The following is a 124,653-nucleotide window of genomic DNA, read 5'->3' as shown; positions in this document are numbered from 1 at the left end:
GACCTTGATTATCTCCAGGCACAGAGGATCCACCACCTCTCTGAGCAACCTGTTCACTCACCTGCTTCCTTCAGAAATGACACAAGTGAGTAGGTAAGAAATGATTACACCAAACAGATTCCATTACAACCATCCCTCTCCTGGTCCAACTGAAGTTGGATCACATCCAGATTTCAATTTCCTAACTTTGGCATCTCTTTCTGGAAGTCACACTGAACTTTGGCCGTGTTTACACCTGAATTCACTTTCTTTCCTCAGCCTCTCCCTTTTCACACACAGAACAACAACTAGATAACATGCATAGTATGCTCATGCTTCCTTAGTCTTGGTCAGATAATAGCAAACCAGGTTTCAGATAAACCTGGCTGAGGTCAAGAACATTCCCTCAAGTTTTACTAAACTCGGATAAATGGGATAAAAGATGCTGAAAAATGGGACAAAATGGAATAACTCTAGAGCAGCTGCAACTGCAAACAGATGGGAAAAGAGGACTAGTTCTGTCAAGAGTAGGAAGCTCTTCCTTTCAGCTGCTTCAGGTGAGGACTGTATTTGCCTCTGAACTGAAGCACCTTCCCCGTGTCTTCTAACCATGATATTAGATAGAAAACTATGGGACTCTTCTGTATACTTCCCTCTTTTTTTTTTTCCCCTTGATCTTGCTGTGCCAGCTCACTTAATCAGACAATTCATGCACCTGCTGTCACAAGTCAGTTCCACTGAAGGCAGAAATGAATACGAAGGAAATGTTAAAAATAGTGTATATTTATATCCTTTTGTAACGGGATGTACTTGGGAACCATACTCAGATTTTCTAAAAAATGTCTAGATAACTGAGGTGGACTGGTCTACCCTTACTTTAGCTCTGGCACACTGACCAACAACATATCTACTATATCTTCAAATGTTTGAAGTCAGATGACCTACAGCTATAGACCCTCACAGTCAATAGAGAAATACAGACACCTCATATTCAGGCCACCTACTATAGCTCTAACAAAAGTATTTTACCTCCTCCTCTCTGAATTGCTCACTAATCCATGAGACACAGTTGTCTGTGATGGTAATTCTCTCTGCTGTGTATGAGTCTGAGTGGATTTGTGACAAGCACAACCAGTGCAGAAGAACATAAAAAACATCAAAAATCACTGAGAAATACCATCCTGTACTCATGCTCGAAGGGTTTTGAGTCAGAAGATCTGGCAGGGTTATTTGCCTAATGAGAACTTCAGTCTTCTAATGAGACAACACTGCCTTTTCTAGCCCTGTGGTGCTGTAAGTAAAAGACCATCCATGGTGCAGGAATGAGCCTGGTATGCTTTTGGCACTGTTCAGATATGACCCAAAGGCAAAGTCAGTTTTCAAGTGGAATGACTGAACTGGGAGAGGTTCAAAATGTTGTAGGTAACCTCCCGGGAGGTGAGGCAGTGAGGACTGAACAACAACAAAAGAGGCAGTCGGGTGCTCCTGTGTGTAGCTGCCTGCCTTTTGGGGAAGTCTTCTTATGGGGGAGAGCGTGTTATGGATATTGCAGCCAACAGGAATTGAAGACGTGTCTTCAGTAAAATGGCATTGGCAATTTTTTTCCTCTCTCTCTCTTTCTCTCTCTCTCTGGGAATACTTTGTTATTCAACACTCACCTCTAATCTGTAATTTTTGTTTTTGTTGTTATTGCAATCCCTGCTATCCTTTCTGTGGGTAATGCTTAAATAGTAAAGTTAGAGTCAACACTGTAAAACACAAAGGCACAGAGGCAGAAATTATTATTTATCTTGATGTGCATAATGTGTTTCTATGCCATAGCTATTAAAAAAGTTTCTACAAGCTGGCAAAGCTCAGTAGTTAGGAGACAATATAACTAATCCAGACATGTTCAGCATGTAGAATTACAGAATTTCTCAGCCTTGGCCTTTCCTTATGAGCAACTGGAGTGAGATCCATTTTTCACCAAAGACAAAATGAAAGCTTGTAGGTTAGAATCCAGACCAGATAACATGTCTTCTTCAAAAAGTTTCTCTCTTTTGAACTGAGGGAGGAAAGAAATCATTTCGTAGTGTCAAAAATGAAGGAGCTGTGTTGTTGCATCGAAGTTCTGCAAGTGCAAAGCAAGAATTTGAGTTCTTTTTTTCTCTATCGTAATCATTTTGCTCTGAACTTCAGCCAAACTGCCAATTTGAAAATCATGTCATGGCATAGTGTATGGAAATTCAAATTACATATTGCATTCATGCTGTCAGTTAGGAAATAAACTTACAATGTGAAATAGTAGAAGAAAGCTGAGTTAGATGGCCTAAAATTTCCCATTAGCAAAAAAAAAAAAAAAAGTCACAACTAAATTTACAGCACAGTAGCAAAACTATTGCACTTGTTGGATTGGAACTACCTTCAACTTCTATAAAACACTTTTTCACATGTATAGCTATTTCCCCACCATACCTTCTTACCTCTTTTTCTTCCTCTTCACTCCCCGGTCAGTTTGGGAACTAAAGTGTTTCATTTTTATTCTGTTCACCCAGAATAGAGTTTCCAAGAAATTCACTAATGGTCTCTTCAGCATTTTGGGGGAAAAAAAAAAAAAAAGCTAAGAACAAAACCCCAGGATTTTCCCACATTTTTAAATGCTTTATATACTTGCATTCTGACACAGATGAAATCTACAAGACAGTTCAAACAAGTGGGCTGTTACCCTCCCTCTGTTTCTATGGAAATGAATGTCCAACCAGTTAAAACAAAGCACATGCTTTACAGTAATCACTATATGGTGATTATTTAAAATAACATAGCACATTTTTCCTTATTCAACCTCCATTTCTATGGATACAAGAATGAAAATAGCAATAGAGAATCTTCCCTTGTATATTTCAGCTGCAAGTGTGTTTTGGATGTTGTGAGTTCTCAGGGTGACACAGTTTTTAAGTTCGAACATCTTCAAGTGTGCAGCAATTTGATCTTGAGAAGATCGATTCTGCGTGCTATAGTTAGGAAACATTCTCATGGATGTAAGTAGAAATTTGAAGGAACACAGAGTACAGTACTTTACCCAGCAGCCTTACAAGTAGAGGAATTATTTGATTTTTTTTGCCTTTTTTTTTTTAATCTCAGAGATAACAGGTTATGAGTTTTGTGGTCATAAGACTTCCTACAAAGTCAGCTCTTGACCTAATTAATCACAGCATCATAGAGATCCTGACCACTTCGCAAAATAAGAAATAAGATGAAACACAGAAGTTTGTAAAAGCAATATACTTGTGACTCATTTCATCTGAAGTCCGTCTCAAATTTCTCACCACATGCAGCAGAAAGATCACGGCTCCTCATCTTCCTTCATGCTGCCAGTCTTATTGGCATCTTTCCTGTATACAGACTAATTTTCCTACCAGTACACCCAGTGTAGTGGGCACTTGTACAGACATGAATTAAGAGGCATGCCCCTTCCCACAGAGTTTACTGCTGGAAACAACAAAAATAAGATCTATGCAAGAGGAGGAATAAATGCACCAAGAAAAAGGTCCTGGCTTTGCTGATCGTGCCCTCTTAGAGCACAAAAATCACTCTTGGTAATTTTCCAAAAAGGATCTTAAAGGATGGACTAAAGGATGCCATATGTCTTGCCTCTCAGTTTGGGAAGGACATTACGACAGAGTAGCTGGGTGGACCCTATTTGTGGAAAACAGCCTGTTTACTTGTGAAAGTGACTTATTATGGGTTTATGAGACTGCCTTTTGGCTGGTGTTGTCACTGTTTCTCCTTTAATACATATTTAGGCTAAGATTTTCCAAAATGACTAATGATTTTGTGTCCTTGAAATTCAAGACAGCGGTTTTTTACAGCCACAGAATCAATGTCAAAGCAATGAAAAATTGGTGGCTTTTCCAAAAGCTTTTGGAAATCTGTCCTCAAGGTCACTCACAACTTAGCATGCAAAGGCATGCTAAAATGGGGACATTTCAGAAAATATGAACCCTTATCAATATCTAATCAGTGAGAATTAACAGTTTTGAGATTGAGATCTTGCAGTAATTTAACTTGAGCACCCCAAAATTAGAAACGAATACAGAAATTTGAAAGTAACATTGCAGTGTTCAGAACTGTTTACTTTTCCTGTCAGTACTATAAAGGTCCAATGGTAAATTCTGAAGAGATTCTCTGTGCCTATTGTTACAATAACTCAGGGTAATGATAGCTGAATATTGTTCCATGAGTAGAAGGTGGTAAAGATGTCAGTATTCGTGGAAGATATCCATTTTGCGCCTCTGGTTGTAGCTATCCTGCACTGCCAAAGGTCCTGTTCTATATCTTGAACTAAATAAAGGATTTATTCAGTTATGTATGAGTAGATACCCATAGCTGCTTTCAGATATGCTAGCTCATCCCAGCCTGCTCACTGTCCTTTCCCCCTCTTCTATCCTCCTCCTTTCTTGTTCAGTCTTTCCATCCATCTCCAGCATCTGGGAAAACAGCTTGGTTCCTGACTCATCCTGTGTCCTGGCTCAAAAGCTTGGTGCTAATGCATATTCACGCTGCTGACGCTGCAGGCAAGGTGGGTCCTTTGATATCGATAGGGCTCTAGTGTAACAGTAGGGAAGATAAGCTGTCATTAGTCAGGTTTTAAAAAGCATTCCTTTAACTATTCAGGAAAGTGCTGCTGTGGTGAAATAACTAAGAGACTGGAGGAGGAGAGAACATTTTGTTTTTCGGCTTCAGGATCAAAAGACCTTTTACTAAATTGCTGTAAGTGCTTATGCCAGAGAGGCACTGGCCTCATGAGGCAGTTTCATGAAGGTTTTTACCTCAGATCAGCCTATCCATGCAGCTCCTGAGTCCAACCGGATTCTGGTGCATCACCCAGACGTTTCTAAACTTACATAATTCAAGCTCTCCAATCTCTCTGTCTCTGTATGTGTGAACTGGTCCTGAGCTGACCCATGGAAGAGTGGTAGGGAAAAAGTGGTGGCACTGGGCTGTGTTGGGAATATTCCCTTCATACAGAACTGTTGAAGAAGGGGGCCTGATGCTTAATCAAACTCTTAGTAGCATTCATTGTCTCTGCCTCTGTGATCCTATGCTACAGATTTAACAGTCTAGGAACCTGAAAGATCTGTTAAACAGCTGTATCTTACATGTCAGGTTTGCAGGAACTTGAAATTTTAGAAAAGAAAAAGAATATTTTTAATGAAGTAGTTCTGTAAACCATGAAAGAACATTGAGAGCAGCAATTTTATATACATAATATCTGCTGAAACTCAGTTCCTCAGAACGGTTTCTGAAATTAATTTATGCATCAAATTAATCCCATTTATTGATTTTTTTAAAATAAGAAACTACTGCATTTACTACATGTTCTAGGCCAGTGTTAGTGTGAAGCAGGGGATGACAGCTTGTCATGGTCATTGTTGTATGGTCATTAAGTCCTCCACTGAGAGCAGTAGCATTGTAGAGGTACTGTACCTGGCAGGGGCTGTTCTTGGCTCTAATAAACCAAACATTGGTGTTTTTAAAGGTAAAGTTTGTAAATATAGCTCTACTTAGACATGGGCCTATCAGCAGTCCTGCTCTGTCCATAGGAACAGTCACTCATTTGCAGTGTGCAGTTGCAGGCCAGGAGATCAGGATAAGTTTAGTAAGGGTTCACCAGGACATGGTTAGGAAATACATTAAAAATAACAAACTTAACCTTGAGGTCTGGCACAGCACATATTGCTGAACTACGGCTAAAGGCTGGAGGAGGTGGGTAGGTGAGCAGGACAGGAGAGTTTGTGGCTGAAACCTGAAGACAGACCTTCATGAAGCCAGTAGTGAGAATCTAACAAAATAAATTTTCTCTTCAAGATTGCATGAAAAAGGAACCTAAGCTAGGAGTAACGTTCAAATTTGAAAAGCAGAGGCAAGCTAAGCAGGACTGCAGAGCAGGTGCTTGTTACACAAGGCACTGTTCAAGCCAGAAAACGCTTCTGAAGTTGAATTATGGCTGAGGCAAGAGAGGGTCACTTGGCTCGATTATTTTCGTATCTGGAGCTGTTCATTGATCTTGAGCAAGAGCTAAGGTTCTTGTGAGGGATTGGGAATTATTTTTCAGATTAGCAAATGCCAAAGGGGCAATGTGTATCTTGGATATGATTACATGTTCATTTGGCAAGAATCAAAGGAATATATTTCAATTTACTGAAAACTGAGCAGCTCAGAAATTAATACTTGAGTCATTTGCTGCTTCCATCTGCTAAAAATGCAGGCATAACAGGGCAGATGAACGCTGTCTGAACCTGATGTCTCATTCACTGATCAGGCCTCCACGAATGGTGCTTGCCAAAAAGCAGGCTCTGGGGAGGAGAATTGTCATAATTGTGGCAGAGAAAGGAGAGGGTACAGGCTCAAAGGACAGTAAGGCAACATCATGGAAGTAGTCTGGTTTGAAGTGAAATTACTAGTCTTCCTCATCATCTTCATTAAATCCTGTGGCAGCTACTCAGGCTGAGAGGGGAGAAAATGATTTAATTTAAAATTGAAAATAAAATATTTTTTGCTCGCATTTTGTGGTAGTATTTTTTTTACTAGATGTTCCTAGAAATATAGTATTACTATGGCAATCAGGCTTGTAAATCCAAAAAACTGTGAGTTACTTAGAAGGTATTATCAACATCTCTTATGTGCAACTCTTCCAGTTTCTGGAATTTCAGATGTATTTTTGTATCTGCACATCTTCAGTTCTTTTTCAAGAAAACTGCAACAGAAATGAAGGATTCTCATCATCCATAACAACCCACTGATAATCTTTTATGGACTAATAGAACAGCCCACGCCTTCAGACCAATTTGCTACATTATGGTGAATTCCAAATGAAACTGCTATCAAAAGAAGCAAAGAAACAGTTTACATCTTTTGAGTTAAATTTTAAATCGTTCTGGAAATACTGCAAATGATTAGCAGAACTTGGATGAAGTATGACATCACTATCAGCGCTAAGATGCGTCTCATCCTTGTTCTACCAAGTTTCTTCTAAAAAGCGCTTGTGACTAGTATTTAGCAATTCACATTTTCTTTTATGTTTCTTTCCCCAGCTGCGTGCACTCCTTTTATTTTACCCTTCTGTGCCTTCTAACTTCACCTCCTCTCTTTTACTGATAGGCACTATCCCTCAGTACGGCTGTACTTCTCCCGCACTGACGTACTGACCACGCTCCCCTCAGCGTAGCGGAGGAGCCCGCCGCTTCCTGCCGGGGCGCGGCGCTGCGCTGCGCGGCCGCCATCGCCGCTTCCGGGGCGGTGACAGCATCATGGCGGCGAAGCGGCGCGGCGTGCCCGCAGCCGCCTCGCCGGCGGCCAAGCGAGCCCGCAGCGAGGAGGAGTTCAATGGCGCCCGCTTCAAGGCGCTGCTGCGGGACCCTGCCACTGCCGGGAAGGGTGAGGAGAAGCCGGGCGGCGGGTGATGGGCTCTGTGGGGTAAAGGCGTGCGCTGCCGCCTCGGCTGTTGCGCGCTGGGCTGCGGGTGATCGCCACTCGGGGCACGTGTTGCTGCCCACGCTTCGGACCGCGTGTCCCCCACCCCGCGTTGCCGGCTCCCGGGTAGCGCATATCGCGGGAGGTGCCCTCCAGGTGGAACTCCCTTCTTGCAGGTCTGGAGACCTTCATCTCCACGGCGAAGGCGCTGCCGTCCGCCGAAATATATGATGTCGTGGAGGGATACATAAAGATTTCGGTGGAGTGTGCTGAAATTTTCAAGCTGCTGGATGGGGAGAGGAAGCCTGAAAGCGAAGTAAGTCGTCCGTGGATTTTGTGTTTTAGTGTGGCAGTCTGACCGGACTGGGAGCAGAACTGTCAAAGAAATGCCTGGCAGCATAAATAGCTGGTATTAAGTACGTTATTGGAAATCACAGTGGCAGAAGCATTGATCAAGTGGGAGAAGTCCTTCTCAGTGCAAAGATGTTCCTGTATTTAATGATCCTAGAGTTGTAGAAAGAATCACAGAATGGTTTGGGTTGGAAGGGGCCTCACAGCCCACCCAGCCCTGTGCTGCCATGGGCAGGGCTGCCCCCCACCAGCTCAGGCTGCCCAGGGCCCCATGCAACCTGGCCTTGAGCGCCTCCAGGGATGGGGCACCACGGCTTCTCTGGGCAGCCTGTGCCAGCACCTCACTGCCCTCTGAGGTGGTGATATGCACAACCAGTAGTTCATTCAAAATCAGGCTGTTACAGCTCTTTAAAAGTTACCAAAAGACCATTTGTAAAATTAAAGGGCCAATAGCACTTACCCAAACAAAAAAGTAGTCTGATGGAAATAGTTGTTTTTATATAACTAGACATCTCCCTGATACATGAAATATATCCAATAAGCTGCTGCTAAAGTTGACAGTTGACATTTTTCTTACCTGAGCTTAAAACAATTTTTCTTCCACAAAATATGATGAAGAAACTAAAGAATTGAAAAGCTCTTCACAGTGAGTGCTCTGGCAGCGTTATTAAGTCTGCTCTCAACATAAAATCTGATAGTGTTCATTTTAACAGAAGGAGTTCATTACAGGACTGGAGCAGCTCACATGGTTTTCTCCAGCAGTTTTCATAGTGCGCTTAGTAACAATTCTCTTTTACAATTTTGGTTCACTAGACCTCAGCCTCCAGCTTAAAAAGGGCCTTCAGGATTTATCTGCCTGTGCTAAGATGTACACTGCAGTCAGTTTGTGCGTTCCCAGAAGTGGTTGTTGTGCGTATACTGGTAAATCACGCATACACATGTAGGTCTCTATTCACATCTGAGGAGGGGCCCTTTTTTAATTCATTTTGTTTGTCCGGAGTTGTCCAGGCCTTCAGTCAACACACTGATCCAGGCTTCCAACTGAATTTCATCAGTCCTACTGTTAAAAAAAAAAAAAAAGACTGCTGCCCTTCTGTGGCTCTTTATTCTTCATTTATTGTCTCTGTAGGGGCTTACTTGAAGGTTAATGCTCTCAGAACTAGTCCTTTAGAAAAGGAAGCATTGATATTGATTTGGGAGAGAATTCAGAAGTTAATTTTGCCTTCGTATTTGGAAGTTTTTCTCTTGTGATAGCATTTCTTTTTTTTTTTAATTCCATTTTTTACTGTTTGCGCAGCTAATAATTTCAAGCCCTACCTGATATTGGCAATTACTAACACATTTCTCATTTTTACAGATGATATTAATCTTTCAAGCCCTGGAGGCTATTTTACTGAGGACAGCCAGTGACCTCTCCCATTTTTCTGTTGTGGGTACGAACATAGTCAAAAGGTTGATTCACAGCTACATGAGATTGGTCTATGCTGCATTGTATTCTGAAAATCACAGGTAAGTCTTCTCTATTCTGTTGCAGACAATCTCTGTCAGTTGCTCTGAACTGGTCCCAAGGAGCTGTCCAGGTCTTGCACAGAAGGACAAGACATTGCAAAATTCTACTTAACTTATTGCTACTACCTTTATTGCATGATATTGTTCCACATTTTGTAAAACAGCTTCATGTGGAAGCCCTTGTAAAGTGGAAGCTCCAATATGACACACAATCTAAAGCTGTAGGGTACTTGTATGAGGCTGTGGTTTTCACTGGTTATGCCTGTCTTGATGAGAGGTTAGATGGATGGTATCTTCAGTCTTATCATTTTAATGCTGCCTGGTTTTTGAATCTTTATTTGGAACAGGCTGCCCAGGGAGGTGGTTGAGTCACCGTCCCTGGAGATGTTCAAGAAACGTTTAGATATAGCGTTGGGAGACATGGTTTAGTGGTGTTGTTGGTGGTAGGTGGATGGTTGGACTAGGTGATCTTGTAGGTCTTTTCCAACCTAGCTAATTCTACGATTCTATGATTCTATAATAGATGTATCTTTTTTCCTTTCATGCTGGTTTTTCCTCTGTAATCTTTTTTGTTCTTTAAATCTGAGGCTGATTTGAGCACTCTTGTTGTCTAGTCCGACCTAAACAACCATTCCATGTGTTCTTTGCCTGTGGGGCAGATGGGATGTAACTAGTAGATTTTGCTCTATACCCCTGAACAGAAGGCAGTGGGAGGTTGACTTGTCCAAGGTCACCCTTTTGGTCTTTGTACAGGCCAGCATTAGAATAGTGTTTTCTGCCAGTTCATGGTCATGACCACACTTTCTAGACCACTGAGATGATCTTACTGCAACAGGCATTTTAACTGTACATAAAATGCCAAATATGTGAGGGTAGGTGTATTGTAAAATAAATTTTTGAAACTGTGCAAGATCTGTATTTCTTGTTAATAATTTAAAGACTACAGCTTTTGGACAAATCCTTCTAGAACCTGCACAGGGCAGACTGCAGATTTATGATGGCATCCTTTGTTCAATAACAAAACTGCACATACTGAAGAGTTTGTTTGAGGATATAAATAAGCATTCCCTTTTCCTTTCTTTCGTCTCCCCCTCTACCCAGTTGCCATTATCACTGCCTAAGCAATGCTTTTGCTTGTTTTTCACTTCTCTTCTAGTTTTCCAGGCATTTTTTCCCACTGGTCAGTGAGCAAGAATCACAGCTGAGTGTAAATCATGGGATTTAGTTGAAGGGAGAGAACATGGTTCTTGTGCTGCAAACTTAAAAACAAGAAAACTGCCGTCGTTCAGCTAAAGCAGAAAAAAAGGACAGTCTTTATTTGGCCTCTGCAGTGTGGGTCCTTCTCTTTATTGTCAGATGTAGCTTCTGTGGACCTGCTTATGGCAGAAAAGTGCATAAGCATTTGCAGGACTGAACCCTCTGCCCAAAAAATGTGCTTGGAAAAATTAGCTGTTTATACAAAACAACAACATTTTTTGTAGACAGTCTAATAATGTGTGTTATGCCTAAATCTTTATTGTGATGGTCATATATGTCATCAGTTGCTTATTCAGTTAAAGCTTCCATCAAGAGCTTTGCATGAGTGGGAATACTTTGCTAAAGGCTATCTTGATTGCTCATGTTGGGTATGACTGATAACTGTTTCATGCCTGAAAATTCTGAAGGCTTTGATGGTTGCTGGAGGTGGAATGGGAAGATGTATTTTATTTAAAAATCATCTTTCTTTACATTTAATCTCTTCATTTGGTTGTTTGCATAACTGTCATGCTGGAAATAACCTGCAGGTTTTCCTCTCTTTCCTTTTAGGATAAGCCGAGTGTGCCTTACCCTGTTGTCAGCAATGGTGGCTCAGGGGCCAGATACTGCAAGGGATGTGTTTAGCCATTTTGATTTCAATAATAAGTTTTTGCCTGGATTAGTGAAAAAAAGAGATAAGAAGGTAAGTTAAACAGCTGTCCATGGGTGCACCATGAAATGCTATACATTGACTTTATCCGTTTTCTTCTACCAAACACTTCAAACTGTTGCCATAGTCTCTTTTGCCATATTTTCATCTGCAAGGACTTACCCCTTCCTTCTTGTGCTGTGTCAGGCTGAAATGCTTCTTGGTTGTTTCAAATTGGCAGCAGAACTGATCTGCAGGGCATGAGTTTCCAATACACCCTGAGGTATTCAATGACAAGTTTAGGTGAAGAGCATTTTTTCCAGTGTGTGGATTGCAGTTTGGTCCCAGTGAAATAAATGGAGGTTCTGCGGTTGTTTTGATGGAGAGAGGATTTTGCCCAGTAACCAGAGTAATAATGTTTGAAAACACAGCCAAGAGTTTAAGACAGTGTCTTGGTGGAAATCCCAGTGGAGGACATGTGAATGAGTAGAAATCAGTCCTCTTTTTTTCTAAAAGGAATTCTATTTCTCATTTCTTCTCTGTTTGCTAAAAATAATCAAGATTGACCTGAACCAGTGTTTTAGAACAAGAATATTTATATTTCATTCTGAACTTAAGTCTATATGAGTATCACTTTCAACACCAATGCAGAATAAATGTATACTTTTGTGTTGAGTTTTTGTAATTTGGTGATAAATGAGACTGCAGCAGGTGGTTTCTGGGAGAAAGGTGTGTTTGGTTTTTTTTGATTTTTTCTTTTAGGATTTGGTTGATTGATGCATTGTCTGTTAGTTGATTTCTTTTTATATAAACATATTTGAGAATAGCAGATTTCATGGTTTTTGACCTCGCTGTAGAAGTTGCCTTTGGGAGTGCCATCACCCCTTAAATTAAAATGCCTGTCTCAGCTGTGTGACCCAGCTAGCAGCTCCTATAGCTGAGGAGTGTGTGTAGTGCACCATCTCCCAGCAGTGTCAGTGAGTGGCAGAAGCCTCCAAGATTAGCACAGCTCAGGAAGCAGCAGCACTGCTGTCATTGGTGTTCATGGGTATTTGCCTGTATACCAGGCAGCGCAGAAGTGGATGTTCAGTGCCATGAATACAAGGATTTGGCTTGAAAATCCTGTTTCTTCTTTTTAGTTTTTAGTCTATCGCGTCTATTGAGAAGTGAAATAGACTCTTTTTTTATTTGATTTTAACTTGTGTGGACTGTGATCTGTTTAATGCAATAAGTTTTTAAAATTTATGTGTACTGTGGATGTGTTGCGTATAAAGGCATGTGCATGGCTAAATGTAATCTGCCTGTGGAAGTTGCTTAATTTATCTGTTTATAGTACTTACAATGATAATCAGTCATTGCAGTTGTGTACAATCTGTGTATCAGCGCTGCATTCTTTCTTTCTTACAGGGGAGACCTGATGTCCGTATGGCCTATATTCAGTTTGCTCTCTCCTTTTTAATAACTGGTGACAATGCAGTCGTGATACAAGTGCTGGAATTAAAAGGTACTTCACAGTTGCTTGTGTATGTATATTTTTTTAAGGCAGAATCTTTCAAAGATGGTAATAAGTAAGAGCTAATTCAAAATATGAACAAGATAAACACTATTAAGATACAAAACATATTTTTAATTTTTTTTTCCTGAAAAACTGTAAACTTCTTCAGTATTTTAGAGAATGCCTCTTCTATTTGAGAATAGTGTTTTCTATCTGGAAAAGCTTTGCAAAAATAAAAAGTCGTTGATGGAACAGATCTAAAAAAGAGCAAATGTAGTACAGATTCTGAGGCCAGAGAATTGGTAAGCAGAAAAATCTACATGGCCTCTGGGCTTGCTCCTAACACAGTAATAGGTTTTTTGAAAAGCATTAAAGATAAGGACTGCACATACTTCAAGTTTCTTTCCATTGTCATGCAGGACAACTCATTTGTACTCCTTTAGGCTGCTGCTTGTCAGTGATTCAGGAGACCAGTGTGATGTCCTTTGCATCCTTTATGAAGGCATTATGAGGGTGTCCAGCCCATGTCTTTCAGAGAAGGGAGTCAAGCTCACCTGACAGAGAATAGTATCCAGGAAGTCAAATCCTACTGACACTTAATGAAGACTTGATCCCTTATGTGCTGAAGTTGAATGTAAAACTTCTGTTGACTTTAGTGGCTTGAAAACTACTTCTGATATTCGTCAGTTGTGAGCTTTAGTGCGATTATGAAAGAAGTCAGAGAGGATCGAGAAATATTCATTAGTTGTCAGCAGTTCCCATGGTGAGGGAGTGAAACTAGGCCATAATTATTGACTTCTGTTGTTCACACTATCCTGTGAGCCCCATTATTCAGTCAAATTTAAACACTGCGTATCACGTTGGGATCTGAAATATATTTGAAGTTGACAGATGCTGTTGCAGAAAGTGTTAATAACTGAGTTGGTAATTTAGCTAGTTGTGCTGAAAGAAGGTTTGGCAGCATTACTTGTTTGTCACTGGTTACAGACATATTATCCTTCTGAACTCTTATTGCAGCTTTTTGGGTCACTCTTAACATAACAGCAAAGTCAGTAGTGTGACGTGGAAGAGGAATGGGTATGAATTCCCTGAAGTGTTTTAGTATGAAAGTAGCCTTCACATATTCACTAAACATTTGCAATGTCCTCTTAGATTTCATTCCAGATATTTTTCGTTCTGGAATAAAGGAAGACAAAGTTTCTACTGTCAATCTTCTGCTCTCCACACTGAAAACTAAGGTATGGTAATACCCCTGAAACTGCTTTGTCTCATTTTCTGTTTTCTTTGCTTCTGGAAACGGCTTTGCAGTCATTTCATATAAAATACACAGCTCCTTAAGATGTTGGCACCTTGCTGCTGCAAGTTTGTCAGTCTGTTGCTGATGACATGTTGGAGGTTGATAGCTTGGCAGTAATGCTGTTTCAGCACTGAAGCTTATGTCTTCCTAATGTCCTCTTCGAAAGGAAGTCATTGCATAACTTCTACTTAGATGCTAATTTCAGCTCATCTGTAGTGTGTGGTGTCCACCAGATTCCTACTGTTTTGGGTTGCAATTGTAGCAGTGTCAAGCCTGAAGGTCAAAAATCCTGTAGTCTTCTTAATGCTTCCAGTGACAATGGGATTGATTGGTTTTTCAGTGGATGCATCTCATGCTGAAATCTGGAGGTCCTAGATTTGTTGGCTGTGAGCTAGGTTATGATGTACAATCTCATCTCCAGGAGAGAAAGGATTTTGTGAAGTGTGTTGCTAAGTCGCCATTATTTTTGTTAACTTAAAATAAATAGAAGAGGTGGTATTTTGTTTTTTTTCTTCTTCTTGTTTTCAGGTGGTTCAAAATAAAAATATTACCAAAACCCAGAAGGTGCGCTTTTTTACTGCAGAAGTGTTGAATCATGTGGCTTCACTTTACCGATGGAATGGGATTACTGATGTCAGCTCTAGGGATTTCAAGGTCTAGTAACTTGAATAGGTTACATTTGTATTTTTCTTAACATTGTAATCTCTTTTTTTTTCCCTTTTCATTGTGGGACTGTCTAAGGCATGGATGTAAACCTGATGGAAAGCAGTAGGAAGACTTTCTGTGCTTCCACTGAGTTTTGGTTGCAATCTTTTAATCTGTGTCTTCATTATCACTTGATCTTTAGAAACCTTTCTTCATAAAATCTTACAACACTGAACAACTACCTTCTTATACTTCCTCTACTGAATGTTTATACCTGTGCTATTCCAATACTGATATGCTGTTAACAACTTTTGAAGGAGATCTGTTTCTAGTAGGTGTCTGCTTGGAGCTATGCAAATCTGTGACCCTATTCGTGCATTCGATTTGGAGTAATTATAAATTTTTGGGAATAATTAAAATTATCAGTTACAATTATCAACAGCAGTTCCCAGCTGCAATTGTCAAAGGTTCATTCATGGGAATATTGCATTGTCTTGAATGTAAAAGATGAATGGAGTAGGGGTTCACTTTTTTTCCCCTCTCTTCTTTATTGATATGGATATTTGATTAGTTCTTCCATTTTTGTATGGTGACTGTATATTCATGCCCCACCTCCTTTCCCTGTAACATTGGCAAGTTCAGTGCATTGTTAGCTACCCATCTTTCTTGTCCCATATTAAAGTTGTTCCATCTTGTGTCAAATTGGCCCAAAGAACATAAGCATGCTTTTTTTCACGTGCTTTAGGCTGAATGCTTTGGTGACTTTGTTTTAGTCTTTCTGAACTTCCTCAGACAGAAGCTGCACTGTCAGCCTGAAAGTTTGTTCTTTCAGATTAAATTTTAGTTCCTGTTCTTCAGAGTCCCCATATGATCTTGCCCCGGTTTATATAAATTATGTATCACTACTTTTCTTTAGCTTCATTTTTCTGTATGTTTTTTCTGGCTTCTGAACAAGAAGTCCTAGGTCAGTAATGCCCTGCACATATGTGTTTATCTACTAAGTTTGGGGTGTTTTCTTTCGTTGAAAGGAAAATATCTTAATATTTAATGAATTTAATAAAGAAACTGTAACTTGTTAATCTGAACCAAGCCAAACTTCCTTTTGATATTTCTATATAAAAGGAGCTCCATAAAACTTACAGAAGAGAGAAATTGCTGTAAGGTTTTCTTCTGTACTAAAAATCATGTCATTTTTTTACTCCCTTTTGATTTTTATAGGTAACTCAAGGTTCTGAAGAAGTGGGAAAGGCGATGGTACGAGAACTTGTTCATAACTTCTTAATGGACCTCTGCTGCTCTCTGAAACACGGCATTACTTTCTATGATCCAAGTCTTGGAACTTCTGGCAGGTAGGTCACCAGTGAGCTGAAACTGTGTACGTGCTTCGTGCAACAACAAGACAGGTCTCACTAGTTATTTTGTCTGCCCTTCCAGACCTTTGCAAGTTAACTTCGCTGAATTCTGCTTCTCTCTCAGTAACTTATGTCAGAAGAGAGAAATTCATTGCTGTTTTTTGTTTTGTTTTTAACTTCCCAAGGTCAAACTGTTGGATTTCCTTGTACCTCTACCTACTAGAGAGTGCTCTGTTATATTCATAGGGACTTGGAAGTAGTGCTCCTGTTACTCCAAGCCATTTCCATAAATAACTAGATACCTAGTCTGTTACTGTAAGGTGTGATTTTGGATGTGAGAATAAAATACCAAAGCTGTGGTGTAAACCAGATGATGGTAAAAGAATTTACTCCTGGTAGAACTAGATGTGGTTTATCCCAGATTTTGGCAAAATGTCACTATTGATTTCAGTAATGCCAGAATTTGGTCTTCAACACCTAACCTAAAAACATTTATTTACCTTACTGTTTCCACTGAGTAACTATTTAGAATAAATGTACACTGAGACTATGACTGATGGGGAAAGCAGTTTAGACTCTTGTAATTCTGTGGAGGAACTATCATAGGATGAGCCTGTGCTTTGTCACGCTAGCGAGGCCGTGAAGGTAGCAGACTGTGGTAGCAGGTACTCATGCTAAGTGATGCTACAGCAGAATGTATCTTGCTTTGACCAAAATTTTAACTGGTATTATTCTGGTATCTGTGGCATTCTCTCTTTCTTAAGGGACATGCAGAAGTAAGCTTAAAAGAAGAAGGAAAAAAAAAAAAAGGGTGCTGGGGGTTGGGCAGGCAGGACTGAAAGACTGGGTAATACTTTTAAGTTTAATATTAAGCTGTAATTTTGTATCCTCAGCTTTGTGAAGTTTGATTTAGATTTTCTGAAACATTGTGGTTTTATTTAAAAGTAATTACTGCTAATGAGGCAAAAAAAAAAAGAGGTAAAAAAAAGGAGATAAATTCAGTTCTTACTTTTCTCAGTATAAACTCAGAAATTATGTTAACAGTTTCAGATGTCTTGCCTTGGATTTTCCCCAGTGACAGAGGAAATGTAATGCAGTATTAATTTGGAGCTGCAGAGTTAGAATCACATCTGAAGTATTGAAGTAGGGATTTCTTTTTTTAAAGCTTTTTTTCTTCTTCAATAGGGGAGGAAATATAGTGCTTCTGCGCTTTCTGCTTGGTTTAAAAACTGCAACAGAAGATGAAATGGTTGCTGATCTTGTGGTGAATATTCTTAAAGTATGTCCAGATCTATTGAATAGATACTTTAAGGAGACCCAGTATTCCTTTGTTCCTAGACTGAAGTCAGCTTGGATGGACAATATGAAGTTACTCAAAAAGGTAAAAGTATGAATCATGCACACTGCTTCTACACAGAAAGATGCAATTCCAATATTCTTTTAGAGAAAAAAGTTGGAGTAGTTTTGGTTAAACAACGGTGCAGAATTACACAAAGTCGTGATAGTAAATATGGTGCAGTCAAATATTCCGAACCTAAAGAAAAGTAGAGTATCTTTGATTGGGAAACTTGCCTTCGTTGCTGTTACAGAGCGGGATTATAACGCATTACATGTTCTGCCATTGTTGTGCAATATTTCTTACAGTTTGAGTACTGTTGCAGTACAGGATCCAGTCAGCTTGTAGCATGGTCATGTTAGGTATAAACTGAATTTTTGAACTTAGACAAAATCTTCCTGGTGAGAAGTAATAAGATTTCATTGAAGTGAGTCAGGAAATAAATTGAAGATCAGGGGGTGGAGTTCTTTGTTATAGAAACAGCTGTTCTGTATTGGAGCTCACATGTCTGAAGATAAATTTTGTTCATAGCTGTAAGTGAACAGCATTGTAAGAGAGTTTATTGAAATCATTAAAAGGCAGACAGAATTTCATAAATAATGGTTTTAAGCCAGCAATGAGTAAGTTAGGTGATGACAGTTTAAGTGAGTTAAGCAGGAAGGACTTAATTGCTCTGAAATAACACCATCAATTACTATAGGTATGTTAGGAAAGAAGCAACAGGATGCTGTTAGATATTGAAGTTAGTAAATGGAGAGGGGGAAATGGCATTCTATTTTCTGTGGGTGCTGAGGAAACTGAAGTGAGTCAGAGCCTCAGTTGTTCTAAAAAGTGTAGACAGAATTGGAAGGTCACTTGTTAAAAAAAAGAGCAGGAGGCTGTATAAACATTTAGCTAAGCCAGAAAAGAAGGAACTGGTGTAAGAAGTTGTAGGAAACATCATGATGGTGATACAGTTTGTGAGATATGGCAATTTAGAAGCTCAACTAGAAAAACCTTTTGTCCTTTTTAAGTCCTCCTGGGCCCCTTTGCTTTAGCTTAAAATCAGCTAGAAGCAGATGTAATCTGTTGAAAAGTAGTGGCTTTTAGCAGGGCTACAGGTTACATACAGATGTTTCATTTAGTTGAATAGGAGTCTGGGGGATGCTCTGTAGCATTCCTGTGTGAAATTTGACATTTAGTGCTGTCGTTGCTTTTGAAAAGTTAAAGTTCTTTTGTAAATTGTTCCTCAGAAGAAGCTGCTTGCTCCCCGACTGTCAATTTTGATTAAATTGTTATTTTTATTTCAGATCTACGAGGCTCAGACAGAGATTTCCAATTCTTTTAAGACTTCAGAGTTTATTCCTCTTCCAAGGTTGCTTTCTATGGTGATGGTTACAACAGTTCCTGCAGTGTGCAATAAAACAATGTTCACCCAAGGGCTAAATGTAAGAGCAGTTTATTTTTCAGTGGATTTTCATTAGAACGTCTGATCACCCAAGAAGTTTCTTAAGTTCGTTATATGTTTTATATTGTCCATTCTAGCATAAAGTTGGTGTGGGGAAGCATGGGAGCATCAGTTAAAACTTGTTGGTACTGCTTCCAGTAGGTATTAGCAAGCACCGATTCTGCCGATGCTTACTAACAGTTTGGGTTGGGAATCTGAAAACCTACACGTTCTCTCCTGCAATGTAAAATTTAGAAAGTAATTAATTTGTTAGCAACTGTTACCATATATTCAGAGTACACAATGTTCAAAGTATTAAGAGGAAGCACTGAAATGTCATTAATGCAATTTTGCCCTTTTAGTTACCCAGCAAAGTAGTGAAGCACAGCATACTATCGCTTGTATCAATGGTCCTGAGAAGAGCCTTGAAGAATATTGAGTACTGCTTGAACGAAGAGACTTGGCAAAAGTCAGAAATCTACTCACTGTCGGTGATGCAGGAATTTGTACAGCTGTACAGAGAAGCCATCAGCAAGGTACAAACTGAAAAGACAATTGAGGTCTAACATGAGTCATTACATGGAAAGCATCTACTCGTGCACATTCTCCCTAAGTGATTATGGCTCGGGAACGGGGTGATAGTGTCTTTCAGCTGGGGAGGAAGCTGTGCTATAGAAGGTGTTAGTAACTGATGTCATAGTGGACTACATTTTTCTAACAAAACTGGCTGATGGAAACATAAATAAAATTTTATTGTCAAACATATGCAACGTTGGCAGTTATTGTGCGACAAACACATTCCAAGAGCAATTGGACTCAGTCAAGAAGCAAATTCCCCTGGTTTGTGTAAATTGAAGCCAGCATTGCTCAGTCAGAGTTAGAAGTTACTAGACGAGGTAGTGTTTGGGTTAATAATAGACCATTAGGAAGAAAGAACCTAATTTTTTACAGGAATCTTTTTCAATAAAATGTTCTCTCGTATATTTATGTTCTGTAGATTTGAAAGTGAACTACGTGATTTCAGATCTTTTTTGGATTGTATAGAAGAACAGTGAGTTGTCACACTGGTTGGTTTTGAATATTTGCATCGGAGTGGCTTTGTCTCATACAGGAGAGCTAACACAATTTACTCCTTTTGCTTCTAGCTTTTACCAGACATGAACAATATAGTAGCTGTTTGGCAGTCTCTTCTGAAGCAAGGGAAGGAGCACCAAGATGGACAAGAGGAGAAAGATGGAACTGCTGTGTCCACTGTAGAGGAAATGGCTGAGACGGCAGAAGCTGCTGAACAACATGGTAGGCAAAGCAGGTGAAGTCATCACATCTTACATGTATGTGGATGTTGTGAAATCCTCATCTAACGTAAGGTAGTTAACTTCAGTAGAGTCCAGATATCACTCATGCATTTACTACTCATCTTCACTTTGGTCAGTTCTTCAGGCAGTTTAATTCTGACTGTTGTCGGAGTTGCCAAAAACACAATCTGACATAAAGGCTGGCGTTGCTGCTAGGAAGTTAAGCAGTGTGTCTCCCTGCTGCTGCAGCATCACAGAATGTTTGAGGTTGAGAGGGTCCTCTGGAGATCATCTGTTCTAACCCCCCTGCTCGAGCAGGGACACCCAGAGCAGGGTGCCAGGCCCATGTGCAGTTAGCTTTTGAAGATCTCCCAGGAGAAGACTCAACAACCTCGTGGCATCCTGTGCCGGTGCTCCATCACCCTCATGGAAAGAGTGTTTCCTGAGGTTCAGACACAGCCTGCCCTGTTTTAGTTTGCATCTGTTGTATCTTGCCCTACCACTTAGCAGCACTGAAAAGAGTCTGGTTCCACCTGTTTTGCATCCTCCCTTCAAGTATTTATGTACATTGATGAGAATACTCTGAGCCTTCTCTTCACTAGGCTAAATAGTCCCTGCTCTCCCAGCCTTTCCTTATCAAAGAGATGTCGACTTTACGGCTTTTCCTTGGACTGTTTCCAGTAGCTCCATATCTGTTTTGCACTGGGGAGCCCAGAACTGGACAAAGCGCTCCAGGTGTGGCCTCACCAGTGCTGAACAGACAAGGAGGGATCACCTTCCTCAACCTGCTGGCAACACTTTGCCTAATGTTTGCCTTCTTTGTGGCAAGGATGCATTGCTGACCCATGTTGAGCCAGTCTACCAGCAGTACCTACAGATCCTTTTCTGAAAAGTTTCTTTCCAGCTGGGTGGCCCTCAGCATTGTCCTGATACTTGCAGTTGTTATTCCCCAGATGCAGGACTTTGTACCTCACCTTGCTGAACAAAACCCTCCTGTCCTTAAACTTCTTGTGCTTTGCTGTGACACAGTAGAACAGGCAGGAAAACTGTTCTGCTTGAAAAATAACTTTGAATGATTTCAGTTTGGCCATGTTATCTAACCATGAGAATGTTTTTGTGAAGCAGTTGGTTACTGTGGCTATACAAGTGCTTGTGTTGCTGTAGCACAGGAGTGGAAATACGTAAGTGCCAGAAGAGGGACAGAGTGTTGGAGCTGAAGGCTTCAGTTTTATTCTCACATAAAACATCGTCCTTACCAAAGGAGTTGCTTTCATAATCCCGTTTCAGGAAACTGAAATTTTTAGTACTCTGCTGTAGCTTGGCTAGCAGCCTGCGGTGGTTTACTTAGACTGAAAATAAATCTACAGACAGCTTCATGCCCTTGACAGGCTGTATGTCACACTGAGACTTTCTGTAGCGGAGAATTCTTGAGAGTCTGTCCTTCTGTCTGTGACTTTAGGCAGTAAATTATTCCTCAGTGCTGACACTTGAAGGCTACTTACTGGTAGAGTGCCTGCTAAAACCAGTGGAGCAACTATTTTTTAAAGAACTGTGGCTTTAGTTTCTCTTCGTGCTGGAATGATAATACTCTCAGATCACCATTTGCAGCTTTATTTGCACTGTGGCAACTTTTTCTGAATGTTGAGACCTGGGTAAGCAGTGACAACATCTATGCATGGCATTCATACAGTTCTTAATGACTCCCTAAAGGAGAGTCAGTTTGCAGGAAAAAATAAGTGCTGAAAAAAATGTGGCTACCTTTCATTTATTTTGCTTCCTTTCATTAGTAACTGGATAACAAATAGCTTTTATGCATCCTCCCATAATAAAATAAAAGAATACTTAGCTGCTGAAATAACTTTCTCGAGATGTTATATCTCTCTTAAGATGAATATAAGAAGTTATAACTTCTCTCAAGATGAAATATTTCTCAAGATAAATGGCTGCCTTAGGGGTTGGCCTTTCTCTCATACAAGTATTTACTGTTGTCCTCTTGACGAGAGGACCCTTTGAAAAAGCATTATTTTGAAAGAGAGAAAGTAAAGGAAGAAAACTCTAATTGAACTAATTAGTGTATTGGCTTGTGCCCTACCTCACTTAAACCTATCTGATGTTAGGTGAAAATAGTATCCCCCAAAACCTGCAGCCTGACCATCCCTCCCTTCACTTTTTTTTTGTTTTTCACTTTCAAATTGAGCAGCAGTGGCACTGACCGGATTCTTCTGGAGATTGTTAAAATGGTGAGGCTATCAAATGTGTGAGCTCTTTAGAATCTACTTAAAAATGGGCACTGATTTAGTTTAAAAAATATTCAAACAAGAATACTGGGAAAGGAAATGAGATTCCATAATGTGTTGGTTTTGGTTTTTTTTTTTTCTGTTTCTTCTTGTTAGTAAGAAGGTAGCTGATCAGTTTGCAGGCAAGTCGATTGGAAATAGTAATTGTCATAATTAGTAATGACATATGCAATTAGCAAAAAATTACTAATTGTCATAATGGATAACGTAGGTGGTACGCTGTGCTTTCTTGATGTGAAAGGAGGAGAAACTAATTATGTCACAACACTTGGTTTAGGTTCAGATGATGCTGAGACACTGTTTCTGAAAGCTGCATTGCTTCAGGTCATCTGCCTTTATCAGAAGGTTGTGCCCCACTTGGTAGCACGGAGCAACTTTGATTTTAGCAAGCTGCTAAAAGGTATGTGACGTGTATTTCTTGTAAAGACTTGTAAAGTCTATAGCAGAGGGGAATATTTGTTTTGTGGGCAGAAGGAGAAAGGACTGTTTTCTACAAGAAACTTGTTTCAATTTCTTCGTTTCATTGACATTCATTTTTTCTGCTACTCTCAGTTGTTTAAAGTCGTAGATTGTACAACAGTCTTCCTCTTTGTGTGTGTTTGTGTATTTATGGGATTTGCATGCAAGGGCTGTGTGCAAGATCTTCCAGTCCTGCTTGTGGTACCGTAAGTACATCCATTTAAAACTGAGACTGGAGGAGAGAGCAAATTGTTGTTTGGGCATTGTTGCTGTCAGTGGGCCAGCAAAGCTAGCAGGCCACCAAACTAGAACAATTGTCCAATGGGACAATGTTGGGTATGGGAGTTACCTAAAAGCCGTAATTAAAGACTGTAAGGAGAAAGAGAATTTAAATAAACAGCAAAACAACATCCCCTCAAATAAGCTGCCTTACCACATAAATCCAAATCATGTATCCTGTTTGTCCCATTATTTTTTGTATTGGTCTATTTTTTTCCGAAGTGGACAGAATGCAGGACACCTTTTCATTAGGCAGGTATCTCTTGAATGGTATGTTTTGTTACATAATGAAATAATAAAGCTGGAAAATAAAGCATCATTCTCAGAAGGGAGCTTGGATATTTGTTTTGATGAAGGAGGATAAGGTAGGCAGTAGTGTAAATTAATCATGAAACGTCCCTCCCTCAGATTCCAGCCTGAGAGTTCTATTGTTCCTTCCCTTCACCCTGATTGAAACATACATTCCAAAAGCTGCATGGTTTTCTACCTTGTGTTAGTGTGTGATTTAAAGAGTTCATACCATTTTATTTGTCTTGCTGATGGTTAGACTTTGATGTGATGCTGTCTTTTTAACATCTATTGTTCTCTCTCTAATGTGGACCACAAAGATGCTATACAGACGATGGAAAGCACACTGACACCAAAGCTTTGTACAGCTGATCTCAGACTGCAGTTTAAGTGTGGGCAGGTTAATTTTTGGAGCACGCTGGGAGGGTCTCTGCATGACTTTGTGACCTTTAAGATGAATAGTTCTGAGGCTATGGCATAGCATTTGTGAGCAGTGACAAAAGAAGCATAGTAAGAGACACGAATGTAAAGTTCTGTGACCTGTAATAAACATTGCAATTAAGATTTGTTACTGACTTAAATTTTGTATTTTGCTCTCCATTTCATCCATTGTCTTGTTGTCCTGTAGGACACAGGTTTTTGGAGTAGCTGAGACTGATAGAAGAGATTATGTATTCCCATGCAACTGCAATAGCTTGTGCTGGAGGCAGGAGGAGGCAGGCAATCCCTGCTGGGTTCCAGCCTTAGATAGGCCAAACATTATATGTTTGTGTGTGTATGTGTGTGTAGGTCTCGTGGTCTGGAAATTTATAAATTCCCTATTTATTGCAGAGTGATGTTTTGAAGCCCTAAATGGTTATTAGTGTTCCTGATGATCTCGGTAAGATACTCCAAAGTAAAGTTAGTTATGTTGCTTTCAAACCTCAGGTATCGTCACTGAACAGGGCCTCCGAGAGGAGGTCCCCCATGTTCTGCAGTACCATGTACTGAAAGTCGCTTTGGAACTTCCTGCAAATAAATTTGCCTGGTTCAGAGTACAGGTAAGAGACTTTCAGGCAGATTTATGCTCCTTTAGCCCATTGTCCTCAAATCTATCACTGCTTGCTTTTAAACTAGTCCCAGTCAGTTTCTTTTAGATGGTGATGCTTGTATAAAACAAGTAGGAGTTACAGTCTTAAGCATAAGAATTCTTTCTGAGCTGAGAAGGTTTTATGCAAGTACAGTAATTTTTGCTTCCGTGAAGAGGGCTGGACAAAGTTTCTTCAGCTCTTGTTGTCCTTCATAAAAGCAAGAGAGAATTTTCTTGTTTCTACTTGTTTAGAAAGCCTGAGAATTCAGATCAAGGAAATGAACCACTGAGGAGAGACATTCTGCTTATTCCTAGTCATGATTCTGGCATTTGATAAGGCTGACCCTCTTCTCTGTAATCACTAGAAAATTTCAGGGCCCCTGTTCTCTTCTTTACAGTAGACCTGTAAAATTAAAGAGCTTCAAACAGCTTGCTTTAGATGTCTGAAGAAAGGAGTGAGCCCAGCTTTGAGAGGAAGCAAAGGAACCCATGAATATTGTGACTGTGATCCTGCCTTGTAGATTTTCTGTCCTTATCCAGTTGGCCATAAAGAAGCAGCGAGGAGATTGAAGAGCAAGAAAAGAAAAACTCTAGAAACAGTCAAAAAGCTGAAGTGTTTTCTTCTGGCTTTGGCATTCTAGTATACGTATGTTTCAACAGAAGAGATAAAAGCCAAATCTGATAATATTACAGACGGTAACAGTTCTTACATGTCAAATAAAAGTCAATGAGAAAAGCAGGGGAAATAGCTGGAGGATTGTCATTTGATGTTCAGTATCCCTGTGAATTGTATCGTTTTCTTTGGGAATCAAAGTCAGTCTCTTAAATGATTACATTTCTTACTCAGACAGTACTTGTAGGAAATCGGAGTTCCTGGGGACATCAGAAATAAAAGTAGAATGATTGATTGCAGAGGAAGGGAAGGTGTTTTTATCTGGGACCCTTGTAGTAGCTGGTGTTTCTGCTACTTCTCACTTTTTTGGTGTACCACAAGAAACTATCATACTTATCTTCTTCATTCACTGAGTGCAGTCATCCCATTAATTTCTGGCCTTGGTATTTTTGGGCATGTTTATGAAATAATATACTTTTCTTACACATCTGCTTCAATGCAGTATAATCCGGTGCAGTGTTGCTGAGGAATTTTAATTTTTTCTCTTTTAGGATGCCTCTGAGACAGAGAAGATAGCTGGTGAAAAATCAGTATTTTATTTACTGATGAAAATGTTTGTTACAAGTAACCATTCTCATCTGAAAATTTCAACAAAAAAACTGATCATCAAGGTAAGTGTTTGATCTGAAATATCAAGATGCTTACTGTATTCCATTGGCCTGAAATTTCAGGATTCTAAAAACTCTTTCTTAAACCTTTACTGCATGCTTGTCTGGCTGTCAGAGTCTTCTTTCTGTTTTCAGTGACTGTTCTTGGAAATTGCTGTAAGCTAACTACCTGTTAGCTAAATACTAGGTGAAAATAAATGCTATCAACTGAATTTGCTGCAACAATTGATAAAATAGTAGGAAAAATGTCTTCAATGTTTGCTCATCCCCTAGGCTCAACTAAGTGTTCTGCTATAATGAAGTGATGTGGTTTGTGTCTGCAGTGGTCTTGACATTTGATCAAGTGAAGATCAGTTTTGACCTTACTTTTTAATCCTGATTTATTTAATCTGTACTTTGTCACTCTTCCTAAAGCCTTATATGTAGCTAGTTCACCCTGCCCTTGGAAAATCACCCGTGTTACATTTAGGCAGAAGCTCTGATTCAAGGAATACTTTTGTCTTATTTTGAATTCTGTGCATTTAAGTAAGAAAGATCTGACTTCTCAGAAATGCTCATCAACTACAGATCTCAACAAGGCAGCAGCAGCTGTAGTTTTCAGTATTTTTTTTAAGGTGAACATCTTTTAGTTATCTAAATAGAGATAGAAACCTACATTAAAAAAAAATCTAACCTAACAGCCCTCCTTTACCCCCAAGGACAGACTTAAAAAAGCATTTTAGGCTCTGACTAGGACTCCTTGTTCAGTGTCATCATAGAATCATAGAATGGCCTGGTTGAAAAGGACCTCAAAGATCATTGAGTTTCAACCCCCCTGCTGTGTGCAGGGTTGCCAACCACTAGACAGGCTGCCCAGAGCCACGTCCAGCCTGGCCTTGAATGCCTCCAGGGATGGTGCAGTATGTCCTGTAGCTCTAGTGGCATAAAAATTTATGTAGACAACTTTGTGCATTTAAATTTGATATTTAGCTTCAATCTCAGGGTGCAATTGTAATGTCCAATCCACTAACCCAAAGTTACACTTTGATTGAGTTAAGTTTATAGTTGCCCTTGAACACTGCAGGGGATTAAAGGCAGGTTAATTTTGTCTCTCCGTAATGAATATCTCAATCAAAATCTACCCAGTGCAGTAGTGTATTTGGATTCTTTTGCCAAGTGGAGACGTGGGTTGCCTGACTCATTCTTGTTTCATCTTTTACTTTCAGTCCATTTCATTTTTCTCTGAAGAGAAAACAGAAGCAGTGAAGTTAGGGCAGTTATGTCAGTGGAAAGGCTGCTAAGAATAGATGCTAATGAGTGTGTTTTGCTTATTTTTCAACGCTGTGCCCTACAATCAGAAGGCATATTTTTGGATTTCACATTCTGTTCCTGCCTGTTTTCATGAAAGCTGCAAGTGTATTTCTATTTTGAGACACTGCCAAAAATAGTGAATTATTTAAAAATGGATCTTTTTTTCTTCATTAAATGTATTATCCTGTCAGCTTCAAGTAAGCAGTAGTGTTATTTTTATAGCTGCTGGTGGCATACACAGAGTAAATATTGAGCAAATGCGCTGTGATAGCTTTCTTTGTGTTTTGGGTAAGGGAAGGAACAAAGGCATGAATTCATCCCACATAAATTCAGACACTCAGTGTAGGTGCCAGAGTTAGGAAGCTGGCCAAGGTTTCATCTGTTGCTGAGGATAAGGGACAGGCAATGACACCGTTGCGCAGTTCAAATGGCCTGCCATCTGGGTTGTTCTTTGGACAGCCATTCCTCCTCCTCTTTCCTTTCTCTCACAGAGGGAGTGTAGGATCACCAAATTTTTAAGTTAGGTTTCTCAGATAAGAGCCTCAGTTAGATACTATGAAAGTGAGCAACCTTTTCTAAATCTGTTCATGTTGTGGTAAAATCATGTCTACGTCCCCATCCATACCACCTATGAATATGTTTACTCTTCTGTGTAAACAGTGGGTATGGCCTGAGGTTCATTTTCTTTCTATTTTCCCATCTGTCCAACTCTTTGAAGCAGGTGTAGGCTGATTTTGGTTTAATTTAGCAGTGATTTTCATTTATATTACATCAGTAGTTTCTAACCCCCCACAACAAGATGTTTTTATGGGTCAGTCCTTTTTTTCTTTTCTTGCTATAATGCCACTGTGTGGCCTTGGGGAAGTACAACCCACTTAAAGTTGTCTCTCCTGAAATAACAAGAGTAAGATTTACTTAGATGGAGGGAATGAATGCTCTGTGTCCAGACAGCTTTGACCTTGGTTAGGTTTGCGTGTGAAGAAAACATGAAATTGCTGTACAAAAGGACCTGTATTTATTTATTTTTTTTATTCCCCTTTGTTTTTCTGGACAGGTTTTACATGACAGCGGAGTGTTTGAGTACACGTGGAAGGAACTTTCAATTTGGCTGGAACACTTAGATAATACAAAAGAAGACAAAAAGGAAGCAGTGATTCAATTTTTGGAAAGGGTAACAACTGTTCAAATTAGCTAGATAAACAATGCTGAGAATAGCATTAATGGAAACTAATTATTTTGTTGCTTTTGCTGAGAAATCTCTCAGAGATGGGTGAATCAGTTCTGAGAAAGGCGGTGGTTTTAATTGTTTATGCAGAGATGACATCTTTGTTATCTTAGGTGGGAGGAGGGTGAAGAGGTTTGGAGGAAAGTTAAATTGAGAAAAATAAGTTGTTATTACAGCATTGTTGATAGGAGAGTATCAACAATGTTCATGGGGGTGATAACTCTTAACTGTTCTTTTCTGTGTAGGATTATCTGCCAAAATTATCAGACCTAAGTAAATTGTAATCTTTTACAAGAAAAGTTGATCTTTCCTGTTTACTTTTCAGGATGTTAAATGCCCAGAGCTTCCTTTTCATTACAGTTTCCCCAGGGACTCGGTCTGTGGTACTTTGATTACAAAACTGCAGTGGACATTTCTTTTTCCATCGGGCACAGTGTCCCACGTACAGTGGTAATTGTAGCCAGATTCCTGCAGAAGCACATGGGAGTTGACCTTTCAAGCACTTTTAACCCATAGTTTTTCTTAACGAGACATCATTTCTGTGGACTTAGCCTGTCTGCTTACGTTTCTCTCTCTTTATTAACAGATCCTGTTGAAACTGGTGACAAATCCCTATCCGTATACAGATAAAGCAGCAGATCTTGTTCAGGAGGCCAGTATGCTCCAAGTTAACATGTTTAAACAAGACTCTGATAGTGTCAGCATCCCCATCTCTCACATTGATGGTACGTGGCAGTTCTTCCAATTACAGAGTACTCCAAGACTTTGGTCTAGATTTTCTAGACTTAATCAGGCAAACTGAAGACTGATAACTGTAGAAGTCCTCCCTAAGTAAGAATCTGCGGGATTCAGCCTTCCAGCTGTGGCTAGTATCAAAAGTAGAACTTTGAATTACAAAGTTACCTCTTTGCCCAAAGAAATGATTTCTGATACAGTTAAGCTATTCTAGCAGTATTTAAAATCTTGCATCAGGATCTTGCACCAGCATTTTCAAACTAAGTGTATTAACATTTCTTCCCATGGGGCTGCTCATCTCCAATCATCCATGAGTTAAATGAGGTCTGGGCTGCGCAGGGAACGTTACTGACATGCTCGTGGCTGGAATTTTCCTCCTCCTGCCTTCTGGGCCCAGTCACAGTCCTGCTGCTGGCAAAATCAAAATTCTGCAGATGTGGACAGTAGATGACTTATCGTGTGCTAGCTATTCTGCTGTAACAGTCTGTGTGTAGGAATTTGCAGTACATAAATGTAAGATAATTGAGGTCATTCAGCCCTCAGTACCAGACTGATCTGATGCCTTGAGTTGGCTGCATTACAGAGACTTAATGCCAGTCACAGAGTATGCTGTAACTCTTTTCTTGGTATGATAAAGCTGTCTTTTGACTCTTTCATGACCAAGATGCTGTATCTATACAAAAGCTCTTCAAGGACTACCCATGCTGTTCTTCTGATGGGTCAGTAGGTGCTTTTGCTGAGAAATCTCTCAGAGATGGGTGAATCAGTAGTAGGTGTTGGAAGACAAACCATGAAACTGAGTACACTGTTGGAGTGATTGTTGCTGGACTAATGTGTTTTCATCCCTTTTTCTGCTCTGGGAATTAAGAAACTGCCTCATATTCTTGGGATGTTGAATTTGACCTCTTTTGGTTTCTAGTTAGTCTGAATCTTGTTTATACTCTTTCTGCTCTCAACAGATGTCCTTGATATGGTAGATGTCCTTGTTGAGGGCAGTGATGGCTTAGATGAAGAAATTGGGTTCACTTTAAATGAAGACACTGTTATCCAAACATTTCCGTTCAGTGCTGTTGTCCCTGCTGCATTAGAAGCCAGGAATAAACTGCTGCTTCAGACTGAAAATGAAACAGGTACAAACTTTTTTATTTTTATATGGAGAATGGAAGTCTTACTCAGTGAGCTCCCCAGGACATTTTATTATTACCATTGCAAGCAGGAGGAGGTATTTCCGTGGTGTTTCTCACTCAAGAGAGGCATTAAAGCTTATGTGAGATACTTCTGTCCTTCTCTCCTAACCCTGGAGAAGCTCTCTCTTCGTCTCTGGAGTAGGGAAAAAAGTGGAAATGTGGATAGTCTATAAACTGCCATTCAACTCCAGAGGACTCTTACTGTGGGAAAGCAAACTTGCCTAGGTTGCAATGGAGGAGCTCACCTTTCCCAAATGAGGTGCAGGGAAGTGGAGGAGGAGAATGACCTCAGGCCAGACAAAGAGTTGCTCTGAGCACAGTATAGAGAGGTCTGGGAGCAGTGCAGGGAGTGTCCACATACTGTCTTGTCCTGGAAACAGTTATGCTTCAGTAGCAAAGTGTTTACGCACGGAATATGCAGACTGTGGGAGGAAAGTGGTTTCAGTGGCCATAGGCAGAAAGGATTTGGTGAAGAGTCACAGGGAAAACTGTTGGCCTCAGGGCAGGATTTGCCAGCCTTCAATATTAAGCTGTTGAGTAGCACCTGAGGTGGAGCTTCTCCAGATTTAACCGGTGTGTATTAACCTGGATGTGTTCCCTCCTGTACAAATCAGTTCTCCTTTTATGTGATGCTGGGCTGGAGCCCTTTTCTTTCAAAATGCAGGCAAGTGTAGCACAACACAGTAAAGGCAGAGTTAATTTTATGCTTGTGTGAAAGGAAACACGCCAACCTTAGTATGTATTTTGAGGTGGGGTGATTATTTATTTTGCCAAGGACAATCGTATGGAGGATTTTTCCAGGTACCTCAGTGAGGTAGGAACACTTGTCCAGCTTGTCACAAATGCCTTTTAATCCTGTTCAGTGCATTTAAAAATAATTCTGTAGGGTCTGTTGCCCTGTTCTTACGAAGGGAGGGTTGCCTTATCGTGTGTGCTTATGCAACTTTTATCAACAGAGGTGTCATTTTTTATTTTGGTTTTCTAGGAGCACACATCGTAGAGTATCTTGTTGGTGTTTTCACTGATCTTCTACACTCTCAGAGAGATGCCCTTGCCCTCTGCTTGATGTTCCAGCTCTATGATAAAGATCTGCAGTCACTGAAAGTTTCTAAGTATCCTCAGCTCTACCAATTTAACCAGTATTACAATCTCTGGATACCTCAGCAAGCTCAGGAACCTGTGGTATGCTATACCTCAATTCACTTGAATGCTTGAATCATTGTTACTGAAAAAAACTCACAGTGTATGAAAGTTACGTTACCTTCAGAAAGTACTTCTACATTCAACTTATGTCTTCATTCTTGATCCCATCAAGGGACACAAACGTTCTTAAGGGCATTTCTCTAGCAGCAGGAGAGGTTTCTGCTGTGGTTGGTGGGTAATGAAGCCAGAGCACATGGGTCCTACCCAGTCACCAAAGACTACGATTTCTCACCAGGCACAGTGTAGCATGCTGTAATGATGCAGGCCAGAGGAGGGAGTTTACAGTGGCTGGAGTTCACTCAGGTATGAGTTTGGAATGCATGGACCAGCCATGCTGGGAACTGCTGTGTTTTTATTTAGCTTAGCAGTGACCATTTGCAGGTACCCCATGGGAAATCCTTTAGCTAGCTCTGTGGCAGCATGACTGCGGAGGTGTGTCCCTGGAATGTCAGTCCAGGATACAACACATAGGTAGCTAAAGAAACTTCAGATGATACTAATTTTTAATTTTCTCTTATGTAGTTGTGTTTTGTTTTTGTGTTTTTTTTTTTCATTTTAAACAGTTTAAAAAATGTAAAGAGTTATGCAAAGAACCTGCTGTGGCCCTGGATTCTGTGTTTACAACTTTGCTAAAGAATGCCTATGCAAGAGAAAGCAGTACCTTACTAGAAGATGATATCCAGACAAAACTGAGAGACTTGGCTTGCCAGCTCCCATCTGAACAACTTTTGTTAGGAGTGAAGCATGTGTTGCTGTACCTGAAATCCACAGTGGAGAACTTTGGCAGTGTAAGAGCGATGTTGTCATGGCACTGTGGGTTTGTTTTATTTTCTTGCTGTAAGTACAAATGAGTTGGCTGTTAAACCTTCAGGACCCAGTTCTGCATCTTTTTCACACGCTCAGTTCTCACTTAGGCTGAGGGCACCAGACAGACTTGCAGATAATTTGTAAACAAATCCTAACCTTCTAATTGTTGAGGAGGTTTTCATTTCCTTTGTGTGAGTTGCTTTACTGATCTGTGTGCAGAGCAAATAAACTCCAGATTTTAAGGTGGCTCATGGGTCTCTGTAAAAAGCCTTTCAAGAGAGTGAAATTGGCCTGCATTATATTGGAAGTCATACCATAGATGAAAATCTAAAAATATTTGTTTGGCACCCTGAGACTTCTCTTTGAACTAGATTTCTACAGCGAGGAGTGATTCCTTCCACTAGAAAGGTTGTAATCCAGGAAGTTCCTAACTTATTCTGTTACTGTTGGATAATTATCTTTCTATCCCCATCCTCCTCTTTTCTCAACTTTCACGGTGTCTGTGTTTTCACAGCTTAGTAAAACTTCAGGTCCTCGCCTCGTTGACCTCTTTGTGGACCTGCTGAACAGCTTGTTGTGCCGGGGAAATCAGATAGAGTTGGAAAATCGGCAGAAACAAGAAAAGCATCAGGCTGAATCAGATCTCTTTATGGATGAAGACTCTCTGATTACAGAGGAATCTTTAAATGACAAGGTACAGGATCCCTTGATACACAGGCTAGAAGTTTACTGATAACGAACTTTCTTTTGATTTATTCTAGAGAATAGGGAAATATCTGGAAGTTTTTGTCGAACCCCTTAGTAAAGCAAATTGTCTGAGAAGTGAATGATTGTTGAGCACAGATTTTTGTTGACGTGTTATCAGCAATCACCAAAGCACGGAATTGGCTAATTGTGACAGCAATAGCCAGCATCAGGCTTTGTGAGGGCTGTTATTTTGTAAGTCATGAAGATTTCTGGAATTTCAGTTGGGATTTAAGTGTGTCTGCTACACGGAAACAGGTTGATGCAGAGAGATGCTGTTCGCATCTGGGAGAAGGCACTTTGAGCATGTAGTTCAGTAGTTATGAAACTGCTGTCTGGAGATATATCAGCTGCAGCATCCACAGTCCCACCCGTGAGCTGGAATGTGGTAAGGAGAGGTCATGACAGGAATCACTCAGCTTTGCAGAGGCAATTCTATTTTCCAAAGCCATGTGTTAAGGCTAGTTACCATAATTATATACCTGGAGGAGTGAATTTTTTCTCTCTTTTCATTTGTTCTGTGGATTTTTGGAGATTAGAATGGAGATTACACTGAAGAATCCCAGAATATACATATTTTCCTCTTGAAAATGTGCTTTGATGTGGAAAATACTGAGTGTCTCCCTCATCAGAGATGTTGAAAGAATGATAATAATACGCTTGTAATTTGTTAATTTTTTTATCCTCTGATGGGTTAATAGCCAATTTCATGTCCAGTAATTGTATTGAACATGTTCCGGAAGATAGATAAATTATTTTTTCCCAATCTATAATTATCTATTCAATGATATTGTTACAACTTTTTGTTACAGACCCTAGAAGATATGCTCATGTTGATTTTCAAACATCCAACACTGGAGAGTTGGTTCCTGGCTTTAGAACAACGTTCTCTTCCCCAGCACAGTTTAAACCCTGTCACTGTGAAGCTTCTGTCAGCTCATGTCAATTCTGGTGTGCTCCGGTTGCTGAAGACAAGTGCCCCGATGTTGCAGAGCATGAAACATATACACGTGTTATTGAAGTATTTTGAAGCTATCGTAAAAAGTGTCTTGAAAGAGCTACAAGCTTTTGGGAAGGGAGGAAGCCAGGCCTCTCCCAAGAGGTCTCAGCAGCTGGAGGCTCTTCAGGAATTGCATACGTACATGTCTGCAGCACAGCTGAAAGAGATCACTTTAACCATGCTGCGACTTCCTGAGATGAGCTTGACTATTCAGAAATCTGAAAAATCCCCTAAAAAAGGAAAACAGTTGAGCTTGTATGGACAAATTTTGGTGCAGCTCCTCACAGACAGCTACCAAAGACAGCCCCAGCGAGGAGATCTACTGCTGTCCACAGAGCACATTAAAGCTTTGGGGATATTGATGTCAGCATCAGCCAGTGAAGATTTGGAGAAAGTTTTCCTTCAGGCACTTGAAAGTGAGCCAGTATTTGCACATGTGGTCAATGTGGAGGTGCAAGTTTACTGCCTTAACCGGGGGTCAGAAACCTCCCTTGCCATTGTGGGCATGCTGATAAAGCACTGTAGGACTCACCTGCTGCAGTTCGAGCTGTGGTGTCTAAGCTGTTCCATTGAAAAGTGCCTGAGGAAAAACATGGAGAGATTTCTTCTGCTCATTAATGTGTATTTGCAATGCAGAGACCAGTATGATTTCACCCGACCTTCCACAGGTAAAGCCACAATGTGAAAATCTATCCTTGTGCTTATCTACTTGGCTTAGTATAGGAGGTAAAACTTTTTCTTGGGTGTAGATTGAACACCGTCTGAATAGAATGCCATTGCCATATGGTTTTTTGGAATCTAATCTTCTGCTTCTACAGCTGTAAGAGTTGAAAACGTTGCGCTAAAATAAATCTCTAATTTGCTGCCTTCCTAAACTGGCATACAGTCCAAAACTTTCCAAAGCAACAGCAGCGTTAAATTGGCAAGATTTTTTCAACCAGCAAAACTGCCTTAGGATTCAGATAGGTAGGATCATGTTAGATTAATTTCTCTTATTGTGTAGATACGTGAATAGCAACAGAGTCTGGCTGACCGTAGCTGTTGGTGGGGAAAGCTAGTTCTGCGTAGGGGAAGTTCAAGTAGTGGAAAGACTTCATCAGTACAGGATGGTTAAAGAACTAAGCCTTCTTCTGGCACCTAATTCAGCTGATGGTTTTGTGCTTGAACGCTAGAAGAGGAAACTGCTGGCAAGCTGACTTGATTTATAAGGTACATGCTAGCTGTATGCTTATGTGAGAGTACAATTCCCTTGAGTCCATGGTCAGAGAACTGGTAAGGATTTCCTTGTTCCTGATAATCAAGGACAAGGGTTTTTTTTATCACATAGTTGTCCCTCTTTTGAATGTCTGCATTATTTTCCTATGTCTAATTATTTCAGCTGCATAGCAAGTGGTTATCTGGTATATTTGCTAAATACTTCCTAATGATGTTAAAGGAGCAATACAGAGTGCACTCCTCTGTAGCAGTCACTGTAGTGTAACAGTTAGAAACTAAGTAAGCTGGGGCTTAATTAGAGAAGTGATGTGGAATCTTAGTAATTATGTCAGTTGTTGCTTAACATGTTTGGTGAAACTGGTGCTGCTCTCTCCCTACAGTTGTCTCAGCTGTTCTACCTGTCCTGAGAAAAGCTCTGTGGAAAGAGCTCTCCGGTGTATTTCAAGACACAGAAGCATCGCATGAGATCACTGTGAAATTGCAAGTTCTTTCAAAGTTGTTGCCATCATCACAAAGCAAAGGGCTGCGAAAGCTTATTGACCAGCTCCCTGCTGCTCTTGAGAAAGCAGGAAATAACGAGAGGTAGGCAGATCTGATTCCCTGTTCTATGACAAAGTTTGTGTCATAAAGTGTTGTGATAGATACACATGCATGGAAATATTATGAACAGTAATGCCATCTTCAGAGAATCTGTTGCTTTGAGCTTGGCAGCCAGACAGCTTTAGGCTACACACAAAGCTTGTTGTAACTTTTTTAATATATATTTCTTCAGCTGGACAGTAGCAGATGCCATCTCTAGAGTGCTTGAAAACTCCGAAGAGCTGCATTCCTGGAGGAGAAGCCTGTTATCAGCCTGCATGAAGGGATTAGTTGTCATCTACAGCAGCAGTAGAGATGAAAGCAAGCAAGATGTGGAGAGGCCAGTGCTACTGAGGCTTGAAGAATTACTGGTGAGACTTCTTTTTAATGTCTGTTGCTGGCATCCAAGATTGTGACTGTATGGATATATATTATTGTGCTTTTGTATTTGTGCCTTGGGTAAATGCAGGTTGGACTTTATTTTTTGTTTTATAACTTATGGCTTCTGAGGGCTTTTAATAGCTTTTACAGAGTTAATTTTGTCCTCCCACTCCTTGCTAAGAACCAGTTTTGAGTTGATGTTGGTGATAGCTTTCTGCTAGCAGTGCTCTTTGAAAACCAGTATTTGAGGTGTTTAAGATACAAAAATCAAAAGTTACTGATGGATGTTTTTACTTAAAAAGTAAAAGTGACAACATAGAGACACTTCTGACAAGACATACCTGCCACATCCTCAGAAGTATATGGCAGAAATCCCGTTTGTTCACAAAATACACCTTCTGGATCATTCCCTCTCTGTTTTGCTTTTGTTCTTTTTTTCATTGTGTAGGGTAAGCAAATTCATATAGGACATTAAAAATAGGAAGTCTCTTCAGGCAGCAGATGCCTTTGACCTTATGCTGGCTTTTTGTGAGATTGTCTTAGGACCTGATTGTGTAGGACTGTAGTCTTGCAGGACTCAAGGGGCCATCTCGTAATGTTAATTTTGATTGTGCAGACCTGACAAGGTTAACACTTAGCATTGCCAGGACCGCTGGCATATGCAGTTCTGAGCCTTCTGAAAACTGATTGTTTATATTGTGGTCCGTAGTACTCTAGAGAAGATGAATTTTATTAAAGAACACACTGTACACCCAGCTTATCCAGCTATCATAGCCATTTGTCATGTGCAGTTATTAGCTAAGCACGCTATAAGTACATGAAGATCTTCTAGTACGTGAGTAACAGTTTCTTACTTTGACTTGCCAGCATCGCAATCCTTTCAAACTCTGGGAGCGTCACGAGTTTAAAGATGGTTGTTGGTTGTTTTTCTGTTTTGTTTTGGTTTTGTTTTTGGATACCTAGAGACCAGCTGGCTTTTTAATTGCATACAGCCCATATGCTTCCTCATTCCCAGGCCCAACAAAACAATACTTGCAGTGTCATTTGAATCAGGAGGTAGAATTATTGTGTCTAAGAGTTTTCTTCCCTCTTATCCTTTAATTGTCTCACGTGTTTGGCTTGCGTGTTCTTAGTATGTCTATGGAACAGAAATTGCTGGTTGTGATCAGTAGAAATTTTATGTACTAAACATAAACATCTCTTTCTGCTTACTACATGCCCAGAGCTTAGTTGAAGAAGTGGACCCAGATGACTGGTACAGCCTTGTGAAGACGGGACTCAGGTAAGTAATTCTGAGATGCACCAAAGATGCTGTTCAGTTCACGTGGCCTTGTTCTGCACCTTGGAAACATGCTGTCTCCCTTGAACTCACTCAGATTAGATGATGCTCTTTGCTTCTCTGGATGAGCAGGACATCTGCTGTTTTCATTGGAGTCTGAACATGGGAATTTTGTGCTCCAGTCTGCATAACTAACACAGCTAACTGGATAGTTGGACCAGCTGCTTCTTAACTGGCATAGAGAAGCTTCATGCTTATTTATGCTCCTTTTTTATTTAAGGCATTTCTTAAATACAATTAATATGAAAATAAGTCAGATCTTCTATCATTAATGTGAACCATTTAAGTAAAAGAAATCAAAGGAAGTGGGTATTTCAGGATAATTTTAGTTTCTGTGGAGGTAAAAGGGTTAATATGAAGGGCTGCTGCCTGAAGTGTTAGTAGGAGAAATTCTCATCCTTTGTTAAGCTCATTGCAGCTACAAGTATGACTGTGTCCCAATCCTCTTTCCTTTTGATAATTAGGTACCAGTATTGCATAAAAGGAATTAAAGCAAAGTGGCTGAAGAAGAGACGTTCTGTGACTGTTCTGTGATCTTTACTTCTAAAGGTACCGCTACAGAGATGAAGCATTTCTGAAGGTCCTGAACACTGCTATTCACTTGTTATACAAGAAAGAATCCTCACTTAGTCAGAGATTAGTCAAGCTCTCCAAACTTCACATGATGGTCACGCACCACTCTCTATTTTTGTCAGTCATGCTGAGGTCAAGAGAAGAAGATGGCACGAACATCCAGACAAGAGGTATGTTTTTTTTCTTCTTCCTTCCATTTAACTATATTTAGTAATCTTGTCTTTCTCCCATTATACTCTACCCATCCAGGAACCTATCCACCCACATATATTTGCAGAGCTATTAAACAATTCCAGAGTATTAGCATTTAGTTTTAAATTCTGCCTCTGTATGGATTCAGATGTTCACATTCATTTTGTGGCTGCCAGTTTTAAACACTCACATTTTGTAAAACTCTGTTAAGGCAGGTTTGTGCCTTTTTTTCTTTTTTCTTTTTAGATCTTGTTGATATCTTGAATGGATCCTTTTGTTTTCTGTGAAGTTGTTAGATCACTGAAGTGCACAAAGGTTCTTTTAGAGAGATGTGACAGGGGCCCTCATTTTAGAATTAGTTAGTACAGAAGATTTTAAGTTGATTTTGCAGGTTGTATCTCCAATGTTAATTTACTCCATGTAGATTTGATATTCCTCATGAAAGCTTGCACTGTCCTTCCATTAATAACATAAATTGGGTCCTAATAAGTAATAGGTGTTGCATGTATTTTGTCATCTGAATTTTTTTCTGTAAAGCAGCAAGATGGATTGTTTGAAGCTAACGAGTAATTAAGAAGCTCGTGTCAAAAGTGCATTCATTTAGACCAATGTCTTTATGATCTGTACTGTTTTGATATATTCCTGTAGATACTGGGGGAAATAGCCTGTGTGTTTTCAGGTACCGGGAGCAGAGAGATCTGGATCCAGATCTTGAATCTGCCACAGATAACCTATTTGACTTTGAGTAACCTAATCACTTACTCACCTGTTTCTCAGCTAGTCATAAAATAAAGGTGAATACCTTTTGTACATCTCGGGACAGAGTTACTGTAGCTTGCTAAAAGACTCTGCAATGAAGACAGCCTTTTAAGAGTATGCTATAGAAGCATTTTGATAAGTCACTGCAGCTGGAGTGTGATCTTCCATGTTCTGGAGTGCCCTGGGAAGGTTGTTGGGATGTGTGTCTTTACTCCTTGCAACTCCTGAGTTAACTTAATCTTTCCTGGGAGAATGGAACTGTGGCAGGGCAGAGTAGAGTATGGCACTTAATTTGTTCCGAGGTAACAAATATATGCCTGTAGAAAAGTTCAGCAGGGAGATATGTCACATTGTGAAGCTTGCATCACAGCAACATCTGTTTGTTCACCTTGGAAATGCTTTTTAAACTTCTTCAAAACACGTTCTTTTTTGGCCTCGAATTAAATGTCCCATCATCATCCTTTGGTGGAATCATGACAATATTTAAATCTGCATGCATTTATTTCAGAGGCCTTGGTGGATATCCTGCTGACAATTGTGAAACTCGACCCTTCAGTCTGTGAGAGCAGTCACCTTGCTGTGCTGCTGGGTGCCTATGGGGCTACGCTGAGTACTGTAGGTATGTCAGCCTGGGAAAGGTAGCTGCTGCTAGATCTGTTTTTCATCTTCATAGGTGACTGACTTTAGCTTTCATTTTTGTTGGTTTTTTTAGATCAGAAGATACTGCTACTGCTTCAGTTATATGAAAAGAATAATCAAAGTCTTATAAACTCCAGGTAAGTTGACCACCGTCCTTTATTTGACCAATTATACGCAAGTAAGCAGTGTCACAACTGGAATTTTTCCAAGGTCTTATTTTTAACTGAGAGTATCATTGAGTAAGGTCAAACTTGTAGGTGAGTGTTGCTTTTGGAAACATTTTTCATATGAAAATGGAAAAATGGATAAAATGTAAAATTCATGTTGCCCAGACTTTTGGACAGAGGGATCAGTATGTGGGTGACTACAGTGTCAGTGTTTAGCTTTCTCATTTAATGAGTGCCCCAGTCACCAGGCCAATACATAAGTTGCTAGCGTAGGATTCCTTCCTGTTCTCCTGGGATACGCCATTTGCTACTCAGCATAACCCTTGCCCTTCTCAATGCTCTTGCCCCTGTGTATATGATGTTTTGTTATGGCTCTTTGCTGTAGAGGGAAGGAAGATGCCAGTGGAGAAGTGATGGGTAACCTCTTGCATTAACATGCACTTAGCTACATTTGGGATACTAATACGGTATTAATGCTTTGTCTTACAATAATCTGGACAATAGCTCTCATTATAGCACAGTCTTACAATACATCTACATGCTTTACAAGAGAGAACTGTGTCCTGTATAGAAGAATTTTCAGGCCCTCTGCAAAAGCAGTCTACAGGGAAGTCAGCTGCAGTTAGTGCTTACAGATGCTGATGTTTTTGCTCTGCCTTGCTTAGAGGTGCTTTTTGATTTGAGGTTTGGGCATAAATATTAAAAGCACTGCAAGACAATTATCTTCTTGTTATGGGCAGAGAAATTACGCAAAAAAAAATAGTGACTTAGAGTGCACTATTGATTTAACTTTCGTACTTTCTAAACACAGGTGGAGATCTCAATTCTTGGTTTTCCCTGTCTTTGACTTAGTGAGGCTGATGCAGTTAGTGTGGTTGAACTTTTCCTCACCTTTTGCTGTAGCAGTGTCCTGCCAGATTAATCAGTTGTGAAGTGTTTAATGACTATGGCTAGAATATTTGCATTAAAGTTGAAGGAGAAAGTATTTTATGATAAGAGTGGTGAGGCACTGGAACAAGTTGCCCAGAGGGGTGGTGGATGCCCTGTCTCTGGAGACACTCAAGGTCAGGCTGGATGGGGCTCTGAGAGACCTGATCTAGCTGTGGATGTCCCTGTTCATGGCAGGGGATTGGACAAGATGGCCTTTAAAGGTCCCTTCCAACTCAAATGATTCTAAGAGTACCAGCTCAGGCAGTTGGAGAGGGACTAGACTCTTAATTAGAAACCTAATTTCCTTCCTGAGCTTTGTCTGAAAATACAGATAATCGTTGCAGCCTATAATGTGAGACAGTAAATGAAAGTTCTTGTTAGAAGGCAACCGAAGTGGCTTCCAGTAGCAAGGGCTCTGGCAATAGCTACATGCTGCATAAATCTTCACCAAAAGAGTTTGCAGATGGGAGGGTGTTAAGTGGAGGAGACTGTTCTCAGAGGCAATTAGGGTCCCAAACATTTCTAGTCTTTTTAAAGGAGAGACAGTTTCATACTGGACCCTGAAGTGGATTGGTAGCCAGATGCTAATTGTGATCCCAGCACTGAAGAGTTTGAGTGATTGTAGAGCACATTCAGGAAAAGTGAATACCCAGCAGATCCTAGCTTGTGTTACAGGGTATTGAGGTTCTGGGTGATAAGGAGCCCGGCTTCATCCCACCTACTGCTTCACTGACAGAGAGGCATGCTGGTGGTAGTACCCGCATTGTAAATGACAATATCAGTAGCACTTTAAGCACAATAAGTGGGGTTTAAGGGGCAAATCAGAGGAGGAGTGTAAGAATGTTGTTTCACTGAAGCATTGTGATCCTGGTTTGAAATATCAGTTGCAGTTGAGACAACCGTCACTGACTTGATCTCGATCACTGTCTCTTCTTACCTGTATTTATAGCTTAAAAGAAGAAGCCACTTTTGTGAGAATGTAAGTTCTGACTTGAATTACCAGGTTAGGAAATAGTTAATGAGACACCCTCAGACTGAACTTGAAAAGCTTTTGGATGGATGAAAAAGGTGTTGCCGGGGAAACAAGTTCTAGTTTCAGGTTCCCACAGGATAGTAAGTAGAAGTGAAGGGAAAATTTAAGTACTGATTTATAGCCTCTGTAATTACTTTTTGCTCAGTGCTATCAGCCTGTTGACTAATGCCTTTACTTATAACAATGTTTTAAGAATCCTGCTGTGGGGTCCAGCTGCTGTGGAGCATCACAAGACTTGCAAGAGTCTAGGGAAGTCACTATGGCAGCAGCCAAGCATGGAGGAGATTCTATGTCTGCTCGATCGAGAAAAGATGATGAAGACAGTTCTGTCTTTCCCTCAGCATCGCCATCTTTTGCCATCAGAGGTGCTGTGGTTTAAACTGCTGAATTATCCTTCTTGTGATATGGAAAAAGAGCCTTTCACTTCAGTCCTTTTTTATTTTTGCATTCATGTAATACATGTTTACATCAGGATAGATATTTAAATTCATAAGAAGGCTGGAATTAATTAGGAGCACTTTGCTGAATGTGGTTTGTTTTTTTTGTCTGAAATGAAACAATTATTTTTCAAATGAGTTGCAGTATATGGACCACATCTTGTCTGTAGGTGTGATTGTATGTTGCCATGTGTAACTGTCTTCAGAATTTGACTTTTAAAGTTATTAAAATTGGCTGTCCAAGTATCCACTGACAGTGGGCTTTTTAGTCTTTGATACAGTTTGCTAACGTGCTTCTGTATCTTTTTCTGATAGTTTTGCGACTGTGTTAGTGAAAGCTAAGTATAAACTGAAGCACGTCTTGGCCCATGTTGTGTTAGATTTTGTGAGATTTAGGATTGCTGCTGTATAATGGGATGAGGTGGTTGGGGAAGTTTGAAACCAAACTGGAAATCAGCATCAGTCCTTACATAATCTTGGTTTGGGTTTGGTTTCAGGAGGTGCAGGACTCACTGTATAGAGACGAAAGTGTCAAGAACCTTGATGATTTCTATGATCCATGTTTTCTACTTCAGCTCTTCAGTGAATTGACCAGACCAGGTAAATTCAATGTTCCCACTTTGACATTTTGTCTCGTGGTACTGTGCTGTGGGAGCTGCATGGCTCCATCTGTAGTGCTGTTATTTAAAGTCTGAGGGTTAATACTTCAAGAAATCACATGGCTTGCTTTGGAAAGGAGAAATATATACGTGGTTTAACCACCTACTGAACTGCAGTGTAATTTCGGAGTGGCTTAAAAGGTAACTAGGCGTAATTGCTGTTAAAGTCTTTTTAAAGCACTTTTCCAAATAGCGCAGTATTTCTAGTGGGATTTAGGTACTTAGAACTATGTAGCAGCATAGGCACCAAGCTGTTCTTGTCCAGAAGACCAGGCGTTCCCTCATGATGTTTTCAAATGTAGTTGTTTAACCCTGTGTAGAGGGACTGATCTGCTTAAGATGATGAGAGGTTTTTAAACTGGAACTAAAAACAGTTTAGGAGAGTTAAAAATTAGATAAAGATTTACATTATCTTACCTTTTGAACTCCATTCTGTATAGCACAGGGAACAGTTCAGTGCAATTATAAAACAAGCATAAAAGAGATGGTAGAGAATATTCCCCACTCAAAGGCTGTATATTTTCTGCAGAGCAGGCACTGGAGGGGTGGTACCTTCTGTGCTACACACAGTACCCCAGCTGCAGTCCATCAGACAGAGATACTTGGGGCCATTGTGGGTGTGACTATGCCTGTGCTCAGTATCTTTGAAAAGTTCAGGAAAGTCTACATGGTGCTTGAATACTGCTTATCATCACTTAGAGTTATTGATGTGACTGCTTTGCCTATGCACATCCCTGCTGTTATTCATATGCACACTGCCTATTTTGAGGGCAATTAAAGATCGAAGTGGGAAATAGATCACAAGGAATCTCCTAACCAGCTCCCTCCCGATGTTGATTGTGGCTAACAATTGTGTAGTTAATGGGTTTTGCTTTCCACAACAATAACAGCACAAGCAATTAGCAAGTTGATAACTGTCTGTCAGTGAAATCACACTTGGTCTTTCTTTGTTCACCTAAACTCTTACAGTGCAGTTTCTATTTTGTATGTCCTCGTCCTGTATTTAGGCATAGTTGCAAACTACTGGGCCTACTGGAGCCTACCCTTGGGCTCCATCAGAAGAGGGGTGGCCAGCAGGGAGGAGGTGATTGTCCCTCTCTACTCTGCCCTTGTGAGGCCCCATCTGGAGTACTGTGTCCAGACCTGCAGCCTTTCTTGTGCCCAGCACAAGAAAGACAGGGAGCTGTTAGAGAGGGTCCAGAGGAGGGCCACAAAGGTGATCAGAGGGCTTGGAGCACCTCCCCTGTGAAGACAGGCTGAGGGAGCTGGGCTTGTTCAACCTGGAGAAGAGAAGGCTGCAGGGTGACCTCATTGCAGCCTTCCAGTACCTAAAGGAAGCCCACAAACAGGAGGGGAGTCAACTCTTTACAAGGGTGGATAATGGCAGGACAGTGGGAAATGGTTTTAAGTTGAAGTAGAGAAGATTTAGGTTGAATATCAGGGGGAAGTTCTTTACTATGAGAGTGGTGAAGTGCTGGAACAGGCTACCCAGAGACATTGTGGATGCCCCATCCCTGGAGGTGTTCGAGGCCAGGTTGGATGGGGCTCTGTGCAGCCTGGTCTAACATTAGATGTGGAGGTTGGAGGCCCTGCCTGTGGCTGGGGGCTTGGAGCTTGATGATCCTCGAGGTCCCTTCCAACCCAGGCCATTCTATGATTCTGTGACTACTCTGTGTAATTTTGTGAGTCTGTTCCCAAAGAAGCATTTTTAAAGGGCACAAGTGATTTGTGGGTTCGAGTCCCATGGTGCTCCTAAACCATGTCAGCTGCTTTTGGAATTCCTCGTTCTTTATTTATTTGCTCTTTGTACCGGCTGCACAGTGCCCTGTGCACAGATGTTATATAACCGCTGGATTTATAAACACAGACTTACTGCACGGTGTTTAATGCTCACTGGGTAAAAAGTGAGTCTGGAGCTGGGCAGATAGCAATTTCTGTCTAAGTTTAGCTCTGATAAGCATCTTGTGGAAAGCTTTTCCATCACGATTCTCAAGGTACTTTAAACAAACTGTATGTCAGACAGAGACTGAAGTTTTTTTTTCTTTTAATAATAGCTTGTTATTTGATGTTAGTTGTTGAATGCACTCTCCAAGGTCAGCTGGATGGAAAATATTACTACTGCATGTTTTCAGTGAGTGATGGTTTTCCTAATCAATCTCTTTGTGACTGTTAAATCAAATACAAATAGCACAGGAGATAATCTGGAGGTTTTACATCAAGTCATTGCCAGCCATCGGTGAGTAGAAATGGCACAAGCTCTTCAAACACAGCCCTTAAAAAAGAAACTCAGCATCTTGATGACAAAACACTATGGAAGATAAATAATAGGTTCAAGGGTGTATTCTGTTTGGCTGGTTACTGATCATTGCTGGATTTTGTCCCTCTCAAAGGAGCATAGGTGTACAGCCTAGCACTTCAGTAGGAACATGCCTTACCAGCAGAATTACCCATGCTTGCATGATAACAGTTGTTTTTCTGTTGTGACTAATGGCTTATTTAGATGTTATTCTCTTGTCCATTCTATAACAGAAACTCTTCAGTGCAGGCAGGTTTTCCGTTGTCTGTGCTGATCTTGCTTTTGGGCATGGACTTACCAAGTGCCCAGCCAATACCTGAGGAAGAGAATTTTCCTTCCTCTTCTTTCTTGCCCTTAGCTTTCCTGAAACAGTGAGATATGAGATATCTTTACAGAATTTACTGCTAACTTTGTATGGTCTGCCAGACAGACTCATCCCTGCTTCAAAGAAATGAGAGTAACCACCGTAATTTCAGCGCTGCTAAAGAATTTCTACTGAGTGATTTGCAGGATGTTTTTGTTACGTGACGGAGCCTTCAGCATTTGGCTCTGTGATGAAATAAGAGCTTGTGGAAGTAGATCTAGAAATTGGTGTTCACGAGTGGAAGTTCTAGTAAGGATTGTAGTATTGTTATATACTCTACGACATGTTAGTATGATGCACTGGATGTTTTTCTTTCTTTTTCTCCTCTGCTCACAGAATGTTTAGTGGCATGTCACAAGTTTGTTGAAGTCAATGCCCTGGGCCTAACGGTGGCTGCCCTCAGCAGCTATGATTCCAACATGAGAGCAGCAGCATATTTTGTCTTGGCTTCTTTTCGTTCTCATCTGGAAGGAGCTCGCTTTCGAGAGCAGAAACAGGTAATGCTGAGCTCTGTTGATAGTTTGCCAGGTTAGAAATCTTAGGTTGTAGATGTTTAAGGCAGAGTTGCTGCTTTACTTGTCTGTCTGCCTGCATGTGGTAAGAGAGCCCAAAGCAGATTTTTATCCTCTATCCCATTGCTTGTCCTCTATTGCTTTTGTGTTTGTGATTCTGTATTCACTGGGCAGAAAAAGAGGGGAAAACATGTTTAGAAATTCTTAATGTTTTTATTTGTAGGAACAGAAATCCCGGTGGGATTAGTATTTGATTATGGCCTTTGTAGTATCCTAAAATCTTATTCTGTATTTACACTCTGCTGTTGTATTTGTTTGGGTGATAGTTCAAGCTTTTCCTCACCTGGGTTCTTGTACTGCAGTTGCTGTATCTCATGGATGCTGTGCAAAATGGAATCAGGCAGCAGAACCTCAGATTTACCTTCTCCCTAACCCTCTACATCGCTCGTGTGGCACAGCAGATGCTGAAGCCAGGTACTGTAATCTGCTGCGCATGTTGAATTTCTGGCATGTTAAAGAGGAGGGAGTGGGTGTGCATGGAGAAATGTCCTTGGTTGATGCTGGAGGCTGAGTTAGCTGTGAGAGTGGCAGCAGCCATGAAGTGTGCTTTCCTGTATTTCTGAGAAAAACTTTCAGTGTTTGCATAGACTGCCTTACTGGAAGACTGGGAAGTGACGTTTTGTTGTGTACAGAACCAATATCTGATCCATTAAGGATGATAACTCTACCTCCTTAAAATTTTGGGATGGAGATCATTAAAGGACTAGACAGGTGAAAGTCTGTGTCCTGTTCAGCAGATCAGAGTTTGCTGGCCTGAGAGACACTGAATCAATTAAGTCATCTTTGCGAAGGAGAAACAGCATCAGGGTTGTAAGGGACCTTGTGAAGTCTTTGGCTAGATGCTCTGCCCAGAGCAGGGCCAACTTTGAAAACAGACCATTTTGCTCAGGGCTTTACACTAGAAAAGATCCAGACCTCTGGACTGAGTCATAGACTGCCTCCAAGGATGGGAGGCTGCACAACCCCTCAGGGAAATCTGTTCCACTGTCTCACAGTCCTTACAGGGGAAAAAGTTCTTCCTAACATTTAGTCTGAAAGTGTCATGTTTTAACTTGTGTCCATTGTTTCTTGTCCTCCCACCTTGTTTGGTATGCCACATACAAGCTCTCGGGAGGTTTGCATGGGTAACTACACCTGAAATTCAGGCCTTTAAATACCATTTGTCTATGAAACATTGATGTGACACATGCTCCTACTCATTTGTGCAGTAGCATTTTTCTTATGTTATTTCTCTGTTTCATGAGCACTTCTGATGCTAGAGTTGTGAGGTGACTATGAATGTGCATAGGACTACACTGAACGTGCCTGTAAGGCAGTCTCTATTGGGATACCTGGTTTGCCCTGTGGAATGATGCCTGACCGAGCTTTAGCATCTCTGGAAAAAATGGTTGAGTTTGAATTTCCCTTCCAAGTAGTCTGGCTCAGCTCAAACAATATAGTCAGCCTCAGAGCACAAGCTCTCCTTGCTATAGTTAACACACTGTCCTGACAGCTAGCTGAAAAACTGGAAAATATTGGTTCAGTTTATTTTGCCGCGTGGTTGTATATTGGGTACATTGTCCTCCTCCTCAGTAACCAACCATTGTTTCTCTTCACAGAGGAGCACATGTATACAAAGATAACCAGGTTCCTTCTGTCACACCAGTATTTGGACCTGAGGAAAGTACCGGGGTTTTTCCAGCTTTTCTACAGTTTTGATTTTGAGGTAACGTAAGAATCCCATGATAGGTATTCCACTTATTCTTCCAAAAAGAATAGAAAAAAGACATAAAAATGCAATCAAATCTTATTCTTCCAGAGATAATTTGTTAGGGAGATCTTTGTTTTGTGTTATGTTTGAATGGGAAGTGTTATTTCTGGCTTTTTTTTTTTCCTTTTTTTTTTTTAAATCGAAGCAGATAATGAAATTGTGAGTTGTGTTGTGTACTGTATAGCACAAGCAGCAGGATGTTCTGCCCCAGCTAATTCAATTCATGTTTGAGTTTAATAATTTAAACTGGAGTTTGATTGAGATGTTTTAGAAATACCAACTTTACAAGTCCCATTGTCAGTGCATATTTGGGCTGCAGAGTAACTGTTCTTGATGGATGTTGTTATTGATTAAATTTTATGGAGATGTGAAAGTTGAGAAGTCCAGAAGAAGCTGTTGTACACTTTGCCGGCATTCCTTGCGACTGGTTTGTTGTGCTTTATGAGCAGGTATCATTCTGAAATGTCTGATGGTGCTGTTTTTTATGACTTGTAGCACAAAACAGAGCGTGACTGGGTTCTCAGACTTCTTGGGGAAGGGCTGCGTGATAAACACTGCTACCAGCTCTATGACTACCAGAGGATTTTCCATGTCATTCTTTCCTTTTTCAACAGTCCTTTGTGTGATGAAGGCTCTCAGGTAGGAATTTCAAGATAAATAAATAAAGTTGTGTGGTTTGAAGATCTTAAACATGAAGGAGAACAGAGCAGTTGACTCTTCCCTTTTCCTCTTGAAAATGTATTGGTTGATGATTTTGTATGTGTTGAGGAGGAAAATATCCACTTACGTCTAAACCAGTCACGTACATGGCCCCTGAAATTAGAAGAGGTCCCTGCCCACGTGGCACAGGCTGCCCAAAGAAGCTGTGGGTGCCCATCCCTGCAGGTATTCAAGGCCAGGTTGGATGGGGCCCTTCGCTCACTTTCATCAGCTAATGGTCTGACTGCATACTCTTATTTCTTCTGCTTTGTGAAAAACATTGCAGACTTCAGTTTTGTTAATACTGTTAGGCTCTTTGATTTTTTAGGTCTGTTTATTCCCTAACTAGCATGTTATCTGTACAGTGCTTTAAGAAGAAGGAAATTCAGAGGCCAGCAGCTCTTGTGCTCGTAATTATCAACCCTGAGAAATCTGCTCTGTTAAGAGTATCTCACTTAGCTATGAAAATCTTGGACAAAGAGAAAGCTGTCTTGCTCCCTAAAGGCTTCCTTAAAGATGACTGTCGGTGTGTGTGAAACCTTGGAAAGAGAACGTCTTTTGTTCCCTGAACACATGGTGTTTGGGAGTATATTTTAAGTTGATTAGATTCCGGATACCAGTCAGAGTGCTAATTACATCCTTCCGAAAGATGGATAGTAATTAGATGTTGACTATATTCTAATTCTGTAAAAGAACAAATTATATTTTCTGTTTCAGAATCATATTCTAGAGGTGCTACAAAATGCTGCCCATGTAACCAAAGCTGCTTATGAGCTGATACAAGACCACAGCCTCCTAACCTGGATACTGCACATCTTAGAGAAAAGGTAACTAGGGAAATACTGGTGAAATGAGAACAATTCGACTGTCCCACATGCAGGAAATAATTATGCAACTGAATATGAAAACAAAGGGTGGCAGATACAGAAACGGCCCTGTCAGTGGCTGTGATATTTGGCACCTAGGACTGTACTGGCAGAACTTGCTGAACTCTTCATGAAGTGTTCCTTTGTGTATCTAAAAACAAAAACAAGGCGCTTTCAAATTGTAGTAGGAGTTTTTACTTACAGCGTTAGGAATATAAGGACCCAAGATGTCTTGAACAGCAATTGCTTTAAGGAAATGGTGGCAATGGCTGCAACTGAGTGGATTGCCTGGCAATGCTTTGTAATGAAAGGTGCAAGCCAGCAGTCACTAGTGTTCTGCATGGACTGGGATGCACTGCTGTTCCCCAACTGCAGTGTGGCAGGAGGAGGTGCTGGTTGTTTCCCTTGTCCTTGGTGGGGCAGCAGCCTGGGTCTCCACTGCTGGGGCTTCACAGGCCTCCCAGTCCCGATGGGTCCTGGCTGTGAGGTAGCTGCTCCCAGTGTGCACCAGAATATGCCCCCCTCTGGGAAACAGACTGGTTTCTGGTTAAAGTCTGTCTTCCCTATGGGTATTTATTTCTTTGTTTTTCAGGTTTCTGGAAAACAGGCTGCTAAATAGAATCATTTCCTTAGTCCACACTCTGTGGGTGACAAATGTAGGAGGCAAGAGAGAAAACAAGAAAAAGCTGCAGGAGAACAGGAAGCTTCTTCCTATTCAGCTTGTAAATGAATTTCTGTATGTTTTGATCGCTTTAGTTAAACTTATTCGGTAAGTTTTTTTTGTTGTCATTGTTTTTCTTTTTAAATCAGCTTGCATGTCATTCTCTGTCCAGTTTGAAATTTATGAAGGCTGAGAGAACGTCTCGATCTCTGATTAGTGTGATGCTCTTCTCACCTTCAGTCTGAATGTTAACTTGTGAACCTCTATGCGATTTCCAGGAAGATTCAGCTTCTGTAATGTACTGGGAACAAAATGACAACTGTTGCATAGTTACCATCAAGTTCTACATCCTTAGTAATTAGCTATTTTTAAGCTGCTGTGTTTTAAGCTGCTTTCTACTTCTGGATTAGTGCCTGCAGTTAGTGGTGCTATTTGCTTCAGGGATCTTTCATGCTCTCCAAAGTGTTGGACTCTTTTTGTGTCTGAACCATGCCTGCAGATTATACAAGGAGAAGTCACGCAACGTTCTATACAACAGTGTTAAGTAAGTGTCAGTCCCTTCTCTGCAGACCCAGCACTCAGTGAGCCCACACACAGCAGCCGCAGCAGGGATAGCAGTAAGCAAACAGGTCGATAACCAGTTCTGTTCGGGTTCCTGATAGCACCTGCAGTTCTTCATGCAGACAAGTATTGCCACAACCTGGAGAAGTTGTGCTTATTTTCTCAAAATTTTGAAGATAAATGCAACGTAAAGAAGTGTAGATAAAGTGCCAGACCTCCGGCCTCTTCCTTGTGTGCCATATGCCTTTGGCTCTTACAGGTGGGAGGGCAAAGACTGTGCTCCATGAGCTGTCTGCCAGACCCAGTGGTGTGAAGCTCTGGGGATTCAGTGGTAATGAAGTTAATACTGGTACCTTGAGAAACAGAAGTGTATGTCTGGAGAACTGTCAGAGAAGAGTGGAAGGAGGAAAACCTGTGTTTATTATTGCATTTTACTCATTAGCGTGCTGAAAAATACACGGTGCTTCTGTTTCCTATTTTTATAGGACTAATTTAGATCTAGCCAAGCTGGCGCAGTTTTTCACTACGTTCAGTTCTGTGCTGGGATATCGTGCTCTCGTTGTTGAGGCCTTTAAAGAAATGAGTCGGTTCACTGTGAATGACAGTGTTCTGTCAAACAAAGAGATCCTGCTGCTGTTGCATAAGTGGAGCATCATTGAAAAAGACCTGCAGCTCCAAGAGGATGTGCAGAATCTTGCTCAGAAATACCAGATCAAAGAATTGCTTAGTAAGTACTAACAATAAAATTAATATTGCTAGGGTTGCTGTATGCTAACCATGTGAATTAGGCAAACTTCCTAGAAAGAAGTACTAATAACTGTAGTCAATCAGATACAGCTTGGGGGAGGAGGAATGGAAATGGAAAGCCAATTTTCAGATCTTTATTGTAGTGATTTCTAATTTTAACATAATTCTGGAAGCCTCAGAGCAATCAATTTTCAAAAAGTGAAAGAGCTTTAAAATAAAACTCAGTTGCAGTTCACATCCCACGCTTATCAGCCACACTCAGCCTGGGTGCAGCTATGTTGGAGCAGAGCAGACTTTACTCCTTTAGCCTGCATTGTTAAAAAGCAATGTAGCTATGCTAGTGTCTCCTTCCGTGAACAGGTGTGTGCTATGACTCCACTAGCCCAAAGAATAGTGGTGTGTGAATTTCTCATGATCTGGTGTAAATAGTCGTAGAATCACACGACAGTTTGGGCTGGAAGGGGCCTCAAAGCCCACCCAGCCCCATCCCCTGCTGTGGGCAGGGCTGCCCCCCACCAGCTCAGGCTACCCAGGGCCCCATCCAACTTGGCCTTGAGCACCTCCGGGGATGGGGCACCTCAGCTTCACTGGGCAAATAATGTAGCCTTACTAGCAAAACTGCATCTTGTAGACCTCTGAAATGCTGCCATGACTTTATGGAGCTTTGGGCCAGGGCCTCACTGGCCTTATTGTCATCTCAAAATTAGGTGATCTAGTTCAGAAGAGTGTTTCAGTCTGGGAGTCACTGAAGCCTGTTTGCTCTGAATTGTGTGGGCTGTTAAATGAGGCTACCGCTTACCCTTTTAGCAACTGAAACAACACGTGAACCAGGCTTTCCTGAATAATTTTGTACAAAGAAGTCCTTTGGAGGACCTGATGTTTGTTTTGATGTTGTTTTTCTTACAGAAAACATTAAAGAAAAGAACAAATCCCAATCCTCATTTCATCATCACACTCAGAAAAGGAGAAAGACAGAAGGAGAAGTCAGCATGGCTGCAGACCTGAACATCTCCGAGCTGGAGAAATGCAGAGAGGATCTGAATGCCATATTTGCCCACTGGGAGCCCTCTCATATTCCTCTGCCTACCAAACATCCAGAGGAACCCCTCAAATCTGCTGACCTTGCAGATGAAGCAGTCAGTCTGACCTGTGCATCCGCGTACATAGTAACTAAATGGCTGGTAAAGTCCATGGTTGAGCACAGCCTCAATATGCAGAACGTTTCGTTAACTCTGCGGTGGCTGCAGAATTGCATCTTGCCGCACCCAGTGGCAGTGCAGGAGGTGCTCAGGGATGAGACCCTGAGGAACAACATCTTCAAATTTTACACTCGGATCTGTGAGGTCAGCAGTGGGGCAGAGGGACACTTAAAAGAGCTCTGTTTGTTCAGTTCAATCATGCTTCACCTGATGGATGCTCAGGGCCTGACTAACAACAGCTGTCATGAACTTGTGAAAACATTGTGCCAGTCAGCAATGACAGAAGAGGATGTGAACAAGAAAGGTAACTTGCCTTTTCTTTCTCAATCATGTTACGAGGCAGGGTCGTGGTAGAAAATAGGTTGTTCCATGGGTATTTTTATTCATCAGAACTGGAGTTCTGTGTCCACTGGTGCTCACCACTTGAACAACGTGAGAGCTGTGTCTCAGGCGGTATGGGCACGTGGGTTGGCAGAACAGAATATGGTTGTGCTGTAGGGATTTCTGGTTGTACAACAGTCATACTCCCTGAAAGAAACTTTCCCTTCTAGAATTTTAATAGAGTTGAGTCAGATACATAAAATGTGACTCCAAGGGGAAGAACAGTCTGCAACAAATAAATCCATGTGGGTTCTGATCCAAATACTGTTCATTGTTCCCATTGGATTGCAAAAGGCACAGGTCAGATTCCAGACCTTTTTATTTAAAGATGTTGGCAAGGTGTGCTAACAAGAAACTGTTTTTTTTTCCTTACTATGGGGAAGATAGTTGGCTTTGTATGAGTGAATAACTCACACATATTCCATCTAGAAGAGGGTTAGGAAACTTTTAAAACATAGTTCTGTAGATAAAGTGAGTTATTTTGTTAGTGCTGTGTAGAACTAGAAACATATCTGTTCTAATTGTTTTCTGTTTATTCTTCCACAGCTGTTTCTGTATTCCTGACTTCTGTTTACATTGGGGACATATGGCTCGGAGCACAGGAGCCAGATATGTTAATAACCCATGTCAAATTGATCTGCAGTAGTACAGATGATAAATTATATGATGATGATGTGGAAACTGATAAACAAGAAGAGGAAACTATTGTGCCTCTTTGCAGAACCCTTTCCTCAGCTGCACTGGAACATTGATTCAGCAAACTGACACTTATGTCTGTAATGTTACATGCTCTGCCATCACTGCTGTGACCCATGAAACTTGAAATGAAACTAACTTTTGTCATAAAGATCAATATCCTATTACTGTGTGCAAACTCAGAGGAGGAGGAGCAATTCATCGTTGCCATAATTTTTTCCTTTCCTTCTGCAGTTATGGAACACAACGTTATTTATATAATTTTTATTACAAGCATTTTTAACGTTATGAAGAACCAAAGAAAACTGATCAGTCCATCACCTCTGGACTGTATTTCAGTCCCCGTGCAATTAAAACTCATCCTCTCTCCAACGTAGGATGTTGAAAAATGACTGCAGTACTTCACCACAGTCCAGTATAAGTGCAAAGAACAAGTGCTCAGAGGTTTAGCCACGATGATTTACTGTTTCTTGAAGAACCATTTCTTTCAGGGTACTTGATACTAAAACAGATGGCTCTGAGCCCTGGGATCATGATGGTCTAGGATTCTTGTCATTTTTAGATTGCTTTTGAAAGCATTTCTATTGGAGCTGGTCTTTATTCTCTTTTCTGTTTGTTGTTTTTATGGTTGTTCTTTTTATAAATAATCTTTTTAATTAAGAAATGCACTGCCCATCACCACTGCTGGAACATGCAGCAAAGACTCTCCACTCTGAGAAGATGAGAGAGAGAGAGATAAGACCCAAATGACTTGCTGGTGATTGATAAAACATATGTTTTATTGGAAATTCTCTGTGAAGTGTGATAAATGTTTCTCGAGCATGGCCTCAAGGGCAGTTTAACATATCACTCCAGACATGCAAACAGGCAGAGCCTGAACTTGAACCTTTGAAATGTAAAACAGGATTTATTAAATTGACTCATGAATATGTGCTGTACCCAGGTACAGGTTCTGTACTGGGGAAAAATTCAAAGTGCACACTCCTTGTGATCTTTATATAATGTGCTTTTTTAAGAATAAAAGAATGTGAGATGCAAATGGGGATTGCTTCTGCACGTCGGTATCCTTGTCCTAAAGAAGCCGTAATATCTATATCAAGACTTGATTTAAAAATAAAAAATATTCTCTTGAAAAAGCTGTACAAGCCCACTAGAGGCTGAAGCGTGGCATGATATTAATATAGAATCACTGGAGTGTAACATCAAGAAATGTTCTTTGCAAAGGAAAAATGTGTTTCACTTAATTTAAAAACACAAGACAGACAAAATGAAACCAGAGGAGCTGCACGAGGCAGGATGTGAAAGCGAGGGCTGGAGATGGAGAGAAATGGAATGAAGCCATCTCATCTGACCAGGAAAGGAGATACTCATGGCACATAGGAGAAGAGCTTTTCAGCTGTCTTGAGGGACTGATCACATCTACCAGTGGTTTATAGTGTGATTCATTTGAAAGAATTAAAGAAATGAGATAAAACCATTCAAACTGTAAAAGCGTAATGCAAAAATATATTTTTTCTCTTGAATCTAGAGAAATTCAGTCACTGCCCAAATCTATCTTAACTGGCAGTAAATTACCTTTCCCTGAGTCAAGTCTCTTTTGCCCCAATGGTAACTGCTAAGCAATCTCCCTGTCTTAATTTTGACCCATGGGGCAGCGAGAGTGTGGCTGGGTAGGCAGCTGCCTGCAGCCCAAGGCCAGCCCACCGCAATAGCTGATGTACTACAGGGCAGCGGTGGTAGACCCTCCCAAGCACTTCCTAAGGGAACAAAACCCAAAGCCTAAATGCCACAACCCCTTTGTTACGCAGTCTCCCAGCAAGTTTTTGGAAAATGTTTTTCAGTGTGTACCTCAGTGCTTCCTAATAATACCTTTTTACATGCCTTGTTTGCTTAAAAGGATGGTGCAACTGTGTTACTTGCAGGAGCAGAATTCATTTGATGAAGCTCATCCCCATGGAAGAGTAATTCATGACTTAGGACCTGTTTCTGAAACTAAGTGCATCAGACGCAAATGGGCATGCTCAATTCTTTCTGCTTAAACAGTTACTGACACACCTGGATATTTCTCTCTGCAAATGGAAGCAGTGATTTCTCTATGCAGTTTTGTTACTGCTAAAATAAGAAAAATGACTGCTGTGTTTATAGCTGGCTTTAGCTGATGAGATGCAAGGTACTACAGATGAGGAAAGTAGCATGAGGAGGCTGCAACTGCAAATAGGGCCAATCATATGTGCTAGCATGCTTTCTTTGCAGTAGCATGTGTAATGCAGGCTAACTAACTGCATGTGAATCCCTGCTAAGGGTGCATCCTTAAGTAATGGTTTTCTGATGGCCTTAAGCATTCACAATGGCCTAGTTGGGATTAATGTCTTCCTGGTTTTATTGTTTTGTTACTATCTCCAATATTAATACCAAAATATTTGAGGTTGGAGAAGAGGATTGCTCATACATGTTTTTATTTACAAATAGTTGTTTTGGAAACAAAAGTAATGCAAATAAGATGACAAGTTAAACTACTGGCCTGCCATGTAAAAAATATAGAGCTTCTGTCTCCTTCTCTGGAGATATTCAAAACCTGGACGCTTTTCTGTGCAACCTGCTGTAGGGAACTGCTTTAGCAGGAGGTTGGACTCGATAGTCTCCAGAGGTCCCTTCCAACCCCTACCATTCCATGATTCTAAGTAAAGAGATGTAGCTCTGCATGTGGGAACTTTTAAAAACGGCTCCGTCTCTCATTGCTTCTGTGAGCTTCAATATAGTCTAATAATGGAGCAATTAAGAGATTATTATGACGTCCTTCTGGAAATAATGGTCAAATATATTTAAAAAAAGCCCTACACAGATGGCTAGCAGTTGAGTGATTTGTGTGTGTGAATTGCTGCCAACATACTCAGAATGAATTTCAATAAATTAGATGGTGAGTTACTATCTTCAAAAGTTAGGCTTGAATGGAATAAATTATGGAGAGGATCCAGAAGTGGAAAACTTGCCCCCTACGTGAGCCTACATTTTAAAACAAAGAGTTTCTACAGTTTAATACAAGTTATTTGTTTTGCTGTTTTCCTTGAGATGAGAACCACGTGGATGAAACTTGAGAATGTGCTGCAGCAGGCCCAGCGGCCTGCCCTCATCGCAAGGACAGGTCTTTCAGGCCTTTCTCCCAAAATGCACAGGAAGTCAGCAAAGTCAACAGCCCCAAAGAATATATTGCTTCCTGAGGTACGGTGTGTGTGGTAGGCACCTGCGTGTTTCGGTGCAGGTGGTGCTGCCTGGGTTGTCAAGTGGATCTCAGCCCCACGATGGGCGGCTTGTGTGGTGTGCAACACATCTGACGTGTTGGAAGGAAAGGACTTCAAGCAGTGTGAGCAACTGGGCAGAGTTGCTCCATTTTAATGGGAGCCAACTATGTCTTTGAACCAACAGCACAAGCTGCTTTGGGTTGCGCTTTGTTGGCTGATGGATGCAGTGTTTCCACAATGCATTGATGCTGTAGGCTGCAGAGGAGTCTGAGTGTAGACACGATTTACAGTGGCACAGCTGGTGCCACACAGGAAAAATTCTGACCCCTTTTAAGGCAGAGGAGCTTTGTTGTCAGCGGAGGGCAGCCTGGCCTTTGCCACAAATGGTCATTTATGTCTTTTGACGGATGTGCTTCAGGTCTAGCAAATCGTAAATGTATCTGAAGTGGGGAAGGCTGCTGTGGCCATCTGGGTTGGCTGAAGGAAAACTTTAGCTCTCTGATACATCTCTGTCCATGTTCTGTTTATGGTTCCTGCAGTGTTTCCTCACTTTCTCCATATATCCATGACTCAGCAGACTTGAAGCTTCAATAGGATTCCAAGCCCAATACCAGTGGTAGTTAATTTGCTCAAAGAGGAAACTTCAGAAGAGTTTATCTCAGAGATTTAAGAAAATGGAGTTTTAAAAAAACAGTGCAACTACAAATACATACTTTATGGTTTGGTCTGTTTTTTGGGTTTAACACTTTGTTAACACAACCCAACATACCCACATCCTCCATATGCAGCATAAAGCTGCTCTGCCACTGGTTCACTGTAGGAGTTTCCGCTGCCTGCTTGGTGAAGTGGAATTCCTAAATTTTTCCTCAAGTATCAAGTGAATTCTGTGTTGTCCTCAGACAAGCAATTAGTTATGCAGTCTTTTTTCTACTACAGCCCTCACAGCCTTCCTGGTCACACATCTGCAATCCTGGTCACACATTTACTGTAGCTCTAAGGGTTTCTCACCCTCTCTTGGACTTCTGTCTGGCTCTACCTAGCTTTGGTGGCACTCCAGGGCTGAGGAGAGGTGGAGAGAGATGAAGGGTTGGGAGTGTGAGTGGCCCTTCTGCCTCTGCTCCAGCAGAGCTAAACTTGTCCTCTTCACCTCATGGAAAAGCATCTGTGGCCCCCACAGAGGCTCTAGATTCCAGAATATTTTTGAGCCTCAGCTGAAAGCAAGCAGGTTGTGCAGAAATATGTTGTTGCTTTTGTGGTTTTGTCAGCATTTTCCTCTGGTATAAAACACGATAAACACACTTCTTCTAAATCCTGAGTAACACACAGATACCTTTTCATATCTTTTCAGTCTTCACAGTTTCTTTCCCATTTATTCAAAATGAAAGCAAAAGGTGGTGGACTATTTGTGGCAAAACTATTTCTGGGCAATGGGTAAAGCTAATGAGTTTATTCAGTAAGACACTCACTTGAGATATATAGTGCTGCCAGTACATTTTTTAAAGGCTGTTCTAGCTAAACGGTGTTAATGATTTTTAAGTAAACCAAATATTTACTTTTCTACTGCAAAAAAATACAAACCATATTCTATCCTTGATGGAATTGCTGAACTTTAAATCAGCAAAGCAAGCTGTAACCCTTCCAAAAGCAAAGTTCTACTGTTGATGTTAGACTCATCACTGTTGCTTACTTTTGAGAGGATGACCAAGTGGAAATGTCGCTAAGATGCTGTTGATGAGATTGTGGTCTGAGGACAAAGCTAGAAATACCTGTGTCACTGTCGATCTCACAATGTCTGAACAATATTGTTTATGCTGCCCAAATGATGTGATGCTGCTTTCCTTCACAGCAAGAAAACTCAGGGAAAACTGTTTCTGCAGAGATACCCCTGAGGGTAATAGGACTCAGTGTGCTTTAGAGGACAGAATAACTGGTATATGCTTTCTGCTGGAGGAGTAGATCTGCTCTCAGCCAACTGCCTGTTAACGAGAATTACTCAACAGGCAGCAAACATTTTGCATGACGTAACTGAGAGAAGAGTTTGAATCTTTACTGAGAGAGATTTTGCAGTCATCATCAGAATCTAAAATGTTCTACTAATCAGGCAACTCCAGCAATGCTGCTCAACTATCGCAGGTAGTTCTTCCTTTTAGGCATCCAGGATTTGTCAGGTTTGGTCTTCGTTGTTCTTTCCCTGAACTAATTCGGCTGCAGTCTAATGTACTAATTGTTTCCACAGCCAGGCGGACTGTCCTGCTGATTCTGTTTCACTCTTCCAGTTTTAACTCAGGCTGAGACACTTCCATGAATGCCAGTTTCATCTGGAAGACAGCTGGGTGTTCCAGGAGCAACCAGATCTGGGAATGGACTACTGAGGTTGTCGCAGTGAGGCTGCTCGCTGTTGGAACTGCTTTCTTCTACCTGGTTCCTTACGACCACCTGTCTGTAATGCGTGGAAAGGAAAAATGTATTGTTATCAGGGACTACTGTTTGGAAGACAGATAGCAGCAGTTTCATAAGCAAGCACATTAAAAACGTTTCAAAAATACAGAAGATGGTTCTTCCAACACAAATACACTGAATCCACAATGAGAGATGCTTTTGGACCTCAGCTCTCTTCATCCACTGTGAGAATTATATCCTGAGCTGGAAATGGAGTATGAACAACAGCAAAATAGTGAGCTGTGGGCCACATCTGGTGAGCACCCTTGCTCATGATGGGACCTTCAGTCCAACCCAACCACGGTTGTCCTTCAGTCCAATCTAACGCATGGTTCTCTACCTGCATTTTTAAAGAGGAAACTAGAAACATTGCAATGACTTGTTCTGCAGTGAGGGTGAAGGGATCATTAGTACTCCTGGGAAAGGAAGGGGACAGGACTGATGTGTGAATGTGAGCAACTGTAGAAGAGACAGAGTCACTGAAACTGGGGGCAAGAGCAAGAGGGATGTGTGATATGTGAGAGATCCCCAGGCACTGGGAATGGCAGTCTGAGGGTGGAGATCTGACCAAGAAAGAACATGTTGGACAAGGGCAGCAGGAAATGTTCAGTGTACATAACAAAGACATATGATTCTGCGAGAAAAAAAAAAAGTTGAGAGGTGGATGGAGTGACGACAGGAGAACAGCAGAGTACACCCTGCCTCTTCTTCCCCAAGCTCTCCTCCCAGCAGCTTCCCAAAATTCACCCTTAAAAAAGAAATGACGGATAATCTCTGGCCTAAAAGCAGTAAATTCCATTGAATATGACATAACACAAGACGATGGTCCCAATTACCACTCTATCGTTAGGGCTTTAAAGGGGGGGTGGAAAAATATATTGGGAAGAAAAATGTAGCCTGAAAGTGTGGAAGAAAAAGGAAACTTTGAAAAGTTATAAATGTACTGGTGCCACAGATTCACGGGGAAAAAAAAAAGGAGGGGTCTTTGACTAAAAGCCAGTGGTCAGATGAACATAACAAAACTTAAAATTCAAGATAAAATTAATGGGATGAAAAGGGAAACAAATTATTTGGAATAATTTGGAGGAAGGGAAATATCAATTTTGTAACTTCAAATTTATAATTAATTAATGGAAAACATCTGTGCCTGACAAAGCTAACACAGCAGCGATTCTGCTTAATGGTAATAAAAAAATAAAATCCCAAAGTCTCAGCAACAGGTCCGCCAAAGGATGGAGGCAAGCAGACGTGGGATTTTCCTTGCTACTATAAAGGCATATTCAAGAGACCTCTCTTCTCTGTTTGACAGAAACGAGACAAAAATACTCTTACCAAAACAGAATGCTTCCTTTCCAGTCCATTAAGTAGCTAAGTATCATCAGCTAGCTATCCATACTTTTACACCAGCGGGAGAACTTGCATCCCAGAGACCTGCAATCAGTGTGAGGAGAACCCTGGCAGGCTCTTGTTAATCTTTAACCATCCTTGGAAAAGTGGGGAAATATGATGAGACTGGAACAGCTCTAATGTCCCAGTACTCAAAGAGAGTGAACTGGTCAAGCCAGGTCACTACAAGCTACTGCAACTGACCTCAGTCCCAGGCAAAATCATGGAATTAAAACTAAGATAAGATACAACCAAACAAGTATTTCAAGGGACACACACACATAAAATAATTAATTCCAGACAGTATGGTTTTGTAGAAAGATGGGTACAGTGAAATATCTGATTTCATTTCTTCAGGGGAATACAATTTGGAGGAGCCTACCTCCCTGCCTTCAGTAGGCAGCACTCCCAAATCTCCCACGCGTCAGTTGTGGTTTATGTCCCTTGGGAGTGAGGGACTGGTCTGGACACTTGGCACCCTCTGAAGAGATGTGTTGGCTTGGATGATACAGTTGGTCTTAGGACACTATTTGAATGCACTGGTCAAGAGTTATTTCACTCTTCTGACTTGACACTTGAAAATGTCTGCTCAATCAGAGAGGAAGCCTTTTTGTATCATTAAAAATGGTTTAAATTTAAAAAAAAAAATCCCCATCATTTTAGTTTCTAAGAGAAAGGGAGAAAAGGCAAGAACTAGGAAGACCTTCAGAAAGCACTGGTGAGCATCTTAACGTTAATGCAGCCTACTTCCCAGCAACTGAGAAGTGCATTCTACTGCACAGCCCACCGAAGAAAGTCTGAGCAGCAGCCACTAGGGGGAACACATTCTGACCTCACATTCAGCAAATGATATTTCAGTTTCCCCTGCAGGTTCTCAGTGCATGAGATTTCCAAAAGAGCACTGATTGCTGGTAGGCAGCCTCTCTTCCTGTCCATGTGCTCACATGTGCATGCAGAGTGGATGGTTATAAACAAAAACCCTGACTTTGTTTTCACTCAGAGATCAGTTTTCTCTGAACAATATCAGTATCACCATACCAAGAGTCACCACAGACCCAGTCATGGGACTCTCCAATGAAAATGAAGCCTGCCAAAAGATATGGAATAGGTTCCCGGCAGTCAGCCTTTAGATGACAGCAGTGTGAATAGCTTTCTGTGAAGACCCTGTGATTTGAGCTCTGATGATGGAAGACTTGTAACAGGCTTTGACAGTTCATAGCTAACCATTTTAACATTTGAGGAACTGCCAACAAAGGTTCTGTCAACGTTGAAGGTTCTCCTAATGGAGGCATGAAAGACAGCTTTATTCCTTGAAACCAGAGGCCTGAGAAAAACAGGGAACAGGAACAGCGGCCTGCTTAGTCAGAGAAGTACCTCTCACAATGATCTTCTTACTACAGTAAGTAGTACAGTACAGTAAGCTCCTCTTCCCAAAGACAAGGCATGGCCAAGTAGAGCTATGACACTTCTTACTGTCATCAGGAAGAATATGAACTAGTGCTTAGACTAGAACTTAGATTTGCTACCTTTGTGTACAGGCATAGGTGCTTTTTGTTACTGTGGGATATATATATGGTTGTTTTGTTGTTCACTAATGAATATTACAATCTTGAAGATTAAAAGAAAAAGCAACACCTCAGAAAGTTGTCTGCCCTCATGTGAGATCTAGGATATTGCTATCGATTTTTTTTTTTTTTAATCGACCCCGGACTTGTCAAATATCCAAATTAGTTCCCAAGTTCCAGGAATGAAGCAGCTGTTGCAATTGATCTGGATGGAGCAGCAAATTGAAAGAGCACGTGGACATTGTACAGTCTGTCCACCAAATCAGCAGTTATCTGTCTGTCCATGAAGGAAACCCTCACCTGCAAACTGAGGTGAAAGCTGGCTGCAGAACAAGGGTTTTAAAGCCAAGTCACACATCCCTGTCTGGCAGGAGGGACTCTGAAACTTTGTTACCATATGCCCCAAAAATACTGGGCAAAAGTTGGGTGTAGTTGGGAAAAAATGTCTAAACACTGAACTGTGTTTCTTATTGCAAAAAATCTCTCAGACATCAAAAAGGCTCATGCTGCCAAGGAATCCTTAGTCACTTGTTCGGTTCTGTCTCAGAGACTATGCAAACCTCCCCCCCTTTTTTTTCCCCTCCCTACATTATACTGTCAGATAGGCAAAGTGAAGATTTCGGATGTCCACAGCAGTCTCAGTCAGGCTGTCAGGAATGCACATCCTCCAGCAAAAGGCATGGGAAAATGGGATCTCCCCAGAGGGGCCTAGGAAGGCTCATTTCCTGCCTCCACTTCACTGAATGAAGTGCCAGCCTCCAGTGGGAACTGTCTCCAGCCACTAAACCTTACTTTCTCCATAATTTTGGATGGTAAGAAAGATAGTTGATGCAGATGTTAATACTGGCTCTTGATTACAACATTGTGGTAAATGCCTTGGCATGCTAATGGGCTTGAAATAATTGGTGCCATGCCTCAACCCCTTTTTTCTTTCCTTCTGCAGGGACAGCATAATGGCTACAAAAGGGACTGGGACATGGATTCCTTGCTGCAGCCCTCTTGTATGCATCAACCCTCCCCCACTCCTGAATTCTCTCATCTGACTTGGCACTAAATCCTTTGTACTGCAGAGAGAGTGTGGTGCAATTAGATCGTGGCTTTGAGTCCAGGGCCTCTCAGCATCTGAAGATTACACTGTGGAATAAGTAGATCTAGTTATTCCGAAAGTGTCTTTTGGAAGACACTTTGACTTCTCTTCTGTATGGATATGCAGCCAAAAATCAGCAGACTATATCATGGCAGACATTATAGCCTTGCCAACATTATACCCAACATATTAGGTATTGGTGTACACAGTGGTGAAATAGATGCAATCACTGTTATACAAGAGATGTGATCCATATTATACAAGGCCAAAATGTAATCTCCAGGGACCCCACAAAGATCCAGCTGACCATAAAGGGAGCTGAATTACAGCAGCAGAGGTTTGCCTGACAGTCAGCTGAAGACGAGTGAAAGCAATAAGACATGTTCTTATAACGATCAGACCTGAAAGCATGGTGTTTCACCAAGCAATTGAGCAAGCTGAAACAGAACATACTGTCCTATATGCCCCTGGGTTTGACAGAGAGAGAGATGAGCCCAGAAACAGTGAAGGTAAAAGTTCTCCAGCCTTGACCAGTGACGCACATGTACATTTGTTAGGTGAATGCATCACAATTATCATGGCAAAAGAGAAGGGAGAATTGAGTATAGATATTAGTTGATCTTCATGCAAAGAATAACAACAGCTGGATTATATAAAAAGGAGAAGAAAGGAGAAGATGGTGGAAGTTCACAAGAAGAACTTCTTGTAGGCAATTCACTGTGTTTTATTGCTGGATTTAAGAGAAGTGTAATTGGAACAGGCAGTTAGCAAACAAGTGGAGCTTAATCCAAAAGAGCAATGCTGGGGCGGGGGGGGATGCAAGACTACTCTGTTCAGTCCTAAAAATGTTTTTTCTCTCAGTATGTTTCAAGCCTAGAAGAATGATAAGACAGGATGATTTAAAACTTTAAGAACATCTCATCCAATACTACTTTCCATTAATGATTCTTGGGCTTTCTACAAAACATTGCCAGATTGCCTTGCTCACAGCAGGTCTTTCAATGGCAAAATTGAACACATTGAGGGTGAATATGGATATTTTTAAGCCAAGCATTTCATTCAATAACATAATATACAGTGATTAAAAAAAACCCAAAAACTTAGCACTTGTTTTAATTTTCCAAACACACTCAGCTATTCATGTATATAGACTTCTCCTGCCAGTTTTTTTCAGGAGCAGTAAATTAATGTTGCCCTATAATTTTATGTTCATTTCCATGTATTTCTTGTATTATAAGCCTCTTGCTTTGTGGTTTATTTGGTTTATAAGTTGCCCTTTTTATTGTCGTCGTTACTTTTTGTGAGCATGCCAGGGGCCTCAGGGTGCAAATAAATTAGGCTATTAGTGCTCCTTTTTATGCCATAATATTCCCTCTGCTTGTTTGTGACCTAATCTTGAACCTCTCCCTAATGTGCTGAGCTGAATTTTCTCTGTCCTGATCAGATTAGGTGGAACAGTGGGCAAATGCATCCTTGTTTACATAAAACGTGTTTGCCAGAAAAAAAAAAAAAAAACAACAAAAAAAACCTAGTAGCAAACAAAGTAAACCAAGTGTAGAAAGCTGCAAACAGAAACCTGTCCTTAGACAAAGTTCAAAATGACAAGCACTGTTAGAACTGCATTCCCATTCAACATGTGAGTGCTGCGCATCAGCGGGCATTGCATCTTCTTCAGGCACATCCACTACAGGTACCTGTACAGCACCTGCTCTGCTCTTCACACGGCAGGGTCAGTAACTGTTTAGAGGATGGCAGACCTATCTGTCACAATGAAGTATTTATTCAACCTCTCTCTTCAGTCACGAGGGTTTCAGGTATAAATACTCTAGAATAGATTAGCTAACGCACCTGACGCTGGAAAATATTGTCCTGTTTTGTCAAGCCCAGCTGTAAAAACAACCTGGATGACACTAACATGCTGATCTAGAATCTCTTTCCATAGATCTAGATGTGTTTCTATAGTGCTATATGTACCATACACTTTTTGAACCTGAAAATGCTGTTACGCTTTACTGGCCTACTTACTAGCTCACGCCCAACTGTCTTCCTAATGGTGAATAGTACTCTACTGAAATTTATATCAAGGTGGAAAGACAAGAGTAACAGAATCACACCTGAAAGCTTTAATTATTGGGAAAATGACATGAGGCTGATTCCAGGAGACTCTGGCCCAGCAGAAAGCCCAGTTTTACCATGCTGTCTTGCTCCTAAGCTGACTGGTACCGTGAACGCTACAGGCTCATGGTTGGCAGGTGTCTGAAGTCACTTAGTGGGCATGGTGGTGATGGGTTGACGATTGGACTCGATGATCTTAGTGGTCTTTTTCAGCCCCAATGATCCTATGATTTCATGAACTACACTTCCAACTGATTAATACTGCCTCTAAGCATATTAGAGTTTTACCAAGAGCTTATTATGCTAAAGGACAGCAGTTCAGATATGGGCTACCTTTGGGAAGAAAGGTATTGTCAGACTATTGCCAGGATTTGCCAAACAAGAAAAGAATAGAAAATAAGCCCAGATCTTCAGCCATTTATATACATCAGCAGCCTCACAGAGTTAGTTTAAACTGAAAAATCTTAAAAATGTTTACAGAATAAGCCATTCATGTATTTTAGGCGAGAAAGAAACTTCTGCATAACAGGCCATAGAATGCTAGACTGTAGACTCCTCACAGTAATTTTGAGATGAATACAACTGTATGTTACTAAAATGTTAAGTCACTGAGTAAAAAAAGAATTCATCATGACCCATTTAACAGAAATTGTTTCAGCGAATTATTATCCTCACATAAATTATGTAGTACATCTTAGTTTCAGTAGTATCAGTTTCCAGCCACTACATTTTAGTAAAATACTTGGCATTTAATTGTTATCATGTGGCTCTCCAATCGGACACCAGTGTTCTAAAGATGCAGGTAGTTCAGAATAAGCACCTTTCAGCCTCTGTTCCTTGAGAAATGAACTGATTTCAGTTTATTTCCCTCGCTGTACAATGCACTTTCTGGATGTCAGCATTTCTTTCCCGATTTCCCAATTTCTATAAACCTCCTTTTAGAGAGTCCATTCTAACATAAGCACAACATTCTTGGAATGGTTTAAGCAATGGCACACATAATATTACCTCTGAGATCTCACTAGTAAGTTTTCTCTTAATTTGATCAAGTCTTGCAGAACTCCTTTGGGGGCTCATGTTCACCTTTACCACCACGATTCCTAGTTCCTTCTTAGTTGTGGTGTACTCCTCCACTCCGCGTGTAAAACAGACACTCTTACTTCAATAAGATACAACCTTGATAGCTGACATAATATATGGTTTTTGCAAACACAATGTGCAGAACAGACTGCTCTGCCTATCCTTGTTCTTCATTATTCCCCAATCTTTCTGTCACTGGCAAACCACAATAGTTATTAATTTATATTTTAACCCAGGTGATAAATAGAAACAGTGAACAGCAGTGGGTTGAGAGACACTCAAACCAAATAGTAAGTAAGCAGCATCATCTCGGTGTGCAATTGTAAATGCTGAATGTAACTGCTGGATCACCTGAAGCGGTGAATGAATGTTTCATGCAGATTACTTTATCACACTTAGCTATAATTATTTTACCTCTCATTGTACTTACTTTACTGGATTTGATCCAGAGCGGGACATACAGAGCAAAATAAGGAAAAGAAACATCACAAAGGCAGCAAGTCCAACCCAAAAGGCTATAACAATAGAATCTGTGAACACAACACAATAATTCTGTCACTGGTGACACAAGCAAATACAAACAAAACACAACAGCATAGTTTATGATCTGTAAGAAAGGTGTATTGTTGAATTAACTGAATTTAACTAAACCCTTCAGAGAGGGGAATCTGCAAATTTGTGCAAATTTGTTGAAAATCTTAAGTTTCCTAGCAACTTAACAGTGTATGACCAGGGCTGAGGGAGAGACTGGAAAAAAAATTTAGTAAGTATATTTAAAAGGTAATTCTGAGTATTTAGGATGGTTTTAATTTTCAGCTCTTTGCAGGGGACACATTTCCTTTTACCAAATCACTGTGCAGTCAACATTGTGTTACTCAAGACAACGCTGTTACTGCTCAATATTTGGCCATATCCTACACACTGGCAAAAAAGTGCAACCCATGACCCTTCAGATGATGCTTTTTTAGGGAGAGAAGTCTAGCTTTGAAAACATATTCTACCAAGAGAAAGACTGGACTTTCACACAGGAAAGCCTGTTTTGTAAAGCATCTGTGGCCCCTAGGACATATCAGTCCAGTGGAACAGACTGTGAATGGCCTACTGTTTAGCTGCAATACTTCTGCAATTGTCATGAAATAGTTCAAAAAGAAGCCTAATCTATCAGAACTAAGTGATTTATTTAAGGAACAAGTAAGTGGATTCCTAGCACTAAAGAATGGATTCTCAGTTGGTTTAAACCAGCCTGAGGTCTTGCCACTGCTGTTATCTCCAATTCAGATGAAAACTTTTTTTTTTTTAATTAATGAAAGGAAAAAAAGATGAACTTGTTTCTGATCTGAGTGACCACAGCAATTCAGGAATGCAAATGGGGCTCAGAAATGGTTTGGAGGAAAAAGGGAGCTCGTCTTCTATGACTTAAGGCTACAGTGCTGCTGAAATGACTACCTCATTTATGAGCTGTTAGATGGATGAATCTGCTTCTGCCCCAGCAGCACATTTGGTCACTGTTTCATAAATACTCCTTCCTGGGATCAGTGTAGTAGTGAACTTCCCAGCTAAAAACTTGAAAAACTTCGGTGTTGGGCAGGGCACAAGTCGAGAAATGCTCTGAACTCATCACTGGCTACTCACTTAGACTGAGGTGAAAAAGAAGGGTCATTGACTCCAGAGACAAATATTGACCAGGATAAAATAAATCTTCTATCTCAAAGGACAAAAAACATTCATGTTCTTTGAAACAGGTCCAATATGTTTGATGAGGTGTTTCTTTGTGAAAAAGTTCAGAACGTGTTGTCATCAGAGCCACAAAGAGATTAGGGGGAATTACTCTAGGTCCCTTATACCTTCAACTAGAGCTGACCCAGCAGGAGTCTTATCAGAGAGCTGAGTTTTGGCTGGGCTACTGAGAAATGAGAATGTACAAAATGAGTACCGGGGCATCAGTTCATTTTATTCTTCCTCTGGTTAAAAAAAAGATTTACTGAGCTTTTAGTCAAGGGATGGTAGATTAAAATGGATGGGCCAATATTCTGATGTACTCTTCTAAAAGTTATTAAGGGAAACAGTCATTGGGTCCTACTGCCAGTCCCACCTCCTCAGGGGAGAACTGGAGATATTACAAAAAACTCGGTGTTTGAGTGCTTGAGTGCCATGTGGACAGAAATGAAGAGCATGGATTTATCGAATTCCATATCAAAGCTATTCTAGTTTCATCTTTTAAGGACAGCTTTAATACAATTCATGGAATTCACTGAAGCTAATCAAATTTGTTCCAGATCTCAGGGGAGCTCAGGAGGGATAAACAGAAACTTCCTGACTGTTTTTACAGTCTTGCAATTAGGATTCTTTCTGAACTGGGACAACATATTTTAACAATCTATAAAAAGCTTTTCTATTGCTAGCTTTTACAGTCACCTTCTATATGCATGTGTATATGTTTTTGAACAGCCTGTTTGTTCATGGGCCAATTAAGCTTTTTATTATTTTCATAGAAAATGTGCAGAAGTGCACGATGCTATTAATAGAAAGCAAGAACATGACTTCATAGCTGGATTTAGATCCATTTTCACGAGACAAACAAGTTCTCACCATGCTTTGGGAACAGGCCATATAACAGAGGAAAGAAAGTGCAGAGATTTGGGTCTCTGTTTTACATTAAATAAAAAAATAAGACTGAACTAGGGAGCTATAATTCCATCCCAGGGGTTATGACGAATGTGTAGTTCATTAGGGCTGATTCATTGAGGCACCTGAACAAATGCTGAACTGCAAGTCCCATTGCAGTCAATCAGCAGAGGTCCCCTGGAACATCAATACAGCACTTATTTTAATTCCTGATATATCAAATATTTTGCCAAATTTGGAATATTTACAGCTCTATAAGCCCCTATCTAAGGGGAAATTATCACATTTCATCTTCTGCACAAAGGACAAGAACTTGCTGAACCTCGTTTGTTTACATAGTTCCAAGCACATGAAGACAATAATCCCAGCAGTTGCTTTTGAAGGTAAAAGAATGTAAATATTATGTAAAGACAGGAAAACCTATAAAGTATATTCATTGCCTGACTAGCCCTTTTATTCAAAGCAAGGAAAAAACTAACCAGCTGTAGAATTATTTCCCATGCTATTTTCTTTATAGCTTGTTTTCCCACTGGCATTTGGAGAAGGAAGAATAAAAGTTCTAGTATGACGCGGCGTCCATTCCTCCTAGGCTGCTGACATGGAAAAAACGTCTGTTTCTATAGGAAGCCTAAAAAACCCCCAGCAACCTGACAGTTTAACTTTCCTGGCCATCAGGAAACCAAACCCAACATTTGTAATTTAGAAATTGATACAGCCAATGTGGGCTTTTTAAAGACACAAATCATGGAGCAGAATCCCATTCTGGCACGCTGCCTAGAGATCTGTTACATAAACAGCTGCCCCCGGGACCACACGCTGCCCTAACATTGCCCCGCGGAGGAGGAAAATAGTAAATCTCACACAGTACTTTTGCATCTTTCTTTTTCCTCTTTGTCTGGGAGATGGTCAGCTGACACACAGAAGATTGGTTTCCTGCAGATTTGTTTCCCAGTGCTGAGGCCAAAGGGGATTTTCTTGGTGCCTAGCAGGGCACGATCTCTCCCTAAACTGTTTCTTTTGTCAGTGAAGTTCTGAACTTACAGTATTATCCCTCCATTATTTAACCAGCAGCAACAGGAACTAGCAGGCATTTTATATCGTTGAAGCCTCCACTCATTTATTATTAGATCAATGAGTTGAAGTTACCAAAGGAACAGAAGATCTGATGCATAAACAAAAAGCATGACCACGTAAGTCACCTCCTTAGAATATAAAGAGACCTGAAAGGTGTCAGACTTCTCTGTTTCTTTAGGGTAAGAGAAGAAAGAGAAAAAAAAATCAGTAAGAGATTATTGGTTTACTTTGTTGTGTGTTTTTTTTTGTTTGTTTGTTTGTTTTGTTTGCTTTTTTTTGTTTTGTTTGTTTGCTTTAAATTGAAATAAGGCTTGAGATCACTCATGAGCACTCAAACAGGTTTGTGGCAATGTCCCCCATGAAACTATCAATGAATTTCAGAGGGGGAGCATCTACTCACAGAAGCATCTCGGGGTTCCCTGGTGAAATTTGCCAGAGATTATCTGCTTTAACTTTCAAATTAAGAGATTTAGAAAAGTGGTGTAAAGGTGCTCATAAGCTGCCTGTTCCCAGCAGCACCAAATGTTGCTCTACAGTATTCTGGAGCAGGATTTATATATGGAAGGCTGTGGATATTTACAACATCTTCTTTTAGGTACAGTGCTCTTGGTTACCTAAAGTTGGAGGCAGTAAACCTAGGCTCATTAGAGTCAGCAGAAAAGCTTTTCTAGAGGCAGTGCAGAATAAAACTCTGCTCTCTTTTCTTATTCTTGGTCTCATAAGAACACGAAGCTCCTTACACAGTGGCCCAAATTAGGTGCCTGAAGAGAGTGGTCTGAATGCTCCTCTTGCACACTCTCCAGTTCAAACTTCACTATTAGAAAGGCACTTTCTTGAAAATATTTTGAAAGCGTATCATATTTTTCTTACAGACCAGATCACTGTAATAATGCTGGGGAAAGCTATTTTAGTTCCTGAAACTATACCTGCATAGTAGCAGTTGTCTTCAGTAAACTGAAGAGACTAGTAAAGCCATGGCTGTGGCTTTACTACCATAAGGACGTGACAGAAATTGCAGGAGAACACTGTCCATGGCTGAGGCAGTTCAAACATGCCTGTCTCTTCTCCCTTGATCTTCATCCACCCATCCAGCTGTATCAGGTTAAGTTAATCCCTCATAACATAACTGTGATTTTATTGTAGTAAAACCAAACCAGCACAGGTGCATTAGAAAAAAAACATCTTAACAACTTAAGTAACCATAAAAGTACATCTCTGTGTCATTGTGCAAAACCAAGTGTGAAAGGGAATTAGCTGCCCGTGGCTGAACTTGGAGAATGTTTCACATTATATACTTTGCAAATAACTTCTAAACCCAGCAGACTCAGCTTCCACGGCAATAAGGTTTTTTGCTGATAACGTCTATTACTACATCGTCTTACAATTCAGTAGCACTGAACCACAAGAGGAAAAATCATAAAACGTATTTTCACCTTATTGTTCTTGGCTAGCAGAAACAAACCTCTTCCTTTACCAAGGTTTTAAATATTTTTCAGTTGTAACATAAGTCATATGTCCCAAGCTGAACACATCATAGTCTTACAACAAAACTTTGCTCATTCACACAACTTTTCTGAGAGTAGCAGGCAAGTAGCTAACACCCCAAGTCTACAGATCTGCATGTCATTAGGCTTACACTCAGCAATGGTAAAAAGTCTGTCCTAAATAAAAGTTAATATCAGCAGTCTTATAGTTTCAAGCACTGTAAGATAAATCGAAGAGTTTCATTATGAGCAGTAACTGCTATTAGAACACAGTCAAGGAAAGACAGTTTGGCACACAGACACCCATCCATCCAAACTGTGCACACTTAACCCATTATGGTCTCAGGCACAAAGAAAGCAAGCTAAGTCAGTAAGACAAGCTACACAACATTCTGCCCACTCATTTTTCCTGTACTAGATAAGCACCTACTACACTACGATACTTACATTTATTAACTTTCAACTTCCTTCCATCTACTGGAATTGGATCTATGTAATCCCAATAATATTCATAAGACCAGAAGTACTCAGATGAGTTTGTTCTGTTGGCCATGTCAGTAGTGCATTTTAAATCAGCTTCAACCAAATACTTTTTTTCATTGTGCTTCAGTGCCCTCAGAAAGAGATTGTGTAACTGATGCCTATGTAAATCACTCTGGAGTCCTGTAGCTCAAGGACTGCCTTAGTACTAAAAAACGTTGAGCAGAAATGAATATTAATGCCTGACAGACAAGTAGCAGCAGCCTTTAAATGTTACCCTTGCTTCCTGGTGGGCAGTTATGTTATTCCTCAGCATATCAGAGTTGAGATGGATGCCAAGTAAGCTAAGAATGGGATGGACAAGTGCCAGACGTGTCACAAGCCTTTCTTTCTGAGAGACCAGCAGCAACGAAGCGTTCTCTGGGGTGACTGGAAACAGCCAGGCTGAAGGAAATCTCTTTCTCCTGACATAAAGGACGGAGCATGTACCTGACAAAATGTATCACAGACAGAGGATGAAACAAAGCTTGTGAAAAGTCTGGAGCATAAATCATAACGGGGAGCAGCTGAGGGAACTGGGACTGTTCATTCCGGAGGAGGTCAGGGGAGACTTCATTGCTCTCTGCAACCACCTGAAAAGAGGCTGTGGCAATGTGGGGGTTGGCCTCTTCTCCCAGGTAACAGTGATAGGACGAGAGGGAATGGCCTCAAGTTGTGCCAGGGTAGCTTCAGGTTTGATGTTAGGAAGAATTTCTTCTCCGAAAACATGGTTTACAGGCTGCCCAGGGAGGTGGTGGAGTCACCGTCCCTGGAGTGTTCAAGAACCGTGTGGATGTGGCACAGAGGGACACAGTCAGTGAGCATGGTAGGGATGGGCTGGTGGTTGTAGTAGATGACCCTAGTGGTCAACCAACCTTCATGATTCCATGATCCTGTATTTTGCTTAGCTGCTTCCTCATTCCCTGCACCCCAAAGGCAATGGATGGAAATACTGCCTCTAGTCATGATGAGGGCAGAGCCAGCTGAAGGCCTGAGGTGTTGGGCCCTGGCAGCCTAGCAAGTGGATACCTATGTGTGTGTTTAACTGAGCCTGGCAGAACAGAAATCACTCTCGCTGCAAGGACAGCAGGCCCTCAGCTGGCTTTCGGCGGCATCCCTAAAGCATTCAGGATGCGTGGTGGCTGGGGAAGCCAGGGCTGCATCCCACAGCTCACCACACAGAGACAGGGCACAGCAAGTCACCATCCCAACCCCAAGCAAGGTGCTTGAGCGCAGCACAAAAAGCAGCAGTTTGGTTAAAAACAGCTTTGAAACCACCCATCAACACCTTCTCTTTGCTTCTTAACGCGCTCCTTTACGCGTTACGGAAGCAGCACACTGGGCTAGCCCTACGCAAAACAAAACCCGCCACCACCACAACCACCAACTACGCTCCAGCAGCCTACGTCTGCGCTAGGGGCGTAACTACGCTGGGGGGCGTGGCCACGCACAGAAGCCCGCCCCCTGGTACGCCAGGGGCGTGGTCACGCACGGACGTGACGTGTTGCGTCACTTCCGGTTCCGTCGCGGGCAGTTTGAAGGCGATGGCGGGCTTGATGTATCCATTGTCAGGTGGCGCGGTCGGGCTGGATTCATCTTTGTCGCTGCTGGAGGCGAGCGTCGCGCGGGAGGCGTCGACGGTGGAGCGGCCGAGGGGAAAGGAGGCGGAAGAGGAGAACGATGAGAACCTGCCCATGGTGTTCCTGTGCGGTGGCTGCAAGCGGCCCGTTGGTGACACGCTGAGCTGGGTGGCCAACGACGAGGAGACGGAGTGTATTCTCCTGCGCGGTGAGTGCTTTTCCTATGCCCTCTCCCACACGGCGGCCGTTGGGGGCCTTTGGTCACCTTTGCCTCTGTGCAGGTGCCTCCAGCAACGTCTCGGTGGACAAGGAGCAGAAGCTGTCCAAGCGGCCTGGAGAGTGTGGATGGTGAGTGCTCTTAAAATCACAGTAGATAATATATACCTATGTATATTAATAGGGGTGGGGAGGAGCGATTTTCTCTCTTTGCTCTAATTCCTGAGTAAATGTTGTGTTTTCTCTTGTGGTTTTTTTTTTTTTTTTTTAAAGCATGGTTGAGACGTTTTTCTGCTCTGGCTGCTCAATGACACTTGGCAGTATCTACAGATGCACCCCAAAGCATCTCGACTACAAGAGAGATTTGTTTTGCTTCAACATTAACGCAATTGAAAGGTAAAGGCAGAATCTGTGTTGCTGAGGCTGCCAGATTAACCTCACCCTGTAGGCATCATATCAAGGGATGTTGCTGCTAACAGTCTGAGGAAGTTCCCTACAACAAGTGGATTTTAAATATCTCCAGAGAAGTAGATTCAAAAGCCCCTCTGGGCAGTTCATTCTAGTAGTCTGTCACCCTCACCGTAAAGAAGCTTTTTCTCGTGTTTGTATGGAGCTTCCTGTGTTCCAGTTTGTGCCCCTTGCCCTGTTGACAGGACCAGGCAATTCTTGATGGGGCCCAACCGCTTGACTCCTGACCTTTAGATATTTATAAGCTTAGGTAAGATTCACCCCCTTAGACTTCTCTTCTCCAGGCTAAATAGTCCCCAGTCTCTCAGCCTTTCCTCACGAAGGAGATGCTCCAGCCCATTCATCTTTGTGGCCCATACCTGAAACAACAAGAGTGTTCTTTCTTGCTTTCTCCAAAGAGTATACACGTGTTCTGCTTTAGACAACAGAAAATGAGCCTGCAGTCATGGGTGGTACATGCAGCCTGCTGTCTATCTGCAGTCATAGGTAATACCAGAGATTTCTGGATTCAATCTAGTAGAAGTGCACTTAATAAGCAGAGAAGACAGGAGCTTGCATAGAACTTGAGCAGAGGTCTGCAGTATATGGGCTGGTATTCCTCTTCCTTATGAAGGCAGATAAAACCAGATCTTAAAACACTATGTAAGAGTACGCATTCAGTTTTACGGACAAAAGCTTTCTAGAAAATGAAGATTTGTGTTATATTGGTTTTATCTGGTTTATTGCACTTGAAACTAGTCTTAAACTGTTCTTCAGTATTTCAGGATGTTGTTAAGTCTCCACATCAGAGTTCTTTCAAAAGTTTATTTAAAGATCTTGATTTTGAGAGCAATTTTAGAGGTTTTGTGGAAGACTCCAGACTAGAGGTCTTTTATCCAAGTGTTACTACAGTAACAGCGATAAGCTACTGTGACTTCTGTGTGGGCTAGTTTTAGTGTTTCTGCTTTTTATGAAGTTCCAGCCTGTTCTGCTGTTCCTACATGGGTGTTTTCCTTCCTACTCTGAATGTTTTTTTCCTCTTTCCGCAGCTACATACTTTTTTTCAATGGCAGTAAAAGTCTCTGGAGGACTATAACAGGGCTGCAAAGTGGCATTCTCTTGGAGTAGTGATGATGGCTAGTTCTCCCAGCTATTGCTTTGCTTATCTCAATGGCTGAATATATTTTCATTGCATCCTGTAGCACCAGAACACGACTGACTTCTGGAGTTTCAACTTCAATAAAGTGATGACATCTTGGTAGTTCTAGAGCTCAAAGCTGTTTTAATTCCACTATACGGCTCGTTTGCAAGATTACTAAAAATAGGGGTTTTTTTTGGTTGCTGTTGCTGAAATAGTGCTTTGACTGTGCTAGTGTATTAATTGCGATCTTATCAAGAGTGGTGGATGAATCGTACAATTGTTCTTTTGCCTTCAGAGTGCAAAGTGCATCATCTAAACTGTAGCATATCAGTTACATTCTAGGATCCTCAGAAAAGCAGGCTGTTACTGATGAGGAACCTTTAACTCTTGAAAGTCGAGCTGCCTTGGAAGAAGCACTAAAAAGGGTAATGCTTAATCTTGCATTGTTTTGATGACATCTATGCTTGCTCTTTATATTGTACATCTGTTTCCAACCAAGTATCTTTCCCCATTTACTTCACAGGCGAACACTGTACTAAAGGCTCTGGAGGCAAGACTAGCTACTGTTGAAACAAGAATTGATTCTCTTCACAGTAATGCTTGAAAGAAAATTTCTGCATGTAAAATAACTGCTGGAGATTAATGTATGTGAAACTCTGGAATCTGTGGGAATATTTTAAAAGCTGCACGAAGAACTGGAAGATGTGGGCGGCTTGTGCTGCAGTAGGACAATGCCAGCTACTGAGTCTTTGTCACAGATGAGTTCCCATTTTGTCTTAAAAGAATACCCTGGGAAGAAAAAGACTTCTAAAAAAATAATGTTTCTGTAGACTTCTTGTTTACATGTAAATATTTAAATTTTTTACCTTGGAAAGCAAAGCATTTGTCTCCTGGTTGCCCTGCACTCCAGTATCTGCTGAACTGAGTTTGTATCTCTTTCGTAAACCAGTTAGGGGGGAAAACACTTCACCCCGTGACTTCTGATGAAGGAGCAAAATACGTCGCTTTCTTGTCCCCACAGCCGTTGTTTGAGCTGTCTTGGACAGAAATGTCACAGTAACTTTTTTTTTTTTTTTTTGCAAACTCAAGGCTAAAATGAAATAACTGTAAAGAAGGCTTCAAAAGCATCAGCTGAAATGGCTTTCTGTGCAATATTGAGTGTCATGTATGTAACAGCCTCAAGGAGAGAAAAATAAACAAGGCTAGTAGCAGCACACCTTTTAATCAAAGTTACATGCATATTTGAACAAAGAATTCCATGCTAATTAGGAAACTTCTGTCAATATTTTGTTGTTAACATGTAGATCTTCCTGTTACTTTGATCTTCTATATTTAACTGTTAGGGTTTACTGTATGTTTGTCTTCCAAGTGTAGTCTTTTTCCCTAATAAATCAAAGCAAGTTGTAATTGTGTAAGGGATAAATCTTTTTGATTTCTGTTTATTTACATTCCATTGCCCCATGCTATTTAATTGTATTACTGCTAATTTTCAAGTAGTCTCCAGAAACTTGGAATGAATTTCCTCACTGCTCTCCTTACTGATAATTAAACTTTCTCTTGAGAGCTCTCTTATTTTCCACTGCACCCTCTTCTCCTTTTCTTCATCTACTGTTTTCTTCTAAAGTAGCGTGCAGTTTGACCTGTTGTGATAGTCTCTCATGTTCAAGCAACTAAAACACTGTTATATGCACACCTGCTGAGGTATTATTCTAAGCTCTATTCCAATCAAATGACTCAGTGTCTTTTTTGAGGCAGTGTCTTCTCTAGGAAGATTTTTGCTCATAGGTTGCACAGTAGACTCTATTCTGGATGTCTGAAGAGAACCGTAAACATTTCTGCCCTTCAACTGAAGATTGGTTGATATTTTTCATAGAGTGTATTTTTCTCAGTTGCTAACACTCGCTGTCTGCAGCAAAACATGAAGGTGAACCTGTGTGTTTTTCTACTTATCCCCTGTCTGAATAACAAGCGTGTTGGGGTGACAGACTGAGGAACCTAATGATCGTCAACCTTGACATTGCTTCCAAATAGGCCCTTGTGTTTAATTACATTAAACATACGTGTAGCAATTTTTAGTTCTATCCTAGATTCAGAGAGCCAAGTTTGCTGGCCTTGGACAGCAGCTGTAGGCATGTTCCTCTGTTAAATAGGTGGAGGGCAGCTTATTGTAGTTCAGAGTTATTCCCTAAACAGGTTCATGACCAGAGTTCCCTCAGTGACTTTAGGGAATGAGTGCTAATACTCCTATCTATTGCAATTATGTGTAATAGGCGTAAAGTGTGTGTATATATAAGCAAGCATTAAGAAGAAGACATGGTTGCTTATCTTATGGTAAGCATGTACGTTTCGTAACCATCCATGTTATCTAGCTACTAAGAGAAAAAATACCTGCTGATGAAGGAAACTGAAAAGTAAAATGCCACCAGTGTGTCCCTCAACTTGCAGGCAGAAGCGACTATAGAGTCCAGATTAGCTTCTGCAATGGAGCGTAGGCAACACATTTTAAAAATGTGTTAAGTAACAGTAAACTAAGAAGAAAAATAGTTATGGTCCTGTATCTTTTATTAATTACCTGCCTTTGGCTACACTGTATATTTAGTGTCTTTCAGCATATTGTAGGTGGGAGCTCTAGCACATTAGCACACAGACTCTTAAAATAGGTCTATGCTCTCAAGGGTTGCAAGCTGCCACTTTGCTAAGGTGTGCAATGAACAGGCTAAATTTGGAATAAATTTCATGCAAAAAGCTATGTACATCTGCATGGGGAAATGTATGTGTTCGGGTGTGTATATGAAATAATCTTTATTTTTGCAGTGGAGTTACAAGTTGGTATCTTGAGTGCTTAACTGGGTGAATATCATATAATATGGATTTTTTGTTTAAATATAGAAATGTCTATTGTGATACGCTTGAACAATTGTTAAACATTAATAAAAGCTGTAGTTGTTCACTAAACAGCTAAAGCTAGTAATGAAGTTTTAATGTGCCAGCATGATATACAGGCATACAGTCATCTGTGAAAGGTATCGTTTCTTGCTTAATAAGCAGTCTCCTTTACTGGGTGGTAGTTCCTTCTATGCCCAGTTTCGATCCTTGAATACAGGGTTGTTTAACTCTGGGGGTTTTGCTCTGTGGTACATTTACTTATCTCAGGCCCTATGCAATATGAGTGGGGAGATGGGGTGGGAATGTACTGCCTTGTTTAGTGATAACTTTTACTCTGTATGCAGTTAATATTTAGTGCACGTACAGCAGTACTTCCTAGCTCTATATGCCCTTTAGTGAGGGAAAGTAATACAAAATGCATGCCTTCTGGTGACTAAATACTGAGGTTTCAGTATCCCCAGTTCAAACTTGGAAATGTGTTTTTGTAATTTGGAAATAAAAAGAGTAAAAAGTAAATCTTTGCATTTACAGAATTCACTAGGAGGAAAGGGACGAGAGAGTGGAAGTAATAAATGCATCATGGAATTTTTGATTGAAGAATAGTACCACACAAAAGCTGTAACACGTCTGCTAAAGATCTTCATATGTTTAAGGAAGATGAAAACTAGGAATTAGCTTAGATGAGCTGGAGTTACTATAAGCTGTGTTCAAGGGGAGGAACAGGAAACAGAAAGGTGAACTATATCTTAGGGAATAGGTCTGTCCTGTAACGTGAACAGGTCAGGAACAGAAATACTTCAGCTGAAACCATGAGTGTCCAACCTTTTGACATGCCTGGACAGTATTGAGGGAGGAGGTATTGTCTTGGGCCACATATAAAACATAATATAGTTGATGTATGTAAATAACAAAGCTTCTTTTAAAAAATATGTATTTTAGAACAGAAAAAAAGAGGGAAAATAAAAACAACCAGCATTAAACTAGCGGGATATTTGACCTTGTTTTTGTGAAACTAACACATCAGTGTCCTGTTTGATGGCAGTGGTTGCAATTCTTAATGAGTTCTCCAGGTGTTTGTTGGAGATTTTTGATCTAATTTTATTCTTCCCTTGAAAACAGTTGCTCACAAATGGGTGTACTGCCAAAAAAGTGATGACATGAATAAGGTGTGATTGTGAAGCTAGGGATATTTTTCTTTGGTCTTATAAAAGTCTAGAAAAGAGAGGTGATCAGATTTTTGAGTTGAATGTCTGAGTGTGAATCTACACATACCACTTGAAAATTTGCAGGTAATGTACTTATTTAAACTGATAATGGAGTTGCAATTATTAAAAAATATATATATTTTTTGAAATCTTGAAACTTATTCTCAAATTTCTTTATCAGAATGGAAAGCACGGCTGTGTGTTTTTTCATGTTCATAGGGGACCTTCACCAATGTAACAGAATGCATATGATTACTTGCCATCACTTTTACTTGCCATAATTTAAGTATAATTTTGAATACTGTTATGGTTTGAAACATAGCATGGATAAGCTGATTTTCACCTCGAAGATCATTTAAATGAACAGACAAATCCACCGTTTTCTCTGAGCTTTTTGAGATGCTGAAAATTACAAAATTCATCAGCACTGCACAAGTATTCTGGACATTTCTTCCACAGTGAATGTGTGAATAGTGGGTGTGTTTCTGTGGGGAAAAATACTCACCATGCTTCCATTTTCTGTGTGGATGAAACCTGGCCTTCTGTGGCCATTGCTTGTCTCAAGACTGGGTGGAATGCTGTTGCATGGCAGTCATGAATCATGTAGAATTACTGTTGAATGGGTTGGAAAGCATTTAGCAACACAGACGTGTTTGTCAGTAAAGGCCTAGGAAACCTGAGGGTGCAAACGTGAGCGTAGTGTTTCCCTTCTGCACAAGAAAATGGAGTGGCCAACAGGGATGGCTGGCAAGCTCCTTGATGAGTTTTGTATGGGGTGGCCTTTCCAGTTGTCTTCACCTTTTTTACAGATGATGTTGATCTACCTACTGAGGTTAGGATTTCAAAGTTGCCAAGGTGATTTCCTAAGGTCAGAGCCACTAGTTGACTTCAATTGCACCAAAATTTCAGGTCAAGCTAAGATTTGTAAGTGAGGTAGAAATTGCTGCTGTTAAATTTCCAAACTTAGCATTGTGACAGAAGCAGGATGTACCCTACTGGAATGCTTCCCAAACAGGCACTGCTCTCTCTACTGTGGCTGGTAGCCTGTGCCCAGTCCCTACAGTAGTTGTAGCTCTTGATTTCAGGAGAGGTCTGAAAGGTGTGGGTCTCAAAATTCTTCTGACGATTGGGTAACTTTTGGTAACAAAAACAATAGAGATGATGAGTAGGAAATGAGCAGAAATCAGTGTTCTTGTCTGGACATGATTTCTACTCTAAACAGGGTTTGGGAAAAAGTGTGGGGAACAGTTAGGTACACACTGTATGATGCAGTAGAGCAGATGTCCGGAGGTTCTCTAGATGTGGGCTGAAAATGGTGATTGGTGCTGTTAAGCTTAAAGACCCATGGATACAACTGGGGTTTTGTAGAAAAGAGAACAAGAAAAATAAATAAATGAAAAGGCAGGAAGGAAAGGGAAGTGCAAATGCAAAAAGGAAATGCTACTCAAGGTTGGGAGAAATTTTGCTAGGGAGAGGAAAATTAGTGTAGCTGAGTGCAGGCTGGGGAACTGAGATGAAGATGGAGGCACTGTTATGGCTGTACCCTGAATGCTCATGAGAAAGGAGAACAACTCTTGACTGAGGTTTCTAGATCAGGGGGGTCCATGTGTCTTCCACAGGCAGGGAAAGTGGTTTATTTCCTGACTAAAGGTGATATCTGCGTTCAGAGACCTGAGGTAAAAGTGTGATGTGAAACGAGCCATTTGGCAGGAACTTTTCGCTCCCTAATATCTCCTAGTGCCCTAGAGTTTATCCATGCTTTGTCTTTGAGAAGCTATTAGCTGGAAAACCACGTCCATTTAATGACTTTTCTTCTTCCACTGTTAGGATAGAGAAAAAGCCTGAACTGGAAAAAAGTTGCCAAATCAGAAGGAACAGAAGGTAAAGAGAGAACTGGCACATCACATCCTGACAGGAAAGCTGGATGTTGTGGGAGTGAGCAGGATGAAAATAGATGTGTGGATTCCAAAAGGAGCAAAGCACCTGAATCAGTTTTCTTTCAGAGAGATCTGAACATCAGATTCCTTTAGGTCCTGTGTACACAGGCAGATTGACTGATATAGTTACCAGAGACTAAACAGTGGATTGTTTCTGGAATGAAAGAAATTTTATTCTTACAAAATGTATTCTTATACTCTTACAAAACAAACAGTATACTGTAGATACATGTCAAGTTCTCTATGAGAAAAAAAAAAAAGGTGGAAGATCCTAAGAGAACCCTTCAGGGAAAGAAAGGACGGCAGAAAGTATAATCCATGATTGAAAAGTGAAAGAGAACTACTCAGTGAAAATTCTTAGTGAAAAAATAGAAAGAAAATAGCAAAATGAGGTAAGTCCTGGTAAATTTTTACTCAATATCCATATGATCTACAAGAGCTTAGAATGACACTTAGGCTGAACACTTTGACATGACACTTAGAATGAACACTCGATGTCTTTTCTATGGAGCCATGAACTGGAATGTATTTTTTACTGTAATTAATGTTTTAGCAATCTACTCAAAATAGTAGACAGCAACTATCACTAGTCAGGTTTCAATAATGTCAGCATTTGCTGTTAGAATTTTCCAATCATTACATATTTCTATAATTAAACAATTGAAACCGTTACATATTGACTTTATCATAGATTAAGAGTCATAGAAACATGAGGCTGGAAAAGACTTCCAAGATCACCAAGTCCAACCATCAGCCCACCTCACCATGCCCACTGCCCATGTCCCTTCAGTGCTACATCCACACGGCTCTTGAACGCCTCCAGGGATGGTGACTCCACTACCTCCCTGGGCAGCCTGTGCCACTGCCTCACCACTCCTTCTGAGCAGAAATTTGTCCTGATATCCAACCTGAAGCTCCCCTGGCACAACTTGAAGACATCAACTCTTGTCCCTTCGCACCATCTTCCATCTTCCACTTCTTCTCCACTGAGATGTTCACCTGTGTGCCCATGGTCCATGATGGAGGGTGGTTTTTCCTCAGCTGTGATGTTGCAGCAATTTGCCAGCACCAGGTTCTTCATCAGGTGATGTGTGCTGATGTGTTCATAGTGAGTTTCTTGGGACAGCATGATTTCTGCACGTTTCCAAACAGCTGGTTGTTAGCACATCTTCCTGGCTGGTCTATGAATTGAATATTATAATGGCAACAAATTAGTGATCATATATGGTATAATGCTTTGATGTAATAGCTAGTTATGCAAAACTAACGTAAATTAGTTTTAGACACTAACTGGCTGCTTACTAGACAGTTTTGTCAGTACAGTACAAATAGGACTCTAGCCAACACACCACTGGCAATGTGCTGTTACAGCTACAACCAAGCTAAATAAGCTCAAGACTGGACAAGTGCCAAAAATGTTTCTCAAACCCTTAGCCCTTTTACTGCCATGAACATACAGGGACGGTGGTCTGCTAATGGAGACGCTGTATTTACTGTGCTGCAGAACTACAACAGAAGTAAAGCTCATTTCTACAGAGCCAAATAGCGTGACACCACCCAGGCAATTCTTTCCTTATGTCTCCCATGGCTTCATACTGTGTGGCAAGAGGAACAGAGTATCGTCATCAACTTGAAAATGAGCACAGAAACACAATAGTGTTTTCTTCTAGATTACCAACTCTAAGCTCAGCCAAGTCACCCAGGAGACCAAACCTATGTAATTTTATATTACTGAGGCTTTATGTCTGCTGCTAGAACAGAACTGCTGGTGCCATAAATCAGGAAAGATCCCCTTGTTCTCACTTTCTGAGGGTGTAAAAGCTACATTTCCCCCATAAGCCCCAAGGGGTAGTTCTTATACTAGGATGACAGGAGATTTGTTTTAAATCTTTTGTAAACTGAGAGAAAACTCTTCCCAAATGTCCATCACAGTTACTAGAATGATTAGACAGCAAAGGATGAAAAACCAGAAATACATTTGGTTTTTTTCTGACTTATTTTCATACACCAGACTGTCAAAATGACATTATGTTACTGTACAACATCACATGAATCCACTCTGTTAGTAGAGCCACATCTCTTTTAACATTTCAGAACCACTTTCCATTTAATTGTCTCTTCTGATAAGAACTTCCTAAGAGAGGATTAGACACGTGTGTTTCTCATGGTGTTTAAGAGGGAAGAATTAAATAGTGTGAGATAACTGCAAGGCTTGTTAAACCATCATTTTTTTCTCAGTGGGACCACATTTGAGGTCCACTGGATTTAAAAGGAGAAGCTTGGTGGCTCTGCTTCATTTATGTTATATCCACGCTTGGACAGAAAAACAGAACGAAACACTCAGGGAAGCAGAAGGACATCTGCCATGTTCCAAATGATGACTTGTCTTGATCAACTGACAAATGAGATCTAACTGTGCATGAGGAATTCATGAGGGTTGTTTTTCCTTTCCCAAGTAACAGTGATAGGATGAGAGGGAATGACCTCAAGTTGCACCAGAGGAGGTTCATGTTGGATATTAGGAAGAATTTCTTCTCAGAAAGAGCAGTGAGGCAGTGGCACAGGCTGCCCAGGGAGGTGGTGGAGTCACCGTCCCTGGAGGTGTTCAAGAGCTGTGTGGATGTGGCACTGAGGGACATGGTCAGTGGGCCTGGTGGGGGTGGGCTGACGGTTGGACTCAGTGTCTGGTTAGAGGTATTTTTCCATCTTAATGATTCTATATGCAAATAACAGTGTAAAAATAAATAAATAAATACACACATACATATACATACTCACAGGCCATACATACCTACATACCTACCACACTATATAAAGGCTACGTAAAGAAGTCAGATGCATCAAAGTCCCCCACATACTTTACAGAAATAGTGACCATAGTCTAAAGACAGGAATACTGAGGAAGGACTCCTGGGTCACATTCTTCCATCATACCCATGTTTTGAGAGGTATGGTGATTCTGAAGAGGAGAATGTCAAAAGGTTAGAAAAACATAGAACCATAAAATCATAGAATGGCTTGGGTTGGAAGGGACCGCAAGGATCATTGAGCTCCAATGCCCCTGCCACAGGCAGGGCCACCAACCTCCACATCTGGTACTAGACCAGGCTGCCCAGGGCTCCATCCCTTAGATATTTTAACCATTCAAATTGTTCAGCTTGTCCTGGGACCAGAAGTGTAAGTGTTGCCTGTTGGCTCATCCCCAAATAACTGGGATCTGTAAATGTAAAGCACGCTTGCTCTAGCAGCACAAAGGAATGAACTAGTGACGCAGACTGCAAGCTACACAAAAATTGTATTTGAAATGAAGTGTGTGGTTTTTAACAACCAATAAGCCAGCTCCTATACATGAATGTACTCAAATAAAATATGCTCCATAACTGGAAATCTGTAAGATAGGCACTGCTGGCAACTGCCTGTGGGTTTCTGTGGGGTCCCTGGGCTGCAGCGCTGTGCCAAAGTCCCAGTGAGGTGCAGGGCATGCAGCCAGGATCCATGCAGTCTGGCAGAGCTTGTCTGGGCAGCCTTCCCTGGCCCCATTTGGGTAACGCTTTCCTCCCAGGGCCCCAGTTTAGAGCCACAAACAAACAAGAGCAGCAATAACAACAAAACAGGGACTGGAAGCTGGGTTCATATTACCATTTCCAGGCACCAAAACCCAAGGTGCGACTTTCAAGGCGCTGGCAACCATCCAAGTGAAATCTAAGGATTTAAGCCTGCTTTAGGCTCAGGTGTTTCATCACTTACGAAAAATCAGTGCTTAAATGGCCACCTGGGAGTTAACCTTTGGGCAGCTGCCTTATTTATTTAAATCTTGACCCGAATGCCCAGTTGCTATGAGATGTCTAGGATGAGACACATTTCATTTATTTGCTTGCTAACGTTTCAGAAGGGCAGTGTAGGCTTCCGAACCAGTCTGTAGTGCCTGTGCCCCTCCGCGCACACCATCCCTCCATGCTTTCCCAGCGAGGCCAGGAGAGGGCACATCTCCATAAGAATTCCGCTGCCGTTGAGCAGTAGAGATCCAGATTTTCCTCTCTCCAAACTGTCCCGCTCACTCGGAATACGGATTTTTCACTACACAACACTGCCTTTTTTTTTAAAAAAAAAATTATTTATTTTTGCCTTTATTTATTTAATTGAATCTGAAGCCTGGCTGGAGATTCCTAGTTGCCCTGTTCTTTTGTGGGAGGTGTAGGTTTGTTGAATAAATATTGTTTAGACTCAAAATGATTATTACTGATGGATAAGGGATTCTGCAGGACTCTTTATCTGTTACCTCCCAGGGGAGGACATGTCATTATTCCTATAATGCTTTCTATGGAAATACAAAACAAAACCAAAAACCTGAATGGGACAGGTTTTTCTAGTCTTTAAATTGGCTTGCATCTCTTTCACTTCTGACACGTGAGATGTTATTATAGAAACAAGAAAATGCAGCAAGCATTCATTCAATCCATATTAAGAAGCACATTTCCATGATCTGACAGAAGCTAAAACAATGTAGCTTATTTACAAAGCAAAATAAGGTGGGATAGAAAGCATGAAAACTTGCCTATTTCAGGATTTCACAGGTAGACCATAATCCCGTTTTCGGTGGCACTGTGATGCTCCATAAAATGAGCTCTCACATGATGTTTTCAATGACAAACTGCACACCATTAACCGCTGGCTAATTAGCACTGCTGGCAAATCTCAAGCACATAGCTGAATACTTAGCTCCTAAAAGAACCACAACAGCGTCCCGCTGGACACTTGTTTAAAAATACCCTGGGACATAGTGATTTCACACAGTGATTCCTGCATGAGTAACAATAGACTCTTCATTGTTCACATTGCAGATTTTTCTCCTTTTTTTTCAAGCCACCAAGTTCTCCACTGTTTTCTTTTTTTTTTTTTTTCCAGCTGTGAAGTGCATCCAGAGAAGAACACTGGATTTAAGTCGAATCTCTGAAAAACCGTGGATTTCTGAAACTACTTCTAGTTCTTAATAGCTGCTCTTTAAGATTCGCATAAGCAAAGATCTGCATTATATTGGACTAGCGGGGCTTTTCTGAAAGTGGCTGATGAGGAAAGTGCTTACAAAGCTTCATATGTGAGCAGGAATTAACAATGCTTGGAAGCAGTTTGCAACTAAATCCGCTCTTCGTGATTGCCACTATCAGAAAAGATCGTTTCTTAAAGCACCTCCTCCCCAGCCCCAACAAATATGGATCACTGGGTTGGCTTAGCCATGAAAGTCTGCAGACTTCCATTCATAATGCTGCTGTTAAATTTTAGGCTGCTTATTTTACGTATCCCGGTGCCTCATTAGCTTCCTCGAACAATTCAGCCCTTTAGACATGGTGAAAGCTGGGTTCTGCAGCTGGAGAGCCTGGGCTCAGAGTATAGCTTTGCAACCTTCTTTCCTTATTTGGATGTGTCATTTAACTGCAGTGTTAGTTAGACCGAAAGGCTTTTTATTCTGCAGAAATGAGCCATTCCAAATAATACTGGGGAAGATGATTGGACCAGATTCCTTTCAAGACACTTTTTCCCAGCACATCATTGTCCAGTCAGGTTAAAATTCTCAATTGTCTTTATTAGATATCTTGAATTTAAAAACTTCTAGGTTATTTGGTAACAGAGGGTCCTCACCACCATGTTGAAGCTCCTGACTTAATGTTAGTTGCTCAGCCAGAAGAGCATTGGAATGCATGGCCAGCATAAGACTACCAGCACTCACAGCAAGAGCACTTGCTGCTCTTCCTACCCCATGCCTACCCCTCACGGACATGTAATGCAGCCACATCACTATTGATTAGAGATCCTATGCTCCAGAGTCTGGGCCTGGTGCTTACTACCCCAAAGCAAGCAAACACCTCCTAGGAGTTTCCATTCTTCAAAGGTACATGTCCTTTACCACCTGACACACAACATGTGAGCTTTACCTAGAGAAGACCTCAACAGAAAGAGATTCATGTGTTCACGGAAGCCCCCTGCAGAGTAACTGCAAGCAGGACTTGTAGCTTCTAGAAAAGTTCATAGAAGCCCTTCTCCCTCTCCGAATGCCAGTGATGTCAGAGTCCTGTAGTGGTGGGTGTGAGCTCATCCCCAGGGTACAGCTGGCCTGTTTGGCTGCCAGGGCACACTGCTGGCTCAAACTCAATTTACCTCCAACCAGAACCCCCAGATCCCTCTCGATGAGGCTCTGCAGCCCCTCATCCCCCAGTCTGTACATAGACCCAGTGTTGTCCCATCCCAGGGGCAGACTCTGACACTTGCTCCTCTTCAACTCCATGCAGTCGGTGATTGCCCAGTCCTCCCATTTGTCCTGCTCTGTCTGTAAGGCCTCTCTACCCTCAAGAGAGCGCTGGCACCGCCAGTATCTTTGCAGCCCTCAGCTTTCCAGAGAAACTCTGGGCACTGGTTGGAAGTGACCGGTTTGAGAGCACTTGGTGGTGTCACGGTGGGAACTGCGCTGTAACTGATGAAGAACTGTTTCAGGTGGAAGCACTGGGAAGGAAAGGGCCTTTCAGAGTTTGTGAGAGCATGAAAGGCTTCATTCCTCACCTTCATGTGAATGGATTCATCCCACTGCAACGTGACTGCTGCTTCTGCTCCTTCACCTCGCAACGCTCTGCCCTTCATGGCACCCGTTTTTACACCTGGCCCAGCACAGCAGGAGCTTCCCTGGCACCCATGGGCACCAGAGCTGCTGGCTCCTCGGGCCGCCCTGCTGTGCCTCAGCCAATGCTTTGCCATGGCCGTGCTGGCAGCAGCCGTGCTGCCACCACCTGACAGGCGGCCCTGGGCAGCACCGTGCTGCCCAACATGCACCTGCAGCTCCTATAGGGCAGCCCTGCACTGACTGACATGCTCCTGCAGCTCCTATAGGGCAGATACAGGTGAGGAGCTGGCACCATAGCATGGGACCCACTGTAGACAAGTTGGGACAGCTGTACCCAGGTACAGGTTTATAAGCTGATAGTTCATAAACAGATAGCTCTGGAAATAAGATGTTTGAATAACAAACCTCTTCAGCTGTCATGTCCTTTCATCCATTCATTTGTTCATTCATTCATTTAACAGTTCTGGAAACAAAATGCTTGAATAATAAACCTGTTCAGTTGTCATGTCCTTTCATTCATTCATTCATTCATTCATTCATTCATTGAATGGTGAAATTTCAGACTGAATTTGTATTTTGCCTCTCAAAAGGCAGTAGAAATAATGGTTCTAACATCAGTTTAATGATTTGCTGTAGCAGTCAAACTCTGGATTCTTAGCCATAGTGAGTAACAGACTGGATGACGTTTGCATGCTGCATGCACTGAGAATGTTCTTCCTAATGATGTCTTCTGAGGGAAAATTAGGAGAGATTAATTAAATAACAGCATTTTAATTATTGAAAACTCAGGCAGAGAATGTCACCTTCTTAGTAGGATGACTGCTCACACAGTATCACTTTACATTGTCAGGCAATAATAACCCAACTTAATTCCTGAGCTGACATTTACCAAGTTTCTGAGAAATCACGCACCTTGGAGAGGTCATTCCTTAAAAATCAGACAATGGTGTTCAGAAGTTATGAAAAGATAAATATTTAGCCTTTCTTGTTATAGAAAAGTTATAATGGATACCAATTTGAGAAGTGTTTTAAATAGTAAAATCCCATTTCTTTAACCTTCTAAACACTACACATTGTACCAAGAGGGCAGTTCCATCAGTCACTGAATACAGCACATGGCAGCACTACGACAGAAAGACTGCTGCCCTGTTCCCTTCTTCCCTCCTTGTGCTGGGCCAGAATTTTACGCATCCAAGAAGTGAGCAGGAAAGCAGAAAGCTGGCCAGGCTTTCGGGGGTTAGTTTTAGAGCAGGTCTGCTCTCATATCAGGTTCGCCACTGGATCACTACCACCTGGGTGACCCACTGCTTGGCAAGAGAGGATCTGAGCGGAGGAGAAGGGGAATGCAGAGGTGAAACAAGCAGATAGATGCGGGACTGGCCACTGCCCTTGCTTACCATATCAGACCCAGAGTGTGGACTTGTTGAACACCGCTGACTTTCTTTATGAATCTATGATGTTATGAGCAGAAACAAACACCTAAGTGCTTCAGTCCCTGCCTGGATTTTGGTGAAGTCCACTGTCCTCCTCTGTAATTTCTGTCTTGCAAAAGTCATACTCACTAGAGAAAAAAAGAAAGGCAATTTAAGTTATTAGTTAGTAAGACCTGAGAAATCCTGACCCTTATAGATAACATCCTTCCTGCATATTTAAAGCTATTGAAATGTGAGTGAAGGGCAAAATCGCTAAAGCATTGAACAGGTCATTAAAACTCTCAGGATGTTCAGAAGCTCTTCTGAGGTTTGTGTTCCCCCCAGTGGAGATGCCATCTGCCTTTATTTGCATTAACAATATGGCTTTCAATAAGTGCGAATCTCACTCCCTGTCTCTGTAGTGCACCTCCATCCTTGGCAGTCACAGCTGCAGGGGAATCAGCCTGTCCATAAAGGAACTGTGCTTGCTCACAGCAGCCAGCCAAGAGCCTGATTCTGTTATAGCCAGTGAGAATCTTTGCTGCTCGCAGGAAGTTTCAAGAATTGAGTGGAAATCTGATTTCTTCTTGGACTGCTGTTTGGATTATTTTCTCTAGAGGGTTAGCTGGAGCCTCCAGGTAAACAGGGAAGAGGGAACCCAGTCTTGTTCCTCATCCCCATCACTGGTGCTCTCTTCTGGTGAGAACTGATTGACAGAAAATGGTGATGGAGAAGTACTCCTGGTGGCAGGGCTGAGAGGACTGCTTCTAAGCAGTTATGTGCCTTTCAGACACTTATACTTAGGTTTGGACTTGAAAAAATTGAAGTTAATGGAGGGACTAAATGGGGAGAAGAGAAATCTTGTCTCTATTTGTTCATGTGCTTGTGCGCCTGAACGTTTCTCATTCTGATAACATCAGTCAGTTCTGTTTGAGATGTCTGCTAAGAAGCACTCTCCATGCCTCCATCAAAACTAATGAAAATATCACCAGTCATAGCAGGGGAAGGAGGATCAAATGGAAGCTTTTGCTGAAATGAACATAGAGAATGCTGACGAATTCAATCATTTTACCCACGCTGCTTTTCAGCACAGCTGTGACTCCCTTCCTTCCTGGAGAAAAACAAAGAATTAAGGACAAATACTGTTTCAGTTAGATGTATTACAGATAAATTGGCATGTCACAGCAAAATAGTTGTTGCTGTCTCTCTGCTTTGTGTTGTAACAAATCTCTTGACGATGCTGAAGGTCTTTTCCAGCCTAGATGATTCTCGGATTCTAGGGTTCAATGGATTATGCTAAAGCACAGGAGCCCAAGGAATAATGCTCACTGCCATGTGTCAGTCAGCAAGCAGATCACTATGAGTTATCCTTTCCTCTGGGAGCTGTTTGTAACACAGCTGTCATGTTTTGTCAAACTGCTGGAATTTCTCCAATTTCTGCAGGAAAGATGTCCTCCTTTGAATGTTTTCTTAGCAGAAGGGAGCACATGCTGTATGTGTAGCTTTCAGTAATGTGCTCCCTGAGATTAGCTTCCTATCAGGAAGGAACAAGAAGGCAATTTCCTTCCAGGCTGCTCAGTGTTTGTCTGCCAAGTCCCAGTGCCTCTCTCTGCAAGTGTAACCAGCAAAGGGTAGTTGCTTTATGGGGAGCCAATTCACCAGACGTGGGACCAGTGCACAGGACAGCCACCGGCACTGCCCCATCACACAGCTGTGAGCCTCTACAAGCTGCCATTTGAACATGTTTCACATGAAATGTGTCAGAACATGGGTGTAATTTTTTTCTGATGGAGATGGGCTTGCCTGTCTGCCCGTTGTCTCTGATTGTAGCAACTTTTTTGATGGACATTTCAACCAGGACTGGCAAAACAGCAAGAGTGTCCAACTGAGGGCTATAAGCTTTGTGAAATCCAGCATTGTGGTGGGGAAGCAGAATATATTGTCCTACTGAGGGAAAGTGGGCAGAATTAAATCCTTATACATTCTGGACTCAGAGCTTCAGAAGAGCTGCAGCACATGACAGTGTTCATCTCGTATATTTGTTACAGGGGACATGAAGGAGCTGGAGCTACTGCAACATCAGCAAAGGGAGTGAGAATCAGCCATCCCTCCATGAGAAATCTTGTAGGTGCAGTGCTTGTTTGATTTTGTGGTGGATGTCCTAACGTCTAACTGATCATCTCAAGTGGTTGTGCTCCTCATTCTTTTGGGGATGACACATAACAAGACAATATGTTCTTTGGCACTTTGGTTTATATTCTGCCCAGCTCTCCCTTTCAGATATTCAGGCACAAAGTACTTAGGCAGTTTTACGGCTCCAGAGCAGTTGTTCAGATTCAGCAGCCTGATAATAATGCTATCCTTTTGCCCCTTCATCTTCCAGAGATTTTCATCAGTTTTCCAAAGATATTGGAAGTTTGGGAAATGAGACCCTCCTTACAGATGCCAGAGAGATTCTGTAAGACCAGCATGCTCTAAACAGAGGGGAAAGGCAGCTCAAGTGAGCTCTGCTTTCTTCTGATAAAATCAAGGAAAACTTGTGCAGTTTACTTCAGTGCAGCCAGTGCACTGTTCTTGATCCACAGACAGTGATACTGTGGGCTGGGTGGGTGCAGCTGTGAGGTGGACAGGCCAGGAAAAAAGCTGTGCAGTTCTTGTTGCCCCACCGTCTGCCAAAAAATTGCCAGCTAAGGGAGTGAATGACATTTTATTATGCTAAAAGCTGCATCAATGCAATTTTGTACTGGTCATAACTGTTCCAGGTGCACAGATGTGTTAACAACTTCCTCATAGACAGAAACCATGTCACTTCCTACTAAAAAAAATGAACACCACAGGTATGGCTAACAGCAGAAATCTGATTTTAACTTAAAATAACAAGCAGGGAGGTGAGCTGAGACCTGCTTCCAGGTGTATCATCAGGCTGCTCTGTTGGCTGGCCCAAATCACTCGTTCCCTGCTTGGAAAGCACAGATAAGAAATTAGCTTTACACCATGAGGAAATGGGACGTTAGCTCTTGCATGCACATGGGATGATCCAGTAATGAACTCCCTGGAAAATTAGTTTGCAGGTAACCTCAAATAGTCACAGAAAACTGTGTTACCAACACAGGTGGTGCTGCAGTAATGGAAAAGATGTTCTCTGTGCTCTTCCATTCAAGCTTAAAGCATTTTGTCTAGCACACCAGGTCACTCATCGGTGTGGCATGTTAGTCTAAAGGTTTTTGTAAATCAAGCTGGTTTAGTGACTGTATTTTCTGAGGCCACTTTTCCTTTCACGCTAAATGAAATCAGTAATTTTCTGCTAAACAAGTGAAACAGCCACACAAACTTCAGAAATTTCCTTTTAGCAGAAACCCCTTCAATTTCCTCACCACGACTCCAGGTCTTGTGGCTGCTCAGCTTTGTGTAACACAAACTGCCTCTCTTCACAAAGAGCAGTTATATCCTCTTGAAAGTGTAGCAGGGGAAAGGTCACCACATTTCAAGTTTCATATCTGTCTTTCTGCAAAATGTGAGGTTCATGTTAGTTGCAGCATCTGGTTTAATCAATGAGCTAAATAAACAACATTCATCTGCAAAGAGTTAGAAGCCCCATAAAGCAGGTGAGAGTGAAGAGCAGTGCATTTAGTGCTGCTGTGTGAGCTGAAGTGCTCAGCAGAGAGTTTGGGAGAACTTACCTGATCCCGTTCATCCATTTTGATTGAATAGAAGCTCCTATTGTTCGTTTTCATTCATGTGGATCTCAGCCACTTCAAACATACAGTCTGAGGTTAACCTCAGCTGGAGTCAGCCATGCAATGCATGGGATAGCTCTGTATGTACAACTTCTTCCCTATGAATTGGCAGAGAGCATCAAATAATACTAATAAGGAGTGATGGCCACATCCCTTCATCTGGGATGGAATTCGGGGAGGAACCTGTCCAGGCAGAGTAACTTGCTATGAGGCCTGTCAGGTGTTAATGACACAAGGCACATTTTCTCTTAAATAGCCTAATTGAACATTAGTGATCATGAATTTCACAGAGCAAATGTCTAATTGGCAGTTTGACCTTTGGTATGATTGGTTGATCCAACAAAGCCCATACAACCGTACATCCCCCCCCACAAATCTTCGCTGTTTTACCTATCCATTAGTTACTTAGCTGTAAAGTAGGAGAAGAATTACACCTTTAGATATGAAAGTGCTTGGCTGTAGGGAGCACTGCAAAAAGGTTTTGCATCCTATCCCGAACACAAAGACCAGAGGTGGAGTAGGAATGCTGCAGAGAGGAGGGTTTATGTTTGAATATGCTCCCATATCAGGATGGCTTCAGTGGCAAGATACAAACAGGGGAATCTTTTTTTGTAGACAAAAGCTAATACTTGCAAATGGCATCAAGAAGGATGATGAACGCAGTCCTTCTGTTTTATCTTTAAACAAACCTTCTAATGTTAACAAGAGTGGTAGGAGGATAAGGCTAATCTTGGCAAGACCATCTCAAAGTAAAGCAAACTCACCTCAAATAGCTTTGAATCAGATTTTGCTTTTGGCTAGCCCATATGGCTTGGCTATATTGAAGTAAGCAGCACATCTTTTTGAAATGAAGAAAACCTCTTGTGAACTTCAACTGTCTCCATTCTATGTTTCTTAAAACCATATTGTTGTTCCCCATGACTGCTAATCCTTATGACTCACACAAGGCTAATAATTTTAGCATAATTTGAACAAAGTGCTTTTTCATCAAATTAATAGATAGAATAAACACCATTTATTTCCTGCAGAAGAAAACAAAACTCTTGTTATTGTAGAATTAGCATGACTATTTCTCAAATATTACATGAAATGAAAAGGGATTATCTCATAGCCTTTGCTGAGAATTATCCTCACGGTACTCTTCCCCCTGACCTTGAAGTCTCAAATGGGGAGCAGAATAAACCCCCCATGATTCAGGTGGAAACAGTTAGAGACCTACTACTCCACCTGGACTGCCACAAGTCCATGAAGTCAAATGGTATCCACCCGAGTACTGAGAGAGCTGCCTTCCATCATCTATCAGTGTTCCTGGTCAACCAGAGAAGTCCCAGAGGATTGGAGGCTTGCCAATGTGACTCCCATCTACAAGAAGGGTTGTAAGGAGGATGTGGGGAACTACAGGCCTGTCAGCCTGATCTTGGTGCCAGGGAAGGTTATGGAGCAGATCATCTTGATTGAGATCACACAGCATGTGTGGGACATCTGGAGGATCAGGCCCACCCAGCATAGGTTCATGAAAGGCAGGTCCTGCTCTACAAACCTGATCTCCTTCTATGATTGAGTGTGACTGAGTGACCCGCCTGGTGGATGAGGGAAAGGCTGTTCATGTAGTCTACCTAGACTTCAAAAAAGCCTTCAAAACTGTCTCCCAGAGTATTCTGGAGAAACTGGCAGCCCATAGCTTGGACAGGTACACTCTTTGTTGGGTAAAGAACTGGCTGGGTAGCCGGGCCCAGAGAGTGGTGGTGAATGGAGTTAAATCCAGCTGGCGACCGGTCATAAGTGGTGTTCTCCATGGGTTGGTACTGGGGCCTGTCCTCTTCAATATCTTTATTGATGACCTGGATGAGGGCATTGAGTGCACCCTCAGTAAGTTTGCAGGTGACACCAAGTTGGCAGGAAGTGTCAATCTGCCTGGGGGTAGCAAGGCCCTACAGAGCAATCTGGACAGGTTGGATCACTGGTATAAGGTCAATGGGTTGAGATTCAACAAGACGAGGTGCTGGGTCCTGCACTTTGGCCACAACAATCCCAGGCAACACTACAGGCTTGGGGCAGAGTGGCTGGAAGACTGCGTAGAGAAAACAGACCTGGGGGTATTGACTGACGCTCAGCTGAACATGAGCCAGCAGTGTGCCCAGGTGGCCAAGGCCAATGGCGTCCTGGCTTGTATCAGAAATAGTGTAACCAGGAAATGATCATCCCTCTGTACTCAGCCCTGGTGAGGCCACACCTTGAGTATTGTGTTCAGTTTTGGGCCCCTCACTATGAGAAATATATTGAGGCCCTGGCACATCTTCAGAGAAGGGCAATGAAGCTGTGGGAGCTCTGGAGCACAAGTCTGATGGGGAGCTGGGATCATTTAGTCTGGAGAAGAGGAGGCTCAGGGGACACCTTATCGCTCTATACAACGACCTGAAGGGAGGTCGTGGCGAGGTGGGTGTTGGCCTCTTCTCCCATGTAACTAGCAATAGGACTAGAGGGAATGGCCTCAGGTTGTGCCAGAGGAGATTCAAGTTGGACGTTAGGAAATAATTCTCCAAGAGAGTGGTCAGGGAGATGGTGGAGTCACTGATCGTGGAGGTGTCCAAGAATGTTTAGATGTTGTAGTGAGGGAAATGGTTTATTGGGAAATATTGGTGATAGGTGGATAGCTGGACTGGATGATCTTAGAGGTCTTTTCCAACCTTGGTGATTCTACGATTCTATGAATTATAGACCCTAAAATTAGTGAAAAGTAAAAATAGCCGTCCCAGAGGAGAAATGAAGAACAAAATAAGAACAAAAGTCAAACAGCTTTTTGTAATGTTTTTGTAACAAGCATGGTAGAGATCTGAAGTGTGCAGCATTTCCATGTACAAAACACTCTTGGGAAGTCAACAGGACCAGCCTTGTAAGTAGAGATTTGCCCATTTGGAGAAAATAACTGTCACATTATGTTTCCACAGAGTTATCCCAGAATAGCCTCTCTGGGTTACTAAATAAAAGAATAAAAATGATTTTATTCCAGAATAATGATTTTTCTCTTGAAACGCACTAATTCTTTTACAGGAGTATGTGTTCTGCCACCACCATTTTTTGCTAGTTTCTCCATGTAGCATTTTCCATGAGTCCTATGTTAGCTCAAATATTTTTTCCATCGAGTTCAGACGAGGGCAAGTTTTTTACCATTATTTTGGGGATTGCTTTCATCATGATGGAGGCTTTTGTTCCTTTTTTGGGGGGAGGGTGTCCATGAATGTTTAGTATCTTTTCCCTTGCCTTGCCTCGCCCTCACCTTGCCTATCTTTGCCTCGCCCTCACCTTGCCTTTCGTTGCCTCGCCCTCACCTTGCCTCGTCTTGCCATCTCTTATTTTTCTCTTCTGTTATTTCCAGACATTGATTGAAGGTGCTGTTTCCTTTCCACTGTAATTCTTAAATATGAAAGCAGATTTGATTCTGCTCATATCTGATGTCTGCAGGCCTTTCAACAAGAGCTGAGGTGCATCTGCTCTTGCGGTGAGCTCCACCAGGCTAGAACAACTGGAGTCCCATGGAGCATCTCCCACTTGCAAAAGCTTCTTGAAAGAAAGACTTGGGAATACCAGGCTGCCTCCTACCTCTCTGGGATCCAGCAGATGAATAATGGGTTCCTTGCCACCAGATTCAGTCCTGCCTTGGAGTACTGATCAAACTGAGGCTGGAAACAATCAATGTGTAAACCAAGACCCTCAGCCTCATTAGTTTTGCAAAATAATATTTAATAATAAAATACAGGCATAATTCCAGTGCTAATACATGTGCCACATGCAAATGCATGTAAATATGAATCAGAAAATTTGTCCAATTAAATGTCATCATTAGCTTCTGCTATTAGTAGGGGGTTCTATGAGTGTTCAGGTGTAATGCAAAAGTCCTCATGAAGTAATGATTTGAACAAATCAGTAAGTCAACAAAAGTCATACCAGGCACTTGAGTTCCATATCTGGGCATATCTTCTTTAACTTTTCTACATGTTTATACCAGCTGAGATTTTTTCTCATGTGTAGCAAATAAATCTATTGAAAAATAATAAGTGTTTTGCAGACAAGTTCACCAGGAGGTGGTGGGTAAAGACCCTTTGCAACCTTAGCAAAAAGTGAATCAGAAAAGTAGCATGAACAGAAGGGTCATTGAAAGTCTGCACATTTGACAAACGTTTCTGCAGCATGATTTGTTTTGTTTTCAGTTCAAGCCTAGGGGGTTGAAATTCAAACATAAATGTCAAAGGTTCACCTGGTTCTTCAGACTGTTTGTTTTTTTTTTTTTTTCACAGAATCACTGAAGCTTAAGAGTTGGAAGGGACCTCAGTTTGTTTTTCAAAAGCTAAAAAAAAAAGAAGAAAAAGAAAAATAAAAGGAAAAGAAAAAGGAAAAAGAAAAGGAAAAAGAAAAGGAAAAAGAAAAGATAAAGGAAGGAATAGTTGTTGGAAAATCCTATGCAAGCATGAACAAGCCCTTCCAGTCAAATACTTTTTTCAGACATCTGAAGCTTTTCTCCCTAGAAGGATGCCACAAGCATATAATTAAGGTTCCAGGTCTGTAACATTTTCCTGTATGCTTAATGGGGTGAGTTCTCGAGGTTTTTTGAGAGATTTTTTTCCCCAAACTGAGGTCAAACAGTTGACTGGTCATTCCTTTCATTGTTATATATATATAGACTGTGCAAGAAGAAGAATGTAGTAACATTCTCTTGTGATTCACCATGAGGAAAATATTCCATTTCTCTTTGGAGACAATCCTCAACAGACTCCATGGCAGTCATTCATTTATGGTTTTCTGGGGAAAACTTTACTTTCTCCCTATGTCTGACATTAAGGAATTCAGTGCTGCATGAACCCTGTCCATTAATTCAGATTAAACACTTACTCAACCATAGTTGGCTTTGTAAGGGTACCCAAAATTTCTCACATGCTCCAGAGTCTTTAATCTGTTAGAGAACTTGCAGGACTGTGTCAATGTCTTGGCCTTTCTGTAAGTGTCTCTGTGTCCAGGACATGTAAATAAAACAGCTCTGGAGGCTTCCATAGAGGGTCCTTCTTCATAGGGTGCAGAAGATGCTGCTCAGCAGTCCAGTTGGAAAAGGAATTATGGTAGCTCACCCAGCTGAGTCACAACATCTCTTTGACTACAAATGAAAGAGAGAAAAGAGACTATGGGAGTCCCTCTTCACATTTATACTGGATGAGGAGGAAATATTCCTCAAGTTTTGTTTCTCCTTTCAGGCTGTCAGCATCCCACCTTTTGAGATCTTTTTACTGGAGCGGCTGGTCTCCAGCTCCACACAGCACTGGAGGGAGGTTTTCCTCTGGGAAGAATTAAGAGGAGGAAGAAGTAGAAAAAACACTGATTTTAAAGAGAGACTACTTCCCCCAGGAACAGGCAAGCCTCTTGAAATCACAGACTTCAGTCTACCCCACACTGGAAGTTCTTCTGCTCTTTGACTCTCAGAGATTTGTGTTCCATCCCTTCCCCTTTATCTAAAGCTTGAAGCACTGCAAACAGAATCCGCACTGACAGAAGGGCAACAAAAGCCAGAAAGGATAGACTCCTCTGAAAAATCATGCTGTTGTTGAGAGGAACAAACAGTGATTTATGAAACTCATGTTGTACACCTGGGCTTCATAACATTGGCTCCTTCATATGTACAACATGCCAAATCCTAGTATATGACATAAGAAGGATTTTTCATTGGCAACACAGCTGCTGGGGGAGGCATAGACCCTTCCCACAACTTCTTGTGGGTAACACCATCCATTCCTCTTCTGGAGAAGACAATTTTATGACCAAACATGATGTCTGAGGAAGATGAGTCAGCAGAGCATGGAGTATGTCATCTGGTAGGTGACAAGAACAGGGCATGACTGAGTTTTGCTCTTTTTGCAGAAAATGAGCAAATGATCCAGGAAGTAAAACATGCAAATCGAGGATACATTTTTTCCAGACAATTACTGCATTCCTCATGAAAGACGTGGACATGGAATGTGGTTTTCAAGACAAACTATTACAAAACATCATCTTCCTTGAGAAGTCTCTAAGAACATTTCAATTCAAACAATTCCAGGAGGAATCTGAAACACAGATCTCCTGTGTACATGTAGACAGTGCAAATAGTTGCAGTTTTATTTCTGTTTTCAGATACAGGATTATAAACTTTGCCATCTTGAGCAGGTGAGGAGAAAGCTAATTGAAGTCATGTTTGATATTAGGAGAAACTTTTTCTCCGAAAGAGCGGTGAGGCAGTGGCACAGGCTGCCCAGGGAGGTGATGGAGTCACCGTCCCTGGAGGTGTTCGAGAGCTGTGTGGATGTGGCACTGAGGGACGTGGTCAGTGGGCATGGTGGGGGTGGGCTGACAGTTGGACTGGGTGATTCTAGTGGTCATTTCCAGTTTTTATGATTCAGTGGTTCTATGGTTCTGTGTAAAAATCTAAGAGCCTGCCATTGTCCCTGCTGACTGCTTTTCTTCTTCCCATTGGAGTACCTTAGAGTTTGCCAAGAGGGAATGACAACTTCCCAACTAAGGGTAGCAGTGACCCTTTGTCTGGGTAACTTCTTAGCATTGTTCCCAAAGAAGTTTAGATGCTATAGCTATGTAGTGTAGTAACCACACACATAGGCTTAACTTAAACATAATCTGCAGCCTGGAAACACCATCCTTTCTCAGGATAGTCCCTGTACTAAAAGTTACTGGCATGACAGGCTGTGCTCACTGCCAGCTTTAAGACACTTGTAAAGTCTCTAGTCTGGCCGTTATCTGCATATTACTTCAGCATTTCACTTGGTTGAAGTGCTGAGATCTTTCTTAACACCTCCAATAGGATCAGTGCACCTGCTTTTTGGGGGTAGTGCCCAGACATAACACTCTATTATACTCTGTAGCTGCATTGCCCCTTTGGTACACAGCATTTGGATTTTGATCCTAGTTTGACTCTTAAACTATTTCAGTGCTGTAACTTTTTATGTCATGTGATGAGAACAGCAGCCCTTGATCCAGGAGGTGGGACAATGGAAGGGGAACAGGGTATGCTGTGAAGCAGGGTGCTGTGACCCACCCGGGACCCATTGTGGAGCAGGTAGGGATGGGTCCACACCTGCAACCCTCTGACTTCACCGTGAGGAGCAGACACCTGCTCAGCTTGCCATACCTTAACCATAGACAAAGCTTAGGTATCTGTGCCCATTCCAGAAACTCTGCTTCAGGTTTTCTGTCCTTGCAACTTAAGATGCCTGGCTAATGACACCTATAACGCAGGCACATTTTATGTGGGCTCAGAAACCCTCATTAGATCATCATGGTTCAGCATTTTCTTGTGGTAACTGCCTGAAAATTGATATCCAAGCATCAGACTGGTAATTTCTAAAGTTAAAAAAATATTGGAGTAGAACTGCCTTTCAGATCCATCCATTTAAAATAATTATGGGTTCATTTAGGAAATCATGCAGTGGAGCACAGTGGATTGACTTCAAGTCATACTGGCTTGAACTTGTTGACTTGATCTTTTAGTCAGACAACAAAGAACTCGTGTAGCTAATCATTGTGCTTGTCAGGAAAAAGAATTCCTCTCTTACAAGTGGGTTTGTATTTGTCTGTGTAGAGTTTGGTGGAGGATTTAAGCAATTGCCTATTTGTAAGCTTGGTCAGCATATTCATAAGGAAATTGGTTCCCATAAAATACCCAAACTAGCACCAAACAGCTACCAGTTATTCCAGTTAAAATGCCTATGACAACCTTAATGTCAAAAATAACATTCTCAGCAAAATTACCCTCTAAGGCTTAGAGAATTGTAGAGGTGTAAGAAGATTCAGAGCATTTGTATGCATATGCAAAATACCTGTTCTTAGCCAGTTCTAATTTTTGGCTCATACTCTTGTAAAGAAAATCCTGAAATGTGACCTGGAGAAACCCACTATAACATCTGTCAGCAAGGCCTGACTGAACCTGCAAGCAGCCTCATGATGAGTCTTTTTAGGTCTTGCTGAAAAATGCATGCAGGAGTTAACTCTGGAACATAGTAACAAAACCTGTGACCTGATTATTTACCTATTCATCATTTTAGTGGAAACATACAATGTACAGAATCATTCTGTATGTATTCTTATGCCTTCACAATCAGAAAATCTTTATCTTTCTCTCCCTGCTAGGCTAGGCATTCAGTTCTCCTCTGTGTGGCTGTTTTCCATACAACATTCAACAGCGCTCTGAATATGAAATGTGATGTGGGAACATTCAATTAACACAATTAAGTAAAGCACAATCATTTTTCACGCTAATCATTTCTACAATCCAACAAAAGCCTGCCCCACTTTTAATTTATCTGGAACTGCCACTGAGTTTCCAGTCTGCTGCACCAGAGCCATCACAGATTTAGGTCAGACTTGCCATGTCCTCTTCTGCCTGAAACAAGCTGTTTTCTTCCCTAGTGGGTAGATGTGCAGATGTCTCACCACCTCTCCCACTGCCAGGCTATGGCCTGCATCCGGCAGCTCTGCCTGCTGACTGGTGGCTTTAGGGCTGAGGAGAGCTCCTGCTCCATCACCACTGGTGCTGAGGTTGGTCTGCTATGTAAGGGCCTTCAGCACTGGGGCCAGCGTGATGCCTTGGGTGAAGAAGTGAGGAATCTACCTCCCCATGGTGCACTGGTGGCAGGGCTGGTCCCTAGCGACCACACATTTGCTTGGATAAAACACTTCATATTGCTAAGCTTTGCACAACAAATCAGCTGAGGCAGTTTCACTGATTCCGGTACCATCTCCCAGGCTTGAAAAGTGAGTCTTACTTGTGTTTTAATCCCTTTTCATAGAGCAAGGCATCTCCTATATCTGATGCAAAATCCATTAATTCCCATGAATGACATCACCACAATTAAACACATCACAAATACATCATACCCACTGACATCTGTTCCCCTTGATAGAGTGCTATTAAGACAGATTTTCCTCACCTGTTGTGTAATACAAATTAAACATAGTGTTATGAAGCACACGGATGGCCCAAAACTGATGCTGGCTCCAATTTTCTAGCACCACATCTACATTAAAGCTACATCAAGGAGATGGAGGCTTTGAAAATCCGTTAAGCTCAGATACAATATTGAGGAGCTCCAAAACCTAGCTGAGACAATTAACTGTACAAATCATTGGACATACATCTCATACAGCTGTGGAACTTTACAAACCAACTTGAAATTCCTTAAGGTACCTTTGTGGTGGGAATCCTTCCTCATCTGACCCTTTTCTTGTCTCTGACTTACAAGAGCATTTGAGAAATGAGAACAGGAAAAAATGTCACATGCATTTGTGAAACAATATGGTATATAGCACTAAATAAAGGGCCTCTACTGATAGAGCCAGTGCACAGACATGTGCTAGCTCAAGACGGTAACTCAACAGGGACATGCAATTTCCCCCTGCTGGCCACTAAAGTGGAAGAGCAAACATTTTGTGAAACCTAGTCCTGCTGTAGATAAATCCAGCACTAGACACATACATATACAATAGATCACTGCATCCCACAAACTGCATGCCAACATATCTTACGGACTTAGTTCACGTCAGGCTCCTACCTGAGACTACCCCAGAGCTCATGCACTTTGCAACTCTAACCACTGGCAGCTTGATCTGGCTTTGTAGACTCTGAGTCCCTGCTTTGGAAAATGCAGATTTAGGTAGTTCAGACCTAAGTGCACTGTCAATGAACTTCATATATCACAAGGGACACAATCCAATGATCTAGAGCTTGTTTTACATGCTGCCAAGATAATACTCAAAATCTTAAACTTCACTCTTTGTTGTTTTGTTATTTGTTCAATTGGATTTGTTTCTTTTTTTTCTGCTTGGTAGGACAGATTAATTGTTAGGAGTCTTTTATGCTCCTGAGCAGCAAGTATCATTACTATTTTTGGTTATCACAAGTGCTTAAACAGGCTAGAAAGAAGGATGTCTGAGCTGCAGATTTTTTTCTTATGTTGGATTTGACCCTGGACTAGACCAAATTCATAAATATTCTCAGTTTTCCACAAGCTGTGTAATTCCAAGAAAGTCTAATTTGAAAACCATGATTGCAAAAAGGTCTGTCTAGAATATCACTGACCTATGAGATGGAACTTAATCCTCAGGCACCAGGTGTTTTTCAGAAAGTGCTGGAGAATCCCGGCTCAGCTGGACCCCAGAGATGTGAAGGTTTGCAGCTGTGTTCCAGGCAGCACTGAAGAAATCATGACCTTCCTGGAAGTCACTGTGGACTTTGTGACCACAAGCCCAGGAGGACATCAGCTCCAGGGCAACGTGCCATGAATCTAACCTGTGTTCTTTCCTATGTTCTGTGCATTGAGCTGGATAATAAGGTCACTGAACCTGCTTGTTTCAGACAAAATGTTCCTTGTTCAGTGAGTCAGTAACATCAGACTGTCTCCATTTCAAGTTCGTGCTGGTGAGCTGAACAGCTCTGTGCATTCGCACATGTTGGAAGAGGTGATCATAGAATCATTAAGGTTGGAAAAGACCTCTAAGATCACTGAGTCCAACCATCAGCCCACCCCCACCATGCCCACTGACCATGTCCCTCAGTGCCACATCCACACGGCTCTTGAACACCTCCAGGGATGGTGACTCCACCACCTCCCTGGGCAGAATTTTCCAGAGCCCAAAGGGAAAAAGAATGAAAACAAAGAGGGATAGGAGACCAGGGAAAGTCCGAAGTTCAGTAATGAACCAATCCGACAGAATCTGTAGAACGGTTGAGTTGTCTCATGTAGTCTGACATGACATGACATGACATGACATGACATGACATGACATGACATGACATGAGAAGAAACATTGAGATCTTTCTTCGCCTAGTATGGTTCTGGACACTTCCTCACCTTCAGCTTTTTGGCTGCAATACTCAGGCCTGTAGGAACATGTGTCTGGGGAAAAAATCACATCAACTGAATCATTCAGAGCAGATGAATGAACAAATGATGAGCCTTCACAGTCTTTTTTGCAAAGTTTTAAATATTGCAGGATCGGCTGTAATGGATGGATGCACTGGATGCAGCATGAGTCCTAAATGACTAGTGGTTACAAATGCATCCTTAGGAGATGCTTTAATAGCATGCCTTGTAGCAGATATCCATTTATAGAGCACCAAACAGGATGAAAAGTGCTGTGGGTTATTACTGTCCCTGAATACCCTCTTGTACAGGACATTTGAGTCATTTCTGCAGTGGCAAGAGCAATGGTGAGTCTAGCATGGGCATTAGAAGAAGGCACACATTGCAAATGTGAAAGTTGACTGTTTCTTTGCCAAAAAGCTTTTCCAGAATTTTTTTGACGTCACAAAAGTCTACACAGGCATACATATGTCTAGTAGTGTCTATATAGGATTTTGTGCATGTGTGTGTGCTCATATGCCTCTATTACTGCAATCCTATGCTTAAATCTCTATGGCCCTATAAAATCCCAATTACTAATGTGTTTAAAATAAAACACGAATGTATATTTATAACGATGTGTAATATTTTATATAACACTTGAGAACAGATGTCCAGGGAGCTGCAAAATTTTAATTAAGGTTTTTCATTGCTTTTCTTAAGAAGTCAAATCAAAGTCCCATTGAAAGACGGGAGTTAGACAGATTAAAAATAAAACAGCCCCTCCCTTCCCCTCACCACACAGCAACAAACATTTACATGTACTTTATACCTCAATCTGTAAAGGACATCTGTGACTCATCTAGTGTAAAATAATCCAAGGTTATCTGGTTATGAGTCTTTCCTGGTGTATGTTTCTCAAATGATAATAGAATCATAGAATCATAGAATCATAGAATCACAGAATCATAGAGTGGCTTGGGTTGGAAGGGACCTCGAAGTTCATCTAGTTCATCATGTTCATCATGTCCAGAGTAGTGTGAAAAAACCTTGAGTGACCTGAATTTCTGTTAATCTTTGTCACTAGGTTTATAAGTGCTTTACAAAGAGATGTCTTAGAGACAGAGAAAGGCACCTCAGGTATCACTGGTAAGCTGTGTGCTGCTGAAGGCACCTGGGCTTGTCCCAGGATACTGCCACCTGGAAGAGTAAGACCACATTCCAGGCAGAGATGCAAAATCTGCCTGTAAAGACAGATCCAAACACACTTCAAAGTGTCATGTGTGCATGCTGGTAGGAGTGTGGCTCTGATACCGTGGAGCTCAGCATGGCTTGAACAACAGGGTAATTGCCCAGTGCTAAAGGCAGGATCTCCAGCCTCCTCAGATGATGTTTCTGCACACTTCTGGAAGCTGGTTTAAAGCAGGACTAGAGAACACAAACATAACTGCAAAAATATATTTGACATCTGGGTTGACACATTTGTGTCTCTTGGTTATTGTAAGTCTGCTGGCTGAGAATATCATTAGTTTATTAAATTCAAGCCATCTCTGCACACAAGAAAGTCTCATTTTCTGTTTACTGAGAGGGAACCAAAGGAAAAAGTTCAGGTAGGTCTCCAACATCCATCTCAGATGATGAGCCCAGGAGGGCTGGCCATGGCCTAGTGCATTACACAATGCCAGCCTCTTGCCATCTGAAGTAGGACACAGGAGGCTCTTCTTGCATCTGAAGAGGGACATTTTTCTGTGTTCAAAGGTCTATGCCTGCTGCAGGCTGAGGTAGAATTGAAGACAAGAGACCAGACTGAGACAGGGAGTGACTTCAAGGGACACTCCTCCACTGCAGTATTCAGTCATGGCAGGACATTGCCCTTACCTAATGGAATGCCTGGTTGCTAAGAGAAGCTGCCATCCCTGCCATGCCCCATCCCTGGAAATGCTCAAGGCCAGGTTGGACTGGGCCCTGGGCCCTGGGCAGCCTGAGCTGGTGTGGGGCAGCCCTGCCCATGGCAGGGGTTGGGGCTGGGTGGGCTTTGAGCTCCCTTCCAACCCAAGCTGTTCTTTTATTCTATGATTACCCCCCAGGGGACTGACACTGGAGACAGGATGCAGTTTTCTATGTAAACACTGATACTGCCTTACTAAAGTAAGTGGCCTAATTAGAGCCTATTTCTAAATAGGTTTGGAATTACTGGTCATTCTAAGCTACTTCTAAAGTGGCAATGTGTTAAAATATTCTGCTTGATTCATTTCATTCAGTATCTCAAAAGCAACTTCACAGAAAAAAACACTGTGAAATCAGTAGTAAGATGTTCGCTCTTGATTCTAATTACTCTCAGTGGTTATATATAAGCATCATTAGACATGATTAAATGCACGATCAGTAGACAGGCCTGTATTTATATATTGTACTTAATATTCAGGAAAGGCTGCCGTGATGTGTACTTCACAACATGAGTAATGTGATGGAAATCTATTAACAGGTGAAAAAACAGTGCATGAAACACTATCTGAAAAAGGGCAGTCAGTTCTTCTTTAGGATCTTACTCATCAAACAACAAAAGAAAACCCACACAGATGAAGGCTGAACTATTCATTTGGAAGTTTTTAATTTCTTTCCCAAAAAGAAGAGGAAGAATGTTTTTTAAATATATACTAAGTTATAAATGACTTTTCTTTGGCCTAAAATATTTTGTTTGGAGGTTGGAATTAGATGATCTTTAAGGTCCCTTCCAAGCTGAGCCATTCTACTATTCTATGATTCTATGATTCTATAGTGTGCCCCTCTGCTCCCTGTGAGGAGCTGCAGCCACCATGAGGCCTCCCCTTAGCCTCCTCTGCTCTGGGCTGAACAGACTGAGGGGCCTCAGCTGCTCCTCATATGTCTTCTCCTCCAGACCCTTCACCATCTTTGTAGCCCTTCTTTGGACACTCTAACAGTTTTATGTCCTTTTTGCACTGTGGTGCCCCAAACTGCAGACAGTACCCAACGTGAGGCCGCACCAGTGCAGTGTAGAGTGGGACAGTTGCTTCCCCTGACAACAAAGCATGCAGAAGTTCAAAGTGCCAACTACATATTTCTGTTCAAACATGTGAGCAAGGAAAACCTTGTCAGATTTACTAAGATGTCTGAGGCACTGTAGGATTATGAAAGTGTGCCATGGGAGATGCCTTTCAGGGCCCTGGCTGCCTCTGTCCTGTCTCAAGGTCACTGAAAGTCAGCAAAGAGACACCCTTGAACAAACCACAGTGCCTCGAGGAAATGGGCATCCTCCTCCTCCAGCACAACCAGCACTGCAGCTGCACCTCCCAAGTTGGCATCACCTCAACAGCTCCCACATGTGTCCAGGGAGGGCGTCCCTGCTGTGGTCCTTTTCAGAGGATAAAGGAGACAGGGCAGTCCTGCACTACAAAGGAGCTAGGATTTTGAATGCAGAGGTTATGGTCTGCATAGTCCCGTGCAAAGCAATCTTTTCTGTGAACTATGATTAGATCCAATGACATACCAAAAATGAGTGACATCAGACATCATGAGGACTGTGACAGAAATAGTAACATCACATCCACACTGACCAGATGTGCCTGTGATGAATATACATGGCTTTGCCTAGTTATCACCGCAGGCTTTGGAAGAATCGTTGCTGCTGGCATGAGTTTGATGTTTGTAGAGAGAGGCTTGTAATTTCTCTGGCAGAAACAGGCCACATTCACTCAGAGGGAAAAAAAGTGGCATTTTCCCATGCCTGGAAATGTGGAAAAGAAAAATGAATTCAACTGGACCTGCACACAAGCCAGCATCCATCGAGTGTCATCCTAAGGGTAATACTGGGCAATCTATGGTAAAATCTCTGCTTGCCCATAATCTGTGCACTCATATCTCTTGGTCTGCCCCTTGTGAGTGGAGGCTCCAGGACACATGCTTCCTATTTACATGGCTACAACATCCCAAGTGCACGACACTTAACAACAACAGCAAAAAATTGGTGGCAGATGGTCTAAAAGGACAAGGCTGAATTTGAGGATTAACCAGACCATAACAAAAGCTGTCATTACAAGTTGTCATCATTGGCGAGTTATATATTAGCTCTAAACAAACAGTGTTCCCTTCAGATACCAAATGTCAAATGTTTTAATATGTAGAAATCAGGTCTTCCACTTCCAGCTGCTCTCATTTAGTCCTGCCAGCTGTACTGTCTCATCTTCTAAGACCTGCCAAAGAGCCGAACATTAACATACCTTATTATGCATGTTATTTTGCCTAAAGGGGCCAGATGAGGCCAAATTGTCCTGATAATAAGCCCTGCTGTCATTAAATACTATTATGCATGCTACTGTTGATCCTGAAACCTTTGCAGAATATTAATGAGGCCATCGTTGGTATTTGCTGAAAGTGTTCTGGAGTAAATGAGTTCAGCACTCACTAGATTTGTCCAGAGAGAACCAGTACTATACGTAACTCAGGAAAAAACATTAGGTGGCTGCGTGCAAAAGATTTGCATTTCTTGGAAGAATTCTTTTTCCTTTAAAAACAAAACAGCTAAAATACTAATGGTTTGGGGTTTGAAGTTGGCTTATTAGCAGCAGAGAAAGGGAGGATAAAGGAAGGTATTGCCACAGGGTGATCTCGAAGTTTCACCTCTTTTTTGATAACCTTTTTTTATGATCAATTTTAAAGGAAAATGTCATTGTGAATTCAGAAGCTGAAAATGTCATTATGAAAAAAAGAAGCTGAAACATTTGAAATTCTCTGAATGTTTTTTCCCCTCCTTTTACTGAAATGCTATGTGGGACTTTGACCTGGAGTCGTGAACATCTTTGGTTAACCTAGAACTGGATTTTCCAGTGATTTTATTACTTGGAAAAAAATATCCATCTGCTTTAAACGATCTAACGTGTATGGGGTGAATAGTGTACGTTTACCTGGAAGTTTTGAAGTTCCTTTCACCCAGAGTTTCAGGTGTAATTGGAATCATCTGATTTGTTTTTTAGAATTACTTATACCTAGATATTCTATAGCTTTTCTTTTTCCTGTCCATCTTCTGCAAGTCTTTGGACAGTTTTTATATAGCAAGATTTCAGTACAACATTAACACATAAAAATGGCAGGAAAAAATGCCATAAAGTCTCCATTGCAACTTGGCCATAAATTCAAGCCTTACATCTGCTATGGGTGGCCTCTTTTCAGCTATTTAAAGGTTAAAGCCTCGTGTGCTGTGATTAATTAGTCAGAATCTCAGCCAGCTGCACAACCTTTGACAGAGATCAGTGAAAGCCTGGACAGAAAGTCATAGTGGTCATTTCTTTTTGGCTATGCCACAGAAGGGGAGTATAGAAGAACCCAAAAGGGAAATATTTTCAGCCCTTAACATCTGTCTGGGAAGAGATTCCATATTTGCCAAAAAGACTGTCTCTGCCTCTAGAGGTGCAAAATCTTGTTATTATAAGAATAAAAGGGAAAGAAAGAGGGTCTTCCCATCTGGGTGCTCTGCCTTCCAGGCTTCACAAGGTTTAGCTGTGGCCCTGCAGGGATGCAGGAGCTGCAGGGAGACAGGGGCTTTGCAGGGAAGATGCTGGGCACGGCATGCTGCTATATGATGTTCCCAAATGCTGCAGGACCCAGAGCATGGCCTCATGCTGGTACATGTCCCAGTGGAGCTGGTCCATAGTTCCTTGCAGAGCAGCCTTCTTTTATCTTTTCCTTTTTTTTCTTGTCTTTTTTTTTCTTCACTATTTGGACAGCAGTTGGTTTTGGTGCATGTGGTTCAGATTTGTCACCTCTCAGTATTTGAGCATGGCACTCTGGAGACTAACTTAACATGTTTTCTCTGACCCTTTTGTCAAGCTGTCACTGTAGGTAATTTATTTCATTTTATGCAAGGACTGCCTGTCCTGGAAGTTGTGCAGCTTTCAGCCTGCCACAAAGTGATGTCTGCAGCTGTTTCTGGACTGTGCTATTGACCTAATGTACAGAATTGAGCAAATACACATCATCTTTCTGCATTTCACAATCTCCTTATAATACAAGGGTGCAGTGAATGGGAGAAAACAACCAGAGATACAGAATGGAGCAAAGAAGAGGCTTCTGAGAGTTTCTGACACTGCATAGCTCCCTCCTGCCGTGGTGCTGGCATTCCACGTGGCCCTGCAAACATCTGCTTGCCATTGCTCTGCTTTGGCAATGCTGAGGGTCTTAATCATACTTTGCTGCAAGTCTTTCCACATGTGTGTTTGTATGCTCAGCGTAAGTGTGGTTATTTGTGTATTTTTGTAACAGAAAAGGTGAAGTCTAGTGTTTTTTTTCTTTTCTCCTTTAAACCCTACTGCACTCTGCATGTATTTCACCATCCCATGTACCACCTGGGAAAGCTGGGATGTCTCCCCATGACACATGGATACAGCAGTTGAAGGCAGTGTGAGGGTAGAGGGTGGAGAGAAAGGTTTATGAGCCAGACAAGTGAGAAGAAATTTTAAAGTATACATTTGTACTCTGTGCAGTGGTATGTATATTCAGTAGGGTCTTACCCACATGTGTAACTTTGCAGCCTATCCAAAAGGAGATGAAGGCATTCGTCAGAACAACAGTGTATTCCCCATCTGCTGGTGGAGCTGGAAGAGGCTGAGCCAACAAACAGGGAGAAGAAGGAAGGAGAAGGAAAGCAGGAAGCGTATGCCAGGACTGCAAATCTAACCTGGGGGAAGCTGCTTTGGAACAGATCATTTATTGGTGCAGCAGTGTCTGGGCCTGGGAAATAGACCCAAAAGGTCTGACAAGGTTTGAGTGTCCAGAGTGACTGCAGTAGCCCTGGATGCTGGAGAACTGGCCCTGGAGCATGTCGAAAGAAGGACAATGAAGCTGGTTAAGGGTTTGGAGCACAAGTCTGATGGGGAGTGGCTGAGGGAACTGAGATTACTCAGTCTGGAGAAGAGGAGTCTCGGGGGAGATCTCATCGCTCTCTACAACCACCTGAGAGGAGGTTGTGGTGAGGTGGGGATTGGCCTCTTCTCCCAGGTAACTGTGATGAGAAGGAATGGCCCAAGTTTCACCAGGAGAGGTTCAGGTTGGGTATTAGGAAGAATTTCTTCTCCAAAAGAGCGGTGAGGCAGTGGCACAGGCTGTCCAGGAAGGTGTTGGAGTCACCATCCTTGGAGGTGTTCAAGAGCCGTGTGGATGTGGCACTGAGGGACATGGTCAGTGGGCTTGGTGGGGGTGGGCTGATGGTTGGACTCAGTGATCCCAGCGGTCTTTTCCAAACTTAGTGATTCTATGGTTCTGTGATTCTATGCTGGAGTGAGAAAGCTGCTTTGCAAGAGCTATTGGGGAGCTCATTCCCAAAAGGTGAAGGCAAAGCAACCACAAAAGAAAATAAAATGGCAGTATGTTAAGTGTCCTCTTGGAATCCCCTGCAGACTAATGCTTCTGACTGCTTCTGCAAGAGGGAGAATTCTTTCCTTAAGAGAAAAGAAAGAGTTGTCTGCTATCTCCTGTTCTTGTCATTCCACAGTCCTTTCACTCGCTGATTTTATTTTCATGTCTTTCATAATGCCTTGGATTGTGGTGTAGGTATTGCAGACATATCATGAGATGTTTACTTTTATATGCACAAGATATGAGCTGTTGCTCATGTAATATGCAAAATTTTCTATTTTGGTCTAGATATTTAACTTCAATCAACATTTTCAGCTGAAAAGGTTGAAAATATAATTTTGTTTCCAATCAGCTATGAAGCTTCTAAAAAATTGAAACTGACATCATTTTGGTTGACATTTGAAGTTTTGGTTAAAGACAGCATTTTTATCACCATGTTTGGGAAAAAATGCATTTTTCAATCAACTTTTTTTTTGTTTTGTATGCCAGTGAGACTGGCAGGACTTTTTTTTTTTCCTCAGTAGTTAATAAAATTGAAAAGAGTACTCAACAACCTAAAAGCAGTTAGAAAGAGTTGCTTACTTGTCAACGGTTTACAGGCGTTTGGCCCGGTTCCGTGACGAAGGGGACGGGGGATCCAAGGGCCCACGCCCCGGGAAAAGGGAAAAAGGGTAGGGAGATGGCCCTGAGAGCAAAGAACAGCGGCAACAATCTGAGGAGAAACAAACTACTTTACTAAATAAGATATCGGAATGCAAAACAACACACTATAATACAATATAATTACAATTTAAGCTGATAAATCCAATACAGAGAGAGAGAATGTCCCAAAATCAAGGTAGGCCTTACTCTACTACCGACGATAAGACGGCTGGAGAGCGAGGTGCTGCCAAGACGAGAGACAGCAGAAAAGAGGATGAGGTCTCGTGATCTGCAAGTTTTTATACTGCGAGCTTTTATCTTTTCCCTCTGGGTGGAAAAATGGTAACAGATGAGAAAAGTACCGTGGGGACTGTAGTAGTCCTTCTCTTCTGAGAACTAGGTACATCCCCTACATGATGTTATGAGGTGGAATACCAATAACCGAAAATCACAAAACCATGACATTACTGCCTCTGTGTTTCTAACAATGACAAAACACCAATTTTATTGAAAGCTTTTAAAACTTCATCCTCTGGATTCTATGATCTTCAACATATTTTTACAATCCGGGCCCCAAACGAAGGCCATACAGAGGAAGCTGGAGAACTTCTCTTGACTTATTTCAAATTTTGCCGGAAAGACCAGATCAGACTCTCTCTCTGAGATGGCAGTGTTGTACATACACAGATGTCAGCATGGTGTAAAACAGCATTCCTTTTGTTAGCCCAGTCCTTTTGCTCAAAGAAAAATGTCCAGTGTGAGCAACTTCAGGACTATTTTGCAGAAGATGAGCTGATGGCATTAGAATTGTGTGACAAGCTGGAAAATTTAAGGGTAAGAATTTTGCTTCAGCTATTTCGGTATTCTGCAATCTAAAATAATCCCACCACAACCAGGTACCTGCACGTATTCGACAGATAAATGGTTATAGATGATGACATACCTTACCAACACAAAGGACATCCCCCACCTGTTGCAATATCTATGCCCTGGCTTTCAGGAAAAAAAAGAGACAACTTCTCAGGTAACATTTTCTGCCACCGAAAAGAAATAAACACAGAGCACATGCCTAAAATCAGAGGCAGAAAAGAGAGCCAAGGTATTTTTAGACTGTCTGGGTTTCCAGCACAAGTAAGGGAATTACTTTAATTAGCTGTAGCCAAGCTTCAGCCATTCTTTCTGTGGTTGACTTCAGTTGTATATCTCACATCTTTGAACAGCTCTTCTCAATTGCACACAGGCAGCTTTGTTTATAGCATAGGGAAGGATCAAATGGTTTCCATTTTGGGGGGAAGGGAGAGCTAAGGAAGGCATTTTCTTCTCGGTGATCCTTGCCTACAGAGGAAGCTTTATAACTTCACAAGAGAGAGTACAATATGCCCAGCATATGTCAGTCTTCCCTCCCAGTAAGAGAGATGAATCACCTGTTTTCTCTCAAAGGGAGATGTTTAAATCCTCTCTGTTCATTAGGAATAGGGAGCAGCTTCCTTATTATAATGCATATTAGTAATAATCCCAACAAGAGTAGCAGCATGTGCAGTCAATGCTTCATATTGGCCATGGATGCTGACAGAAGGGATCTTGAGGAAAGGCCTTTTCTTCATGAGTAATGCAAAGTGCGGTATTTACGGTTTTAGTATCTCAAGGTCCAGGTAGGAAGCCTACTTCCTTCTGCATGGGGCCACACTTCCCCCCAAGGGCCCTAACAATGTGGAGACTCTGGAAGAGGACCTGTGTCACTTCAGAGAATCTCTCTGGCTCATAAGTGCATGAAATTTGGGACTGGAGAAGAGTAAGGCAACACATCTTTCCAGGGAAGTGGGCTTTGAAAACCACCTACAGCAAAGCATATATGTATGGACACCAGTTCACTCCCATTCAAGAAGGCTTTTCCTTACAGTATAATAGCAACATTTTGCGGTTTTAAGTCCTCGCTAAAAGCCAAGCTTCTGTCAGAAACTCCCCAGAGTAAGTGCAGTTTGCAAATCAGGCTGCAAAGTTAAAGGAAGCAGAGCTGTGTAACCTCAGAAGGGCTCAAGAGGCTCCACTGTAAATCTGATATTTGCAATTGTTACTGTGATGACAATATCCACCAGCCTTAGCGGGGACTTATTGGTGCTGGGAACTCTGCAAATAGGGAGTAAGAAGATGGTCCTTGTCACAGGATTTGCAAGCTGGGTAAGATAAGCCAGTGAAGGGCAGATGGAGTCCAAGAAACTGTAATAAAATGTCAACCAGAAGTGATTTGCCTGTTGGATTGTTTGAATCTTCAGGTAATTTGTTGAATCTTAAAAACTGCAAATATTTTGGAAGACTGCAGATATAATTCAGTGATGGAGCTAGAAATCCTCTAGGTTCATTTTACTGGTTGCCTTTAAGCAACCTCTTTTAAAATTTTAATATAAAGGGAATCAGAACTCTTCCATTGCCTGGTAAGAACAGAAAGAAGTGCTACTTTGAAAAGGACAAATGGTTTAAACTGTTTATACAATTCACCTTTCTCAGCATGTGAATTAGTCAGTCACATGGGAGCAGATATCCCACTTGTGCAGACAGTCATGATTGAATGCAGGTTTGTCTTTCATTTTTGAGCACAAGTTTGTCATTCATTTTTGTATGAACAAGAAATAAAAGCATCTTGTATACTCAGTCTCACTTTTGTTCTGATCACGGGGCAGGGCAAGAAGTGGGGAGCTCAGTGCAAAAGAGAAATTGCTGCTCTGAACTTGGATTGAACTGAAATGGTTTAACAAACAAAAATTAGTAAAGTATCCTGGGAGTTCAAGTATGTAAGGAATTATCTGGGGAGCAAGTGGTCAGAGCAAGCTTTAAAGAAGGACCTTTGACTTCTTTAGATTTGTGATTTTAAGTGCCTTATTGTCTCTAATCCTCTGATCTCTGGAAGCAGAGATGTTTGCTGGGAAGAAGCACACTTCACCCATCCTGTTTAGTGTATACCTCCCCTAAACATCCATGAACAGCTACCCCTGGAAAAGTTATACAGCAGAGTGCCTGTATGCATGTATATGCGGCTGTCCTGCTGCACCGCTTCTCTTGCCAGGGCTTCAAACAAGTGTTTAATGCAAGTAGCTCTGGCCCAGCCATTCAGTTGTAAGGTCTCCTGTCACAGCACAAGGGCACGGACTGGGGTGGTTGGCTAACATGAGTGACTAGCCAACCAGCCCTCAGCTCCCTCCTTCAGAAATGATTCTCTGCCCATCCTACTGGCAGCTTGCCCCTTGTAGGGGCTTGTATGCTGGTAGGGCAGAGGGAGGGTGGAGGACTCTTTCTATTTTTTGTGCTCAAAGCATGGCTAACCAAACAATGGATACTTCACCCCTTTCAGAAACATGAGTGTAGGGACATTTCTTCTGATAAAACTACTTTAGTACAATAAAAGTGTACACATTTGCCCTGACAGCTTTTCTATTGCTTATCTGATGACTGATTATTCAATGCTATCATTGCAGCAAATGTCCATGTAATGAATATCCTTAAAATATTTCACTGTTCATAGGGAAAAAAAAAAAAGAGAGAGAAAGACACCACTGGTCAATGAAATCCTTTGAATCAAGCTTCTATTGATGTATTTATGACCATCTGTAGCACATACTGCTCATGTCAGCAACTTCTTATAATATCTACTAATCATTTTAATCCTTTGCAAAATATGCAAGGGAGTATCATGTACATAATGCATGCCCTAGATTGTTGAAGTTCTAGGAATCATGTTTCAATAGCTTTAAGATGTTAGGAAATCCATTTTGTACAAAGAGAAGAAAATCAATCTTTCCCCTGACTGACTCCATCACGTATCTCTGCCTGTCACTGAAACGCTCCTCCTGCTGCCTTGGCCTCAATATTGTAGGTGGTAAGTTTATTGCAGCACCTTGAATACTGTTTAAAGCTCTACACTGAGTATAGGAATGTTCCTCACTGATTTATGTAAAGTAAACATTCCAACTTGTGTCAGAACAATTTGGAGGATTATTCTCATTTTAAAAATATTTCTTTTCCAAGTTGAAAAGTTTAATTGTAGCCCCAAGCACAACAGTTGTGGAAACGCCTGAGGCTAAAACTGTACTGCCTTTGGATCATGGATAGCACATTCTATACACATGATGTTTTCCTTTCACCAAGTTTGAGAGTTAAGGTTATGCAAGTCTATTTTGAAATTAAATAAAATATCTTGCTTTTACAGTCTGATAGCTTATGGACATTTCAATAAATGCATTAGCAGTCCATCCGATTAATGCCTTCATTATCAGACTGAATACTTTGTGTTTGAAAAGTAAGGTGCCTGAAGGAGACAAAAGAGTATCATTCAGTGAGGTCTCTCTGGTTGCTGGTCTTTTTCAGTGAGGAGAAGACAACCTCACCTCTGACTTGCATTTGTTCCCTCAATAAAGCATCCTCCAGTGTTCATGGTTCAGTGTGCTGCCAGGCACACAGTGGCTGCCCTGTTTGCCTAGAAGTGCCATTCTATGCACTTCTTATTTGTGCTTTGTGAAGTGCTGCAGCACAGAGATTGGTAAATCCCGTTTTTTGTGAAATTTGGAGCAGGAATAAGCCTTTAGGTGCTTGCTGTTTTGTTTGGGATCACATCTCATCTGATTGCATCTTATCTGCCCTTCCAGAGAAGGGCAATGATGTCGTAAAGGCTCTGGAGCACAAGTCTGACAGGGAGCAGCTGAGGAAACTGGGATTGTTCAATCTGGAGAAGAGGAGACTTTATTGTTCTCTACAAACACCAGAAAGGAGGTTATGGTGAGGTGGAGGTTGGCGTCTTCTCCTGGGGAGCAGTGATAGAACAAGAGGGAATGGCCTCAAGTTGCACCAGGGGAGGTTCAGGTTGGATATTAGGAAGAATTTCTTCTCCAAAAGAGCGGTGAGGCAGTGGCACAGGCTGCCCAGGGAGGTGTTGGAGTCACCATCCCTGGAGGTGTTCAAGAGCCGTGTGGATGTGGCACTGAGGGACATGGTCAGTGGGCCTGGTGGGGGTGGGCTGATAGCTAGACTAGGTGATCTTCGTGGTCTTTTCCAACCTTCATGAATCTATGATTCAGTGATTCTCTGTAGTCAGTGTTTTCTCCGCTGGTGTGGCCATTAGTGCCATGGGAGAGCCCTCCCTCCTGTGGTGGCCAGGATGGCAAGGCTGTGAGGAAGTAATGGCATGTTTCTGGGTGGGTTGGTTGTGGTGTCCTAGTGTTACCAGATAGGTAGCTCCACAGTGTCCCTGTCCTGTCTCCACACAGTAATTACGGGCTCATTTCTACCCAACAAGGCACACAGTTCACACAGTCACTTCAAAAGTGCATCTCTGGTGAGCTGGTGGCTCATCATCATCACATGACATGTTGTGTCTTCAGCAGACCTAACAGCAGCAATTGGCAATCATATAGCTCTCCTGAAAACCTAGCTGGATCCATAATCTAGCTGGCTTTTAGATGAAGTGTTTCTGCCTGGTCTGCCAGGGCCTACCTCAGCCAGCTCCAGCAGGAGCTCCTTCTGCCTACCCAGCCTGTCCACATGGTAGGAGAGGGCAGAAGATGACAATACCTGGAATGACAGCTGTTTCCCAGGAGTCATAGGTAAAAGTACCTGACCTGCTTCAAGGGCTGGTCAAGCGCCAGCTGTCCCCTAACCTGCCCATCAGCCAGGTCTTCCATTTCTCAGGAGATCCTGAGATTAAAATCAGTTTTCATTACAAATTGATAGTTCACTTCCAGTTTCATAACTGCTGGGGATATTGATTGCTTAAAGGTCTTTTTCAAGATTAATTTTGAGCCCAACTGTACAGCCTTTAGACATGATTTCTCTCTCTTATTACCTGTGGGAATATCAGAAATATGCATCTAATGCTGGGCTATCTGTTTAAAACATCGAAGTTTTGCTTTTTTAGAGTTTTTTGATCATGTTTCCTCTTTGTGAAAAATGCATGGCTTAATAGTTCAAAACTGCATTGTATGCAGGTCTATAATTTTTTTTGTACAAACAAGAGTTTATCTGCTTCATTGTATAGGCAGAACTTTTGTGTATGGGAAATGGATTGAATTCCCCACAGAAAGTTTCCAGACTTAACATCCATACTTAATGTCTGCAGAGATAACACCCAGGGAGCAGAATATTCTGCAGTGCATTACCGGGATTAGCTCTTTGGTCCTGACTCAAACGAAGCTGCCACTGATTACAGGCGCGGGTGCTAGGCAAGCAAAGCTGGGCATTCTGCAATACCCAGAAACCACAGTCTCGAAAATGTGAAAACTGTTCCACAGGCATTATCAGGATTTACTACATGCATTTGTTCAAGCTGATAAAGGGCTACATACTCAAACCCGACTTTAAGTGCCAAAATCGTTGGTGTCTATTAATTCAATTTGTATGTACACAGCAGCATTTTATAGCATTGTAGTTTCTTCTGTCTGCTATAAATCTCTTCAGAAAGGATGAAGTTATACACACTGAGAATACACAAAGCACACTGAAATCTTGGCCCCACAAAAATAAGTGTGAGTCTTTGGCTTCAATCTGTCCAAGATTTTATTCACGAAGTTTAAAGAACAAGAAGATTTTTCTGGGCTTAAAAGGATTTTTCTTCACCTTACTGGTACTTAGATTCATACTGCACTTTTCAGTATTTATTTCTACGTGATATTTCATTGATTCAATAGAAAGAAAAGGCAGTGCTCTAAATTGAAAGAGAACAGAGCACCTGGTCTACTAATGAACCATAATTATCTCTTTGTTCGATAGAAATTGGACTTAGCCCTCAGCCTAAAGGATTGCTAATTCTGAAAACAATTTCTGTGCAAATTTTGTACATTAACACACGTAGACAGATATTGATACGTACACACAGACATAAAAAATGGCTTTCTAGCAGCTATCAACTCATTCATCTGACTATTAAAGTAGCAGAACAACTCTAAAGCAAAAGTTATATTAATTTAGCTTTCCCACAAATTCCTTTCAATCTGTTCATTGTGTATATTTGTTTGTTTGTCCCTATTTTCCATGCAGATGATCAGACCGAAAAACTCTTTATGTCAGCCCTCATCTTGGGTAGACAATGGCATAAGTCTTAAGACACAAGATGAAACGTCTTTGCTGTCAGTGTATATCTACAAAACCTCCAGCATATCTTGCTGGACGATCACTCAGCATAACTATTTTCTACGTTATACTCATCCTGAATTCCTGTTGCATGTCTAAACAATTGTATTAACTCTGGGAATACATCTTCAACAGAAATTCAGTTGAATTCATAAGCATTTGCCCTGTCTGGGTACAGAAGTCTCTGACTGAAGTTAGTTAGGCCTGCAGATTGAATTAGCTGAAGGTCAGATCTCACTTCTGTCAAGCTCAGAAACTCATTTGCTTTACTGTGGTGGAAGAGGAAACCCTACAAAGTGCCATTTGCTCTCCAGATACCTTTTACGGGCCCAGTTGCCCTCATGGGTCAAGAGAAATACACTTCCTTCCTCAGTCACCTGGGAGCTACTGTAGAGCCACCCAGTTCAGGAAGGAACCTTGTACCTGTGCTGCCAGGGGTCTGGTAAGAGCTGGCAGAGACTCTTGTGCACCTATTCCCTTGGCGATACATAGCCACACACCAGAAGAAGTCATGACTTCATTTTGGGCAGTACTTAAAACAAATGGAGCCTTGGGTAGTTAAGACTTGAGCTGCTTACATTTGGGCTGAATATGGCTTTTCCTGATTCACATGTCCATGTTGCACTAAATCTCTTGTTCTGTCATGAAAAATCTCTTGCTGTCAGTACAGGTATGTGTGCTGCAGTCACAATCATATTCTTTTTTTGCTAGTCCCTCTGTATTGCATTAGGCCAAAAGGGGTATTTCTAAGGCCCCAAGTGGCCTCAGGAGCCATTTTTTTCTTGGAGACATTGGCACTATCAACTACTTTCAAAGAGATCTGAATAGTCCTCTCTCATGAAAGGCAAGGATGATCGAGACAGATTTTGGAGGGTTTTATCTGCTTCAGACCCTTTGTAAGTGTGTCAGCAGAAAGGCCTCACTGTGCCAGTGAAGATCACTCCTTTTTCCTCTCTGTAGGAAGATGCTTTTTGTAACAGATAAGACACACATCACACATCAACAAAGTGATATGCTTCCTATTTTATTCCCTTTGTCCCTGATTTAACTCCTACAGAGAGGCAGCAAACTACTTTAAAGGCTAACCGCTGTAGACAGTGACTTTTCAAGGCTACATGCTCTGAAATTACTTTTTTTTTTTTGAAGGAACTATTCATTTGCTTGTGATCAGCCAAGCCTAAATGGGAACTTGATTACTTATTGAGTTCTTAAAATAACCCTCTTTATCTGCATTCCCATCGCCTGCAGAGATCATTTGGGCCCATATGCAGCATTGATTGTTTTAAGTTGCCATTTTGTTTTTAAGAACAAAAGGTCTCATATGTCTAAAATTATCTCTTTCCTCTCCCTTCTTTCATTATGCCAACTGACAATTGACATGTTTGTCAATATCATTTAAAACATCATGAAGTTCAGAGCAGGTTTACGTGTCTGACAGATGTGAGGAAAGACTCTTCTTTCCTCAGAAAGCCAGCCAGCCAGAAGCCATGCCAAAAAACTTCATTTAGGAAGGAGACAGGGATTTTACAATCACCTCTTCTGCACTGAAAGCAGCTTCACAGTGCTGCTGGCTCTTGCTGAGCTGGGCTCTGCAAAGTCATAGCTGTAATGGGTTTGGAACGACATCCACAGTGGCATTTCTCTGTGTGCATAGGGCTGGATGCAGCTGTTGTGCGGCTGAAGAGCAAGGGGTGATCAGGAGTTACATGGCCACATCACACAGCTGAGAGCATAAGTGCAGCAGCAGTTGTGGATAATGGGATGGGACTATCTGACTCTCCTAGTTGGGAAATTTACTCTTACTTGACTTTACATGCACTCTTCCTCTTTTCTGACTACGTGCAGAACAGAGGACACGAGGCTGGATTTAATCCCTGCTCTGAACATTGCCTGACATGCACTTGCAGTATACCGTGAGATATTTACACTGTGTTCAGGTTTGCTCCAGAGACTGTTGGAGTCAATGGGAGTCTTTCCAGCAATGTCTGTGAGCTTTCAATCCATCAAAAGGTGAAAAGCAGAACTCATGACCTGAGCGTGCTGGAGTGCCACTGTCTCTGCTTGCGGTGGTTATGTCAGCACAGAAAAACATACCTCGCTGCCATACTCCAGCGGGTAACTCACTGCAGAACTGTCAAAGAAGTCAAAGCTTTGTAAAGGGCATCTACACATAGCATTTTGTGTGTCAGTTGGCTCTTAAAGCACATCCATGTCTGAAGCTTAACACTGGTTTCCAGCCAGCTAGGCAGAGAACAAATCCTTCCTCCAAATGACCTCCTCAGACTGGTATTTGAATCACACTGGGGAAAAAAGAGAAAGAGGAAAATGAAAATAAAATGTAATACAATGTATGTGCTGACTGGACTTATTTCCTTTTGAGTTTTCATCTGAGGAGTCAGCAGCTCAGCGCAGCACACAACCTAGCAGAGTCTGGAGAGCCTACCTGCTGCACATTCTATAGGGACTTGCTTGACAAAAGCAGTAGCACATGAAGATAATGATTTCCTGGGCTGTCTCTTCACTGTATTGACTGTAGTTTTTCTATCTTTAGCATGTTATTGGTTCACAGTGCTCCCTGCTGCTGCCTATTCTGGACCTGGATGTGTAGGCTCTCCGTGTAGCATCTGTGCTCCTCCAGCAGAGAACACGTGCTTTCCTCCTCTGACTCACTTTCCAAGCTTCATTGCCTGTGAGCAATAAACAAGAAATCCCAGATTTCTTGGCTGGGCTAGAACCCTAGAATTATTAAGGTTGGAAAGACCACTAAGATCATCTAGTCCAACCATCAGTCCATGCCTGAGACCACTCCAGACCACGTCCCTCAGTGTGACATCCACCCTTTTCTTGAACACCTCCAGGGACAGTGACTTCACCACCTCCCTGAGCAGCCTGTGCCACTGCCTCACCACTCTTTCTGAGAAGAAATGGTTCTTAATATCCAACCTGATATTAAATGGATGATGTCCTGTGAGGGGGCAGAATCCTAACAGCTTTGGGATGAAGCACCAAGAAGCACTGTATACCAAGTGCTGTTAGCTGTGGCATGTGGGAACTGTTGGCATCGCCTTCCCCAGAATGGGGTTTAGTCACCCACAGTGGGTAGCAAGCAACAGTCTTTGCTGCCAGATGAAAAGAAGACAGAGTCCCATGGTGACTGGGAACAGCAAAGTGGTGAAATCTCTGATTTTAGGCAGGTCACTCACCACAGGACTTAAAGGTCCCAGCTGCTTCAAATTGCAGCAGGCTGGAATCTGGCAAGCAAATATGACAGAAGAAAACATGCACATTTTTAAGTGGTATCTTCAGTGTCAGGCTTGGCTTTGCTTTTAGCTGCCATCACAGATTTATTTTATAAGACTCCGAAGCATGGGTGTGAGTTGCTTTTTAGGGTCCAGCTTCCCTGGTGCTTGAAATGCTAAAAATCTTCCATCTCCAAGCAGCAATCCTCTTCTTCCACTCCGTTATGCATTCCTTCTTCATTGCTGTGCGGTAGTACAGCTCACTTAGCAGAAAGTCACTTTCCACATCAAGACTACCCCCGTCTTTAAAGCCTGTCATTACGTGCTTGTGGAGATGACACCAGGGCCTTGTTGCTGTCACAATGTGAGGTCAGAGCAAATGCACAGGGACAGCACTGTGGGCCGGAGGACTGCTAAAGGGCACGGGTAATTATTTTCAGGGGCATAGCAGGTTGAGATTTTTGAACTCTTGGAGATTCAGGCAAAAATAAAAGAGCATGGGAAGAGCAAGAGACTGAGGCAAAAAAATCCAGCTGCTATTATTTCTGCTCACGGAGGAGCTGGTCTGCCTTGCTGCTACCGAAGCATGCTCAGAGCAGAGCAAGGGAAGGGAGTCTGAAGCCCTCAAAAGGGAGACAACATGGGAGGTACAGCAGAGATTCCAGTTGCAGGGCCGGGGGCAGGGTGGCTGGAGCTAATACAGTGCTCTTTGCCCTGGGCTTTGGTAGGAGTTTCCAACTGCTGCACTGCAGCAACCAGTAAAGTCTGGTTCAGACTCAGTGACATTTTGTGGCAATACCATTTCTTCTCCAGATCAGCTTCCAGGATTGCATTGCTGATTCTGCTGAAAATATTATTTTCTCCAAAACTAACAGCAGGGGTCAGAATGGCTTTCTTTGCATCCAGAGCAAGGTCCTCAGCTGACTCAGGACAGACCAGTCTTTATAAATCCCACTGAATATCAACAGATTTCAAACAAACCTGGTTATTATGGGTGTGAACCTGTTCCCTCATATGGTTGGAGACAACGAGATAATCTACTGTCTTTAATAGGTAGAAAACTAAGCCCAAGCCAGCCCAAAGCTGGTCTCCCTCCATCTGGGAGAACCTGATCAGGAAATCTCTTTTGAGATCTGAACAGTGAATCCCCAGCAACTTCTTCTTTTTTTTTTTTTTCCCTGATAGGAGAACAATTTAAATTCAGATTGGAAATACCTTATCTGTAAAGGAAAGAACTTTTCAGGCTCCATTTGAAAACCACAGATTACTACCTTCCCTGTTTTAGCTTGTAGCTAAGCTACAGCTGGAACAGGCTGAGAGTTAAAACCCAGGCAATTCAACAAGCAATTAAAAACAACTCAATTCCACATGCTAAACGACTTGCAAAACTGGGTTCCTGTAGCTCCACTGAGCAGCACATGTAGGTTTTTATCCACAAGGGAACATCAGTCAGGTAATTGCCTTTCCATTTAGAATAAATACATTTTATTCTTTGCTGCTTAACTTAGTGTTTTTAAAAGAGCCATCACTATTAACATGAGCAAGGAGACACTGCTCTTCAGGCAAAAAAAGCCCAAAAGTACTTGTTAAACAGGAATAGCACATCTGTCACTAGCATGAACCGCTTTGCAGCTGACTGTATTTTTCCTGCTGAAGTAGAGTTCACCTGTGCAATTTCAAGACTCTGTGCACACTCCAGTATTTGCCAGTGTTAAACTAAATATCTTCCTTCTCATTCACCTAGCTTTCTAAGGCTCCTCTTTACTATCTTTCCACCCAAATCATCATTCATGATCATGACTAACACTAAGTCATTTTTGTCGCCTGCAAATGTTGCCATTTTACAGTTTGTGGGGAGTCTTATTCATAATATTCGCTTGATATGAATTAAATCTGTCTGAATGTGCATGCTTAAATAATCCCCTTCGCTTCTGGTTATTGGAAGAACAGATTGAAAGAAACGTCTCTACATAACCAGGTATCCCTCTCAAAATGAAATCTTACGTACAAAGGGATGATAGGATGCAGGGAAATAAAAACGTCTTGAGTGAA

General features: G+C 41.6%; 3 protein-coding genes across 5 annotated transcripts; 2 read left to right on the top strand and 1 right to left on the bottom strand.

Annotated features, from left to right (window-relative positions):
* Nucleotides 7,239–54,717, top strand: URB1 (URB1 ribosome biogenesis 1 homolog (S. cerevisiae)). 2 transcript variants are annotated; one of them, XM_021404290.1, is made up of 39 exons: nt 7,239–7,395; nt 7,608–7,747; nt 9,140–9,291; nt 11,098–11,230; nt 12,584–12,680; nt 13,824–13,909; nt 14,497–14,622; nt 15,832–15,962; nt 17,151–17,346; nt 18,591–18,728; nt 19,090–19,263; nt 19,873–20,023; nt 22,597–22,719; nt 24,273–24,385; nt 25,579–25,698; nt 28,040–28,156; nt 28,797–28,935; nt 29,905–30,075; nt 31,118–31,314; nt 31,899–32,123; nt 32,657–32,836; nt 33,699–34,554; nt 35,482–35,683; nt 35,874–36,051; nt 37,285–37,343; nt 37,950–38,143; nt 39,433–39,543; nt 39,637–39,700; nt 41,887–42,058; nt 42,628–42,730; nt 45,786–45,946; nt 46,324–46,435; nt 47,620–47,726; nt 48,267–48,410; nt 49,188–49,297; nt 49,929–50,105; nt 51,044–51,285; nt 52,212–52,808; nt 53,432–54,717. In XM_021404290.1, the coding sequence occupies exons 1-39, from the start codon at nt 7,269–7,271 to the stop codon at nt 53,635–53,637; spliced, it is 6,831 nt and encodes a 2,276-aa protein (XP_021259965.1). In that variant the 5' UTR covers nt 7,239–7,268; the 3' UTR covers nt 53,638–54,717. The 2 variants fall into 2 exon arrangements, 1 of the variants encoding a protein (XP_021259965.1); XR_002441045.1 differs by lacking the exons at nt 52,212–52,808; nt 53,432–54,717 and adding an exon at nt 51,406–52,177 and having other exon boundaries at nt 51,044–51,365.
* MRAP (melanocortin 2 receptor accessory protein) lies at nt 54,873–72,631 on the bottom strand. Its single transcript, XM_021404306.1, has 3 exons — nt 72,123–72,631; nt 66,923–67,022; nt 54,873–59,260 (listed from the first exon to the last, which is right to left on the bottom strand). Exons 1-3 carry the CDS (start codon nt 72,226–72,228, stop codon nt 59,104–59,106), a joined length of 363 nt encoding a protein of 120 aa, XP_021259981.1. The 5' UTR covers nt 72,229–72,631; the 3' UTR covers nt 54,873–59,103.
* Nucleotides 73,686–78,591, top strand: MIS18A (MIS18 kinetochore protein A). 2 transcript variants are annotated; one of them, XM_021404269.1, is made up of 5 exons: nt 73,687–73,982; nt 74,056–74,122; nt 74,264–74,386; nt 75,910–76,003; nt 76,102–78,591. In XM_021404269.1, exons 1-5 carry the CDS (start codon nt 73,739–73,741, stop codon nt 76,180–76,182), a joined length of 609 nt encoding a protein of 202 aa, XP_021259944.1. In that variant the 5' UTR covers nt 73,687–73,738; the 3' UTR covers nt 76,183–78,591. The 2 variants fall into 2 exon arrangements, with proteins under 2 accessions (XP_021259952.1, XP_021259944.1); XM_021404277.1 differs by lacking the exons at nt 75,910–76,003; nt 76,102–78,591 and adding an exon at nt 75,487–75,858 and having other exon boundaries at nt 73,686–73,982.

The sequence above is a fragment of the Numida meleagris genome, chromosome 1, assembly GCF_002078875.1.
Source record: "Numida meleagris isolate 19003 breed g44 Domestic line chromosome 1, NumMel1.0, whole genome shotgun sequence".
NCBI classification, from domain to species: domain Eukaryota; kingdom Metazoa; phylum Chordata; class Aves; order Galliformes; family Numididae; genus Numida; species Numida meleagris.
This window is presented reverse-complemented; position numbering and strand designations above follow the sequence as displayed.

What these genes read in the sequence shown, in the direction of transcription:
- URB1 (XM_021404290.1), top strand. Translation starts at nt 7,269, where the DNA reads ATGGCGGCGAAGCGGCGCGGCGTGCCCGCAGCCGCCTCGCCGGCGGCC. An exon ending in AAAGCAGGAAATAACGAGAG is followed by an intron (nt 35,684 to 35,873) that starts GTAGGCAGATCT and finishes ATATTTCTTCAG; the next exon opens with CTGGACAGTAGCAGATGCCA. An exon ending in CCAGATCAAAGAATTGCTTA is followed by an intron (nt 51,286 to 52,211) that starts GTAAGTACTAAC and finishes TTTTTCTTACAG; the next exon opens with AAAACATTAAAGAAAAGAAC.
- MRAP (XM_021404306.1), bottom strand. Translation starts at nt 72,228, where the DNA reads ATGGCCAACAGAACAAACTCATCTGAGTACTTCTGGTCTTATGAATAT. An exon ending in GAAGTTGAAAGTTAATAAAT is followed by an intron (nt 67,023 to 72,122) that starts GTAAGTATCGTA and finishes TTGTGTTCACAG; the next exon opens with ATTCTATTGTTATAGCCTTT. An exon ending in TCTGGATCAAATCCAGTAAA is followed by an intron (nt 59,261 to 66,922) that starts GTAAGTACAATG and finishes CACGCATTACAG; the next exon opens with ACAGGTGGTCGTAAGGAACC.
- MIS18A (XM_021404269.1), top strand. Translation starts at nt 73,739, where the DNA reads ATGGCGGGCTTGATGTATCCATTGTCAGGTGGCGCGGTCGGGCTGGAT. An exon ending in CGGCCTGGAGAGTGTGGATG is followed by an intron (nt 74,123 to 74,263) that starts GTGAGTGCTCTT and finishes TTTTTTTTAAAG; the next exon opens with CATGGTTGAGACGTTTTTCT. An exon ending in AACATTAACGCAATTGAAAG is followed by an intron (nt 74,387 to 75,909) that starts GTAAAGGCAGAA and finishes GTAGCATATCAG; the next exon opens with TTACATTCTAGGATCCTCAG.